Raw genomic sequence first — 141713 nt, 5'->3', positions numbered from 1 at the left:
TCCAGACTGCGTAAATTATCCTAGACCTTTATTATGAAGAAACCAGAAAGGATTTATGAAAGAGACGCTTGTTATCACTGTGAAGACGGTGTGAATCAGATGTAATGACTCAGATTTGATGTGAGATATAAATAGAACAGAGAGGAAGAGAAAAAATGGTGAAAGTATATATCATACTGTTTCTATCAACATTTTATTCGTAATTAATGAGTGTATTAAATCATGTGATCAGGGCTTGAAGCGAACTTTTTAGCTTTTCAGCTTTAATGTCTCGTTGTTTAATCTCAGTCCAAAAAAGTGTGTGTGTGTGTGTGTGTGTGCAATGCTAATTTATTAAAACAGACAAATTATACTGTATGTTTGTTAAAGTGTAATTTCTGGGATGCTGACTGTTCTGTCACTGTAGGACTCATCTTTTAACATCATCAATATGTTTGGTCTACCGAGGTGAAAATAAATAAAGCGTATAATCTAAAAATAGACAAGCTAAACAAAGCTAGGAGATGTACTACAAAAGGTCCTTTAGGGCTGTAGGGTATCCGGGGTTTATCCTGGTTACGCTGTGTGAAAGGTGGGAGAAGTCCTGAATCCTAAATGGGATACTAGACAACTAGGGGCAATTTAGCATAATTTATCCATCTACTGACATGTATGAGGAGAATGAGAGAAATCTGTAAGACCTGGAGGAAACCAACATGAACACGGGGAGGACATGTGGAACTCAACATGGATATTAACCATGTGCTTAGAATCACACTCCAGACCCTGGAGCTGAGAAGCACTGTAAGACTACACATTAATATGGTTGATAAATGAAACAAATCAACCTGATTTAAATACCCAATTTTTTTCCTATTTAGTACATGCTGTTCAAGCTCTGCACTACCTACAATGATAGACTGGAGTTACTCTAAATGAAGTTGGCTTTTTGAAGATCAGTGTTGCTTAAAAATCTGTAACACAATGCACTTCTAATGAAAGTGGCCGCTTTCTACACTGCAGGTTAGAGATTTAAACTGATCCTAAACCCCAAGCTGCTCCTGCTGCAAGCAAACTCCTGCTCTGTTTGAGAAAGAAGAGATTACTATAGTACTGCTGTGAAAGGGACATACAGGCACCTGTTAGTGGGTGGGATATATTAGGCAGCAAGTGAACATTTGTGTTATGTGTTAGAAGCAGGAAAAATGGACAAGTGTAAGGATTTGAGCTTTGAGTTTGACGAAGGGCCAAATTGTGATGGCTAGACCACTGGATCAGAGCATCTCCAAAACTGCAGCTCTTGTGGGGTGTTCCCGGTCTGCAGTGGTCAGTATCTATCAAAAGTGGTCCAAGGAAGGAACAGTGGTGAACCGGTGACAGGGTCATGGGCGGCCGAGGCTCATTGATGCACGTGGGGAGTGAAGGCTGGCCCGTGTGATCCGATCCAACAGATGAGCTACTGTTGCTCAAACTGCTGAAGAAGTTAATGCTGGTTCTGATAGAAAGGGGTCAGAATACACAGTGCAGGACGGGTCAGGGCTGTTTTAGCAGCAAAAGGGGGACCAACAGAATATTAGGCAGGTGGTCATAATTTTATGCCTGATCGGTGTAAACAGAGACCTAAACAGGGAAGGGAGACTATGATGGCCTTTAACTAAAAGAAAATGTCATGGCAAGTCAAAAGACATAAGAACAAAACTAAAAACAAAACAGCAGAACAGAACACAAAAACAAACCCAGGAACTGAAAACCGAAATAGTAGCAATGGCATATTACTCTCACAAGGATAAAGAAATGCACTCTTCTTGCTCCGTTATTTTGTTATCCCGGTGAAAACACAGAAGCTATCTGAATGCAGATTTGTGTGTGTGATTATAGTGAGGAGTTATTCTTTCTTATGAATAACCCAGCAGGATTTTCAGCAATAATTAAAGAATCAGTTGTTTTCCTGGTACATTAAACAGTGCTGTCTGTGGTCTCTTAGACAGAACACATGCTGTAGGCAATCATCAGTCAGAACAGCATATGCAAGAACAACCTTCTCTTTACACATTTTGCCTTGTGTTTTTGAACAATTTGCACTTACAGGCCACCATAAAGCACTGATTTACATTAGACACAGCAGAAGAAAGAGAGACATTTGACAAAGATATATGTGGGAAATGAAATATTAATTTATGAATCGAGCGCTTATCGGGTTTGTATGTGTTGAAAACATCAAAGACTTAACCAAGAATCATAAAACTAGCGAGTACTTGCCCTGACATCAGAAAGATATCCATGTGTAGTGTTATGAGAACGTTTTAGTGTTTGACACGGCTAAAGTCTATTCACTTAAACAAACTCTGAGAGAATATGCTCACAATAGTGTATGCATGTGGACTGTTTCACCTGTAACGTAGAGAGAGACAGAGAGAGAGAGAGAGAGAGAGAGAGAGAGGACTCACACAATTCTCCTGATTGCTTTTCATACAAGAACATGCAGGCACTGTTGCAGGAGCTAAAAGTAAGCAGAGCAAACTGAGGCGGCGATATTACAGAGAGCGGAAAGGTGAGAGGAGGGTTGTGTTTGCCTCGGTTAACTGCCTGGGCTGTACTGTGTTTGGAAAAGGCTCTCACACGACAGACAGTCAAGGTGATCTGGCTGGGAGGGAAGCGGATAGGTCTCGGCGTGTATGAACCTTTTCTTTTCATAAGCAGCTTATGTTCCTCTCAGTTCACAGGAGAGTCGCGTTCAGTAAATCGTTGAAGCATTGTCGTCTGTAATCAGTCTCCCTAAGCTGCGGTTAAAACTTCTGGTGGTGAAGCCATCATCGTATTACACCTTGAACACAAATCCACAACTCACCTAGAAGTAGAACGAGAAGATCCAGACATCTGGCCATCATGACTGTCAGGCAAACAGAGCAGGCACCTATCCAGAGGCCTGAAATGAAATAAAAATACATTACAACCAAAAAAGGGGAAAAGTTCAGACTTAGAAGACTTGAACTGGACTGAAATACAGTTATTTGTTTGCTGAAGCTTTTCCACAGGAAATGTGGTTTTCCTGTAAAGCCAGGACTCGCCTGAGTTTAAATTTAAGGAGACACTCTAATCTGGCAATTGTATTGATCTGACAAAAAGCAATTTTATATAAAGATCCAGTTATACACTATACAGCTTTATTCACTTAATTATTAGAAATACACACAAAAACTTGAAAAGTGAATTTCATTCAGTAATGGATAGGAAGGAAGGAATCCAAAAGAAATCTGTAAATAAAGACAAACAAGGCTAGCTATTAGATAAGAACAAAAGAAAAGGCACCCAATAGAAGTAGGAATAGGTAGTCTACGCCTACGAAAGACAAAGTCCTGCACTAGCTGAGCTGATTTCATGCTCAGAAGGCGCTCTTTCACTCTTTCCGCATCAGTTTGTCTGAGTTTCGTTTTCATGCGTGTCAGTAACTGAAAATCAGCTGTGCAATGACTGTGCTTGATTAGGTTACACCTGATTGCCACTGATCAACATGCACACTTATTATCAAACCCTACTGTGGTAGGAACTGGGTAGGAATTTTCAGTGTGGTTTGACTTGCGACTGAGCCATTACTTGTTAAAAAAACTCTGTTTCTACCGCTGGCTTTGCACTAACACAAAATGAACACTCTCTAAGCGCACGATTTGTGTACACATCATTACCACTCTCAGCGTCCTTGAATACAAGAACATTTTTGTTACACTAATCCATTAATGACAAAAGAAGAGCCAGAAATGAAAGAAAGCTATGACGGTGGTCTTGCTGTGAGGCAAGCATGCTGTGAGGTCGTGTGATGAAAAGCTCTGGAGAGGAGCACCACCAGCTCCCAGACAGCACTGCTGCTCCAGCCTCTTCATCCTCATGAGGAGAGAAACGCAGCCACTCTATACAATAACACCTCCACCATTCCCCACTATATACAGCCTCAGTAGGCCCAGCTAACTACAGCACTAACAGACATCTGTTAACACAACAGTGCTTTAATGATTAGGCGTTAATCCTAAAGTAGAAAGAAACAAAACAGTTCACTAGAGAACGGTGGAACTGACAAAAACAGAGATACGTAACATTTGCACATGGAAGCTAAAAACAAAGTAGACTTTTTTAATAATACTCACAATTTTTTTACTAAAAACACCAAGTTTAAAAGAAAAATGATCACAGAAATCATGCATTTTATCTCCATATAGTCTAAGTGAAGAACATCTAAGAAAGAGCGGCAAGAAAAAGAGTGCTGTTTATCGCATTGCCTTTTCTATAGATCAGAGTAAAGAAAATAAAGATTTTACTAAATGATCGGTTATAGGAATTACAGTGCAGAGTCAAAACTATCTGGAGATGTGGGACAGTGCGCCTGCATTGGTGGACTGAAGATCTGCATATGTGTAGTCTAGCACAAGCAGCACGCTGGCTCATTATCTAAAGATTCAGATCAGGAAAAGTTTTACTACTCACGCAATACAACGTGGAAAAATCCCTCTGTACAGAGGTGACTCTCTCTCCCTCCGGCGTAAACTTCACTTCAGTGTGTGTGTGCTGAGAGTGAAAGGGAAAGGATAAGAAAGAGTGCATGCGTGAATAACGGTAACCACAACTGCCCTTTGAGGTGTAAAAACTCAACGGCCACCAGTGACCAATCAGGACGGCTGGAGTCATGACCCCCCTGCCTTTCCCCCATGTCACTGCAGCAGTGGGCTGATTGGAGACTGATTCTTATTCAAATGTGCCTGTCAGTCTGCAAAAAAAAGATCCTGTTGAAAAAGGGTGAGTTGGTCTCTAGGCAGGGGGAATGCACTTGTCTATTATTTGGCCATGGTTCAGGCTGGTTAGGGGTGAAGTGGGGAGGGAAACACTGCCATGGCCTTCCCTAGGACCCCACGGCCACTCTTTCCTCCTCATAATAGTGGAGATGGCGTGATGGCCATGTCCGAATGTTTGAGAGAATAAAAAGAACGAACCAATTTTGTTCATTATTATGTACTGTTAAAACCAACTGCAGGTTTAATGTTATTCTATTATAGACCCTAAAGTGAAAAATCCTCAAAGCCTATATGCGAGTTAATACTTTATAAAATAATATTTTGTCAGTTTGACAATGAAAAAAAAAACAACTAAGAGAAACATTATTATAATATTAAAAAACAGATCCACTGTCTTTGAAAAGTTAATGGAGTAAGCTGTATGACAGAAATATCATCATAACACTGTATATACTGCACACACACACACACACACACACACGAGCCATAACATTAAATCCAATATTTATTATCTCACAGTCTGATCATGCCCGCATGAATGTAAAAATCTTTCAGTGATACAACTTTCTGTCTTTTGTTCATCGGATCCTGAAATGCTGATGTTCTAGACTCAACTAAATAACCTTGGAAGTCAGACATAAACATAACATTATGACCACCTAGAAATATTGTGTTGGTCCCCCATTTGCTGCCAAAACAGCCCTGACCCATTGAGGCATGGACTCCACTAGATCCCTGAAGGTGTGCTGTGGGATCTGGCACCAAGATGTTAGCAGCAGATCCTTTAAGTCCTGTAAGTTGCAAGGTGGAGCCTCCATGGGGCCTTCATGGGCCCCACCTCACAACTTACAGGACTTAAAGGACTAACAGGACTAAAAGGATACTTTTGATAGATACTGACCACTGCAGACCGGCACAAGAGCTGCAGTTTTGGAGATGCTCTGATCCAGTGGTCTAGCCATTACAATTTGGTCCTTTTGGTCAAACTCACTCAAATCCTTACGCTTGTCCATTTTTCCTGCTTCTAATCAACTTTGAGGACAAAATGTTGACTTGCTGCCTAATATATCCCACCCACTAACAGGGGCCATGATGAGGAGATACTCAGTCTTATTCACTTCACTTCACCTGGCACTGGTCATAATGTTATGGCTGATCTGTGTGGATTTAGAACACATTTGTTCAATCTCATTAATGCACTTTCACTCACTCACATCCCCAATTCAGCATATGTTCATACAGATATCTTACTACTGAGCCGGTCATTCTTCTTGAAGCTTAAATCATTTATCACAGCATGTTTAAGGGCATCTGGGCAATCAAGGGGGAATTCAAAGACTTTAACTGAATTAATTCATTATTATAAAAAAATTAATAGACACAATGTGTTTGTGTAACATCATGTTACATCTAACTGCAGGTATATTTCTATACAGTTCACCTCCTTCTGACACTTGCTGTTAGAAAACTTTCCCATTAGTGTCAACATTCTCACAAAAAACACAATAATAATCTGTCTTTCTCAACTTACACCACACTGTCCCACAGTATAAAGAAAATATTTAGAGAGTGTTATGGAGACGTGCAGAATGCCAACTATCACCAGAAAAAGACTGGACACAGGATACAGCACAAAGGATGTTTATTCATGTCTCTGATTATCCCTAAGCTCCTGATTAGACGGGCCTGGGCTCCATAACCTCCAGACCAAATATATACACACACACAATCTAGTTCAAATAAAAAAAAGAAGCAATTTTATTTTAGAGAATTGGAGAATTCTTGTATAATAAGTGGGTTTTTTTTTTGCGCTCTCTCTGTAGTGCTGCATCTATAAATGGATAAAACACCTCAGATGTTGTGTGTTGCTTCCAGAAAACATGACCAAACAGCAGTCAGGACAAAACTTTACACTACTTTACTTCCTGGTTCAACTGATACAGAGCCCACAGTTCAGGACTGGAGATAACATGCTCTGATGTGTTTAGCAATATTATCTGCAGGTGTGTACGGGTGTAATGATTCACCTGGTGAACAATACAGTCTGGCTCTCGTTTTCAGGATCTCAGGATCTCAGCAATGCAATCCAATTGGGTTGCCAGTATCTGCTTATTATTTGTGTCTTCAAACTAGTAGATGTCCATCAGGATTCCAGAGCAATTAGTATGATGACCGGTCTATGATTTTGCTTGAACTTTTTGTTTCTGTAAAACTGTCCACTCTAATAGCTTTAAATGAAAGACACATGCATTCCTAAGAGGGATACTGCATGGAATTTTTTGGAAAAGTGACGAATGATGTTTTGGAACACTGTAATTCCCTGCATTCCCTACAAAATACCTGAAACTCCGAGTACTCGCTGAATACAGAGCTGACACCATGACAGGACAATACATAACACTGGATCAGAATACATCGGTCCCAGTCAGCCATTTTCTGTCTGCTGATTTGAATCACATGACATATTATCTCCAGAGGAAAACAACAACTGGCAAATAGATGGCAGACAGGATATTTTGCAAGTTTTTCTTTACATGGGTGTAAATACTTCCTGGTTATTAAATAGGTACATCCTACAAGCATCTACGCCTACTTCCTAAAGAACGTGATACTGAAAATAGTGTGTGTGTGTGTGTGTGTGTGTCTGTGTGAAGCAACTAACAAAACATTTTCATTTTTATTGTGCAGCTAGTTTATTGCACATCGGAAATAAACGTACTTTGCAATAAGATTTAACTGTATAAAAAAAATCAAGTATCAGATTAACATTACAATAACTATAACAACATAAAAAAACTACAAATACAGAAAGGTCTGACTTCCACTACTGTTCGTTCAGTTCTAACTAAACTAGATTTGTCCCATTACATTGTTCATTCGTAAAAGAAAATGTTCTAGTTAGAGGATAAGAAACATTATTTTAAAATACTGTCACAACACTATATAATGTGGTTCAGCTCATAGCAGCACTGCTTACAGCCAGCTATTCCTCATGATATACAGACACAGAATACAGAATCATAGAAAACTACAGATCAATTGTGAATTTCCCTTTGGGATGAATAAAGTATCTATCTATCTATCTATCTATCTATCTATCTATCTATCTATCTATCTATCTATCTATCTATCTATCTATCTATCTATCTATCCATCAATAGGTTTTACAGGTCAAAGAGGTTGAGCCTTCTCAAAGGTCTGTTCAGAGACTGTTAACCTTCATAATCACACTCAAACAGCAACAGCACATCTGCTTAAAGTATTATACTTGAATAATATCTCCCCATGGTTCTCTGCTCCAGATATATTCACAAGGAGTATGTGTGGCTGTTTCAGCCTGTGCAGCAGTTCCTTATCTTCTAACAAAACCTCCCATCAGCTTTTGATATATAAAACACATATCTTGATTACAGTTTTAATGCCTGATTACTAGAAACTTAATAACAGCTATAGCTAAATATATAGATTAATATAGTATAGTATAGTAATATGAGGAAGGCAAAAAGGGGGTTTATTGATGTGGTGAGGGAAGACATACAGGGGGTCAGTGGTGTGACGGAGGGAGATGCAGAGGACAAATTGAGATGGAGAAAAATGACCTCTAAAGGGAGCAGATGAAAGTAGAAGAAGAAGAGTATAGTATAGTAATATAGCATATTAAAGCTAAATAACTATGAAGCAATGAGAGCTCAAATCCAGTTATTGTCTTTTGCAGAACTCTGACACCTTTAAGCCTGAAATATGTGAAGAAAGCTAGGGACTAGACCAGAAGCCACCGTCATATAGACCTATGTCCACCGACTGTCCAGTTATCATAACCTGGAATTAAAACAAGCTTCAAATACACACAGTATCAATCTTTGCTCAGTAATATTAAATAAACATTCAACTTAACTGCAACTGCAACTCTTGGCACAACTACTAAAAGTCTTATCACAGATATGACACAACACATATTACTCTTGTCTAAGATCTGATAGAAATAGCAGTCAAGACACAAAGCGTTCATTTGGATAAAACTTTAGTCACTTTAGTTGTCCTGAATGAATTCTTCTACAGAAACTCTACACCTTTTATTAGCATGGCATCAAATATCTCATGCAGGCATCACAAAAAAACAACACGGTAATGAAGAACTAGCTCTGTGAAGATCATCTGCAAACCTGCACATTAACACACAGCCATGGATGCTACTGTAGATCCTACACAACAACACTGCCCTACACACAGCCATGGATGCTACTGTAGATCCTACACAACAACACTGCCCTACACACCGCTGGCAGATCTCAGGTCATGTGAAGAAGATATGGAGGTGAACTAGTCTTCCCAATCCACTCTTCAGATGTGTCTGTAATATCTGTTACTGCTGAAGATTTACTGCTTTTTATACATTATTATGATCAAGACTAATTTGACATGCTGATAATGATATTTTATGCTTATGTTATTGTTCTGTTTTTTTTGTAGCTCTATACTGTATCTTGCAGAATATTGTACAGGTAGCTCAGGAAAACTGTCCTATACAGTCTTTTGGATCATTACAGCTTTCAATGTTGCTTTCTTAGTCAATTATTTGTCTTTATTAATCTATTGGATCAGCTGTGAGAATCTTGGATGAATTTTATTGGTTCGTGAGAAGGGAACCTTTGACTAAGTCAGCAATATCAGCGAACTTCAGACACGTTTATAACGGGCTATGTCGGGCTAGACTGCATAACGAAACAGACGTGAGCGCTCACCTGTTCACCTGCTGCAGCACACCGGTACCTCCTCTGCCCCGACCTGGCCGCTGTCTGACCGGACAGCTGCACATGCTGAAGGTGAGCTGTAAAGGGGGCGGGGCCAAGCAGAGAGCCAATCAGAAACAAGTGAAAGCTTCGGCGAGATCAAAGTCAGACATGACTCTTCCGGCTCCTTAATGACTCGCTGCAATTTCCCCGGACAAAGCTTGCAATGTTATGACGGATAATTAATTAATTAACTGATTAATTTTTTTTTATCATAGTGTGTTTATACTTTCTAATGTATACGTGGCTGTCTGCGTCACTGCGTTAAAGCATTGTGTTGAAAAAGAGAGCTGAGTTTATCCAAGTTAACAGAGAATGGTGTGCTAGGTGCTGTCATCTGTTTCAGCTGTCCAAGAACAATATGATTTACTGTGGACTGTGCTTACTGTTCTGCTTACTTGACAGCACGTGCTACTTTACTCTCCTACTGTCCACTAATTTTGAACTTTATTACTTCATCTCAACAGTTTATACCTTAATGTGTTTTTGTTCATGTCTGCAAAGTCTTTGTATTTTCATTGTTTGAATCTGAGCCTCGTCACAAGCATTTCATTGCCCAGTGTACCCAGTGTACCCAGTATACCCAGTGTAACTGTGCGAATAACAGAGAAACGATTCTTGACTTTTGAACCGAACAGAAGGGCGAAAATGACTGAAAAATCAACAAATGTACACAGAAGTACAGTAAGCATCCCTGCATTAATTTCATTTAATATATATTTATGTGTGTGTGTGTGTCTCGATACATAAGAGTCGACTCTGCATCCAAAAGAGCCGATTCTTTCGGCACATCAGTTTAGACTAGTAAGAATATTATAACAAAAACACGGGAGAGCCTGTGTTGTGAAAATACGTTTGGTGCTTTTTTTTGGGGGGGGGGGGGGGGGGAAGAGGGAGAGAGAAAAGAGAGAGAGAGAGAGAGAGAGAGAGAGAGAGAGTGAAAGAGGGAGTGAGAAAGGGGGGGAGTTGAGGGGGCAGAGAGAGATGAACTATAGGTAAAGTCAGTTCACTAAGCATTGCACTTGAGGTTATGTGTCACTGAAATAATTTCTCCTTCTCTTTTGAGTAATTTAAAACCTTGACTCATGTCTTAATTGTTCCATTACTTAATGGTTAATACCTGAGATAAAATGTCCCCCAAAATGAAAATGAAAAAAAAAAACCCAAACAATCAATAACAACAACAAGAAAATGTTTTTTTTTGTTTGTTTGTTTGTTTTGGATACTTTGCTTACTTTTACAATTATAAAATCCTGTCCTATGTATACTAAACTCTGGTAAACATGTCATGTCATACCTGATAAAGTTTTATTACACAACTGACCTGATTAACATAGTCTGGCAACAAAAAGGTTATATAATGTATAAATAAGGCTTAAAGATAGCAAGAATTAATCACAAGACAACATTTATGTTCAAGAAACAGGGAACAGTGAACTCGGTCCTCATTACAGTGATGATCTTCTGCCTCCTCATGGCAATGAGACGCTAATACATGTGCTGTATTTCACATGAACACACTGATGTCTCCACACACTCACTGCATATGTACACTCAGTGGGAATTTCTATTTAAACCTAACTTCTAAATAACATTAAAAGTAGAACAAGCTATGGAGCACAAAAAGTCCTGACTACTTTCTGAAAGTGAAAGGTCCACTCTTTTAATGTATTGTGTTCTGTGCTAACAGTAAACAAAAATTGGTACCATGTTACAAACCACACCACACCACACCCTAGTATTTCAGCATTCAGAATGCCATTAACATGAGAGTTGAGTAACCTTCATCACTGAAGAGAGCTACTCTTAAACAGCGAGGTCCTCTCCTTATTCTTTCAGCAATGATTTCTCTGCTGTTAGATATTGACCCGGTCCGTCGGTCATGTCCAGGTTACCAAGGGGGGACTGAACTCTGCGCTGCAGCAGGAGGGTGGAGTAGGCCTGGTTATACTGAGCATTGCGGTACAGGAACCTCAGCCCTGAAAGGCGCAGCAGATGGTCCTGTCTCTTCAGCAAATTCCAATCACCTAGAATTCTCTCAGCCTGCTGAGGTGAAGTACAGCAGCGTTTAACATGCTTCAATATCAGTGCATTCTCTAATTTATACTCATTATCAGGGAGTCTGTTTTATAGTATAAGCTACAATAAATAAGAGGTTGTTGAGTGTTTCATTTCTGTACTTTAAAGCCCACCTGAGAGGTTTCAGTCTCCGTTTCCTCCAGAATCTTTGTAGAGCGTTGTCTTAGTGTGTCCCATAATGCCTTGGCACTTATCTGACCTGGCAAGAACAGGGCAGTTAGATATGGTAAAACACACTTATGGGCTAGTTCGTGGATGTGCAAAGCAAATGTGCTAAACTGCAGTGCCACCTGTACTAAAAACCCTCACTTTACACTCTTCTTTCCTCAGCTACTCATTCAGGCAGATTTCTGCAGATGATCAATATTAACTGTATTTAAAATACCTGCATGGACACCACAGACAATCATCTTTGTTCTATTATTTGTTCTATCACTTGTTCCTCATACATCACAGTTACCTTAACATAGAAAATAGCCATCTCAATAAATTGAAAGGAAAAATGATTTGTTTTGATCTAATATAAATAAAATCTTAACCTTCATAACTTTAGAAATGAAGGGTGTATGATTAATTTTAAATCTGAGTTATTATTATCCTTATTACTTTGAACATTTATTTCTATTCACTTTATATTTCATTTTGATGTCCTAGTTTTTGATTACTTTGATATATCTGTGTTTTTCCCGTTAAACAGCCTTCGTTTTTTGAAACTGCATTTCTACTATAAAGTAAATCATCCCGTGTTGAGTGAGCTACCTCTCATGCTGTCTGTTATCTCCGTGTACCATCCGGGAGTGTTGCTGGGCAGGTAGGAGGAGCTGAGGAAATACTCAGCAATTGATTTTCCAAACAAGCTGAAAGAAAGAGAGCCAGCTGATCAAACATGTCCCTCGCATTCATCAAATGATCTCTCATTTTTGTTTTCAGACCCGCAGACATGTATCACATATGTCAGGGAAAGCTGGTACCTAAAAAAAAGTTTTCACTAGCCATGTGAGGACCAGCCAAATGTCCCCATAAGGAAAAATTGGTCGGATATTCATATCACACACACACACACACACAATTTGTTGCTGCTTTGTGCACCAGACCTGTGCAGATATTCCTTGTAGTACTCATCTGAGTCACCCCACAGTGAGTGGACAGAGTGTTGATCTGCAGTCAGGTCAGTCATCCGTAATGTTTAATGGCAACCGTTGTTCTCAGCCACAAAAAGAGACCACTATAATGAACAGAAATGTTAAGTTTTAATGATTTTATATTTAGATAATGGTCTGATTCAGTGTCCTGATACTTGACCACCAATAGATAAATTTTATGATAACTTCAAACTAACTCAACATCTAACTTCAAACTGATTTATTGAACTGAAATAACAGGCACATTAATCCACACACTTTTGGGTCTTCCACATACATTTTCACATGATCTAAATCAAACTGACAGGCAAACATATAAATATGAGTTTAAAGTGAAGGAAATGGTATTCTCTTACCTGGATCTGCAGCTACGTGTTTGACTCTGACTCCAAGTGTCTCGGTGTGTCTAAGCCCACTGACGTAACATCTACTGACTTCAGATCAGCTTGACTTGGCACAGACAGGCCGATGAGCTGCTTGTGATGTCCATGGAGACATGGTTACCCAGGTGACAAACAGCACCTGATTCCTCCAGGACGGAATCCCTGCCGACTCCCACTCCCGCTGCCCTGGGACTCTGTGGTACTGGTGTGTGTGTGTGTGTGTGTGTTTAATGACTGATTCTAAATCCATGAGCCCAGTCCTACTGTGTTAATCCAGAACCTTTTGTGGAGTGATGATAGGAAGAGAGCAGGAATGAGACAGTTAGGTGAGATGCTAACAGATCCATTTAATCTTCTTTGACATTTATTGCATGTTAAAACCTCAGTAGTAGCATGGACTCTGGCAACAAGAAGTCATTAATTCAACCACTTCCTTCAGGGCTTCAGGGTTTTTTTAAACAGTTCCTTTAGAGATACACAACAAAAAGAAACCATCATTTCCTGTTGTAGCCTTCCTCATATCAAACTGGATGGACTTCATTAACACAAACCAATACACGACTGAACTGCTGCACTGTTTACTAACAGCGAGTGCAAAGGATAGGGCAGTGGCAGGCCGTACATTTCAAAACCTGTGCCTTCACTGGGTGTCCTTCCTGAATTAATCCACCTCTATACCATCATGACGCCACGGCAATAGATACTAATCAACCGTTAAATAGCAAAGTAAAAAGAAATTAGCCTACAGTACTTCACACCTCACAAGGAATAGTCCATTTTATTACAGTCCTCCTTGAAAATGCATTTGTAAGGATGTCTGCGACCAAATCGATTTCTTCTCCTCTGTCAGCCATTGTGAGTTAAAATATATATTTTATTTAGTTTGTGCGGTTCGCTGCCTCTGACTACTCCAATTATCCAATCAAAGGACGGGAAATTGCTGACGTAACCGTACGCCTGCTAGATGGCCCCAGTGACGCCAACTCCAAATCTGATTGGTTAATGGAACAATTTCATTGCCACTTATTGTAAGCTCCGGGCGCCTGCACTATTTATTCTGAAGGCATTAAGGCAGATTTCTTTTATCCTGGCAACTACAGACTATTGGGAATAATTTAATACACATTCATGGAAAAATATATTAAATATATTAAAATGCAAGTCAGTGATTCAGATCACTGCTGTTTAGGCCAGCAGAGAAGGACTTACTGGCCCTGACGGTCCACCACTGGTCCAAGGTGTCCCCTTCCTTGTGCCCTGGCATAGGCTCCAAACTCCCTGCAATCCTGTGGAGGAAAAGCAGTACAGAAAACTGGATGTATGTATGAACATGTCCGGAGAGTTTATTTACTTATTTATTATTTATTTTAGGACTGTTTATTCTGAACATGTTATTTGTATTGTACACACTGTAAAGTAGATTGTATACATTTTCATGTATAGACATTATTCACATACATCATTATCTAATTAATCTTTCCTTGCTACTTCTGAATAGAGTTCAGTAGAACACAGGTTCATCTTTTATTAACAAAAGGGTTGCTGTGAATGCACTGGGAATTCTTCTGAACCAGTTATGGCCAGCATAAAGTGTGGGTGCACTTGTAATTGGAGAATGTACTGTAGAAATCAGGGTTGCCAGATTGAACCTAATGTTTAATCCAATCCTGGTTTGAAATCTGCAAAGTTGAGACGTAGTCTACCTTATCAAACTGTGGCTCATCTCAGCTGAGAAAAATACCACCGCAATGTTATTTATTTCCAGATAATTCTTTTTTTAAGAATAGTCAACTTGTGACACATGATGAGGCAACACCAGTGGAAACTCACTTTTCACATACACCGATCAGCCATAACATTATGACCACTGAGAGATGAAGTGAATAAGTCTGAGTATCTCCTCATCATGGCACCTGTTAGTGGGTGGGATACACTATATTGCCAAAAGTATTCGCTCACCCATCCAAATAATCAGAATCAGGTGTTCCAATCACTTCCATGGCCACAGGTGTATAAAATCAAGCACCTAGGCATGCAGACTGTTTTTACAAACATTTGTGAAAGAATGGGTCGCTCTCAGGAGCTCAGTGAATTCCAGCGTGGAACTGTGATAGGATGCCACCTGTGCAACAAATCCAGTCGTGAAATTTCCTCACTCCTAAATATTCCACAGTCAACTGTCAGCTGTATTATAAGAACGTGGAAGTGTTTGGGAACGACAGCAACTCAGCCACGAAGTGGTAGGCCACGTAAACTGACGGAGCGGGGTCAGCGGATGCTGAGGCGCATAGTGCGAAGAGGTCGCCAACTTTCTGCAGAGTCAATCGCTACAGACCTCCAAACTTCATGTGGCCTTCAGATGAGCTCAAGAACAGTGCGCAGAGAGCTTCATGGAATGGGTTTCCATGGCCAAGCAGCTGCATCCAAGCCATACATCACCAAGTGCAATGCAAAGCGTCGGATGCAGTGGTGTAAAGCACGCCGCCACTGGACTCTAGAGCAGTGGAGACGCGTTCTCTGGAGTGACCAATCACGCTTCTCCATCTGGCAATCTGATGGACGAGTCTGGGTTTGGCGGTTGCCAGGAGAACGGTACTTGTCTGACTGCATTGTGCCAAGTGTAAAGTTTGGTGGAGGGGGGATTATGGTGTGGGGTTGTTTTTCAGGAGCTGGGCTTGGCCCCTTAGTTCCAGTGAAAGGAACTCTGAATGCTTCAGCATACCAAGACATTTTGGACAATTCCATGCTCCCAACTTTGTGGGAACAGTTTGGAGCTGGCCCCTTCCTCTTCCAACATGACTGTGCACCAGTGACCAAAGCAAGGTCCATAAAGACATGGATGACAGAGTCTGGTGTGGAGGAACTTGACTGGCCTGCACAGAGTCCTGACCTCAACCCGATAGAACACCTTTGGGATGAATTAGAGCGGAGACTGAGAGCCAGGCCTTCTCGTCCAACATCAGTGTGTGACCTCACAAATGCGCTTCTGGAAGAATGGTCAAAAATTCCTATAAACACACTCCTAAACCTTGTGGACAGCCTTCCCAGAAGAGTTGAAGCTGTTATAGCTGCAAAGGGTGGACCGACGTCATATTGAACCCTATGGATTAGGAATGGGATGTCACTTAAGTTCATATGCGAGTCAAGGCAGGTGAGCGAATACTTTTGGCAATATAGTGTATATTAGGCAGCAAGTCAACATTTTGTCCTCAAAGTTGATGTTAGAAGCAGGAAAAATGGACAAGCGTAAGGATTTGAGTGAGTTTGACCAAAAGGACCAAATTGTGATGGCTAGACCACTGGATCAGAGCATCTCCAAAACTGCAGCTCTTGTGGGGTGTTCCCGGTCTGCAGTGGTCAGTATCTATCAAAAGTGGTCCAAGGAAGGAACAGTGGTGAACCGGAGACAGGGTCATGGGCGGTCAAGGCTCATTGATGCACGTGGGGAGAGAAGCCGGCCCGTGTGATCCGATCCAACAGATGAGCTACTGTTGATCAAACTGCTGAAGAAGTTAATGCTGGTTCTGATAGAAAGGGGTCAGAATACACAGTGCAGGACGGGTCAGGGCTGTTTTGGCAGGAAAAAAGGGGGACCAACAGAATATTAGGCAGGTGGTCATAATGTTATGCCTAATCAGTGTATAATGCCTAAAGGAAAAGTAATCACGTAGCCACAACTGGATCTATGGACCTTTATTTTTTTATTTATTTTTATTTTTTTTAAAGCAAGTTATATCCACATGTTGTACAGTAAAAAATATACAGAGTCAATTAAAATATTATTTAACTAGCTAACTGATAAAATGAGGATTTACCTAAGCTGCATTCTGTTACAAAATTAATCTGAATATAAATAACATTATGGTGGTATTTCATCTAGTTTAGTTTTTTGTCACAGCTTGATATGGCAGTCTTAACTGGTCAGATTTTAAAGGGCATCAGACAGTTGAAGTCCAACCAGTAACACCACCACAAACACAACCCACTCTCTGGTCCATGATCTCTATCATTTATCACACTGGGCTGTGGCTGATGGACAGAACCGATATCAAACTCTCACTGTCCTTCTGTTCTATCTGCTATTTTTTCTACAATATCACTTTTTAACTCCATACAAAGTTTACAATATTTTTTTTATTTTAATTTTTACTTGTTCAGAATACATTAATAATTTAGAGTGCATTATCTCCCACTATGTCACTTGTTGACTGCATACATCATCTACAGTTTGCTATTATTTTACTTGCTTAGAGCAAATTAATAGTCTTGCCTGTTTTTGTAGTATATTCTCTAATTATTTTTAGAATTTTTAGAATTTTAGAATAGAATTCTCTATTATTTTTACACAAACATTCCTACACCCTACTTCCTATACCAGTTTGCAATTTAACAAGACAAAACACTGTGGAAAAACCGGTCAATACACAGTCACGTATTCAGCAGTGACTCAGTGCCACATCTGACCTAGGAGAGACCGGCGTTCAGCAGAAGAGGTTAACCACTGGCTAGCTGAAAAGCCTGCTACTAAACCAGTTTCACACCAGTCTGGGTCAGTGTGAGGAAACGGATTCCTCTGGGGTCAACACGTCACAGATAATTATAAATGTGGAGGCATCCAGTCAGTGACTAATGTCAAACATTATACTTTAAACCAGACTTAAAGGTTTCTCTACAACACAGATTTAAAGGCACAGACATGGTGACCGAAAGTGTTCAAATGTGGAGAAACACTTCACTGATATTTGGGTTTTCGGGAGTCACTGCAGACAACACGCCTTTCAGCAGAACCGATTTCAAATGGTGCTAGAAAACTCAAGTCCACTCTGAACACCAAAAGAAATCAGTCATACTGGAAAAGGGCAAACCTTTTAGATTCCATGGTGTTTCTGTAGTAACAATAATATTACAGGATACAGCGGTGACTTGCCCATTAGGGGCTTGTGATGGATATCAGCTATTTAACAAATTTATCTTTATAAAGTCCTCATTGACAACTTTAACTCCTTAAATCTTTAACTTTCACTCTGTTAAAGTATTTAACTCTGTTAAAATACTATTACTTTAACTCTTCTGAGTGACTAACAATTTGGAATGATCCCTATTTGACTGATTCTCACTACTGTAGATGTTTGTAGATGCAATCACAGGGCAGAGCGGTCACTACCCCACTCAGCCTCAACTCATGACAGGGTTACTAGAATGAACTAGACAAACACCCACTGGCCAGTGAGAGCTTGTTTTTTAATAAATAATCAGATTAAAATGTAAAAGATTTTCACAGAGATGTAACGATTAGGAGAAGGAAAAGGGGATTATCAAGTAATGTCCATACATCTGAAATATATTTAAAATAGATGCTGAGAAAGGTTAAGAAAAAGAAATTAAATATCTTCCTGCTCCAAAATCAAACAGATCAGCTTTAATATGTCAATAATGCTTTAAATACAAAGGCTTTCTTAAGGCTCCTCAGTGTCTGACAGTTGCACCCTGTCTGGGGGCCTGAGGGACGCCAAAGTATGTCGTAGCTGCTTAGCCACGGGTCATCAGAGTTGAAAAGAGAGGAGCTGCAAAAGCCAGCATGACCAGTGGATCTATGTAGGAAGAGGGGAATAACGAGTGTGCGTGTATACACTCTCACACACGACCAGACACAATTACACGCTCACATACAATGAAGGACACACAAATGTCTACATGCTCCATTTGGCTGTCCCGTTATTGTAAGCGTGATTGTCTTCGTCGTTATGATAGAAACCTTAAAAATAATGATGATGATGATGTTGATTAATAATGATTATTATTATTATTAGTAGCAGCAGCAATAATATTTCACTATTTGTAATTATTTGTAATCAAAATGTAAACAAAAAAAACATTCAATAAATAAATATTTATATTAATAAATATAACCACAGCATCAAGCAACTCTTACAGGTGATCATTAGTGAAGGTGTGTTTGGACGTTGGAAACACTTTGGTCATATTTTGGCAGGGATGATGAAATAAATCTTGCAATTTCATTTGGATGACAAAATATATTTGCTGAGATAAGAAGAGTGTGTTAGAAAAGATACAATAGATAATCAGATCATCCGATCATCTTTTCAAGAAACATTGACAAATCTGAATCTGAAATTTTTAATCTGGTTCAATTCCTACTGGATAAACAGATTTAGCTTCTTCCCTGCCAAGTGGTTCAGGAAGCTTTAAGAATATTTCATGCACTAATATTCTGACAGCTTTGAGGTAAGACATGCAGCTTACCCATAGACCTTTTATTAGCATCACATGGTAAATATTAATCCCATAATAGACATCACATTTATATATTTGCTATTTATTATTCCCAGGTGTGACATCATGCTAGAAAATACAACAATACAGTCTTGACTGTACCAGACTTTAAAATCCCTCATGTACATGTAGCAGCAGTGATGCCATGTGGCTGGGTTGGTGAAGGGTGGCACACTGCTCTGGGTTTTTTTGTAAAAAGGTAACTAAACACAGACTTATAACAGACTTACCTCTCGATATAGTGTGATGTTCGCTGCTAAATTCTTCTCTGAATCACGTGAGCAGTACACAGTTCCAAAAAAAAGCCTAGAGAAGTGTGTGGTCTGGCCATGTGCTCACCACATCAGTACTGACTCAGTGTGTGTGTGTGTGTGTGTGTGTGTGTGAGCATAAACGATAGAGAGATTGGGAAAAATCTACATGAAATGTCTGAATTAAATGTAAAATGAAATCCTGAACTGAGCAAAGAACAGATGAAAGATTGAGTGAGGGAAAGAAAGGAAGATGGGTGAGAGGCTTGCGGAAGCGGTATTGAGCCATGACAGCCCCCCACCTACTACTGACAACACCCCTGCAGCCCTGAAATACCCCTCCTCTTTCTCACTACCGTCTGCATGCTAGCAGTAATAATAATCTGTTCAATCTGCTTTAGTGAATGTGTGCTTAATGTCCTTAAACGAGCAAACTCTTAATTTTTATTTTAAAATCAAAATTTAAATAAAATAAAATTGAAATAAAACCTTGGCATGTTTAAATGCCGAGGTTTTCACTGACAATCATAGATGAACTATAAAAACACTGTAGCCGTTATTATTATTATTATTGTTAGTAGTAGTAGTTGTAGGAGTAGTAGACCCAAAAACCACAATGTTACCCCTATTATTACCCCACCAGGGTGTAGTCTCTTCTCTCACCCAGTGCTCCCAGTGATAGGCTCCAGATTTACTGTGACCTTAAAAACTATAACCTGGTTACTGTCAATGAATCTATTAATGAAACTGTAGTTTTGTAGCTTTCTCTGTGTAAAGAAGTGTGCTATACATTGCCACAGTGTCCTTTATGGCTAAAAAAGTCTGTAAAAATATAAACTGTATTATTAATATATACTGTATTAGACCATGGCCAATCAGAAAAATGCCAGGTCAATATGATATCTGCTAATGGCACTTATATTATTATATTTTTATTTCAAAATATCTAAAATTAATTGCAACAAAAGAGCAGGTTATTAATTAGTGCTGTTTATCAGCATGACATTTCTTAATCACACTGAACAACAAAGTGAACACATAAACTTACTTTGCAATCAGAAAGGCAAATAAAGACACCAGACATCAAAAACTCATCTATTATTCTTTCATTTACTTGATGCCAGCCATCAAGTGGATCCACCAGTTAGCCTGGACAGTCCAGCCCTTTTGCTCACATAAAGCAATCTGCTGCAGGAAGTGCTGCCTTGCCTCTTCCTCATTCTGGTCTTGCTGTAGCGCCTTCCGCAGGTAGCGCATGTCCTGTGCCGTGCTGAGCTCAGGGATTCCAGTCAGCAGCATGAGGGAGAAGAGAGTGACCAGCAGGCGGGACTGAGAGCGCAGGGACAAGTAGGCCTGTATACAAGTGTCCTGTGTGATAAGAAGAGAATAGAAGAACAGCTGCTTGTGTCCTGTGTTCTGTTTATCAGACCTGCACTGCCCTTACATGTGATGAACAAAAGTAATCCAGTTCTTGAATACTGTAAATTCTAAAGAGACATTTTGGACAAATCAGAGATAATAGCCAGAATTTACAACACAGAGCAAATACTGTGGAGATTACTTTAATTAAATTTGTAAAAGATTCCTGCTTGGTTTGACTTCATACACCAGCATATGTGAAGCCACGACACAGTACCCTGGAGCAGGGAGGGTTAAGGGCCTTGCTTAGGGGCCCAACAGTGGCAGCTTGGCAGTGCTGGGGCTTGAACCCTGATCTACAACCCAGAGCCACCACTGCCCCATGGTGTTCACCTACTAAAGCCTCAGAAGAACTTTGCTTGTACACCTGATGAAGGATTATAATCCAAAACATTCAGGTTCTTCAGAAACTGTCTTTTAAATGTTTTATTTATTTATTTATTTATTTATTTATGTTTTATGTGTGTATACAATACATCGAACCTTAAAGTGGATGGGCTACAAAAGCAGAAATCAGTATCAGTTTCTGCTCCTGTCACTGAAGAACAGGAATCTGAGGCTACAAGTTCCCCTAAACTGGATCTTTGAAGTGTTTGCTCCATCAGTTTCAGTGAAGCACTGCCCACTTTAGCATCTACTTGTCTGAGAGGAGTGGAACCCGGTGTGGTCTCCTGCTAGATACTGTATATTGCAATTATGCTTACAAAGCTTTCCAAAATCTCAGCCACCGTTGCTCTTAAAAAGAGATTTGTATTTGATCATTTTACAGTTTAATGGCTTCACTGAGTAGCTTTAGTCTGGACTCCAGGCTTCACATGCACACATTTCACACACATTTCACAACCATAATTATATTACAGTGCTGAGGATATTTTAAGAAATTGCACAAACCTTAAATCTCTGGAAGTAGAGGCTTGAATGTTTATTCACTCTACCCATAACATACAGAAAGTCAGGAGTGAGGACAAAGGGGACCCTCTCTCTGCTCACACCCAAGAAGCTCTTTGTGTTGCCCAGGATGTGTCCAAAATCAATGTGGAACAGATTCCCTTTGAATGACAACACAACTGGCATCAAGAATGGAAATGAAATGAAATCATTCTGAAGTGCATGAGTGTTGCACTGTGTGTAAATGTCTCTTGAGACCAGCTCATCTTTTATTAATAGAATTGTTCTACTTCCCCTTTCCCTTACCTTGTTTCGTTATCATTATATTGTCATTGTGCCGGTCACCAATGCCCAACACGTATGTGGCCACACAGTAACCAGCACATGAAGTGACAAACTTCTCCATTGCTTGATAGTGCTGAAGTGAGAATGGTGCAACATGGAACATGAGAGGGAAAAAAGACTTTATAAAATAAAGATTGATTCCCTCAGGTTGAGGAAAAATATAATTGAATCATTGACAGAACAAGAGCACATAATTCTAACAGTGTGGGAACGGGTTTTATATTTCCTAGCACTATACCTTCTCCTGTAGGGGACACATTCCCTTAAGCCAATCATAAAGGGCATTATTTTTAAACGCTCCTGTTGTCCCACCTTGAATCCTCTGAATAGCAGCGATGGTGACAGCATCTCTTACAATCTCAATCATACCTGCATAAGAAAAAAACACATACTTTTAATTATATGAAATGTCTTGGTATGAAGCTGAAGCATTAAGAGTTCCTTTCACTGGAACTAAGGGGCCCAACCCCTGAAAAACAACCCCACACCATAATCCCCCCTCCACCAAACTTTACACTTGGCACAATACGGTCAGACATGTACCGTTCTCCCTTCAACCGCTAAACCCAGACTCGTCCATCAGATTGCCAGACAGAGAGGTGTGATTGGTCACTCCAGAGAACGCGTCTCCACTGCTCTAGAGTTCAGTGGCGGCGTGCTTTACACCACTGCATCTGATGCTTTGCATTGCTCTTGGTGATGTAAGGCTCGGATGCAGCTTCTTGGCCATGAAAACCCATTCCATGAAGCTCTCTATTCACTGTTCTTGACCTAATCTGAAGGCCACATGAAGTTTGGAGGTCTGTAGCTACTGACCCTGCAGAAAGTTGGTGACTTCTGCACACTGTGCTCCTCAGCATACGCTGACCCTGCTCTGTGATTTTACCTGGTCTACCACTTCGTAGCTGAGTTTCTGTTGTTCCTAACTGCTTCCACTTTGTTATAATACCACTAACAGTTGACCATGGAATATTTAGTAGTGAGGAAATTCCACGAATTACACAGGTGGAAACCTATCACGGTACCACGCTCAAATTCACTGATCTGAGAGAGACCCATTCTTTCACAAATGTGTGTAGAAGCAGTTTGCATGCCTAGGTGCTGGATTTTATACACCTGTGGCCATGGAAGTGATTGGAACACCTGAATTCAATGATTTGGAGGGGTGTCCCAAAACCTTTGGCAATATAGTGTATCTCTGTTTGACTCAGAAATGTAGGATTGTTCTTATTAGAGATGTAACTGAGTATGAATACATCATTCTGAACATGTAGATAATGTTCATAAATGTATAATAATACATATATGTATAAGAGGTGCACTATTTGGCATCTGTTTAAGAATAGAGGTGTGTATTAGGACTAAGATCCCATGCTGCTTCAGAGGATGTTCAGTGAGTGCTCAGATGCACTTCAGGTTTAGCTCATGCTCACTTCTGGCTTAAATTTGAATACTTGGAGCACTAAACAGGTATAGACACAGCTAGCAGTATTAAGTTACATCCCTAGATCTTACATACCTATTTGATATCCTGTTGAAATGCAGCCATAAGGCATCAGGTTGAGATCCAAGCAGTTTTCCTGCCAAATGGAGTCCATCACCATCAGAGTCTATAAAGGAGAATGAAAGCATATATGTTCAACCCTTTCAATTTTTGTGAGACTGATATAATAAACTAAGAGTTAATGAGAGTTGGTATTAGAGATCAGACACACAGAATATTCTTTCCGACAGTTCTGAGCAAGCTGAAATAGGAAATCTACCTGAATGATGAGCATGTCCTGCCTGAGGTCATCGCCATGCTTGAAGATGATACCGACTGGACAGCCAGCTGGTGCCTCTGACTCCACATGGGAGAATTCAAGCCAGAGGGGCTTCTTTTTAGAAGCCATCACTTTACATTCCTTCAGCTGGAAAATGTGTCTGGTTAGGAGCTAGCACTTAAAATGTCAAAAGACTCAAGACTTTTCAAAGTTTCAATCAAAAAAACCCAAACTGAATGAAACTCACAATGATTGCGCCTGCCTTGACTCTTGGATCAAAAGGCACTTGGAATTCAGGAGGGAAACTATATTCCTGCAAGATTTCCTGAAGTTTCTGAGCAGCTGATTCAGAGGAACATCAGTAAGAAATACATTCACCTTACTCTGAACATTTTTAAAAGCAAATGCTGTTCTAATTACCTAAAGGTGAAAGAGTGCTTTTTTCCGGATACAGTGTCTTCACCCTGATAGCCACTTCGTACAGGATCTTGACAACTTGAACCTGATGCTGTAAACTGGTCAGCATAGCCTCGCCGCAGCCCAGGAGGTACGCTTCCAATATGACCGCCATACGCTGGCGGAAATACGGGCAACCTGCCACCTCACTCCGCAAGTACCAGAAGAAGAAGTGTCCTACTCGCTTGCTCTGTTTTTACAAATTTTGAAAGTTAAAGCATGCCATTGTGTACACTACCCAGCCACTTTATTTGGAACACATAAAGCGTACCTCTGCTCATTGGTTGCATTATCTAATCTAGCGCTAAACGAGTTTTAGGGTTTCAAGGGTGAAATATTTTAAGCACAGCCTCTAGAATTGACACAGTATTGTAGATGTGAAAACACAAGTAGAACATAGATGTGTTAATAGGGATACCTCTGCAACAAGCCTGATCCTTCTACTAATTTGTATGGCAGAAATATCCTTAAAATATTCTTTAAACAAGAAGGAAGTTATTGACAATCTGTCTCATTTGACCTTGTTGTGACCTTGATACAGCTTGGATTAAATCCAAACTCTACTCCACGTTCATCTGCAGGTTACACTGATAATTCTGTATAAATCCTACAGACATTCAATCACTTGTTCTTGAGATGATGTATTAGCGGTCATTTCAAACAGATGCTTGGATGGACTGTCAAGAAAAAACTAAAAATGAACTAAAATTGAATGAGTTTATTTACTGGTTACAGTGATAATACCATACAAGTCCTACAAGCATTTAGTCACTCATTCTTGAGATAATGCCTAGTAATAAAAAGTGACCAGTAGTTCTGCTAGTATGAATGTACAGTAAGCATGGACAGACTGGTTATAGCTGACAGGACAACTGTCCAGTAACCACAACCTTGCTGAGCAGAAACACATCTCACAATGCACAACACGTTGAGCTGAGCTGAGCAGGCTTGAACAGCTGACCATCACATTGGGTTTCTCACTTGTCAGCTAAGAAGAGGAATTTGAGGCTACATACATTTTTTTCAAAGTATATAGCACTTTTAACAATGGACATTGTCACGCAGTGGCCACAGACTCATCAAAATTGGACTGTTGAAGATTGAAGAAGCATCTAGTCAGATGACTCTCAATTTCTGCTGCAATGTCCAATTTGTAGGGTCAAACAAATGGACACAACATGCACAGTGCCCTTAATGCCAATCGAGCATTGTTTGATAAGACATCTCAAACCAGTTCCATGAACCTTTAGTGGCCTTCCTGGTCACCAGATCTGAATCCAACACCTTAGAGATGCAGTAAAATGCAAGAAAGTTCTATGTTGTATTAGTATGGTCCTCCTAATAAAAATGGCCAGAGAGTGACAAGCCAAACAAGCCAAATTCATCTGACTTACCCTGAGTGCCCTTTGAATGAGGAATCTTGCCAGATAGCTGTCATGGTATGGTTCTACCTTGAGGGTCTATGAAGGAGATGATGTGGCATGACATGAACAAAAGTAAATAAACAAGTACACATAATATGTATAATATGTAGGATATATTGTATAATATAGCTAGTAAGTAACACTTGTTAACTAGACTTAGGCTTTAGATTCAACCTGCACAGGTACACATATTGAGATATTTTTACTTTATATAATATTTGCATTTGCTTTAAAAAGTTCTGTTTATTTGCCCCATTAGACTTGTTGCAGTTCAGTTCTATATTTCTATATATAATTATATAAGAACCCAGTGTCAGGTTTGGAAAATATATTAGTATATAAAGTAGAAAAAATGTATATAGTGCATAAATAGTGATCATTTCTGTTAATGTGGGTATTACATTATATAGGAACTAATTGTACCCTAATGTCAACTTGATCAAACATTTAGTAGACTTTAATATTTATAATTATGTCTGATGAGGTTAAGAACATTAGGTGAATGGAAAATTCCAGCAGTTGTTTAAGTTTCAGTAGCAGAACGAGGACCAATCTTCTAGACCAATCACAACATCCAGTTTTGTAAAGAGTTTATCCAGTGTATTCCTTTTTAAAAGTTTGTTTTAATTTTACGTAAAATCTTGATGCTTTAATCAAATAGTTGAACTATTGATGTGACGTGACATCAGGTGAGCTTTTAGACTGCATATGCCTTTTTACCTGTACTAGCTGCAGTAGATATCTCAGTACCTCCTCATTGGACATCATCTCCAGTCGTCGGACAGCCAACCTTCGAACCTTCTCATCTGTGTAATCAACACTAAGCAGCTCCAAAGCAACAGGGAGCTCCAAGTCATCAGGCTCCCAGTGGCTCAGTAGCCAGTGAACATCCTGGACAGCACTGGGCTTCAACCAGTCTATTGTGCGGAGAAACTGAGGGAGGTTTGAAGCATAACGAACACTCTCTTCCCTGAATCTTTTTAGACAGTGTGTGTCGGAAGTGTTTGCTTGTAAAGTCACATGACCAGGATTGAATGAAGTAGATATTGCAGTAGAAGATGTTGATGACACCCTGCTTTGGGGCAGCACAACAGAGAAGCTGTAGCGGTCAAGCTGAAATGTGATTGCCATGGATTTAGCCACATCAGGGTTGGTGGCAGTAGAGAGCTTATCTGCATCATAGGTGAATGCTTCTTCTTCCTGCTCTGGGAAGGACCACATATGAAGTGTTTGGGACCCTTGGCTTAGGAGAGACCTGTGGTCAATCAACTGTAAATTTACAAAATATAATACTTTCTGTTTTCCTTTCTGGTAATCTTGGACTTTGTATCCGTAAGGGGACTTGGAGTCTATAACGGGGGATGTATCCATGCTGCAGGCATTAATTGTAAATCCTAGTTTAGCTCCACGAGGGATCTCTTTCAGAGGCATATCAAACTCCAGCCAAGTGTTCCACAAGACCTCTTCTTCAAATTCCTTTGATGAGGAACAAACTGATGATACCACCTTACGTCCATAAATAATTGAAGCCTCTACATAAACATGTTGAGGGATTTTGCTTGGCAGTTCAGGAATATCAAACCCAAGGAGTTTCACCCGTAAATTCCTCTCACAATCCCAAAGGGATATCATCACAACTTCTTCCAATTCTTTCCTCTCGATTGAGATGTCTTCGTGGGAACTAGAGAGACCTGTAAGACTGTCAACCTGGGGCCAGTATTCCTTTCTTATGGTATCATCTGGAAGTGAGGCTATGGCAACCACACTGAGGTGAAGCTCCATCACATTTTTCAGGCAGTGCCGGACCCAGAGAAAGTCTGAAAGTTGGAAATCTCCACACAGGAACTCCTCTCGGCCACAGACTTTGAGAACATGACCAGCTGACCATTTCAATGAACTGTCCTCTTTTGAAGGCATTGATTCCCAAAGAACCATCAGGAGGTCACTAGGAGTATTACACAAATCAGCTTTAACCTGTATACTCATATTACTGTGATTTAGAATGACCGTTAGCTTGCGTTTGAGTTGGTCTTCCAGGTCTTTTGAAAGTGGTGCAGAAGTTGTCCAGGGTTCTGTAGCATAAGCCACAGGATCCCGGTGTTTTAATTCTTCCTTACGTGGCGTGGCAAACTTTCTGCGTGTAAAGCTCAGTTCACTTAAACGATTCCCTGCTGCACAGTCAAAATCATAACCGATTAGCTCATTTAGAATCTGCTGGTATTCTGTCCTCTCCTCTGGATTATCCTGCTTTGCAAACACTGTAATCTGGACCATCTGATATCCCTCAGTATTTTGAAACCAGGGTGCGTCCAGCGTTTTCAGCACCTGACAGTCATCATATATTTCATACTGATCTTCCCCCTTTGTGTACAACAGGCTATACTTCTCAGGATCGAGAAGCCCAAATGGATCTGGGAACTTCTTGGTCTCCTGTACATGCATGCAAAGCACCAGGCGGAGCTGCTCTACAGTGCACTGGGCTGGGAGTTTTACTTCTACAGCTTCTCTGTCCCTAAACTGAGGTCCCTCCTTGGTGGGTAACTCACACATAAAGACCAAGCCATGCTCAGTGCAGTACAGGGGTTCAGAAGTTGCTTTAGATACAGATACAGATTTCATCGCCATGCCTGCAGAAATAACATTATCATGATACATTTTGTAGAATACATCCATATATGAATATAGTGGATACACACTGATCAGGTATAACATTATGACCACCTGCCTAATATTGTGTGTATTCTGACCCCTTTCTATCAGAACCACCTTTAACTTCTTCAGCAATTTGAGCAACAGTAGCTCGTCTGTTGGATCAGATCACACGGGCCAGCCTTCTCTCCCCACGTGCATCAATGAGCCTCGGCCGCCCATGACCCTGTCACCAGTTAACCACTGTTCCTTACTTGGACCACTTAGATACTGACCACTGCAGACCGGGAACACCCCACAAGAGCTGCAGTTTTGGAGATGCTCTGATCCAGTGGTCTAGCCATCACAATTTGGTCCTTTTGGTCAAACTCGCTCAAATCCTTACACTTGTCCATTTTTCCTGCTTCTAACATCAACTTTGAGGACAAAATGTTCACTTGCTGCCTAATATATCCCACCCACTAACAGGGGCCATGATGAGGAGATACTCAGTCTTATTCACTTCACCTGGCACTGGTCATAATGTTATGTTTTAGGGGAAAAAATGATAAAATGTATAAAAACCTAGTTGCATAATTGAGCACAACACTAACTAATACTTCATGAAAGCACCTTTTGCTCGTTATACAGCACTCGGGCTTTATGGTTAACAGTCTACAAATTTTGCACATCTTGATTGGGCAATTTTATTCAATCTTTCTTGCGAAAATGCTCGAATAATCTATCTACCAGATTGCAAGGAGATCTCATCTAGGAAGATCCTCTTATCATTTCAGGGAAAAGAACATATGGTTTATTTTTCCTTCGATTTTAACTATTAGCTAATCTGCATTGTAAAGCATTCAGGTATTTTATTGATTTAAACATTAGGTATTAGCCTTTAAAGTCAACACTTCCACAAAAAATCTTTTATGAAATAAGTAATAGTTTATCATCCCCTATTCTTTACAGATATACAGTAGGTTACATTTACCTGGTTTCTTTATGACAATAATTCTTACCTGAGATTTTGTCGGGTTGTCTCTGGTGTGTGTGCTAATCATTTCTCTTACAATAGGAATTCAGTATAATGGGGATGTTCTTACTTCCTCATTCCTTTCACCTGCATGGAAGAAAACGCTTCTGCTATTTTTCTGGTAAATCTGGATTGTTATCACAGGGTCAGCTCTGTATAAAGAAGCTTCCCAACACTATAATGGTGATTTTAAAAAAAACTTTGCTGTGTGAATATTTCTGCCTGTTTTGTATTTATAAGCAGTTTTGCTTACTGACCATGTGTACCACCAAAAGTAAGCTGTATCATGATAACAGTAATTTCTAGCTCTTGTACAGAAGCTCAGGGTTATTCAGGTTTAATCATGAGTATAAAGGTGGAGCCAGGAATTTTCATGAAAACTTTTGCGAAGTTGTTTTAACATTCTGTTAGCTGACAATAAAATATCTACTTAGAGAAAGATTATTCTCTTAAATATTAATTTTTATACCATAAATCATTATTCATTTTAAAAAGCTGAGATATAGAGATAATGAAGCCTACATTTACATCATTCACTGCATCACGGCTGACCAGGTTTGGTGGAGGGGGGGTTATGGTGTGGGGTTGTTTTTCAGGGGTTGGGCTCGGCCCCTTAGTTCCAGTGAAAGGAACTCTTAATGCTTCAGCTTCATACCAAGACATTTTGGACAATTTCATGCTCTTTGTGGGAACAGTTTGGGGATGACCCCTTCCTGTTCCAACATGACTGCACACCAGTGACCAAAGCAAGGTCCATAAAGACATGGATGAGTGAGTTTGGTGTGGAGGAACTTGACTGGCCTGCACAGAGTCCTGACCTCAACCCCATAGAACACCTTTGGGATGAATTAGAGCGGAGACTGAGAGCCAGACCTTCTCGTCCAACATCAGTGCCTGACCTCACAAATGTGCTTCTATAGGAACGGTCAAAAATTCCCATAAACACACTCCTAAACCTTGTGGAAAGCCTTCCCAGAAGAGTTGAAGCTGTTATAGCTGCAAAGGGCGGGACAACTCCATATTAAACCCTATGGATTAATAATGGGATGTCATTAAAGTTCATGTGCATGTAAAGGACTTCTCCACTGTATTGTAATGTACAGTTTATGTGAAAAATAAAATAAATTAAACATATAAATTGAAGTGTGTATCTAATTAACCTTATTTGAGCATTCAGTGTATATAATGTGCTTCCTCTTGAGGATCAACACTTTCAGAAGAACAGGAATAGCCATTGTTTAAGGTGGTCACACTGACATTTCTGCATGAAAAGCTACTTCATTATTGTTTTAATGGTTTTCAAGTTTTTTTCTTCATTAAGTAACCTTTTTTGCAAGATGACTTCAAGCAGTTACAAACAGACAACCAGTACACTCATAAACTACACCAAAAAGTACATTTTTAAAAAGCTCTTGTTAAAGAATTGACCTGGTATCTACTCCTGCACACAGGACTGCTCATTTTTATCATGCAGGTTCATTTATATTATTTCTTTTAGTGATAACAACTGGTTCCCTATTGACAAATGGTCAGTATCCAAAGTGTGTATATTTACTACTTCTCTTATATAATAGTATATATTGTACTAGTTCTACATTTTAATTCATTACTAAGTCAAAGTGCTGGCATGGTAAGTACTGTGTCGGTGTCTCACTGCTCCAGATCTCTGGTGCTGTCCCGAGATTGGGTTATCTGTTGGGAGTTATGGGCATGTTCCCACCTCCCGAAACATTTGGATTGGATACTCTAATTTGTCAATGTGTGTGTGTGTGTGTGTGTGTTTGTGTGTGTGTGTGTTTGTGTGTTTGTGTGTGTGTGTGTGTGTGTTTGTGTGTGTGTGTGTGTGTGTTTGTGTGTGTGTGTGAGAGAGAGAGAGAGAGAGAAGAGAGAGAGAGGAGTAAATGGCATCCCATTCAGGGTTTACTCCTGCCTCACACACAGTGTGCCCAGGATAGATTAAAAATTCGATAGACAAATTCTAGTCCCCCATGACCTAACAGAATAAAGTGGTTACTGAAGATAAATGAGTCTGTAGCTTTAAATTTTAACTTTAAATAAATTTGCACTTTCAGATCATTTTCTGCAGCCATCAGTTTGGATGTGTGTGTATATATTCTCTACATTTATTTATTTGTTTATTTAACTTATTTAAATGTTTACTTTAACTTAATTGATCAAGTTAACAACTTGCAAATTCTAGTTGTATTTAGTTTTTTTTTCTTTTTTTTCATTAACGTTGTGAGGAATGATCACGAAGTTTTGTGCATACCGCCACCTACTGGACTACTGTGGAAAAACAGTGGAGAAACACGAAAAGGTGGGCGGGGCTAACCTGCAGCGCTCAGGCGCCATTGTCTAATTGATTTCACCTGAGTAGTGTGATTGATCCGCCATGGCAGCTGAACAGGTAAATATCTGCCCTAAAGGGCGCTGGTTGAAGCTCGGGGAAGGCAGCTGGTGGGGTTGAGTATGTCGGGTGACATGGCTGAACGCGGCACTGGTCTTCATGGTGTTAATGATGTGGGCTCTGCAGGTTGGTCTCTTTTACTAGATTGAATGCAACTATGTAAACTTAACAATGAAGAATATAAAATATCTCTTCTGATGCTTTTCTCTTTTAATAGAAAAAGAAAACGCAGGCAGGATTGAAGATTCGAGGCCAAACATTCAGTGGCCCTCAAAGTCCTGTCGCAAAGTAGCCGTTATCCCTCCTATGTCCAGAAGCAAGAGCTCTGAAATGAGTACATCACACACACACACACACACACACACACACACACACACACACACACACACACACACACCCCCCCCCCACTTTCTCTCTCGTAATTGTAATTGTTTTTTATTTAAATATAAACCCTGTTGTAATTTTTCTGATGGATTAATAAATTGTTTTTAGGTCCCCCACAGTCTCCTGCTTCAATTTCTCCAACTACAATAAGTCCAGATGACCCTTCATCACCTATCAGGTTTGATCCCAGTGGTTTTCTTCCTAATAAGAAATTAAATTGTTTTAATGTCTGCTTTTTTCAGTTTCTTCATAAAGACCGTGTGTGTGTGTGTGTGTGTGTGTGTGTGTGTGTGTGTGTGTGTGTCAGTGTGAAGGCTATGTCGAAGATTAAGCTGTTTTAATTTGAAAATATGAATGAAAAATAGAATGTATACTGACTGTCCACTTTATTGAGAATGTTTACTTTCATGTCCATGCAGTTTATTCTAATCAAACACCTCATCAGCTCTAAAACATGAGAATGGAGTAAAAGTAGGGTCAGTAGGGTTGAAGTCAGGGCTCTGCCCAGGCCACTCAAGTTCTTCCACACTTCCACCTTAGCACATCATGCATGTACACAGGAGCCTTGTCATGCTGGAACAGGGTGAGAAATTTTAATGTTCCAGCATATAAAGACATTATAGGCAGCAAAGGATCTGTCCAGTGTTCTCTGTAAAGGTCAGGTGCATGTTTTCATCCCATCCAAGCAGAAGCCACACTTAAGTCTGTTATAATCAGGTACAGTCATTGTTTATGTAAAGCTTTGTGTTGCATTGTTAAGATTTATTTTTTTAGATTTTAAGCACCCTGTTTTCTACCTAATCTGAAATGAACTGAATCTTTTAAATTCTAGATATGATGTGACCTGCTTCTATCCTTCTGTTAGATATCAGTAGATAATGGGTAATCTTGGTCAAAAACAACTTGTTGCTCTTTTCTGGATTGAAGTTCGAGGCACGTGATCAGGAGGAATTGTACTCGGCTGCGTCCCTTCTCCTTTGATTTGCGTGACTCCATGCGAAGAGTTGCTCATGAACAAAAGCTGACGAGGCTGAGAGAGCTGGACATACTTTATCCTGTGGGTTTGTTCATTTTCTATCATCAGATATGTGCATGATTCATTCATATGGGTCTTGTTTTCCGTGTGTGTGGCTTTTATATATACAGGAGGATTAATTTTCCCTTGTCTTGTTGCTGTTCTGAAGGCACACCCCTTTACAGCCAATCCGGTGAGGAAATACAAACCCCTGGTACTGCAGAAGAGCTCGCGTAAACTCACGATCCCCAGATCGCCCTTCTCCAGTCGTGATGACCCATGGAATTAGATAAAATTCCTTTTTAATACTGCATGTAAATACTAATCTATTTTTACAAGATTTTGTATTATATTGTACAATGAAAAGGTCTTTTATTGAGTTGATCTTAAAGATGAGAATAAAACAGTTGTATTTTCAAATTCAAGGTGTACCTTAATGAGTCTTGTAACTGTGCTCGTGTCCTCTACTGAGCTAGATCCTTCGCTGTTGACCGTGCATGGTCAATATTGCAGTTTTATTACCTGGATATGGGAGCTGTTAAGTCTGTTTAGTACCTTAAAATGTACTTCTACTTTGTAAATGCATCTAATGCTAGCAGGACAGAACTGAAGATGTTAAACTTCCTGAAAAACGTATGATTAGACAAATGAGGTTGACGTGGTTGGACCTTCTCTGGCACTGTTTCTTCTTAAACGTATGGAGTTGTGTGTGGCTTGTAAAATGGCAAGGTTGAATGGTCCATAATTTCTGCTAGGTAAGTGGAAGAAGTCAAAATAAAGTCCTATAATTACCTTCTATTACAGTTCTATAAAAACCTGGTTCAGCAAGATTGTCAGGAGATTATACCTTTACACCACACTGTCATACCTGAGCCTGTTTGACTTTAAGGTTGATCATATCAGTGGTGTTTAATGTTCATTTAAGGTATTTCCTAATGTAGAACAAGCGTTGTTGTTGTGTGTGTTTTTTTTTTTGTTTTTTTTTTTTTTTTTTAGAAAAGTTACTTTAACTTTAGTTTTGACAATTTAGTCTTGTTTTAGAGAAATCTGAAACAAAGGGGGAAAAATGTTGACTATTAGCTAAAATGTGCTCCGGTGAGATGTTTTACTGCATGTTCTGAAATGAAGATCAGATCATATTGTTCCAGAGAATCATCACTTTACTTTCTCTCTCATCCCTTTTATTATAACTTTTAACAGTTTTTTTTTTTCCTTTCTCCTTTCATTTTGTCTTTCTTACTCTTTTAAGGTATTCTAGCTAACATTACTATTCAGTGATCATCTTTAAATAGGGTTTATTTTATTTTGTTATAATTAAAGGAAGGTACTAAACAAATCTGTGATGCCCAAAGAAATGCAGTACACGAGTCTCCTATCGACCTGTGTTCATATCTACACATGCCCTGTTTTCATCAATCCAAATGAATTCCATTTGACTGCAGATTTTAAGAGCGCTGTTTAAACTCTAAATTTTGTAAATGGATTCAAATGTTCATGTACTTCTGCATTACAGTCTTCTCCAGTGACCGGTTCTTTCCACTTATGTAAAACATAAGATGACATTAAAAACACATCTGCACTGTGCGCAAGGTATAGTCTGATTCAAGCTACATCTTACATGGGTATTTTTCCTGTTTCTGGATTATTTTGCATCTAAACCACCTACAAATCTGTCACAATTTCATCTCAGTTGGATTGAATGAGATATTTATATCAAGGCTTTTCAATCTGATTGTGCGATCAATCCAATAACAGATTATTTACCTGAATTTAAAGTTACTGAATGAAAGTTTTCTCATGGTAATGAGTAAAATGAGTAAAAAGTTTTTACATTTCTAGACATGAAACGGTCGTCCATGTGCTGGCCTGCTCAGATTTATAGCAGCATTAAACTTTATTGGCCTTTATTGACAGCAGTGTTGGAGATGCCAAAAGCTTGTTATAAAATGCTCCCAAATGATCTATTTGAATTAGAAATATACAAGTGGTGTACCAGAATGCCAAAAATCCGGCTTGACCCACTCTTGCAGCACTGTTGACTTCAAGGACACATGGCTGGAAGGCTTTGAGGAGGGGACGAGGTGGAGGGTCTCAACCCTGCTTCCCTTATTTAGTTTGAAACACGTCTCAAGTTGGTCTCCAGGCTACAGCTGCTCCTCTCAAGAATGTCCAAGAATAGAGTGCGGAAAAAAGGAGTGCTGAGAGAGATCAAGTGAGAGTGAGTTAGAGAGAAAGAGAGAGAGTCTGTCCTCCATCTGGTGCTGTCAGTCACCTGAGCCTAAGCCTTAAGGCTGGAGTTACAACACATCCTCAAGGAGATGAGATGCCTGTTAACTGAGCTGTCAAATCATTATAAACAGTGTGTGTGTGTGTGTGTGTGTGTGTGTGTGTGTGTGTGTGTGCACTGTAGCCTATTTCTCCCATATACATGGCTCTAAGCAACACAGGGCACTGCACAAACACATTAAGTGACAGGCAACTGAATGAGCTTTACTTTTCCCTAAAACCCATTCATTTGCATTGATTGATCATTTGTTCTCTCTGAGCTTAGTACACACTGAGACAAACACGATAACTAAAAGTCCACGTGACTCGCTTTATTGTACGTTTCATAAACATGGCATATTTGAAAGGCTGAAGGATTCAAAAGGCCATGCATCAAAACAAAACACTTTCCAGGTTAAAGTCAGAGATGTGTTTGCTGTTCCTCACTCCTCTGAGGACTTCAAATGAAAATCATCCTGAAAAAACAGAACGTGGTTATATGAAGGTTTCTAAATGAATCTAGTTTACAAATTCAACTCTGGACCATTTGGACAACCTGGACAGGTGCAACAGCTCCAGGGAACCAAAAGCTTTCCAAAAAAATGAAGACTGCATTCTGCAAATAAAATAATACTGACTCTACCTTTTCACATCCTTTTCAATTTATATCATTTCTGTAAGCCTATGTGGTAAGTCATGTGACCGAGGCTGTAAACATGGGCTTTATTCAGTAATGGATATTTGTCCAATATCTTTTTGAATAGCATTTATTCTTCTAAAGCCCAGAAATCACGGCTTTTAAAACCTTCCACTTCACTGCAAAAAATCTCCTGAATCTCTTGGTCAGTTGGAGTGCATGGATTTACAAAAGTCTGAGGGATCAGGAAACATTTGGAGATGACGATTTGGCCAAAGTATTAAGCATGGGGTTTGAAAAATGTTTTCTGATTAATTTGCAGTAAGTAGCACAGGAGAGACGGTACATATCTACAACCTCTGTGAAGATCCTGCTCTGGCAAAAATGTGGAATATTTCAGCATTACATTACAGCAGCAACTTAAATTCACCATACAACTGTTCAAATAGACCACTATGATATTTCTGAATTTTACTGAATATCATTGAAATATTGCTTTAAAAATGAAATGTACGGAAAAAGATGAGAAATTGTTTCTTTGTGATGATTCAGTTGTGTTTTAAGAAGAAGCCTTGGTTTTCATCAGATATACATTACAGCACAGTGAAATTCTTTTCAGGGCGTAGGGTCAGATATGATACAGTACTCTGGAGCAGGGAGGGTTGAGGGCCTCTCTCAGGGGTCCAGTGATGGCAGCATGGTGGTTGCTGGGACTTGAACAGCAACCTTCTGACCAACAACCCAGAAACTTAACCACTTGAGCTACAGATTTTATTTATATAGCACTTTTAATACTGGACAGGAATATAACAATTCAGAATAAAAATGATAAATCTTACATTTTTACAAATCCCTAATGAGCAAGCCTGAGGCAATGGTGGCAAGAAAAAAACTCCCTGAGACCCCCCCTGTGATGAGGAAGAAAACGTTGAGAGGAACCAGGATCAGAAGAGAACATCACCCATCCTCATCCTCAGCAGAAGTGAGAGTGATGAGACTCGCACCAGAAGTAGGGCATCAGGGTGGATCAGGTAGGTGTGGGGTGCAGAAGCAGTCAGGATCACTGGTACCCAGGAGTGGCATGTATGAGAGAACAGTGAAGGTTTAGATCACCAGCTGTAGTTGCTGGAGTATTTATTTGGCTCTTAGGCAGGTTACATGATTTGATTTGTGATGCTGAGCTCTGACTGTCTGGAAGGTGGTTTCTCCAGTTTTCTTCCACCTCCTAAAAACATGCCAGTCGGTAGATTATGACTCTAAATTGGCGTGTGTGTGTGTGTGTGTGTGTGTGCACAGTAGTGTCCCACCCAGGCTGTATAAAAATAAAATAAAAGTGATTGTGTAGAGTGTCAGTAATTTCATCCAGACTGAAATGTTATACCTGACAACAAAACAATAAAATATTGTCCCATCAATACAAAGGAATATTCACAGATATTTAGCATGACATACGTACAAACTCTCTGATTATAAACATCAGATAAGATAAACAACTTTGTTAAATCTCATTTCAGTGTTACTCAGCCTCTGTGGAGAAACCTCATCTCATGGACCTGCTTTCAGGTAGCTCTGGTTTTAATGTGAAGTAAAATGTCGTTTCTGTTGTGTCTCTAGTACAGAGTGAAGAGTAGAAAACATGTTGACTTGAGTACTGCTGTGACTAAATAAGTTAAATAAGAGAAAAAATCTACAAAAAGAAACCTGATGTATCCGAGGAATTTTTTTAAATGATGTGAACACCACCTCCCTCATGTTAACTACATAGTTAGCTAGCTCATGTTAATTCATACATGTGTATAAGTACATCGCTAGCTGTCATGTAAAGATAGATAACGTCATCCTGAGTGTCACCTACAGGCTGTAGCAGCACTTAGATTTTATTTAACACAACAGATGATCTCTAACAAACCTCTGTAATAATAATAAAAAAATAACATCAAGCTAGATGGGTTTTGGCTTCTATCATTTGCAGAGAATTATCCTGCGTGTAAACTAGATCCAGGACACTATTCACTGTCTCACACACGGCTACTGCTGACTAAAGCACTTGGCACCTGAAGGGTAGACTTTCAGTAGGAAACTGCTTTGTTTCTGTGTAAATCCTGAAATTCTAAACATTAAATTTTAACATGCACTATTTTGATTAGTTTTATAAGTCCAGTGTTAAATGCGTCATTATTTTGTACTCTGTAACTGCAATCAACAATAAATGTAATGCATTTTTTATTGTAATGCCTGATATACTATAACTTAATAACCAATACATTTATTAATATTATTAATGTGGATGCATGTGGGGTTCACCCTTGTACAGACCACATGGTAGTTTTGTTAAATAAATTTCCTCATTCCCCATGACATGAATTCCTGACTCTACTGCAAATTAAATTAGACAATTAAATAATTAAGCTAATTACTGTCACCTTAACACCTGTGTTATACGAGCAGGTTTCCATGGAGGATTGGTCCGTGTGTATGTAGCTAAGGAACACCCAGTTACTTCCTTATTCATCTAATTATTCAAAGAGTCATAATCAGAGAGAGAGAGAGAGAGAGAGAGAGAGAGAGAGAGGGAGCGATCATAATTAGCATACATTTCTGGCACCAACATCCTCACACCTCACATTCACAGCAAGTGATTACACCGACCAATTATTTTTGGGCCACCATGCTAGTCCCTGCCTGAGATGTCTTAATTTCACACCATCAAAATTACCCATAAACACACCATAGGAAATAGCTATGACTTTGACAATAGCTTTTTCTAATCGTCTTGCTCATTTGCGTGTATTATATCTACATTTTATTTCACTGCTAATATACTGCCTGGGCTCTGAAACTGGAAAAATGAGCAAAAGCAAGGGAAACTCTATCTATGGATTACTGCATGACACCAGATCCTGCACATGTAGATTACTAATGATGTGGAGAAGGGGATGAGTGGCTGATGGTACTAATATGAGATGTTGTTGTGGTACTAAATATCTCAGACACGTGAGAGCAGACAATGAAGAAACTTTGGCCAAAACAGGGACATTGTTAATATAATATATATTGGAATTGAAGATTTCTAGCATAGTCAACTCTCACACTAGCTCACTAAGTTGTCCTTTACATTGAATATGATCACCTTTAGGACCAAAGTGACATCAGGACTAGCTTCAGTTAAAAAAAAAACATGTATGTAAAAAACATGCATGTGCATTAATGTGTGCTGAGCAATAATACTGGGGCTGTGCTATTTGGTGCACATGCACACAGCCTGTGGAATTTGTTGTTTTATGGCATTACTGACCCTCAGACATGTGCATGGATGTGTGTATGGATGGATGGATGTATGGATGGATGTGTACTAGATGTAATATATTGTGTGGATAATTGCATGCTGCAGTCTAAATGCATGTTGAGTCCAGCATAAGTTTCCCTGAGTGGAGAATAAAGATATGTTTTGGTTGTGACTCATGGGGACATCCCTTTGTCTCACTTCAGAGCATTACTGCAGAAGTAATGACCTCTGACCTGCATTACAGAGACACCTCCATACAAACAGCTGATTGGTGAAGAAATATATCATGTGTGTAGCTCCACAAATCGTACCCTTCTCCTATTTCACTGGATAAAAGCATACGTGTGTGTGTGTGTGTGTGTGTGTGTGTGTGTGATGACAGTCGTCCATCTGCTGTTGGAAAAATCTCTGTTTATCCACTGCTAAAATAACATCTCAGTGAGCCCCCCCTCCCCGCCCTCCGCTTTTTTTTCTTGATAAATGGCATTAGGGGATTATCTAAATATGGGTCAATAGAGTTTTCTCCGGGGACGTAAAGTATTAAAGTAGGATGCAAGGACAGGGGAGGTGCTTTTGATCGATGCAGGGCACACATTGGTCAATACGTTCTGAGTCTAAAGCTTCTAGCCCAATCCTGAAAACAGGTAGACGTAGTGAGGGGTACTTATTAGGGGAGTGTGCAGCTCCTGGGTTGGACACTTGTGGGAAACAAAGATCCTATTCTTTCTGTTGTTCTTCAATCAAACTCAGTGTAACCAACAGGCCCTCGACATGGTAAGAGTGCTGTAATGGGCTATGGTTTAGTGATGTGGAGTGAACATTCCTGGGAGCTTTTAAAGAGCAACCATAGAGATTTTTTAGGCTGGGACTGTGTTGAAGATGCTGCATCTGAACATAGAATGGACAACCGTCTTGCTGTTTTTAAGGTCTTTCACCAAATGCTCAAAGCTGTACATTTCTCCTCGGTCCTGTACTGTTTGTGATGTGGTATTGGTTTATAGAGCGTCATTCCGGTGTCAGTATCATGATGGAGGTGTGAGTGCCACGTGAGGTGTAATTAATCAAAGAACAAACAGGCTTTTCTGCTTTTCTGAGTTCCTGTTCTCCTCCTGATGATATATTAACGTTTTCAGTGTGATGTTTATATGAAGAGAAAATTGCAATGTTAGACCTTCTCTGGAAACGCTTCAGAGTGATGTAAAGTCCATCTGATTTAGTAGATCACACATCAGACACCTTGTGCTACGGATTTAAGAAAATAACTGTTGAATCTGATAAAGAGTAGGACATCATTTGTCTGATCTACAATAGTGTGTGTGTGTGTGTGAGAGAGAGAGAGAGAGAGAGAGGCAGAGGCAGAGACAGAGCTAAAGAGAGAGGGGGGTGAGAGAGAGAGAGTCTCGTCAATGTGCACTTTGGCATTTGTGCTTTGAAAATTTCAGAGGTGAAAGACAAGAGGCCATGTGAGGAGGAGCAGCATTATCTTCATGCCAGTCTTCTTCTTCTGGAACACTCCTTGGCTGCTGAGGGAATTAATTAGGGCTATATTAGTGAACTGAATACACAGTTGTGGAATCTGCTCAAGTGTTAAGGGTACCAGGTGTGTTGAAGGGTTATGTATCCTCCTGCTCTTGGTGATATCAGTAACGTTAATCAGGAATCTGTTTGAAGATGAATGTGTGGATTAATTGTCATCAAGTCAAAAAGAAGTCGCTCCTTTCCCACTGAAACAGAAGAAACTCAGCTGTGTGTGTGTGTGTGTGTGTGTGTGTGTGCTGTAAACAGACAGAAGGTTTCAGATGCCTGGGTTCAGTGCCAATGTTAAATGAAATGTGTTTGATATGATGCCATTCACAAGAAATAAAATATAAAACATCTATCTTTTTAAATAAAGCAGGATGGTTTCACTTTGGTGGTGTTAGTGGAAAATATGTACAGATCTGCAATATTATTCATGATGATGATCAACCCTGATCATTTCATTTTGCATCATTTCATGAATTAAAAAAAAAATAAAATAAATTCATGCTATCTTTTTTTAAAACCAAATGTATTGTAATAATGTAGAGGTTTAATCACCACTTCAGCTCTTGATGTGTTGTCAGTATACACTTAACATGATACCTTAAGTCTAATTATTTTTCATCAAATTAACTATTAAAATATTTATTAAAATATAGAATTAAAGCATGCACTATTCTTATTCTTAAGAAATATTGCTTTTCTGTGGAAACTTCAGTTCAGGGCTTTAACACTCACTGTGTCTTAATCACATTAGTGGAGATTCATTGGTAAAAAGTGTGCTTCCTACACCATCAAGTCAAACCTCACGATCATTCCATACTGGTTCATCATGCTGTCTTTCTCTTTTCCTCCTCAAACCCATTCTTTATTTCATCTCCACCATTCTGCAGCCCACTGAAGCCCAGACTGATGCTCGCTCCTTCCTGAGCGAAGAGATGATCGCTGGTGAGCTGTAGAATTTAAGCCACTGGGGCATACACACACACACACACACACACACGCACATGCAGACACAAACAAATCATACAAATATGCTGACATATATATTTAAAGATGGATGATTATGTATGATTAAGGAGTGAATTAAGACAGATATCATGTTCTCACATATGATCTTTATCATATTTTCATGCTATGATTCTGTTTGTTCGTTACTGTAGAGTTTAAGGCTGCCTTCGATATGTTTGATACCGATGGTGGCGGCGACATCAGCACCAAGGAGCTGGGAACCGTGATGAGGATGCTGGGTCAAAATCCAAGCAGAGAGGAGCTGGATGCCATCATTGAAGAGGTTGATGAAGATGGTATGGGTTTATCTGAATAATCAGATCTTACCTGGTGCTTTTGACCAAAAAAAAACCTTCTTTTTTTAAACATGGCAGCCCCTGAATTATTTTTCACTCTAAATTGGGCAGATGCAATCTGATCTGATTATAAAATAAAATGAATTGTGTTGCATCAGGCAGCGGCACCATTGACTTCGAGGAGTTCTTGGTGATGATGGTGCAACAGATGAAAGAAGATCAGGCAGGCAAGAGCGAGGAAGAGCTGTCTGAGTGCTTCCGTGTCTTTGACAAGTATGGAAACTACTATCACTGGATACACTAACTGTGTCTGTTCAACAAGGGGTCAAGGACGACTTTTTGTTGTTGTTTATGTATGGTTCTAACACCGAGGCAGGAATGACCAGATTTTTGTCTTCTGGACTTGATTTATCCAGTCATCACTCTAACCCCTTCTTAAAATGGATAGAATTCAGTCCACTTTTATTAGCAATTAATATACAAATGTGGTAATGTGGTTTTTGATAAACCATACACTGTAGATTAACTCTGTAAAGTCTGCTGTAGTACAATAGACTAAATCTGCATGAGAAATCCCGATGTCCTTTAAATACGTGTCCCAAAAGTCTCCATAGACAGGGTTCAACTTTACTTATAAAACACGAGTGCATTAAACACACTTCAATATGTGAATTATAAACATTGGGTAAATGTCATATTATGAGTTTAAGATTGAATAGTTGAGAAATCTTCACAATATTCTAATATAAGGACATTAATGTAATAACCATATTTAATTAGTTTACTTTTATTACAGAATCTCTTATCCATGTTCATACTAGACTGTTCATACTATGCAGAAGTGGACTGTATACTTATTCACCATTCATTTCTTTAAACTATTTTCTAATAGAAATGTACTAATTTCTGAGCTGTGACTGATGTAGAGGAAATTATCTGAAACTCTGAATGTGCTTTACACGGAGGTTCACTTCCTTTGTGTGTAAAAAAATAGGAACGGAGATGGTTTTATTGACCGTGAGGAGTTTGCTGACATCCTACGTTCCACTGGAGAGCCAATAACAGAGGAGGAGATAGAAGAGCTTATGACAGACGGAGACACAAATAAAGATGGCAAAATTGACTTTGATGGTAAAATCAACACCAGTCATATAAACACACACAAATTTCCTTTTTATTGTATGCATAATCTTAATTTAATACAAACTATGTTTGCATTTACACAAGTCACACACACACACACACACATACACACACACACGTCATATTCTGTTTTAGTATAAACATTTTTACAGGATTACACAATAAAGGTTTGAAATCCATACATGCCAGAAAAAGGTATAATAACATCAGTGTAATTCTCCTTTTTTTGGATTTTTCTTCTTCAGAGTTTTTGAAAATGATGGAGAATGTTCAGTAAAGATGCCACATTCCACCCACTCACACTCGGCCTCCAACACTAATTCAGCAAACTTCATAAAACAACCTGGCAGAAGGTTGTGGAAAAAGTCGTGGAAGAAAACTCATGGACAATGTGGAAGGGATGGGAAGACACAGTGGCAGCATCCTTCTGGAGCTTTCTCTTTGGGACAGTGGAAATGGATATAAATAACTATCAAACCCCTTTAAAAGAAATTTACATTCAACCCCCCTTCCCCCCACACACACCCCACCCCATTGCCCCTATGCTCCAGCTTCTTCATGACACATGATCTACCACCACTTGAAAACTTGACCCTCCTTTTGCCCTACTTGCCCACCCTGTAGTGTTTCTAAATAAACCAGACTCGGTCTGCCTTTCTGTCTTGTTGTCATGGTAAATGAGGTGTACCACCATCTACTGGTTGTAGTACAATTTCAGAAGAATTTGTGCAGTTATGTGCTTTTTTCTAAGGTCTACTCTTTCACTATATGACAGTTGTCAACAGCAGAAGCAGGTTTTATTATTAACAATTACTGTAAAGAATCTGATCAAGCAATGCTCCTATCTGATCTAACCCCTTCAGATCAAAGCTTCAAGGTAATCAGGTTTCTGATGTCATGATGTACAGAGTGGCTCCATGGTTTTTTCCTTCCCTGGTGCTCCTATGCTTCTTCAGCTATAAGCACTAACAGCATGTTCCATGTTCTTGCCAAGTGTCTCCTTCTCCAAATATATTTCTATAACGGTTTTCTCCCCCGATACTTACCTCCTGAAGTAAGAGATGTTCAGGGATCTTCACACAGCCATGCATGTGACTACAGAGACTAAACTTACCAAAACATCACATTAAGGTGTGTGTGGAGGTGTCATGTTCATCCAAAATGGAAAAAAAGAGAGGGTAAACCCAGACATGTGTTCTTTTTCTCTCTCTTCTTAGTGTGGGGTTCTTGCATGTTTTCCTCTCATGTGAATGGTGATCAGGCAGCATCTTCAGCAGCGTCCTCCGTGTGGCATGTTGCAATGCTTTACCACAGGCTGCCATTACTCTTGTGGTGCACACCACCCTCTTAAATTCTCTTTTTAAAACATTGCACTTCTGATCATTTTTACCTCCTCCCATTTCTCACCCTATTAGATTTTGGCTGCAGCTCGCAGCACATACACACACATCCAATCACCCCTCCTTCGAACTCACTAACAGACACTCCCCGCTCAGGAAACACATGCCATACAAGGAGTGTGATGTCTTGAGCTAGCGAGCTGTGCTGTTTGTTTGGAAAGGGCGGGGCGTAGCTTGAGACATCCTCACATAGCATTAATATCATTTGCTATTCAGGGCACACTGAAGTTCTGCATGACAGCACTTTTTCACTGGGGTTTATTTCTGCTCATGACACTGGGCAGAGCACCTCCCCTGAGTTTATGTTCACCTAACAAATAATCAGCCTGATATTCATATAAATTACAATTACTGACCATGACAACATGCTAAACTCTTTAGTAATCTTTACTAGCAGAGTGTCTGTAGAACACTGCAGTAGTCTGAGCAAGTCATGGCTGCGCAGCATAAAACACAAAGTGTGGATTTTTCCAAATCTCCTTTCTGTGTGCTATGAAAATGTCCCTGTTTTCACATTGCTTGGCTCTAACAGCTCTCACATTCCTGCCTTGGTCAGTAAAAATAGCCAAGTTTTTTTTGTGTAATTGCATCTGGCATATTATCCATACTGTAATTCTGACCAGGATAAAGCGTTTATAAATTAATGAATAAAACAGTTAGTAGTACAGTAGGCCTACATTATAACTTGGGGTCAAGGATACTATTACTCCACCTCCGTACTCTATTTACAACTAACTGACCCCTCGGATCATTTGCTGTCCATAAAGATGTAAGATTTGTTTATTTTTCCCAAATCAAAAACAAGCTACCTTTTTTCAGCCCATATAGACCCCACATTTCAGATTTAGATATAGACTGCTCAGAACCCTAAAAGTTCAACATTCTAATTCTGGCTATTCGTGGTGGGCGTGGCTTCGGAAACGCGTTCAGCACCGTGTATCTGGATGGTCGTTGGCGGTCAGTGGGCGTGGCCTCGGCCGACCTGTTTAAAGTGTGTCTGAACTCTCCACTGACGTCTAGTCTATCTGTTGAGGTGCACGCGGATTGACCACTCCTTTGGGCTTGATTGGTGGATAATAGTGGGAAAACTAATCCACAACCATGGTAAGAGATCACAGAAATCAAGCATGAAGCAAAATAAATAAATGTCTAGGATTGCTAATGGCTTATAGCCAAAATAAAAATTTTTTTTAAATATGTAAATTATAGAGAGGAAGGTTTCGGTTTAATCTCGGGGAAATGGTGGCGTTCAATGATGTTTTATATCTTATTTTATGTGTTTAGAATACTTGTATGATTACAGGTAGGTATATTTACATACATATATATATATATATATATCTGTGAGATTGTCAATTTAAAACATTTCAGGTGTTAAAAGACTCATAGAGAAAAAAATATATAATAACTAGATTTTTAGGTCATTCATTGGAAAGTGTGACTTTGTATTATTTAAGAATTTCATTTAAGATGAAAGAATTTAAATAAAGATGCTGTGGTCATAATTTAATGGTGTCGAGGGGAAAAAGCCAGGAAGGATGGAAGACTGATGCCGAAGTGCCACTTGATCTGGACTCGGTCAGCAGAGAGGGTGTGTGACCGGTGACATGCTTAGGCAACACATTCCAGGAGTTCAGTTTCGGAGTTACCATGTACAGGCACAGGGTCAGAAAGATAAAACCTGTTGATCCCTAAAATAGCAAGAAGGTTTCACCAACTGCTCGTGCGCTCTGGCCCGAAGGTTGTTAATGCAGCTGTTGAGTCAGCATAATTCAATTCACATTAAAAATGAGAACAAGAGAACAACTTGTCCCTGGTGCTGGCCCACTGTAAACTGCCTGGCTCAAATGATTTACTAATAACAGACAACCCATGAAAATAATTTTTTTTCATCAGTAGATGAAGATGCAGTAGTTGTGTGCGCAGTTGGTGCGTTATTTCAGTACAAGTGCCCTGTTTTTCGCATCACTTTCTCTGAAACCACCTTACTGCTGCACCTACAGAATGATGGCTAGATCACACACACACACGCACACAGAGAGAGAGAGAGAGAGAGAGAGAGAGAGAATAAATACAACTTTCTAGAACTTTTCAAGAACAACTTTCTGTCATGCCGTTCTGTAGACTGACGCGCAACAGGAGGCCCGCTCCTACCTGAGCGAGGAGATGCTCGCCGGTGAGTGGACAACAATACGCTTTATTCATATTTAATAGATTTTGTCATTGCAATAATAATTGCATTCGCAGTGCTAATGTTTTGTCCTGTTTAACGACAGAGTTCAAAGCTGCCTTCGATATGTTTGATACCGACGGTGGCGGCGACATCAGCACCAAGGAGTTGGGTACCGTGATGAGGATGCTGGGTCAGAATCCAACCAGAGAGGAGTTAAATGAAATCATTGAGGAAGTCGATGAGGACGGTAAGATCAACCAAACACACTTTATCGGCTCTGAAACGTTTTGAAGCCAGGGAAAAAGATAGAAAACAAAACAAAACAAACAAAAAAAGCAAACAAATAAAACTTTTTTATTTTAAATTATTTAACAAACTGTTCATAGAGCTTTTCATTCCTGACCTTTCCAAACACAGAATACATGAGGTCCAGGTTAATATTATTTAAGGCCCTAATTGTTTTTGAGTTTGGATTAAATTTAATTGAGCAGTCAGTCAGGTTTATGACCATAAGACATTTATTCATTTAATAATGGTAAAAACAATACCAGATTATTTTAATATATTAACACTGTAAAATCCTTGAATGAGTAAAAGAGTAAATTACCACATGGAATTGGACACAAAAGAACACTGTCCTTCAGTCCTTCAGCACTGCTATGTGTACACTGATATGGTTTTATCTCATGCTGTAAAATCCAAGGTAGCGGTACCATTGACTTCGAGGAGTTCTTGGTCATGATGGTGAGGCTCCTAAAGGAGGACCAGGCCGGCAAGAGCGAGGAAGAGTTGGCAGAATGCTTCCGTGTGTTTGACAAGTATGTACTGTAATCCAACTATGTGTACTTTACAGTAAAAAAGGATCTTCCAGAATCTTATTTGATTCATTCTCGTTATCTTTCTCACAGGAACGCAGACGGCTACATTGACAGAGATGAGTTCGCCGAGATCATCCGCAGCACTGGGGAGTCTATCACAGAGGACGAGATTGATGAGCTGCTGAAGGACGGAGACAAAAACAATGATGGCATGCTGGACTTTGATGGTAAGACATCTTTGATAAGTCATTATGCCTCGTAGTGTATTATAGACTCTTGATGAATGTATGAGGGTTTATATGTGTGTGTGTGTGTACTTTTAATAAGATTGTGTGTGGGGGTTTTTTTCAGAATTCCTCAAGATGATGGAGAATGTGCAGTAAAACAAAGACTCATGGACATTCCTCTACCCTTTAACCCCCCTGTCAACTCAACCCTGTCCCCTCAAACTCATTCATGACCCCTTACCATCTGGTCCGTTGCCTCTCATCGTCCATCTCGACAACTATGCCGCTTCAACAGACATACAGACGAACACCCGAATAAGGTCTGCTAAGGTGCAACACATGATGATGCTCATGCTCCTGGGAGAACCCTGCATGTTCCTGGAGGAGCAGAAGAGCCAAGTGGTGGTGTGTGATTTGCAGCACCATTATATTACATTGCAAAATAGATCATACTGTGGTAGACCGCACGTGGCTGGGCGTTTTTAGTCTACATCTAGACTAGATCAGCAGCTTGTTATCGCTGCCTAGACCAATGCTAAAACCTCTTACACGTCACCATATTTAAACAAATGCTTGAAAGAACGGAATAAAAAAAATAATAATAAAAGTCATGCTCGTATTTAGTTGGTCTGATGTTTGTACATTTTTGTTTGGAGGAGGTTGCCAATAAAGCTTTTTTTTTCTTTTTTTTCTCCCCCCAGTGTCATTGAAACAAAGATTACTGATTATTCTAGTTAATGTTTGCTGCTACATGGTCACACTGAATATACAAATTAAACCATGCAATAATCCAAATTTCATTCGGCATACCTTTCATTTGGTATACAGGTTTTAAGAATATCATCAAGCTAAACCAGTGTTTAGTGTTAGTGTCAGTGTTAGTGGTTTAGACTCTGGGACACTGACTGGAAGGTTGGGAAATGAAACCCTAGCACTGTCCAGGTGCCACTGTCCGGTCTGGAACAAAACCTTTAACCTGCATTATTTGTGAAGCCGTTGGTATTAACCCATCAGCCAATGGAGCGAGTGTAAACACAAGAAAAACACACAAGTTCAACACCAATGTCTTTTCAAACATTTTTGAGGAACAAAAGAACGTGTAAGTCTATATATTATGAAAAAAATCAGTAGGTGTTCAGTATTTTGTTCTTGCTTTATTGGTCAGTTTACATAAAATAACATGTGCAGCTCACTGATGAACGAATATGAGAAATGTTTGATTACTTCAAGCATTTAGTTTAAGTACAAAGATAGAGAATAAGAATAAAAGTCTCCAATGATTTGAACACACATGCTCCTGCAGCACCTTCATCAGATCACAGTCATATGATTAAAGCTGCCTGAAGAACACGATCACACTGTACATGACACTCAGGAGCCATAGTTGGCTTCATCAAAAGCTTTTCTGGCCCTCTTGAGCTCCTCGTTCATCGTCAGCAGATCTTTCACCCTGGCAAACTTCCTCGGGTCTTTCCGGATGAGGAAGACGATGTCCTCCACCTGGACCCGGCCCTGGCGCCCGATGGACATGGCTTTGTGGGTCATCTCCGTGATGAACTCGATCACCAGATCCTCCAGAATATCCACCGACTCTGTGTAGGGATTCTGGTCGTCGCCGAAGCCATACATCATACAGCGCAGCTCTTTGGAGAAAAGTCTCTTCCTCCTGCCATGAGCCGCATCCACACCATTCCCACCTTCATCCAGTTCTTCATCAAAACCAGGATCGTCGTCTTCCTCCGCCATGCTCGAGTCGGGAGCTTTTAAACAGCTTCTGTAAATATCGAGTTCTTTAATCCATCACAGCTACAGGTTTAATATTATTGTGTGTTTGTATCAGTAACATGATCAGTGGTGTAATTATAAACAAGTTGCTTACCAAATGTCTGCAATCAGCACACTCGAGATCACTCACAAACAGCCGCTAGAAGAGCCATCGACTTCCGACTTCCGGCTTCCGGTTGAACGCGGGTTGCCAAACATTCACAAATACAATCCTACACAACACAAAATGAAAAATTCCAAACGACGTCAGCCCCGAACTCCAGTTCTCTATTGTTTTAAACATGCGGATCTGGCAACACTGAAATAAAACTCCCAAAACACGACAAAAGAAACTTCCGGTTCCTTGTCATTCTTATTTAAGGCACTTAAATACACTTTTATATGTGATACTTTGAACTGTTATGGCAATTAAAAACAAACAAACAAACATGTAAAATACTTCCAGATAATTTGTTAACGATAAATAATTAACAGTGTGTAATATGCTAAGTCAATATATCCCAGGGTGCGCTGCATGCACACGTCACCGGAGCGAAGCGGCAGCGCGAGGAACATGGCTGCAATGTGAACGGCTACGGTGCTGGACATCGAGCTGGCTATTACAGGTCCAGACACCGCTCTTTCTGCCCTCTGTGGAGTGCACTTAAAGAGAGAAGAGTGTGCTATTGAATATTCAGGTGGGACAGACGGCTGTGGCGAGTGGATGCGCTGTAGCGGAGACACTGGACAGTTATGGTCACTTAGTGTCCGAACTGAAAGCTGCTGCGTTTCTGTTGGAGAGGAGAATGCTGTGAGTGAGGTAGGAAAACTTGCAGCACAAACGTCCACTGTTAACCTTACTGAGGTCAGCAGCCCTGCTGAGACACGTTAACAGAATGACCAGTGTCCAGCTGGTGCTGCTGCATGGAATATAAAGTTTACAGAAATGTGAAGATCTTCATGGATTCACTCAGGATTATTTCTGCACCATTTTATTGTTGGCATTGTCAGAATTTGATGTTGAAGTTGATTCTTATCACGGCTGTGATATTTTTGGTTTCCGAAGCTGTGTCCTGTCTTTTAAAATATGAGAGATGGACGATTTGACGTTTTATTCAGCAAAAGTTCTGAAATTTATACTTAAAGCTCAAATCTACAAAAAGTGCTGCATTATAGCCCTTCTTCTTCTTCTTCTTTCTTCATCTGTTTCGACTCTTTATAATGGTCATGGAGCGTAGAGTAACAGTTGTTGTTGGACTCAGTGGGTATAATGGTTGTTACTATTCCGTGACCTGTCTTTAAATCCCTCTTTCACTAAGGTTAGTCTCCTAACTGCTGCGTGGAGGTGAGCAGAAGCTCAGGATGGCGTGCCCAATGTCCAACATCTGTCGAGGTCTCCGCACCGTCAGCCTGGTCCTTTTCTACTATGTCTTCTCCATCGGGATCACTTTCTACAACAAGTGGCTCATGAAGGTAAGGAATACAAGGCACATTATTCTGAGAACTGCTGCTGTAATCAGAACAAATGAACAACTTTTCAACACAGTAAGAGTATGTTCACAATAGATATGAAAACTGTATTTTTATTTCATTTTAAAACTCTCTCTGTCCACAAAATTGTTCTTTCACGCTAAAACACACTGCACATGCACAAAAGTGTGAGAAGTTCTGGCCTGTGTCATTTCTGTTAGGTTTTTATTTACTTTCCATCTCTATGAACTGATGTGACTATGTCCTTGTGAGGGAATATTCCAGTCCTTTTGGAACAAAATGCATTCTGAAGGTTGGACAAAGTGACATTAATCTTAATAAATCAGACATTTATGAGTAACAACTGCAGTAGAGCATTGTCCACCATCTTGTTTGTTTGAGTCGATTGGGTCTTATCACTGACTCTCGTTAATAAAAAAAATCTTGTTTTTGAATATCTTGTTTTTCTCAGTTTATTCTACAGCATGAAAACAATATTTTCAGATTTGTCCTCTTTTATCTAAATGTATTTGTTCATGCCGTATAAAAAAAAAAGTCATCTTTGTCTGGATGAAAGGCTGAAATGTAGAGATACGTTTTTTGACCTTTATCTAAATTAATCTGGACACATACTTGGTTTTTTAGTTTGTTTGTTTTTTTGTCTCAGATCCATGTTCCAGTTCGATGGTGTTGTTCTTCTCCACAGGATTTCCACTATCCTTTGTTCATGACCCTGTGTCACCTCATCATTATATTCTGCTTGTCTGCGATGACACGGTGTGCTATGCAGTGCTGGACACGAAAGACTAGGGTCACTCTCAGCTGGAAGGACTACTGTTACAAGGTGGCACCAACAGGTAGGATACATGCACATAAACCTGGGCTTTTCATTGTCCTTGTTTTTGGTCAGTTGGTTATAATGCAGTTGAGGTGAGTGTGATAAGATAAGTAGTTTAATCAGGTTAAGGATTTAAACTAGGCTGAAGTCCACGCTGGCTGTGAGTGTGTGGCAACGTGTAAAGAATGCAGTCTAATAGTCATACTTCAATATCAGATGTCCTTTAGGTGACCATTAATTCCCTAGTGGACACATGTTAAGTCCAGTGTAAACACACGCGTAACATGCATTTTATTATTTCACAGATTCCTCTGTTCATGTTGAAACACTCTGCAGAAGTAGGCCATTTGTTTGACATCAATTTTGCCTTGTCTTTCAGCACTGGCCACAGCTTTGGACATTGGACTATCCAACTGGAGCTTCCTTTTCATCACTATCAGTCTGTGAGTATGAGTTTTAGGTGGATGATAACCAGAATTTCAGCTCTTAAGGATTGCTCTGTCTGAATCATTGTGTAATTTCAGTCTTTCTTTGATCTGCCTTGCAGCATGTAATTAAGCAGAACTAGAAAACAAAATGGAGGCTGTGGGTGTGTGGGAAGGGAAAGAGGTAGAAATGTAGTTACACAAGTGGAAAAAAACCTTTCAGCCTATGCAAAAGCACAAACTAATGATAAAATAATGTAAAGAAGGTGTGTGTGGGGTGTGTGTGTGTCAGGTATTCATGTATTTTTTGTTTGTTTGTCCAAAAATCTCTGACAGAAAGCTCTGTCACCCGAATCTCATGATGCATAACATAGTTCAAATAAAATCCTAGCTAAAGTGGACAGTTTACAAAGACAACCTTTCAGTATCTCCTCTGCTGGATACCAGGCTATATTGTGCTGTCTTTCATTTAAAAAAAATAAAATAAAGACGATGTTATACAAAAAAAAAAACCTACACACACCTTTCCCTTTGAATCATTAACCCTTTAAATCCAGACAGGATCAGATCATTTTTATTGACCAGGGGAGATCTCCAGCATGTGATTTCTGTAAAACAGGAATGATTGTTAAGCATATACTAATGGATTCTTCTGCTCCTAACAGCTCTAATCGATGCTTTTACGTATCTAGAATTCCAAAATGTCTCACCAGGAAAAATGGTAGAAATCTTATTGAATTTGAAAATGAAGGACCTTTTATAGCTTCTAATGTTGACACTTGAAAATTTGTAAGAATTTATTGTTGTAATAATGTAAAAGTCTAAGGAACATCCTGTTTCTCCTGCCTTGACCTTTCCATGAAAAATCCATTGATGATGACATTGCATTAAAAGAAAAATAAATAAATGTTTAAATTGTGTTGGCATTGAGTAGACAAAGCACGAGCATGGCATCCGGTTCATTCAGTGCACTTTCTGAGTTTAAGTGCTGTTTGCTCAGACATACAGGGAGAAGAAGAAGAAGAAGACGGGAGCAGTATTTAATTACTGAATACAGTATGTGTGCAGACCCCACTAGGACGTTTGCGCTCTTAAAATCCCGTAAATCTCGTCTAGCTACAGGTTTAGGGTTAGATCACATGTCTGCACCGGTACATGTGTTGTGTTTTAAAACCATCTCATCACTGTGTGTTTTCCTGCAGATACACGATGACCAAGTCTTCTGCTGTGCTCTTCATCCTGTTTTTCTCCTTGCTCTTCAAATTGGAGGAACCGGTGAGCTTTTCACTCAACTCTAATATATAATTAGAATATCTTTTTTTTCTTCATCATCTGTGAAGGGTGACGGCTCATATATTTTAAGGTGTATCAGCTCGTGTGTGTTTTTGTGCTCCTAGCTCCTGCTAGTCGTTTGCACTACCTTCTTTGTAATGAGAGAGAATCAGCATGCCTCAGGGAAAGGCCCAACACACATGTTAATATTTGTCCATTATCATTACAAGTAACTAAAAGCCCTGAGACTCTCTACATATACTTATACTTCAAATTTTCAGAGGGCATGGAAGATTTTTTTTAATCAAATTTTTATGAAGTGTTACAGAAACATATCAACGAGAAACGAAGTGAAACACACACTGAACTTTTTCATTTTGACCCGACTATCCCACCCAAGCTCAGTGACCATTTCCAAACAAACACTCTCTCTGCATCACATTCAGTACAATCACAGATAGAGATAATTACAGACGACTATGGTGTAACGACAGTTAAATGATGTCTCAAGAAAGAACACATCCAGTGTGATCAAGCTTAAGAGGGAGGAGATTGTTAATGCAAGGCGAGCGTTTTCTTAGCTGCAGTTAATCCAGAGAATAATGGGACAGAGAGAAACTGAAAGTCATCATTTAAAAGCAGAAGCTTAGGACAGCATGATATATCGACAATCCCAAAACATGTGTCTGTAGGTGGCTATAGAGTTTCCTGAACAGAAATTACTATCAGAAGATGAGGAAAGCTTCCTAGGAGTCAGATACATTCTGTGGACCGTTTTGTACTGAATTAATTGATGATTAGGATTTTTTGGACCATATAGAATCCCAACAGATATCATCACTGCTGTTTTCTGTGTGCATACCACATATATTTCTCTGTACCAGATGTTCAAAATTAGTAACTTCTTATAGTAACTGCTTCCAAAAACAACAAATACAATGAAGATCTCGTACTTAAAAGGCATGAAAGATCTTAGCATAAAAACGAAGCAGTTAAACTAATCCGATGAGCTGCAAAGGATGTACAGGCCTAGATTTTAAACCGTTTGAGCAAAAAGACATCTTTCAGATATTCTGTATGTTGGAGGACCATTAAACCCTCCAGAGCCCCTCACCTGTCCTGGGCTTTGCACAGCTTTTATAGTTGACCACCCCCCTAAACGTGATAGTAGCACACTCAAGAAGAAAAGCAAAGTGCACTTCACTCATCACATTATCACTGTACCTGCTGTTTTGGATTTGAGTGAAGGACTTGTGTTTGCCTTGTGAGGCCATGACATGACTTGTGTTTGATTAGTTACGTCATGCACTTCAGGGCTTTGTGTTTTTTTTGTTTTATTTTTTTCCCCTCCAGAACCCGTTCCTGATCCTGGTAGTGCTGCTGATAGCTGGTGGATTATTTATGTTTACGCTTAAATCCACTCAGTTTAACCTGGAGGGTTTCATCATGGTCCTGCTGGCGTCCTTTATCGGTGGGATCCGCTGGACCCTCACACAGCTCCTCATGCAGAAGGCAGAGCTCGGTGAGTCTGACTCCATGTGGGAACTGAATGTGGGCTTTGTGTTCTCAGTAAGAAGATTGGGGAACAAAAAAAATGATTATAACAAAATAAATTGATAATATATATTAAAATAATTAATAAAAAATATTTAAAATATGAAAAACTCAAATGAATGTTGTAAAGTACAAATCATTAGCCAGTGTTAGCTCAGTGATTAAATAAAAAATCCACCCTGAACCCTTAAAATATTTGTGCTTATCATGTCTGGTGCTTATTTGTTGGTTGGTGCTGAATTTTCCATTATTCCTGAGACACATGGGACAGCAGAGACTTGTCTCGGATAGTTAGTGATCTGTGAGATTACATGACACTGACAGCAGTGTTGGCATGAGAGATAAAGCCTTGGACTTTTTATATGTATATTGAGCACAATATACAGTATACATGATGTGAGAGCACTGGACTGAAGCCCTGCTGCAGTCATCCTTTCAGGGAGAATGAAGACCAAATAATAGACCAAAATGTTAAAGAAAGTAAATAAAAAAATGTCTCAGTATTTCTTTAGTAAAAATGCCATTGATTTGATCAGCATGTGTTAATTATAAAGATTAGTTTGTTGTTCAGGATGGATTTTTCTTTCAGGTTCCTGACTGCTGAAAGGATTTAGTCTTCCAGTCAGTAATGTCTGTAACCATTACACCCTGTCTTTAGCTTGGAGTAAAGGAGTAAATATTAATATGGGGCTTATTTGACAAAAAACAAACCCTCAATTAGCAATGCCTTTAAAGATGTACTGCATGTTCTTTCCCCTAATGCAGGACTCCAGAACCCTATAGACACCATGTATCACCTGCAGCCAATCATGTTCATGGGGCTGTTTCCTCTTTTTATGTTCAATGAAGGTTTGTCTAAGACCATTTTCCCCATTTGATCCCATAGTGTTCCTCTTTAAAATCCACAGTGTGACATGCTACAAACCCAAGTTCATCACAGATTGTCGAGCTGTGTGTGTGTGTGTGTGTGTGTGTGTGTGTGTGTGTGTGTAGGGCTGAGTCTGGCTACAACAGAGAAGCTGTTCCGGGTGAATGAGCTCCATCCACTGCTCTACTCTCTCTTCGCTCTGTTTTTGGGAGGCTCCCTGGCCTTTGGGCTCGGATTCTCCGAGTTCCTGCTTGTTTCCCGTACCTCTAGTCTCACGCTCTCCATCGCAGGCATCTTTAAGGTGAACGTACACACTAAATTAGCATTAACCCTTTTCCCATGAGAATTTTTCTTTATCCACTTCCAAGTGCGCTCTTGGTGGGATTTATGACATACCATTTCTCTCCTCTATCAACTGGAGTGACATCAGTCTATCTCAGGTATCTATAAGCTTATGATTGTGGAACAGGGCAGATAGCTCTCCGCTCGGAGTGTATTGCACTGCCCCGTGACTGAGCATGAGCAGCAGTTTAGATAGATGCAGTTGGCTGGCCTTTTGTGTTTTAGTCAAAGCATGTGTCTCCCCTCTGTTAGTAGCAGTCATGTGCTAGAGGAGAGATAGCTCGTGGATGGGAATTGGCCTGGACCAGATAGGTGTGGGATCATTATTGAATCATTTGAGCATTCTGAATAAGCAATATCCAGCATTATTTTCTTAATGTTATTAAGAAATTATTGCAATGTTAATTAAAGCAGATTATTAATAGTGAAATGCAGTTTTTTTAACCAGAGCCCAGAATATAGCATCTGATTCTCAGACATCTCTAGCTGTCGATTAAAGAGTTGCGTCTTTAAGGTTTGGAGTCTCTTCAATGCAAGTTGATAATATTCTGTTGATCACTAACCATGATGATGTTAGCTGCTGGGATTTATTGGCTATTAATTTTTGCAGGTAGTGTGGACAGTCAGTTAAGAGAAGTTTCTCTGTCTTCATTCCAAGCCAGCAGACCTGAGTCCACCTGATCTTGGCTTGCAGTAGACTCAGGTGTAGCTTCTGCTCGGTTAGAATGAAAGCCTGCACCCACACCAGCTGTTTCTGGATGAGATTACACACCTCTGGACTAGATCCACATTAAAGACAAAAAAATGCTTGGATGCTGTAGGTCGGGATTATTGTCATGATTAGGCAGGAGGAAATGTCACTGAGCTCCTTAATCTAATCATGAAATGTTTCTATTCTGATGGGACAGTCTCTTCACTGGTTCCCCTCCACAGGGCTTACTGAAGGAAAAATCATTAAAATCCTGTGCTGTAGCCTTCACTGTCCCCAACTCAGTTAAACGTGTGTGAGAGTCCAGACAGCATTTCTCCACCACCATCATCAAAACACCCACCTGGAAAATAAAAACAACCCACACGTGTTTATAAATGGAAATGAAAATGGGATTCTTTTCTTCATTTTCTCTCTCTCTCTCTCCCTCTCCCTCTCTCTCTCTCTCCCCCTCTCCCTCTCCCTCTCCCTCTCCCTCTCCCTCTCTCTCTCTCTACAGGAGGTGTGCACTTTGCTGCTTGCAGTAGAATTTATGGGAGATAATATGAGCACAGTGAACTGGTTGGGGTTTGTTGTGTGTCTGTCGGGTATCTCACTACACGTAGGTCTCAAGACCTACTACAGCAAAGGTTTGGGTTTTTTTCTTTATTATTATCGAGGACATAGCAGCAATTCTTTCAGACAGTTTCATTAAACATGACTCTGTGACTTTTCTTTAAGTAATTTTATACACCGACCAGGCATAACATTATGACCACCTGCCTAATATTGTGTTAGTCCCCCTTTTGCTGCCAAAACAGCCCTGACCCGTCCTGCACTGTGTATTCTGACCCCTTTCTATCAGAACCAGCATTAACTTCTTCAGCAGTTTGAGCAACAGTAGCTCGTCTTCACTCCCCAGCCTTCACTCCCCACGTGCATCAATGAGCCTCAGCCGCCCATGACCCTGTCGCCGGTTCAGGACTGTTCCTTCCTTGGACCACTTTTGATAGATACTGACCACTGCAGACCGGGAACACCCCACAAGAGCTGCAGTTTTGGAGATTACAAAACAAACTGATCACAGTTTGGCCCTTCGTCAAACTCAAAGCTCAAATCCTTACGCTTGTCCATTTTTCCTGCTTCCAACACATCAGCTGTGAGGACAAAATGCACAGCAGTATCAGTTAGCATGGGCATTAAAAATAACTGCAAGGTGCAGTGAATTGCGAAGTATTCCCCTAGATATCTGAACAGCGAAGTCTTCAGTATGACCTCTTTCTACTTAAACTAGCACTTAACAAAAAAAAGTTGTCTGTGTGCTTTTTTTCTTGCTATATATAGCTCCCAAGAGAGTTTTAGACTGATGGTATTCTTAGTCTGTGTCCTAGTGAACCAGTATGGATGTACTCATTTATACAGACATGTCTCTGTGCTGTACAGATACGTAGCCAATTCCACTGTGTGTGCAGTTCTTCACATCTTGCACTCATTTTTAATGACCACACGTCAGTCCTGCTCCGCATGCTCAGGCCAGCCGTCAGCTATCTAATTTTTATTTAATTTTATTAACAATATTTAATTGTTTACTAAGGTTACTTGTATTTTATGAATGTGCTTCTTTTACCATTTTCACAGTTTACAGTTGTATGGACTGATCATAAATCATGAAATATGTCAATTTGTTGTCATTTTGTGTCGATTGTTCATCACACTGGGCTTGGGTTACTTTATATGACATGGAATTGGGTGTTTGTATTGGAGTATTGTTTGTGAGTAAATGAACACAATATCATTGTTACATAGGTATTATTGCATCCCTAATTATGACCTAAACATTAGTTCTGTTAATATTTTTCACTGTATATTTTTATCCTGATTATATACTGGTTAGCCATAACATTATGACCAGTGCCAGGTGAAGTGAATAAGACTGAGTATCTCCTCATCATGGCACCTGTTAGTGGGTGGGATATATTAGGCAGCAAGTCAACATTTTGTCCTCAAAGTTGATGTTGAAGCACGAAAAATGGACAAGCGTAAGGATTTGAGTGAGTTTGACCAAAAGGGCCAAATTGTGATGGCTAGACCACTGGATCAGAGCATCTCCAAAATTGCAGCTCTTGTGGGGTGTTCCCGGTCTGCAGTGGTCAGTATCTATCAAAAATGGTCCAAGGAAGTGGTGAACCGGAGACAGGGTCATGGGCGGTCAAGGCTAATTTATACATGGGTGCCTGTACTCACTCCTGTGCACCACCAAAAGCACCAACAATGGGCACCTGAGCATCAGAACTGGACCACGGAGCAATGGAAGAAGGTGGCCTGGTCTGATGAATCACGTTTTCTTTTACATCACGTGGATGGCCGGGGGCGTGTGCGTCTCTTACCTGGGGAACACATGGCACCAGGATGCACTATGGGAAGAAGGCGAGCCGGCGGAGGCAGTGTCCTGCTTTGGTCATGTTCTGCTGGGAAACCTTGGGTCCTGCATCCATGTGGATGTTACTGTGACACGTACCACCTACCTAAGCATTGTTACAGACCATCTACACCCTTTCATGGAAACGGTATTCCCTGATGGCTGTGGCCTCTTTCAGCAGGATAATGCACCATGCCACAAAGCAGAAATGGTTCAGGAATGGTTTGATGACCACAACAACCAGTTTGAGGTGTTGACCTGGCCTCTAAATTCCCCAGATCTCAATTCAATCCAGCATCTGTGGGATGTTCTGGACAAACAAGTCCAATTCATGAAGACCCCACCTCACAACTTACAGGACTTAAAGGATCTGCTGCTGACATCTTGGTGCCAGATCCCACAGCACACCTTCAGGGATCTAGTGGAGTCCATGCCTCGACGGGTCAGGGCTGTTTTGGCAGCAAAAGGGGGACCGAGACAATATTAGGCAGGTGGTCATAATGTTATGTCTGATCAGTGTGTATGTATATGTATAAATATATTTAATTACAGAGGTTTTCACTGAAGTGAATGTAAGCATGTTTATCTGTTGTTATTTTTTTTAGGTAATGGATCTACAGTAAGATCACTGCCAGCCAGGGAAAACCCAGACATGGAGCTCCCTCTTCTGATGCCCAGAGGCAATTGCTCCGAGTCAGAGGATGAGGGATAAAGTGAAATTATATGAATGACCCTGAGCATTTCACACACAATCCAAGCAGCAGAAGAAGAAGAAATCCACAGCATGGTCATGTTGATCAGAGACCTGTCGAGCATGTGGTGTATCGTATTCTGCACATCAGCAGTGTTGGAGGAACAGAGGTGTCTGTTACGTCTCGCCTACAGGAGAAATGCTGCATTTCACGGTTTATTGACTGATCAGGTCCAGGGTTCGTTCCTATTATGAGTTTGTTCATAATTCAGTTTCCAAATCATTAAAGGCTTTTATCTGATCTATAGAATGACCAAAAAAAACTATGCTTCACTAAGCACCTTGTCTGAGATGTAAAATGAGAGTTCTTTAATAAATCTTTATTCTGTACTTGAGAATGTTTAGAAATTTCAGAAAGCGTGTCTGATCTCAGCACATGTCTGTGTGATTTATTTATTTCTATCATGCAGTCGTAGCCAGGTTCCTCAGCTGAAACTCAGGACATTTTCCATGTGGCCTTATGCGTTTTTGTTTACATTAGAGTAAGTGATTTACTGTTGATTTTAGGTGATGTAATAATTTGTTAAAAGCTATTTTAAATAAAGGATTTAGCTCATTTGTCATCATTCCCTAAACTCTCTGCACAACTGCAGACCTCTCCTCACTTTCCTCACTGTTTTGTACCTAGTCATGGGAGAAGGGATTTTGGGGCCCTATAGACAGCTCCCTCTATGAGACTACCCTACTGAGTTTACCCAGCGGGGGCCAGAAGGCTGAGGCAAACTGTTTAAAGCTTAAAATTCCAACAAATTCTGTCCCTCCCTTCAGCTCCCATCGACAACGATTACCCAAACGACAGACCCGGGCAGTAAAGGCTCAGTGCTAGTACAAGCAGGAGTTTTCTGTATTGAGAGGCAAGTAGAACTACCTCATTGTCCTGATTTTATGTGACAGCTTCCAGTGTGATGGATCAGAATTTCACCAAATATTATTTAAAACAGAAATATATAATTTGACTCAAACTTATGTACATAATCCATCTTTTTCATGTGTTCCAATTACATACTGAATAAAGACTAATGTTAAAGTGAACTACATTTCTGACAAGACACCCTTATCCAGAGCAACTTACAATCTCATTTTATACAATGGAGGGTTAAGGGCCTTGCTCAGGGGCCCAGCAGTAACAGCTTGGTGGACCTCACACTCAACCTTCTGATCAGTAGGCTAACGCCTTAACCACTAAGCTACCAGAGTCTCATAAAAACCTTTACATGAAAGTACACAGTGATGGAGAGGAGGCATGAACGTGTACTGAATCAGATAAAGTGCTGCTTCTTCCTCAGGGTTCTGTAGTTTCCTCCCACTGATGTTGAAGTTATGCTACAAAGTGGGAAAGTGCAGTCTGTAGTTATTAAACTGCTGCAGTTATACTATAAACTCCTCACTAGTGTTAAGAGGAAGACTTAATGTGACACTGAACAAAATATACAGATAGGAAGTGTCTGACACTGTGTTCCTGAGTTTCCACGCCCAGGTCTGAGCAGAGGAAGGTGTTCAGGCATCTCAGATTTCACATTCAGACCCAGCAGCAGGAGAGACTGCAGACTGTAGGAGTGTGTGTGTGTGTGTGAGAGAGAGAGAGAGAGAGAGAGAGAGAGAGAGAGAGAGAGTGTGTGTGTGAGAGAGAGAAAGAGAGAGAGTGTGTGTGTGTGAGAGAGAGAGAGAGAGGGTGTGTGTGTGTGTGTGAGAGAGAGAGAGAGAGAGAGAGAGAGAGAGGGTGTGTGTGTGTGAGAGAGAGAGAGAGCAGTCATCTTTCACGTGTGGAATGCACACACACACACACACACACACACACTCAGAGGCCAGCGGCGGACACAGACGCGTTGTTTCAGGTGAGTCGTTGCTCCAGATTCCAGCTGATTGTGTACATTTTGTGTTTAGTGAAAAGTAAGTGCGCAGATATCGACAACTCTTCTTTTAGAAATCTGTTTTGGAGGATTAGGAGTGTTCTCGGTTCGGCTCGCGCTGTCAGGGTAAATAACTCACCCCAGGGGTCATTCACGTGTCCGAAAGGTTCATTATTACAGGGATTTCGTGTAAACTCTGCAGTCATGAAGCCTTTGAGTTCTGAGTGTTTCATATCATAAATGTTAAGAACATTACACTAATGTGTAGCTTCAGTTATTTTGTTAAAGATGGTCAATCCTGAACTTTCCTGACCTTTCACCACAGTCCAGTTACTTGTTTTAGTAAATTGTTCTGTGTAGAAGTTTTAGACACATGCTGCAAAGAGATGGCGTGAAGATGTCTTAAAAACCAGATGAAATGAGTTTACCTGGAAAAACTCTAAACAGCAGTGAAGAGTAAGAACACATCTGGTGTCACAAAAAATCCCTCGGTGCTTTCCGGTACAATGTGGAGTTTTAGACAGAATATTTTTTATTTATAATGAAATTAGCTAATAAATTTTACTGAGCATCCTGCTGAAGAATCTGCACACTTTCTCCCAGTTACTGCTTCATCTTCTTTCTTTCTTTCTTTCTTTCTTTCTTTCCAGTTACGTAATACGTATAATTATGTAATAATATATTAAGTAATGTTTAGAAATATAAAACATTTTCTACTGTGTTATAGTAATAAATGTTAATAAATGGATGTTTATGTTCTATAATAATTACAAAATACACTAACTACCCCTAACCACTAACCACTAACTAACCCTAACTACCCCTAACCACTAACCACTAACTAACCCTAACTACTTTCTTAAGTGCTTTAAGACTTTTCTTAAAACTCTAGTACTAAAGGTCTAAGACCTTTGCATGGTGCTGTATATTATGAACATTCACAATTATGTGTATTTATTTATTGAAGCCTTAGAAAGTTTTTATTCACTCTCAGTCTCTTAACCCCTTAACTCAAACACAGTTATACAGAGTTAATGAGGATATAAAACATTGTACTTTACTTTGATAATTATTTAAACTTGATTTGATTTATTGAGCTTTAGATGAAACATGCTTAAATTAACTGTCCACATGATCCGGCCTTTTGAGAATTATTTCTTATTATTTTAATGACTGTAAGTGTGATTAGTTTATTGATTGGTCTCAGACTGAAAATAATTGTAGCCCTAATCCATCACTGCTTTTTGTCATCATTTCCCTATACTATTCCCTCTTTTTAAGCTGTCTTTAATAATGGTTGAGTTTTCTTTGATAATCTGCTTAAACACATATCTATCAGCTTGGTGTGTTTATGAGTGCATATAAACATTACATTAAGATTTTTACAGGCCCTGGTTAGGGTTAGAAAGGCAGAGATTGGCACAGCTCTTGTAACACCACGCTGAACTGGTGTTTAGTTGACATTCTTCTTCTCATTAACTTTAATGGCTGTCCTAATGAAAGGTGTTGGTCTGCTCTGTCCTGTGGTTTGCTCGTGTGAACGCTCTGACTGTCCCAACACATCTCTCTCTAGTCACCAACCCATCACGGTTAACACTCCCATTGCTTTATATATACATGGGGGATAATATTTAAAAGTGTACTGGACTTTAAATCATCACCTACATGCAGTCTGATCCTCTGGTATATTATTCTTATGCACACTTATACAGGACTATATAAAGTACAAGATTAGTGTAAAATTCAAATGAACTCTTAAAGCTGTCAGTACTCTTTGTTTTAAATCACAAAAATCCACTGGTTTGTTAAATGACTTTATAATCCTTGTCTCTTGTCTCCTGGGTTCAAAATAGTAATCAAGCTTTAATGCCTTAAATGTCTCTGTGGCCTTCCTTGTAATTGGCGGCCATCTGCCTGTAATAACAGATGTATTTAAATAAAGCAGCTGTTATTTTAATCTCCTCATTGTGATCTTTTGCAGATCCCATTGTTCTTCTCTCACTTCTTCCTCTCTATCCATGTCCAATGTCAGTCTTTGTTGGGATAATTCTTCTAACGCTGGCCTCTGAGGTTTCTACTCAAGGTAATATTCTGGTCTTTGACCTAAAACGTTAGAAAGTTTAGAATCTAATGTGAATGGATTTAAATGTCTGATTCAGATGCAGTTACAGTCGTACACAGATCAGTAACAGTGTAATCTGTGATTATGTGTGATTACTGTGTGATTATGTTGTCCATCATGTCACTGATCATTTATATTTGGCAGACTCTTATCCAGCATCACTTAAAAACAGTGCTTTCCAGGTCTCTGTTCATGAGAACATTGATGCTGGTTTACTAGGTAACTAAGAATCTGTCTAAAAACTCAGCACTAGATTTTAGAATTAGAATTTTATTTAAAAAAATTTGTTTTCTTTGCTTAGGCATTTTATAAACTGGTTCCTCTGACATGCAGGTCATGTACTTGTTGAGCAGAGGTCAGGGATGGACTGGGTTGTACAGTGTAGAACATTCTTTTTTTTACTGTACACAACATTGCTGATTAAAACAAAGTTCTGCATACGACGGGAACAACCCTTATACAACAGAGACTGTTTGGAAGATGTTTTGTGATATGTTTTGTATATATATATATATATATATATATATATATATATATATATATACACACAGACATTCTCTGAAATGTGGAGTGGACCCTGATGTGGTCATCTGCTGTTGTGGCTCCTTTGCCCTGAGTGTTGATGTGTTGTCCATGCTGAGATGCTTTTCTCTTCACTCAGGTTGTATTCGAGTTAATACAGACTTCCTGTCAGTTCAGAGTTTTTTTGTTTTTCACACCATTCTGTGTAAACTCTGTAGACTGTAAATGAAACATTAAAGTGTGTTCTGTTTTTTTGGGGAATTTTGAAATTGCCTTGAGAACTATAAATATTCAGTTTTCTTAATTAAAGGAACCCTGTCTACATTTAGTCTTTTGCTTCTTTTCAGGATATTTCCTGTTAAGTACTCCCCATGCTGCGTCTGACTCCATGATGCTGGCCTGTTAATTTGTTGGTTCTGTGGTAGATCCTGGTGTTACTTGGGCAAAGAAAATCTTACAAGTTATCTGATCTTTTGCCAGCTGTTTTTCAACCCCAGACTTCCTCCACCCTCGTGCTATTACTGCTCCCTGATAACGAGAGAACATCATAACACAAAAAAGGCCTTCAGGCTACGGTTAGGGTTGAGTGAAGGTCAGAGCGCTGCCAATTTAACGCAAATCTGTTTTTGGACTCGGGTCACGTGGCCAGCGCTAACCTTCAGTCTCTTGAAAAACGGATTTCCTGTGCCCCTCGAGTCTCTGTGGTCTTGTAGGACAGTAAAGAGCCTGCTTTGAGCATGTCAGGACAGCTGGAGCAGAGCAAGGAACATGGATACATGAGAATAAAAAGGGAGAATTGTTAGAAGACAGTGTGTGGAAATTATGCAGATGAGCTGAAGACAAGGGCAGAGTTGAGCAAGGATTTTCTGAGGGAGGAAAAGAGAAGAGAGAAACTCTAGAGACGCCCAGTGTTTTACAGCCTCTCTGTGGAGAGGCAAACAGAAGGCATTGAGATATTGTTGCTGTGAATGTCTTTGATCTCGAGGCATTTCCACTGAGCATCGCCCCCAAAACCCCACTCCATGACCTTCTTACCCATGCATGTCTTACATTTACAGACTGGTTTTTGTCCATGAGTAGTCTGTGTATGCAGCCACATACTTTGTCCTTTATGTGAACCGTTCTATTAGACCGCTGTGTGCTATTGTTTATTTGTGATTATTTGTGATTGCTTACTATCCCACTTCCGACACATCTTGATGTCCTCAGGCCGATTAAAGCTGACGGTCTTGTCAGAGGACCGGCTCCAGATGAAATGGAAGGAGGCTGAGGGGCCTGTGCAGGGATACAAAGTCAGAGTTAGACCAATCTCAGGTGAGAAACAGCCTACGGCAGGTTCTTTTTCTGAAGTGGGACCCACACTAATCTCAACTTGCAGTGATTGGCTTTATGTTTCATTATTCTGCCTTTCTTTCTAGGCAAGGGTTAGGGCTTCATATTTAAGATTCCACAAATTGCTGAGACCAGGGTCATCGCTGCCATGACTGCCGGGGATATTCAGTCACTATCTAAAATGATGTCGAAATTAGGGCCCTGAGGCCACCCGGAATTATAAATAATCATGTACTGTATATGTTTTACTATTTAAACATTACTTTTCCTAATAACTCTCATGATTTAGTGTGTTGCGCTACATACTATGCATTTCTAAAGACTATTTTAGGTCAGAAAGTTCAGGCAGATATTTTGGCTGCAGGCTAGAGTTCTCCTGACTTAAGTGAGCTAGACAGCCTCAGAGGTAAGGCACTTCTTACACACACACACACACACACATACACACACAAACACACACACACCTGCAGAAGAACAGGAAGTAACTAGTTTTGTTACGACAGCACTGTTGATTTTATTTCTCAGTTTCAGATTCAGCACCAGTTAAACATAAGCTAAACTATTTACCAGAATGAACAGCTAAAGCCTTAAAACTTAAACTACATTACCTCATATAAGGTACAACGTCTACTGTAAACAAATCAAAATACTTTATCAAAAATCAAAGTGATATAATATCTATTTTGAGAGACAGAACTTGCTTGAAATAAAGGCAGGCTCTAATTTACTGTGTGTACAACAATATATTATTTATTCCACATTAAATCAGGAATAAACCAACAGAAAGGATCTGGAGTTCTGCTGCTACACTTTCTATCCAAAGACAACTCAGAGCAGTTAATATTACATAATTATGACAATCAGCTGACAAATCAGTTTTTCCTCTTTAATTCCTTTTAATCTTGTCTCTCAGCTCGAGCTGCTTATTCTTACAGTCATGTCAGACTTCAGCAGATCTGAAGGGGGGGGTCCTTTTTTTAACAGTGATGGAATGAAGATAAGCATCTACTCAGCTATCACCTGTGGCCATAACCACAGAATGCATCGTCCCTTCAGTGCCACTCTGTCTTTGTCCTTCTCTTTTCTTATCTTTATATCGTCTCTCCCTCAGTCCTCCTGTGTGCAGTCTGATTCAGAGAGGTCTAATGCAGTTTAAGGAAACGTAATACAAAAGTTTTCAGATGTATAGAGATGACTGTAAGATGTTCCGAACACAGGAACAGTTTTAATACTAATATATTCAACTTGTAATCTTCAGCTGACTTTCAGACTACTGGCTCAGATGTCCTTGCTGAACATCCCATTCCAACACCATGGCCATTTATATCAAGCTGATCCTCTGTTTGAAGGCTTTCTACTACACTGTAGGGATTTGTGCTCATTCAGCTATAAGAGCATTAGTGAAATTGCTCAGCATTCCAGTTTGTCCCAAAGATGTTCAGTAAGGTTGAAGATCAGGGCTCTGGGCAGGCCTGTTAAGGTCTTTACCATCAACCAGGAAAACCCATGTCTTTATGGACCTTTATGCACAGGTGCTTTGTCATGCTGGAACAGGTTTGGGCTCCTTAGTTCAGGTGAAGGGAAATCTTAATGCTATAAAATACATAGACATTCTAGACAATTGTAAAAATTGTAAAAAATAAAAAAAAGAATTCTAAAAAACTTTGTGGTAATAGTTTGAGGAAGGCTTGCAGATGATGTGATATACCTTTGACCATGTAGTGTATAATAAGCTGTTGTTTATCATGTTTCTGTTCACATCTTCTAGAAGTTCCTCAGCCAGAACTGATGCTGACCACAACACGTGGACGGGCCACTGTGGCAGGTCTGGACTCCACACAGGAGTACCTTCTACAAGTGCTGGTGCTCAATGGAACTGTGGAGAAACTCATCGCTAAAAGACGCTTCACAAGTAAGTCAGAAATCTTATAAAATGCCACACCTAACCAAACCAATGATTCATGACTACATCATAAATAAAATCAGTGAATCCTAGTGCCAAAAACAGGACATATCATATTTACTTAGGGACACAAGGCAGCTAGTAGGCTTGTTGATTAGTATGTGTTGTACTAAATTATGTTAGTATTGTGTATAGTATTAGTGTACTGATGTGTAACTCTGCAGTAATTATCCATAAGTATGATTCAGTCCCTGTTCCATATACTGTAAATGCTGAGGAATTTCTGAATGCCTGGTAGGCCTTGGGCCTGTCAGTTCAACATCCCTTTTCCACCACCAAACATAACATACATCATCCTCAACATAGGCTACACATGTATGTTGGTATGCACACACACACACACACACACACACACACGTAAACACTACATTCCCTTTCATGAGCTCTGTCTGTAAATGACTGAGTGGAGCTGCTGGAATCCTGCAGAATTATAGGCTCTGTCACACACTGAAAGGAAAGTCCAGAAGACATTTGTGTTTTTATAGAGCAGAACAGAGACGTTTGGAATGTTTATCAGTCTCTATCATTTAAATCTTTACTTAGCATTAAATCACCTAAAAAAAAAAAAAAATCAATGTGCCAGAAAGTATACATGCTCTTTTTTTAGGATCCAAAATGTTGGACAGTCCACCCTGAAGGTAGTTAATAATGACATACACTGTCTTATTACTTGCCTGCATGATGAGACAGATATTATTCTGCACTGTGTGTATTCTTTATGGCATGACAAATCTGTACCTGGGGAGAAGAGCCTGGGTGTGTGTGGTACTTTTCTAGTTGCCTTTTGGAGTTGTGCGTGTTCAGACACGCGGGTCACGCAGTACAGTTTGGAGGCAGGCTTAGCTAGCTCAGAATTCCATTGTTCCTCCGTGTTCAGCTGTAATATCCAGAGTTTTCCAGAGTTTTTCCATGTGACTGAACTGCCTGTAGGGTATTCTGAGGAGATAAGACTAGTCTTAAAGTTGAATCATTTTCTGTGTTTCGGAAAATAAATTTAAAACTGAAGCCCAGTTCAGACCAGATTAGTCTGATGTGTAGAAATGCAGTGTTTACTGGAGATTGTAGAGTTTTTACTTTTTCATATCGAGATTACACTTTTTTGTTTACTTTCTTATTATAAAATAACCTGTAATATAATACAGTTGTATGCAAATATCTAGGCTCTCTAGCCAAATTACTTATCTTACTGATTTTTTAGGTGGAAAAATGTAAAAGAATATATTTTCTACAAATGTTAATTCACAGTTATTACTTTAGATTTGATGAATTAAAAAAACCGAACACACAGTCACCTTATTCACTGTTCCTGCTGAAACACGGCCAGCTGATGAATCTTTTTGACCTGATGCTCCTGACCCAATAACGAACTGTTTTTCTAAGTCACATAGATCTTTTCATCTTGTATTCTTCATCGAAACCCGAGGTCATGTGGGCCTGCTCGTCATTTATCTGCATGCGACTGAGCATGAAAGGATGTTAAACTGCATAATTGTATCCCGCACTAGACCTGTTTGAAAGTATTTTTAATTTTTCTCCACTCATTTGTTTCCTCCTGGTGTGTGTGTGTGTGTGTGTGTGTGTGTCAGTTGATGTGCTGAGGGAGGAGGAGGAGGCCCGCAATGGAAACCCAAAGCATAAGAGGAAGGTCCAGACCATGGGCTCAGGCTCTGGTGAGATGGACGATGCCACTGAGGTTCTGGAGTCACTGCCCACTGTTCTCTACCAGGAGCCAACCACTATAGGTAAAAAACCACCAGATCACACTGTGCACTTTAAAAAAAAGCATAAATTTAGAGGTAAAAAAAAATGTTTTCTTGAAAACTTCTTGAAAATTTTCTATTGGGGAAACATGAAAACTCCTTACAGCACAGTGTTTCTCTTTCAGAGAAAGTTTCCAAGTAGAACCATCACTGAACAGTAGGTAGCCCTACTGAAAGATAAGAAAGATAAGAACAATATCCAAAACACCCTCAAGGAATGTTTTTTTTTCTCTGAGAGTGAACAGCCTGTTTAAGCCTCGGTGAGATTCTGTGATGAGTGACACAAAGAAAAGCGCTGTCAGAAAAAGAAATTCTCTAAATATACCACTTTCACTGAATATCACCTCGAAGCGATGGGATTCATTTATTAAGGATTTGTGCCACTTTTTATTTATAGATTCATGTTTTATATACATATACAGTATGTGCAGTTTAAAACAAACAAAAAATAAACACCCAAGGCACTATAGGAAGAACACAGCAAAGTTTTTCTGCAGTAAATTATTGAAGGTGTGGGAAAAGGCTAGTATAATAGCTTCTGAAGTAAATTATAGTTACCTCACCTGGGACGAGTTACAGTGTCTTAAATGTCGTCTTTGAGTCCTTCCTGGGCGCTCCTCTGTTATTAGCCGTGTTTTACTGTAGGAGCTACAGATGGTTCGAATGGTATCTGCTCTTGCATTAACTGCGCAGCTTTGCTGTGGCGTCAAATACCTGCAATCAGCCTTCTGTCTCATTATTGGGTTATTCAGCGACCCTGAAGTCCACGGTTCAGAGGCTGAGGGAATCCTCATTACAGACCCTGTCATGTGTTTTATATGGTTTTGTACATTGAACACTTTACTGTGGCCCTAGTGAATGTCTGGACTGGTTTCCATTGCAGGACTATACAGGATACTGTAAGTGTTAGTGTTGTATATCTGTCTGTATGTCCAGAACCTCCTACTGTTACTGATCAAGAGGAACAAGAGGTCGAAAAGGGCAAAGACAAGAAAAAGAAGAAGAAAGACCGAAACCGTACAAAGACAAAAGACGAGAAGGTTGAAAGCAGAGGGAAACCTGCAGAGGAGGAGCACAAAGTGAGAAAAACCAGCCCAGTTACAGGTATAAAAACACCAGCAGTACATCACCTCAACACTGAAGCAGTGCAAAAAAAAATCAGCAGTCAGTATTTTCAACTTTTCAACGAAAGATTTGCATCCCCCCTTTATATCCCTGGGATGCTCAATGTTCTGTAGAGGAGGTACAGTTATAACGGAATATTAATATAAAAGAGAATATTTATATCATATTCAAAAAGGAAAATGCAAAGTTTTGAATCACTTTGTTTCATAATAATATCTTAAGATAGAATAATTTTTCTTACTTGTGATAATGAAGGTATATTAATGAAACCTAAAACACTAAAGCCCTGATTTCTAATGGCCTCCAAACTGGATAACATTACTAACAGGGAGAAGACCATCATCTGAGCAGGACAATGTTTTTTTGTCCATTTTGCATGTTTGACTTAATTAATATACATTTTAGGACTTTGCTATAATACAGGGCAATGTTAACACAAGTCTATTACTTTTTGCACATTCAGTGTGATTTCCTAAGCCTGAAATTCCACAGATTAAGTCATCTTACATTAGATTACATTTACCCCTTTCTGCCAGTTAAAGACAAAATGATCCCATTTTTACAATTCCTTTAATTCCTTTTTAATGTCAGCCACACGTATGTATATTCTACACTTATAAATGTTTTTCATATACTGAACACTATTTCAATCTTCCTGCCTTCGGCCTGTGAATAAGAATAAGAAAACGTGTCTCATTTAAATATTTTCTTCTCATACTTTGCACAGCTATTTTTTGTAAGTCACCCGCAACACACCTACAATTTGTGTGTACAGTTTATCTGAGAGCAGTCACACAATACTGCTCCTTATTTTGGGTAGGAGTAAATCAAGGCCTAAAATTTTCAAGGCCTCTTTTCTCTCTCGGTATGTCCTGAGGGTTTACAAACAGTAGAGGCAGCATGTGCCTCACGTCTCACTAAGCCAAGTTCACTGAGGCATGCTTTCTTCTGCTGTGTGTTTAAAGGGGAATTCCACAGATATTTCAAAATGACTGACAAAAAAAATCATTCTGATTAATGACTAATTAACTAATGACTTTTCTAAAGTCTGAATTGTCCACTACTGAATTGTTCAACTACTAAAATTCTGTGAAAGTATATTTTAAAGAACAAACGTCTCAAACTGTAAACTAACAGTGTTGGGATTATTAGTATTAGTATTAGTTGATTTTCATTCCAAATCATGACATATTTTTTTTGTTGTTACAGTAGGCTGTAGCTGTAAAAAATACACAGAGAGTATCGAAACTAAACCGATTTCTCATATAAAACTTCAGTATAAATCAGACATGATCTAAATAAAGATCTTAAACTAAACATCTAGATTTTTAAAGAAGCTCTGGATGACTGCACATTAATTTCTCATTAAACCTCTCACTCACAAACTGTTTATACTCAAATCCCACTTCTTTTATATTTTTGATCTTCTTTTAATTCATATTACTTTTTTCATGATATAAAAAACAATATGTGTGATATACAGTATGAATGTTGTGTCTGTGTATTGTTTATATTAAATACCTATTGTATTGTCTGTGAGTAAAAAAGGATAAAACAGTATGCATGAAATAATAATTATCACTGTTTCATTGCAAAAAAGAAGAAAGAAACTTCCCAATACAACTCTAGTTTTAAAAAAGCAGAAAATCACCAGGGTTCAGAAAGTCTAGAGAGCTAAAGAAGTTTGCTTTAATTTAATCTACAGCTGATTTACAACTTATGGTTTCCTAAAACATAAAAAAGAGCTGGACAATGTATTCAGAAGATTGAAAAACAAAATGTGGCTATTCCATGTAGCTCATGGGAACACACACACACACACACACACACACTATTGGGTTAATAGATTAATCTAAAAAGTACTTTTCATTAGTTTCATTAGAACTTCTAAAATTTCCATTTCCACTCTCAAACTCTGAGACAAATAAACATCTATGTTGCATGTTAGTGGTTCATTTTGTGGTAAAACTGCTTCACGTGTTAAATCTCAGACACAATCAGGTGTTTACCTCTCATTGGTACTGTACGTGTCCAGCTGGATCCTCTCACAAGCCGTTCGAGTGCAGGCCCGGGGTGCAGGCTGACCTCGTCCTGCTGGTAGATGGCTCCTGGAGTATTGGACGCACCAACTTCAAGAAGGTTCGGGAGTTCCTGGAGGGCCTGGTCACCCCCTTTCACATCGGCCCGTACGGAGTGAAAATCGGTGAGCCAGGCCTCGTCACTTCACTGTTTTTACGCCATCCTTCATTTCAATCACCACAGCTTCCTGAAAACTCTGAAAAACGGTGTTTTGAATGATTTGTTCATAAGGTGTGTACCAATAACCCTAGGAAACTTTTAAGAAAGGGATCTACAGAGAAGTAGATTATAAAATCTGCTAATGATCTACAGTAGAGTATAAAATCTGGGTTTATTCACGAGAAGTGTTTATATTTCATCAGAAACAACACACGGGACAGTAGCGTTGCCACACCACAGATTCAGAAACAGAAAATACTGTATTTTAAATCAGGATTCACAAACAAAAATGCTCAAATGTGCAAACTAATACTAACATGCATGTAAATATATTTATTTGTACATGAGCTCAATGATACACACGCAGTGAAGATGAGTATAACCATCATACAGAGTATTTACATTTGTCTTTACTGCTAATAATCATGTGATTAAAGTTTCTCCAGTTGAGACACGAAAGATTCAGCAAACTGCACTGCAAATTTACAATAAAAAAGCTGCAGCACAAATCAAGCATTTTTGTCATTCTCTATGTTTGTTAGAAAGAAACCTTCACAAAATATCTTCATTACAAAATTTTCACCCACAAAAGAGTGACCTGACTTTCTAGCACAATTCACCAAACATCACGGACATAATGAAGCTTTTTTCAGTTAAAATAAGCATTTTTTTATTGTTCATTAATTCACGTCAACGAGTAATTTTAGGGTAGAATTAAAGTTCTGATGTTTTGTTAAAAAGACTGTAACACTGAAAATGGATTCATGCACAATTAAACACATGTATATGCTTTTCAGTGTTGGTTCACACCGTGGAACCTTACTTTCCCATGACTTCAAATTTACATTCATGAATATTATCTGTGAGCCAAAATATCAAAATAAACTTAAAATAAAACTTTACGCTCTCAGATCAGGATCTCAAGGTCTACAATCTAATTACTGCCATAAAATCATCTCTATCTGTGAAGGTGTAGAAGGTGTCATGTGATGGACAGGTGTCCCTGACCACCACAAGACAGTTATTGGAAATGTTTGGTTGAATGCAGTATAAATCTTTTTGACTGTCTGTTTCAGCTCTGTCCCAGTACAGTGGAGACCCTCGCACCGAGTGGCAGCTTAATAACTTCACATCTAAAGAGCAGCTCCTTGACGCGGTCCGAAACTTCAGATACAAGGGAGGGAACACCTTCACAGGTGAACACAGCATCTTTAAACAGATTTAGCTCTCTGTTACAAAGGACACTTTTATCTACGATTGTTTTCCATGTTCACGGATGTGAATCTTTTCTGCGTATCTTTTGTCCCTACGACAAGTCCCAGCAGAAATGAGGAAGGGCAGGTGAAGGTTGTGAATGTGGGTGTGGCACAAATACTTTCTAAAAACAGCTGTAGCTCTGTTATAAAACTCATGTATTCCGGGTGGCTGTAAATGAACATGATGGCATAAGTAGCTTTCTTTTCCTGTGAACTAAAGTGTTTACCACATGACGAGCAGGGGACACGTGAGGGTATGAAATTACCCACCTGATATTCTTCTTCTTTCAGCTGCTCCCTTTAGGGGTCACCACAGAGGATCGTTTTTCTCCATCACATTCTGTCCTCTGAATCTTCCTCTGCCACACCACCCACCCCCTGCATGTCTTCCTCACCACATCAGTAAACCTCCTCTTTTCGAAGATTTTCAGAGTTCCACCTGTGGTGACATTACTGTGTGTTTTGTGTCTCAGGTCAGGCTCTCATTCATGTCCTAGAGGAGAATTTGAAGGAAGAGGTCGGAGCCAGGTCAGATACCCCACAATTTCTGCTGCTGTTGACCGATGGTAAATCTCAGGATGATGCCGTTGCTGCAGCCAGTAGACTGAAGAATGCAGGAGTGGAGATCATCTCTGTGGGTCTGTAGATTACTAGGATTTTTTTTTACTTTCCTAAAATAGTTTAATGGAATGATACTGGGTTCTTGTGTGATTTGATTTGTTCCTTTTCTCCTCTCTCTCCCTCTCTCTATCTCTCCTGCTCCCCCCCCACTCTCCCCCTCTATTTCTCTCTATTTCTCTCTCTCTCTCTCTCTCTCCCCCCCCCTCTCCCTCTCTACCCCTCTATTCCCCCCCCATCTCCCTCCCTCCCTCTCTCTCTCTCTATCAGGTGTAAAGAATGCAGATGAGGCTGAGCTGAAACAGGTAGCGTCTGAGCCTCTGGAGCTGAACGTGTATAATGTAAACGATTTCCCTCTGCTCAGTAAACTGGTTGGCCGACTGGTGCGCATCCTGTGTGGGAAAATGGAGGAACGTAGTAAAACAAGTGCGTTTATTAATGACCCAATGAAATGTAGAGTTATTATTATTGTTTTGTTTTCTGTTTTTTTTTTTTATCACAAACTAAACAAAGACTTACGGACAGTAATATGAGGTCACTTCTAGTGCACCAATAACAATCTGCATAAGGTGACCTATTCTTACCTGTGTGTGGATTTTCAGTACTGCAGACTTCTGCTCATTTCTTAAAATCACTGATCTTCCAAAATATGCAAAAGCAATGTCTCTTTTTGTGACATATAAACACATGCAGGGGCTAGTATGGCATGACCATATGTTCATTATGTGAGTGTGTTCATAATGAATCAGCAGCTAAATCGGTCATATTCAACTAAGTTGACATTTATACATGTAGTGCTTTTCTGAGATAATTGTCTTTGTATTCTGCACAAATTTATATTTAATCACACTGCAGGCCTAATTGACACAAGTGTGTGTGTGTGTGTGTTTGGAGCAGGACGTGCACATCCCACTGAAGACCCAGGGCTGTCCTACCCGAGTCCCACAGATTTGCGATATTCTGAGCTGGGTCCCAAAGAAGTGTGTTTGAGCTGGACGAGTCCGGACAGAGCGGTGCAGCAGTACAGGGTGGTGTTCCACAGCAGTGAGGGACAGAGCCCACAGGAGGTGAGTCTGACATACAACTAACAGCCTGGACAGAATCTCTACTGCTCAGGAGGATCACAGTCCAGTATCTCTAGCACACAGTTATACTTCATGTCAGCCTTCACCCTCCCTCACAGCAGACAGAGAGAAAAATGAGAGGAAAATGTTCTTCAACTTCTAAAATTACTGCTTCTATGTCCAAACTAATGTCTGTATACCTGTACATTTACATTACTTTTAGCTTTGCAAAGTTAGTCACTTATCCAGACCTGTAAACCCTGTGGCTAGTCTCTGGTCTGATGCGCGGCCTTCAGCTAACTTATTTACTTAACTCCATTTGCTGAAGAAGTTGAGCTGGTGCACACAAGCTTGTGTCACTAAAGAATGTTTGTAGAGTTATATGTCATTAAAATTCATCTTTTTTTGAATATGTATGATTCTGAGCAGAAATCGTAATACACCAAAACACACCTAAGCTGTATTCCCCATTCCTCACTGCTGTGTTTCTGCAGGTGGTGGTGAAGGGGTCAAACTCCACAGTGATGCTGACTGGACTGTCCTCACAGACACAGTACCATGTGTCAATCTTTCCTGTATATGAGGACAATGTGGGGTCTCCATTGAGAGGCATCTTCACTACATGTGAGTTTCTATGTAAAAATCATTCATAAAATCATTATTAACCTCAAACCATTCGCCAAATCTCTTCCATCACCTCCTCTATTCTCCACAGCAATGCTGGCCATGCCTGAGTCTTTGGAGGTCACCGCATCCTCTCCCACCAGTCTCCGGGTGCGCTGGAGGCCCGCGCATGGGGCTACTCAGTACATGGCCCTTTACTCAGCTCTCACTGATGGAGAACCTGATGATGCTCGAGAGGTCAGTCTGGGTCAGCTGTATGCCAATGGTTATAGTAGCATTGTATTATTTACCATTTGAAATCTCTGCTTTAAGAATACAGTGTGTACACTATTGTCCCAAAATGACATGGAAATGCAAGGCCACAAGTATGCAGACACCTGACCATCACAGCCATATCTGGTTCTTCCCCAGACTGCTACCACAAACTTAGAAGCACACATTTGTCTATTGTGTAAAATTTTAAATTTCACTTCACTGAGAAAATCTAAGAGGTCAAAACATCATGTCAGTGCCCATGTGCACAAAGCAAAGTCCATGAAGACATGGTTTGCCAAAGGTTGATGGAAGAACTCCAGTGACCTGCACAGAGCCCTGACCTCAAACCCAGCATTACGATAAACTTGGACGTGGAATATTCACCTGGTCTTCTCACTTGATATAAGTACCTGACATCATTAATTCTCTTGTGCCTGAATGAGCACAAATCAACACAATCACATTATCATCACATCTAAATGGCCTTCTCAGAACAATTTAGGCTTTTATAAAAAATTCCATGTTAATGTTCATGGTTTTGAAATGGATACCTAAGGGTATCAGGTGGTTAGGTGTCCACATACTTTTGGCCATATAGTGTATTTCTAACCCTACTTGAAGTGAATCTCTAACATTTCCTTAGCTGACTACCTGCCAAGAGCATTAAAATAAAATTTCTCCTTTTTCACTTTTGATATCTTTAGCGATACAAAATATGACCTTTTTTCCTCGTGGTCATGTGAATGAAGCTCAGATACTTCACTGCAGTTTTTCTCATCACCATGTTGTGAATGTGTGGTGTGTGTTCTGAGGCATGTGAAGAGCAGCTGTATCTGTGTGTGTTGTGTAAATGGCAGGAGAAGTTTAGAGCTGATGAGACGGATGTAGAGCTGCGAGGTCTGATACCTTCTACAGACTACTCGGTCACTGTGTACGCTTTGTACGAGGATGAACCGAGCGATCCTGTCACTGCTATTGCTACCACATGTAAATACTTATACTTCATATATAGAAACATAAACCATCCAACATACACAGTGTTGGCTTAGAGATTCACTCTCTCTCTCTCTGCAGTTCCACTACCATCTCCTCTCAGTCTGCAGTTCCCTATGGTCAGTCACAGCACTCTTAAGGTTACCTGGGTGCCTGGGGCAGTTGACGTTCCTGCCCATCGTGTCACCTACAGCACAAATCATGGGAGTGATGTCAAACAGGTAGAGGAATAAAGCTTTTTACATTTCTGTCATTTAGCAGACGCCTTATCCGGAGCGACTTACATTTTTATCTTAAGTGAGCAATTGAGGGTTAAGGGCCTTGCTCAGGGGCCCAGCAGTGGCAGCTTGGTGGACCTGGAACTCACAACCTTCTGATCAGTAGTCCAACAGCTTAACTACTAAACTGCCACATCCCAAATACCACATATTCAGACAGATTACAGTTGTGTGATGACAGTTACACAAATGAAACAGACTTGTGTAATGCAAAGCAACTAAAAGAAACTAGCTACTAACAAAGATCTCACAGATGATTTCATATAGCAGGCACATTATACTTCAACAATACTTTGCTCAAATGTACTGGACCAAAAAATATCAGTCAGACCAACACATTAATAACTCAGTGTGTTCAGGTATGTGTTTATCTGTAAGGTACATCCTGAATGCACAAATGCTTTGAACATGTATCACATACAGTATAGATTTTCAACACAATTACCTTGGACAGCACAGTGGCTTAGTGGTTATCACTGTTGCCTCACAGCAGGAAGGTCCTGGGTTTGAATCCTGGGTTTGAACAGACAGGGTCCTTTCTGTGTGGAGTTTGCATGTTCTCCCCGTGTCTGTGTGGGTTTACTCCGGTTTCCTCCCACAGTCCAAAAACATGTACATTAGGTTGATTGGTCATTCTAAATTGCTTATAGGAGTGAGTGTGTGTGGTTGTCTGTCTATATGGACTGGTGACCTGTCCAGGGTGTACCCCTGTCTTTCGCCAATGTGTGCTGGGATAGGCTCCAGTAGATCCCCCTGACCCTAATTAGGGATAAAGTGGTTATAGAAAATGGATGGATGGTTTTACCTTACAGTTTCCATATTTTGTCATTAGCTGAATTCCAGTTGGATACAAGATGTGAAGAAAGAAATAGGATGTGACGGTTTCAGAGAATAACATCTATTTTTGGACTTGTGAATGTAACATCAACTCTTTCTATGTGATGTTTTTCTCTCTCTCTCTCTCTCTCTCTCTCTCTCTCACTCTCTCAGGTGGAGGTGGCAGGTGTAAACACTGTCTTACTGCAGAATCTATCTTCTCTGTCCAAGTATCTGGTGTCTGTGCAGTCCCTGTATGTAAAAGGCCTGTCTGCTGCACTCACTGGTAACATCACTACATGTACGTTACTTGCTTTGTCATTAGTGTAGAATTGATTAAAGCATCATGCAATCCTCCTGTAAGTCAAGAAGAAGTCAGGAAGCTTTTGTTGCCATTTTATATATTTATATTATATATTTATATCACTATATATAGATGATGCAGTACACAGTGAAATAAGACAACATTCCTCTGGGACCCGGGGGCTACATACTGACTCAGAGATACATAATATTAACTAAGGGCTTAAAATTAAAATGATCACATAAAGTGCAACCTTGTGCAAGCAGTGCAAGACAAACCACATTGTAAACAGACAGTACAATACACTCCAGGACAGATGCATACACTATATTGCTAAACGTTTTGGGACACTCCTCCAGATCATTGAATTCAGGTGTTCCAATCACTTCCATGGCCACAGGTGTATAAAATCCAGCACCTAGACATGCAAACTGATTCTACACACATTTGTGAAAGAATGGGTCTCTCTCAGATCAGTGAATTCAAGTGTGGTACCGTGATAGGTTTCCACCTGTATAATAAGTCCATTCGTGAAATTTCCTCACTACTAAATATTCCACGCTCAACTGTTAGTGGAAGCAATTGTTGGGAACAACAGCAACTCAGCTATGAAATGGTAGACCACGTAAAATCACAGAGCGGGGTCAGCGCATGCTGAGGAACACAGAGTGCACAGAAGTCACCAAATTTCTACAGAATTAATAGCTGCAGACCTCTGGGAGAACGGTACTTGCCTGACTGCATCGTGCCAAGTGTAAAGTTTGGTGGAGGGGGGGTTATGGTGTGCGGTTGTTTTTCAGGGGTTGGGCTCGGCCCCTTAGTTCCAGTGAAAGGAACTCTTAATGCTTCAGCTTCATACCAAGACATTTTGGACAATTTCATGCTCTTTGTGGGAACAGTTTGGGGATGACCCCTTCCTGTTCCAACATGACTGCACACCAGTGACCAAAGCAAGGTCCATAAAGACATGGATGAGTGAGTTTGGTGTGGAGGAACTTGACTGGCCTGCACAGAGTCCTGACCTCAACCCCATAGAACACCTTTGGGATGAATTAGAGTGGAGACTGTGAGCCAGACCTTCTCGTCCAACATCAGTGTCTGACCTCACAAATGCTCTTCTAGAGGAACGGTCAAAAATTCCCATAAACACACTCCTAAACCTTGTGGAAAGCCTTCCCAGAAGAGTTGAAGCTGTTATAGCTGCAAAGGGCGGGACAACTCCATATTACATTCATGTGCATGTAAAGGCAGACATCCCAAAACTTTTGGCACTATAAAATAGCACTAACCAGTATACAGTGTGGTTCTTAGGGCAAATAAGGATGTTTTGTATGACAGCACATATGTAGATATATGACATATGTTGATCTAGTCTTGACTACAACTACAAGTCTTTCTTTGTGACATTCTCAGTAAGGGTACCTGCTCCGTCTGAGCTTCGGGTCAGTAACTACTCCGAGAACACGCTAACAGTACACTGGGAGCCGGCGGCGGAAGATGTGACCTCCTACCTGATTAAATGGATCTCTCTGAGTGGAGGAGACCTGAGTCAGGTCAGTGTGACCTCTCACCATGGTGTTCATCATCTGATCGAATGAGCGCTGAGTGAAATGCTGTAATGATTAATGAGTACAAATTTCCAGGTAGATTTGCTTGTACTGTGAGTATGTGATGGGGTCTGGAGAATATAAAAGGTTCTCATTGTGGAATGATTTTTTTGTTTAATTTTTAAGCTGAAAGTGGATGGGAAGAGTGAAGGAGCTACACTGGAGGGTGTTGAGGATAATAAAGAGTATCAGATCTCACTGTCTGCCCTGTACGCTGATGGAGCACAGAGTGAGGCTGTGGCTATAAGATATAGCACATGTGAGTATATGATAATCAGATTGTTTCCTGGTGGCATTTAGAAAAAGCATTTTGTAGATGGGTGGCACCATAAGCCAGATGATGTTTGCTTGTTCAGCGTTGTACCATTACTTCCAGTTTGTCTGTCATGTCTTTACAAGTTGTGATGCTTAACCATGATGACTGTAGCAATGTCAAGAAAAATAAACTCAATTCTGTTCATAATTTTTAATTGTTTACTCTGTAGAAATAGCTAAGATAATAAAATGGCACATTTTGCTGTCCAGAAATGGAGTGGAAACCTTTTAGCCTCATACTTTATTGTATTCACTCTCATTATTTAAATGGAATTCCACGGCTCAATAACTCTTTTTCCTCAGGCATTTCTGTTCATGAATTTTTTTATGAATTTGTGATGGATGTAAAACCTGTAACATAAAACACTGCCTTCCAGATAACACATTAGAATATTTTTATTTGTTTGTATTGCTTCAGTGTTTGGGGGAGGTCCCACCAGTGTGTCCATCTCTGAAGAAACTGCAGTCAGCATGCTGGTCAGCTGGGTTCCTCCTAATGCTCATGTGCTGCAGTACCATGTGTCCTACACTCCTTTAACTGGAGAAGCACGGGAGAACAAAGTGAGTGTTCCCTGTGAACTGTGTATTCCTTGTTCCTTTCATTTCATGGGAATGCTGATGTTCAAGGTCTTTATACACATTTAGATTTTTTGAATGGCAGCATCTCTAAGACGTATAATTTATCGGTGTTTGAGCTTTTCTTGGGATATTCACTGCACTCAGACTCAATACTGATTAATATATACATTCATCTCACAGAGTCATTTGTGGTGCATCATGGGTAATGTAGTCTTGGGGGGGGTGTTTTCTTTTAGGTGTTGTTGCCAGGCAGTGAAAGACGAGTCCTTCTTCAGTCTCTTCTCCCTGACACTCGGTACAGTGTACAGGTTACTGCTGAATACCGCAACAGAGAGGGAGGCAGTGCCTCAGCACAGGGCAAAACCAGTCAGTCTCTCTCTCTCTCTCTCTCTCTCACACACACACACACACACACACTCGCACAGTACAAATCATACACATGCTGTATACTCACCGATATACACACTCATCTTGTATTTCTTCCCCATAAATCCAGCCAGTCTACGTGTGAGCAGTGTGAGTGTGGTTCGGTCAGATCACTCGAGTATCTGTGTGTCCTGGAGGCCAGTAGCAGCAGTCACTGCATACCGTATAGTCATCCAGGCCCTCAGAGGTAACAGAACCAACCTGTTTTTGTATCCTATTTATACACTTTTCCACACCAGGGGTCATCGATGTGTCCATATACAGGCTAATCATAGGCTTTGACACTCCATCTATGTGCCATAGAGCAGCTGATGTCTTTTTTATACTTTCCTGACCGAAAGCTTCAGAATCCTGAAGGTAACAGTTTGATCTCTGCACTTATTTCACATGAAGCAGTTATCAGTCAGTGAATATTATGGACTGCTGTAATTCTCTGTACGCTCCCCTTTCTCAAACTGCCTTCAAATAGCCTGTTAGAAATAAATTTGGATTGTCACTAGAGTGTGTACTGTGATCCACTGTGGTGACCCTTAATAGAAAGCAGCTGAATGACAACAACAACAAAAACAACTCGAGTATGCAACCTTGTCAGTTATGCCCTAGCCACAAAAATGGAGCATTTTAAGCTTTGTATGTCCGTGGTAGAAAAAGCATACTGATGAAAAATCAATCACAGCAATGATCCCTGACACACACTCTCTCAGATATTTATTCTCATTCTATAAAAAACTAAAAAATGTTCTCTCTCTTTGTCTGTGGTTATTTGGGCTCAGATAAGCAGAAAAAGGAGGAAACAGTAGACTCCACCAGCAGCAGTCACTGTTTCTATGAGCTGCAGCCTGAGACGGTGTACCGAATAAGTGTGCACTCCCGCCTGGGAACAGTAGAGAGCACTGCTGTCACCATTCTCCATCCCACAGGTAGGACTCTCATTCAGCCCTAAAAATAACTCTCACACCTCCTATTATACACTTTGCTTTTTTACCAGATTACTGACTTGGAATTCTTTTTCAGCTGCAGCACCACTAAGAGCACACGTTCCTCCAAGACTACATCCTATACAAAAGGAAAGTGAGTATTTCAGCAGGTTTCATTCCCTCCATGTGGCCAGGGAGTGGATACAACACCCTGACCATGACTCTGACCACAATAAAGCGATTACTGAAGATGAATAAACGTATGAACAGTTGTAATCTCCTGTGCTGTGTATTTTCTTTTTACAGTGTGTCCTGAGATGACAATCAGGAATAATGTGATTAAAGGTAAACGCCCGAATCATTGCTCAGCATTTTAATTCTGCACAGTAATTAAGAAAGATGATCCACGTGACTCTGTGGCACTGTTCCCAGAAAAATGATATATGTGTGTGTGTGTGTGTGTGTGTGTGTGTGTGTTGCAGGCTTTAACATGATGGAAGCATTTGGTCTGACTCAGAGAGCCCACTCCACAGTGGAGGGTGTTTCAGTTGAGCCTTTTATCTTCAGCACTCTTCCCAGCTACACCCTCTACAAAGACGTACAGTTGACCCAAAGCACGGGGTGAGGATTGATAAAACTTTCCCGAGTGTGAATATGCTATGCAAAAAAAAGCTGGATGTCTGCATTTTATAAATCATTGAATTTCTTTGGCTTGTATTACAGCTTCATCCATCCAGCAGGCTTTTCTCCAGAGCACACTATCAGCATGGCTTTCCGCCTGCTGCAGGACTCACCCAAGGAGCCCTTTGCCCTTTGGCAGCTCACGGACAACGATTTTCAGCCCAAAATGGGCGTTGTGGTGGACCGTGAGTACAGACAGAATGATGCTGCATGAAACGATATGATACATGCTTCAGAAATGATTAAAACATTTATACTTGCCATCAGTGACGGTGATCTCACACACACCAGGAAACAGAATTCTCTTTCTGAGAAACCAGGCAAGGAAGCTAACTAGACATACTACAGAGGTAAAAAATCCTAGTAGGATTAATTAAATGCTCATCTCTTCCATCTTTAGATCAGTTTTGGAACAGCTTGTTGTTTCTGTATGTGATAACAACGTGTCGTGATCATAGGTGTTAGGTGTATTTGGAGCACGGTGTTCCAGAGGAAGAAACTTGCTTTGGCATAAACAAGAATTTGGCGTGGATTGTCAGTGATTCAGTTATAAAAAAAAATAACAGGAGGATTAGTTATGGAAGTTTTTATTTCTCCTGGGATGCAGTGACAGAGAGACAGGTTTCTTTCTGATATTCTCACAGGCACAAATGACATGGTGGTTTTAGATAGAAGTGTTGTAAGACCATTTAAGACCAAAGCAGACCATTTTGGTTAGATTTTCTGTGTTAAATGTCGTGGAATTGCTTAATACACTCTTTTGTTTCAATACATGGCTTAAAGAATGCTGCTTCTTTAATAAAATCCCCTTTCTAGACAATGCAGATGTATTTTGACAGCAGACTAGATTTTACAACAGGAATGAGATATATTTCACTCTTCAGGCTCTGATGTTGCTCGGTGTTATATTAAAAAGCCATCAGTCTGACGGTGTTGGCCAGGAGGGAGAACCTGCGTAACCTGTCGAGTGAATAGATATCTGTTTGCTGCTAGGGCTGATAGAAATAAGATCAGACTGCATTTTAATTTCTGTTTGCTGTAAGAATTGTTGATTTCTGGACCTTGATGATTTATTTTGTGAAAAACGTTACATGACTTCAATTATTAAACATTGCAAAGATTCTAGAGTGAAAGTATGAGTATACAAAACAAACAGGAAACTGCATTTGCATAAAAATAACTTTTCATAACCACAGCTGACGTTTCCACTTTATAAACCACAGTCTTTTTAAAAAATAAACTGAAAGAAAAAAAGGCATTGTGTTTCCCAAAATAACAATGACATTTTAAAAGCTTTAAAAAAAACCTTTTCACAGGCTTCAGTTTTGCACAATTGCCACACGACTTCCTCTCCCACTCTCACAGCCTGAAGATTACTGCTGACTAGAAATATAAACTGGTTAACTGAGTTATAGTTTTCCTCTGGTTTCCTCTCCCCAGTCCAAAGACATGTGTGTTTGTGTGTGTGTGTGTGTGTGTGGTTGTGCCCAGACTTCCCTGGGATAGACTCCTGGCTCTCTGCAGCCCTCTGTGTGATAAGCAGTACAGAAAATGAATGGATCTCTGCATTAGTAACAAAGTCCTGCTAATGAAGTTTAAACCCTCCAATAGCTTGAATCTCACTGATCTCCTGTAGCAGTGTAGCTCATGGCATGGTCAGATTGTACTGCTGTTAATACCACAGATTATGGATTACATTATATAATGGAATATGTTTTGCGTGCCCCTAAATTTAGGAAGTGTTTCAGAAAATATTAGAAATATAACCAGCTTATATATACTTACTGGGTCTTTTATTGTTCATAATACATCAATCAGACATAACATTATGACCGGCAGCCTTCACTCCCCACGTGCATCAATGAGCCTCGGCCGCCCATGACCCTGTCTCCGGTCCACCACTGTTCCTTCCTTGGACCACTTTTGATAGATACTGACCACTGCAGACCGGGAACACCCCACAAGAGCTGCAGTTTTGGAGATGCTCTGATCCAGTGGTCTAGACATCACAGTTTGGCCCTTTTGGTCAAACTCACTCAAATCCTTACGCTTGTCCATTTTTCCTGCTTCTAACATCAACTTTGAGGACAAAATGTTGACTTGCTGCCTAATATATCCCACCCACTAACAGGTGCCATGATGAGGAGATACTCAGTCTTATTCACTTCATCTGGCACTGGTCATAATGTTATGGCTGATCGGTGTATACTTTCATAATGATTGTTGATTTTTTTTTGCATCCCTCAAGGTTCTGTTTTAGATTCTTTTCATTTGTTGTGCGTTTTGTTTATTCTCGTTTATTCTGTGAAATGTGAAGTTTTTGAAAAATCTATATTTTAAATTTTATATTTAAAAATTATTTTTAAATGACAGTGTGTGTGTGTGTGTGTGTGTGTGTGTGTGTGTTTGTCAGCTGAAAGGAAAGTGTTGCTCTATTTCAGTCTGGACTACAGAGGAGAGGTTCAGGAGCTCACTTTTGACCAGCCCCAAGTCCACACTCTCTTTTATGGCAGCTTTCACAAGGTGAGGAGAGACTGAGGGCAAGAGAGGGGAAAATAAAGATTAGGATGATGTAAATTACAGTGTAAATGAAGATGATGCGTGTTGAATTCTTGTGTATTCTGAATTGCAGATACACCTGTCTGTTAGTCAGGTGAGTGTATCCCTGTCAGTGGACTGTCAGAGGGTTGGTGAGAGACCGGCTCGTCCCCTAGGAAACATTCCCATTGATGGCTTTGAGATGCTGGGCAAGTTAGTGAGGACTCGAGGGCCACGCAGCGGCTCTGCTGCTGTGAGTAAGCTGCAGAAATGAATCATTACACAAAGGCACAAAGGAATCATTACAGAAACAGTTAATATTATAATAATTATAATAATTAGAGCATGGTGTATATCATGGCTTTAATTTATTTTTTTTCCTTCTCTGATTTTCTACTTCTGTAAAGCTGCTTTGAGATCATCTTTATTGTTAAAAGCGTTATTCAAACACATTGAATTGAAATGTTCTCCTCAGTTCCAGGTGCAGTCTTTTGAGATTATATGTAACATTACCTGGGCTTTTGAGGACACATGCTGTGACCTGCCTGCTCAGGTGAGGAACCACACACACACACACACACACACACAATAACACACACACACAATCACACACACACACAATAACACACACACACAATCACACACACACACACACAATAACACAATCACACACACAATAACACACACACACAATAACACACACACACACAATAACACACACACAATAACACAATCACACACACAATAACACACACACACAATAACACAATCACACACACAATAACACACACACACAATAACACAATCACACACACAATAACACACACACACAATAACACACACACACACAATAACACACACAATAACACAATCACACACACAATAACACACACACACAATAACACAATCACACACACAATAACACACACACACACAATAACACACACACACACACACACAATAACACAATCACACACACAATAACACACACACACAATAACACACACACACACAATAACACACACACACACACAAACAGAACACAATAACACACACACAAACAGAACACAATAACACACACACACACACAAACAGAACACAATAACACACACACAAACAGAACACAATAACACACACACAAACAGAACACAATAACACACACATGCACACACAATCACACACACACACACACACAATAACACACACACACACAATAACACACACACACACAATAACACACACACACACAATCACACACACAATAACACACACACAATCACACACACTCACAATCACACACACACACAATAACACACACGCACACACAATAACACACACACACACAATCACACACACACAATCACACACGCACACACAATAACACACACACACGCACACACAATAACACACACACGCACACACAATCACACACACACGCACACACAATAACACACACACACACAATAACACACACACACACAATCACACACACACAGTCTCACACACACACACGCACACACACACACACAGTCTCACACACACACACAGTCTCACACACACCACTATAAATAAGCATGACTGAATGGTAAAAAATGAAAACCAACTCATTTTTATTTCCAAAATGTTCAGTTCCCATACAGCAGACAGATCTGTGTGTGTTAGTGATGAGTCTGCTCATGTCTTTTGGCTCCTGTAGAGAGATGAGGAGAGTTGTCCAGCTCCTCCATATGCGTGCACATGCACTTCCGACATCCCAGGAGCCCCTGGAGATACAGGATCACCGGCAAGTGTCCACAACACATACAGATCTTATTAAATATGGTATTTATTATTGATCTGTGGTTCATGTGGGTTTATATTCTGCTTTTTTCTCAGGGGAAGCCCGGTCCTCGTGGGCAAAAGGGGGAAAAGGGAGAGCAAGGCCAAAAGGTATTAAATAAATGTTTTGTCATATTTAGAGTTACAGATGTGTTTCTGTGACTATAAATGGTGAAATAACTAGCCATCTCTTTTCTTTGCTTCTCCCCTAGGGTGAAATGGGGCCCCCGGGCAAGGCTGGACCGGAGGGTGGATTAGGTCCTCTGGGGTCCATGGGCCCTCGTGGTATGACAGTCATGGGAAAAATAGTAAGATCAGCCCTTAAGAAGATGTTTTAGCCATTAAGGAGCAATACAGAGCTACATAAAGCCGTCCTTTGGTATGACTGTTTCTTTAGGGGCCTCCAGGAATTCGGGGAGAGAAAGGTGAAATGGGACGGCCCGGGAGCCAGGTGAGCCTACAGCATCCTTCATTTTACCAGAAAATAAATGGTTGTATTAAAAACATAATGCTTTGTATTTAACCTTTATCGTTGTCTTTATTACAGGGTTTACCAGGACCACCAGGCCCCAAAGGTGAAGAAGGACACCCTGGACCTAAGGCAAGTCTACCTTTTAACAACATTTCGAGTTAGATTGTGTAGGATGAGTGTTCCTTCATGGGAGAAAAACTACTTTATAATGTGATGTTCCTGAGCTGCTGATGTGCATCACCATGTAATTATATAGTAAAATGTCACGTCAGAAACTGCAGGAAAATTCATACACATACATCAACGGCTGGTTCAAATGTCACACGTCATCATGGTCCAGTGTTAGACTCGGAAAAATAAAGAATGAGACGTCCAGTTCTACACTGTAAGAGAGAGTAATAGCCTGCTAGAGAAGGTGTTTCTCTGTGGTTTTGTATTGAGTGTGTGTGAGTGATACAAGCCCTCTTCACTCTGGTGTGGGTTTAGCATTTGTTTCAAAGGCCAGAAAACAAAATACACAGATCGGATAATAAGATACACAGGTTTTGTTCTCATATCCTGTAGTTATGTAGCTAAAATACAACGTTGAGAACAAGGTTAGAAGACTGTTTTTTTATACCTAGCTAAATACCTAGCTGTGAAATGAATCCACATGGGAGTGAGGTCCACTTGGTCCACTTATGTCCAGTTTGTCCACCAAACTGCAGATTACTGCACAATACAGGGCCACTTCTAGCCACAGCCCCACCTGCTACAATTAGCAATCTTATTTTCTTTACCTGCTTTATTTCTTTTATTCTTGCTGTCCGTTTTTCTCACTAGGGAGCCAGAGGTGTTGAGGGTAATATGGGGCCCCCAGGAGCTACAGGGCCCAGGGTAAGATAGTAAAACTACATTGATTGCATTCAGGCTTGATATGTGAACTCACACTGTGGTATAAATTTCCATCACAGCTTCACAGAATCAGCTTCCTGTTTTGTTCTTGCAGGGCTTTCACGGTCTACCAGGCCACCCGGGGCCTGTCGGAGAACGGGGGCTACTAGGACCTGTAGGGCCCTCAGTGAGTGCACATGTCCACTTAAAATTTTATCATATAATTCATCATCCTACCTTTGTCTTAATACATACAGTATGCATGATATATTGTATTGAATGACATCTTAGTAAAAATGTCAGATTTATCTAGTACACTATATTGACAAAAGTTTTGGGACATCTGCCTTTACCTGCACATGAATGTAATATGGAGTTGTCTCGCCCTTTGCAGCTATAACAGCTTCAACTCTTCTGGGAAGGCTTTCCACAAGGTTTAGGAGTGTGTTTATGGGAACTTTTTGACCATTCCTCTAGAAGCACATTTGTGAGGTCAGGCACTGATGTTGGACGAGAAGGTCTGGCTCACAGTCTCCACTCTAATTCATCCCAAAGGTGTTCTATGGGGTTGAGGTCAGGACTCTGTGCAGGACAGTCAAGTTCCTCCACACCAAACTCACTCATCCATGTCTTTATGGACCTTGCTTTGGTCACTGGTGTGCAGTCATGTTGGAACAGGAAGGGGTCATCCCCAAACTGTTCCCACAAAGAGCATGCAATTGTCAAAAATGTCTTGGTATGAAGCTGAAGCATTAAGAGTTCCTTTCACTGGAACTAAGGGGTCGAGTCCAACCCCTGAAAAACAACACCTGAACTCAATGATCTGGAGGGGTGTCCCAAAACTTTTGGTAATATAGTGTATCTCCTATTTTAATAATACAATAAACTAAATGTAAGATTATTAACAGTCTCTTACAGGACACTAGCATTCCATGAATGAAATACCTTATCACGATAACAGATATAAGTTTGTTATAAGATTAGTCAGGATACAGTTGGGTTTCTGTATGTAGAGTAACGTGACTGTGGAAATGGGAAAGAGGAAGGGTGTGAATCCCCTGCTGGGCAAACAATTTACACCTTTCCACAATAACACTGATACAGAGATAAAGAGGACAGCACAACTAAAGAATATAATAAGAATAAGAATTAAAAAAATTAAATATTTGTGAAAATTTGCAATTTCTCAAAACTGGGCAAGTAACTAGTACTATGGAGTGTGACATGACAAATAAATTCAATACTGAACACGGGCTCCTCAAAACAGATTAAGCCTACTTCTAGATTTATTTATTTGTTTGTTTTTTTTCTTTGTTTATTACTAATTTCAAGCTTAAAGTTATTATTCGTGTATTGGAATATTGGTAGACAATTTTGCTCATTTTAAGCATTTATTTGATTTTATCATTTACTTAAATGTACAACTTGAAACAACTTGGAATATTAGACATTGTAATTAACGAGGACGTGGTAGTTTTAGTGGTTAAGGCGTTGGACTACTGATCAGAAGGTTGTGAGTTTGAATCCTAGGTCCACTAAAAGATACCACTGCTGGGCCCCTGAGCAAGGCCCTAAACCCTAAACTGTTCAGTTACATAAGTTGTAAGTTGCTCTAACTAACATGATAGAAATTTCTTATTAATTAGGTAGAAATTTGGTAAAGAATAAAATGGATAAGAGCACCAATAAGAGAGGGGCAAAGGACAACACAAACTGTCACGGGACAGTTACCTATACTGTAGAGGTGATGGTGAAATAGAAACAGAATGTTTAGTTAAGTTAACAGCAGGTAGAATGTATTTAACCCAGTCACAAACGACATTAAACTTTCTTCTTTGCCTTTAAAGCATGTTACTCTAAACATTACCACAATTAATTACTATTGTTATTCTCAGGGTTTCATTCTGTTTAAAGCCCTTCTCTTGAGCTGGGATTATTCAGATTGATAATGTACACATCACACAGCATAGTCATTTTCTTTAAACACAGATCTATTGTTAGAGGATTTTCATCATCCAATGCGACCTGCTGAACAGGTTTTATCACACAGTTTGTTGTAGAATTCAGCCAAGATTTCATCGTGTTCAGTGTGATCAGTAATAATCTAAAAAGACTGCTGAACTCATGCAGCATAAAACCGCTTTAAGAGCTTCACTACCTTCTCCTCAGTTCCTAAATGAAGTATAATAGTGAACGCTATGACTACAGAGTTTGCATGTTCTCCCCATGCCAGAGTTTCCCCTTGTGCTTCAGGTTGTTTCCTCTGAGTATAAATTGTCTGTAGTGTGTAAATGGGTGTGTGAATACGTGCGCCCTGGGATGAACTGGCGTCCAGGGCGTGGCCGGAGTACCCAGGGATAGACTCTAGTCTCCACATGAACCTATGTAGAATAAGCACTTCGAAAAATGGATGGATCAGTGTATGGATGGATTAGTGTATAAATGTCCAGTCTTTTCAGTTTTATTTGATTCTCCTTGGTTCTTTAGATTGGAATACTAGGGTAAAGTTGATGTCTTTTTTATTTTTCCCAGGGACTTCCTGGAATTAAAGGTGAGAGAGGAGAAAAGGTAAGTGAAAGGCACAGTATGTTCACCATTCATCATTTTGAAAGAAAGCTTTGGAGGTATTTTCTGAGTCTGTGCTTTGTTTAATAGGGAGAGCCACAGTCTTTGGCCATTATCTACGACCTTGTCACTCAGGCCTGTGAAAAACTAGTGCATGGTAGGATTCAAAACACAATCCTTTTCTTCTCTTACAGTTCTTCTTTGCTCCATTTCTATTTCAAATATGATTATGAAGAAACAATGTTTTGTGGATGTAAAGTAGTTTAGGTTTCTTGTGTCCACTTATTCACCCTTTATGTTAACGTGTGGTAGACGAAGTGCTTAAACTAGACGCCTTTCTGAATGAGATTCGTCGCAATCCTGCGCCCGTTGAGGAGCCTGTTGGACCTCCAGGAGAGCCTGGAATCCCAGGTGGTAAAGGACCCCCAGGACCAAGAGGTCCTCCAGGGCGGCAAGGAAACAGAGGGGAGAGAGGCAGACCGGGGTATCCTGGTGAGCAGGGTAAGACTTCAGTAGACTCTGTAGGGTTGGCATTCTGGGTGTAATTAATAAGTCCACTTACAACACTGACCTCTAATTCTTTTGTAGGACGTGGGGGTTTACCTGGTGAGAAGGGAGATCCAGGCTCTAATGCACAGGGGCCACTAGGAATAAAGGGTTTTCCAGGTATGAAAATCAGACACTCCAAGGTAACGTCTTATTACAACATTTTCGACACCAATACCACTGTATTTCACCTAAAAAATGAAAAAGGAACAAACACAAAGACTTTATTTATTAAATATTCAAAATTGAAGAAGCTCTGAATTAGAATGTTGTTTTTATGAATAAAAAGCTCTGTTTAAAAGCTAAATAAAACAAATGGGTTACTGAATAATTTAAACCTAGTTTTATTGTATGTTCTGAAGCCATGTGTTGGAGCTGTGTAACCATTGCTGTTGACCATTAAATAGCCATTTTCAGTACTGGATAACTTTTTCATTACAAAAAAGAGGACAGTGATGTCCCTCCACATAAATCATAATGAGATGAATTTTTGCATGTTTGTTGTGTTATAACTTCACTTCGAGCAGAATATCCCAGTACACATGATGGCGATACTGAAATCATTCAAATCTTCATAACTAAATTCATAAGCTGTTAAACTGCTAGAGACATAATCTGTAACATGTGGGAGATGGAGGCTAGTGTTCATGTACTATCATATAGTGTCTGAAAAACCTCGGGGATTTGTGTGTTTAACATCTACTTTTCAAATCAAGTCAAGTCACTGTCATCACAGACAACAACAATGTACAGCTGTACACCAATATTCTATCATAGCTTCTTCAGTGCTGGTCTATTTAAATGACCATTGTGTTGATTGTTATAAAATTGAACAATTTACCATACACTGAAGATCTGTTAAACATCGGTGGGTCAAACTCTACTCAAAAGGTTACACTTAGTGTTTCTGTGACTTCAAATTTCATCTACATCGATCAGGCATAACATTATGACCACCTGCCTAATATTCTGTTGGTCCCCCTTTTGCTGCCAAAACAGCCCTGACCCGTCCTGCACTGTGTATTCTGACCCCTTTCTATCAGAACCAGCATTAACTTCTTCAGCAATTTGAGCAACAGTAGCTCGTCTGTTGGATCGGATCACACGGTCCCACTGTTCCTTCCTTGGACCACTTTTGATAGATACTGACCACTGCAGACCGGGAACACCCCACAAGAGCTGCAGTTTTGGAGATGCTCTGATCCAGTGGTCTAGCCATCACAATTTGGCCCTTCATCAAACTCAAAGCTCAAATCCTTACACTTGTCCATTTTTCCTGCTTCTAACATCAACTTTGAGGACAAAATGTTGACTTGCTGCCTAATATATCCCACCCACTAACAGGGACCATGATGAGGAGATACTCAGTCTTATTCACTTCACCTGGCACTGGTCATAATGTTATGGCTGATCTGTGTACATTCAAAGATATATTTGCAGTTTTTGTAGAGTAATGGATCTGGTTAGTTTCTTTCTTCATCGTATTTCTGGCACTGGAATTTGCTTGATCCACATCTAGCACAGAGCTGATCGGCTTTGTTTCTTTTTCTTTAAGTAGCTGTAATTTCAGTTGAGGGAATTAGATTGATTGGCAAATTTCAGTTCACTTCACAGTCAGCAAAATGTTCTAAAGGGTTAAAAGGGTCATTTAATCTGATCACCACAAAGCCTTAAAGACTACCTGTAACTGTCTGACTATTGAGTGTGTGTGATAATCTATACTTATGAATATTGGCATTGGTTTCATCAGGACCTCCAGGAGAAAGCAAGATGGGGACACCAGGCCCTCGAGGTGAGGATGGTAAGTCCGGTATTCCTGGCATTCCCGGAGCTGTAGGACAGCCAGGTGAGATTGGTCCCCCTGGTGTGTGTGACAGCAGTGGTTGTCATCGTGGAGGCCCTCCAGCTGCAGGTACGTATAGATTCCTTTCCTGCTAAAAACATTGTGCATCATCTGTTCATGTCCTCTTGTAAATAATACTATTATTCATGAATTTTTCAGAGGATCCATACTATGGATACCAGCCTTGATCCAAGCATCAGGACTATATCTAAGCAGTTCCACCAGAGAACAACTTTCAGCAGATATTCTAGAGGCACTTCAGGATGTCATGTACAAAAGGATCTGTGTGCAAAAGGACATGTTTTTATCATATTTATAAACTGTTTGCTGGCTCAGGAACTTCCTCAATGCATGAGCCTTCAGACTGGCTCCACTTTTTGTTTTTTCTTGGAGATTTTGATGATATGAGATTTGATATAAATTTTGATCATCCTTACAGGCCATGTACAGGCATTTTATACCTGTTTTATTATAATATTTTCTCTTCTTTCACTAATCATCTGGACATAACCAGTGCCATGGATCACAAGACAAAAATATCTTGAGCAGGACTCATTATGTGCTACAAGGAGCAGATGCCAATTTCGCACTGAGAATGTTTTTGGCTGGTGTTTTACTGATACTGTGGTTTACTTTGTTGTATTTATGCACTACAATATGTGTGTGTGTGTGTGTGTGTTTATTACTGAAATGTTGTTGAAGGCATATTAATACTACCACCTGTTTGTGTACTCTGATTTTAACTGCCTCAAAATAATTTGTAAACTAAACAGATTTGTATAAAATAACCATGAAACAAGACTGTGATAAATTTGTGATGTCTTACTGATCTGCATAAGGCCTATTTTACTTGATAGTGTCTAAAATGTCTAAAATATACACTATGTATATTCGTTCTACATTTAAATACTCACTTTTCTATCTGAAATGTGTGTGTGTGCATGTTGAAAGTAGTGTAAAAGTGTGTGGATTAAACTATATTTTAAATAATAAAAACATTTCTACAACAGGAAAGAAGACATGTCGCTAGTACACAACATATTCCTTGCAGAGTAACACAATTTCTCCGTACACTCTGTATCCTGTAACTGGTAAAAATAAATAATTCACATTAAATCTACATTTACATTCACGCCATTTAGCAAACTTAACAGATTTAGCATGACTTCTAGCATGCTATCTATAAAAGAATCTATCAGAAACACATCCTCAGCAACCAGGAGTATCATAAATCTAAAACTCCTGATGCAGAGTTTAGTACGGTGTGATAGAAACACATGAGGAATATTTTTAAATAAATAATAAAATGGTTTCAAAATAAATACGTAATAAAGTGCTAAATTAAGTGTTTGAGAAAAAAGTTCAAATTTTTCTAAAGCATGAAATGGTGGAGTGGATTATTATAAAGATTTTATATTTTATATTTATATTATGTATTTTGCACCAGGGATCTGAGAGAGAGTAATAATCCAGTAGGTGATTTTACAGAGGGGAAATATTCCTGTGCTTGTTGGAGAGGGAAAATTAACTGACAAATGTGATTGCACGACTTATACACTAATTGAAATTTCACTTCTCTAGAACTGAGAAGCCCAATCCTGTTCCAGGCAGTTACAAAGCGAGAGCCCTAAAGACAAGGTTGGTATGAAAGGCCTCGAGTGGCCTCCACAACGCTCTGACCACAGCCCATCGAACACCTCTGGGACGAACTGGAAGGCTGACTGAGCTTAGGCTGTGGCTGTGGGAATCTGTCAGCGTCAAGAGAATTAATGAAGTTGCCCAAGTTCATTAATTAGTGCCCAACTTCATTAATTCTCTTGACGCTGACAGATTCCCACAGCCACACTCCAAAATCCAGTGTAATGTTTTCTCTGAATAGTGGAGTGTTGTATCTAGAGAGGGCCACATTAATCCCCATGGTTTTGGAAAGGGATGTCCAGCAAACACAGATGGGTGTGAAAGTGTCCACATACTTTTGGCCATATGGTGTAGGTTAAAAAGTTTAATCATATACACTTCCATTATCACTTGTATTATCATTAAACTTATTATTAAATTATAATCATTCCTTATGACAGACAACCTATTAGAATAGAAGCTCTACATCAGTACACGCTCCTTCTCGGAACCAATGAGAAGCTCTGTAGGTTACACCGGAACTGCGTGACGGAAACATCCGGTGGTTAAAGCCGTCCAACATGGCGAGTCGCAAGAGCAATAAGAAGACCCCGGCAGAGGCTGACAAATATTCCGTGCTGTTGCCGACATACAACGAACGGGAAAATCTGCCCCTGATCGTGTGGCTGCTGGTGAAATATTTTGGCGAGAGGTGAAGTAATTGTTGCGGTTGTCGAAGCTGCTGAACTGTTCGGTGTAGTTTGCTAGTTTATGGTTCAATCCCAAATGGTTGTGTAAGGGAGCATATAGGGCACTACATAGGCTGTATACTCACTTATCTCATACCCTAAGAAGTGCGCATATGTAGACTACGAGGAGCCATTTGATATTCGGTGTACTTTAGGTAGCTAGTTAATGATGAGCTGTCACTGAGCGCTTGGTAAACAAGTTTAACCGATATAAGCCACATAGAATAAAATGAGATAAGCTTCACATAATGTCAAAATATTCTGTTTTGAGTATGTATTAGCTTTACACATTATTTTAGCATGCGAGCTAACTAACTAACTGAATATATTATTGGACACAGCGGCTACAACTATGAGATTATTGTGATCGACGACGGAAGCCCGGATGGGACACTACAGATTGCGGAGCAGCTACAGAAAATCTACGGAAAGGATAAGATTGTGAGTTAATACTGCTGTATTGTTGTGTTATACACTGATATATTACTACATGAGAAGTGATGGTGCAAACTACTAACTTTCTTTCTTTTCTGAATTGTGTTGTGTTTTTTCAGGTCCTGAGACCCAGAGCGAAGAAGTTAGGTTTAGGTGAGTGAGCGGAAACTACACCTGGGGTTTTAAAGGAAAGATCTATTGACAGTTTGGTCTGTTTTTCACCCTTTCCAACACTACACACACTGGGAAGTACAGAATCATGTCACTTTCAAACGCCTTGTATTTAAGTTACAAAGTGGGGGAAGAAACATAGATGCTTCCAGATTCATCTTTTGTTAGAATTGTGAGCCAGGCCTTCTCGTCCAAAAGTTGAAGCTGTTATTGCTGTAAAGGGCGGGAGAACTCCATGTTACATTCATGTGCATGGAAAGGCAGACGTCCCAGTATTGGCCTGGCTCTCAGTCTCCACTCTAATTCATCACAAAGGTGTTCTATGGGGTTGAGGTCAGGACTCTGTGCAGGCCAGTCAAGTTCCTCCACACCAAACTCACTCATCCATGTCTTTATGGACCTTGCTTTGGTCACTGGTGTGCAGTCATGTTGGAACAGGAAGGGGTCATCCCCAAACTGTTCCCACAAAGAGCATGAAATTGTCCAAAATGTCTTGGTATGAAGCTGAAGCATTAAGAGTTCCTTTCACTGGAACTAAGGGGCCGAGTCCAACCCCTGAAAAACAACACCTGAACTCAATTTTTTTTGAAGGGTGTCCCAAAACTTTGGCAATATAGTGTATATTACTGAATAATAATAATTTTGCACGGCCAAGAGTCCAGCTCTTGTTATGTCTCATACATCTACAATGTCTCTAAGTATGACACTAAATATTGTTAAAAGATGCTTGAGAAATACAGTGTGTGCTTTTTTGTTTTTAGGAACTAACAGTGAAACCTGATATTTCAGTAAAATGAAATTTGAAAAAAGTGAAAAAACGGTTTCAGGGTGGAGTTTTCCTGGAACATCTCAGGCACAGATTCATCCTATGAGGAGCACTGGAGGTCATGATGTAGAAGTGTGTAAAGGGGTTTTAATTGTGTTTCAGGGACTGCGTATGTTCATGGCATTAAGCATGCTACTGGAAACTTCATCATCATTATGGACGCTGATCTGTCTCATCATGTAAGGATCAAGAAAATCTCAATATTACTTTTTTCCTGTCTGTAACCTATCATCTATTTTGTAGTGTGCTTGTTAAAATATTTGAGTTCACTGTATTATAACACAGTTGTTTATTCCTGTCATTTTTTTTCCCCAGCCAAAATTTATTCCACAATTTATTGAGTAAGTCCTGAGCTCAGTTTATTCTTTATACTTCATTTGAACTCTATACTGTGTATTCTGTATTATATACACTGCTTCTGTTTGGTGTGTAGAAAACAGAAAGAAGGTGGATATGATTTGGTGTCTGGAACGAGGTACAGAGGAGACGGTGGTGTGTACGGATGGGACCTACGCCGGAAGCTCATTAGGTGACTTGCTCCTTACGCTAACTGTCTCTTATGTGGATTCATTACTACATTTTTATTTAGCTGTATATTTAAGCACTTCAGACTCACCCGTGTCTTCAGTAGTTAGATGTCTGTGCACATGTGTCAAAGCTACAGTCAAGATTTTAGTTTTAACTTTTTTAACTTAAGAGACACTGTGGAGAAAACTTTTCCAATCATTTAGACTGAATTTCTAATTTATCTAAATTTCTGTCATTTAGAATAAATTTCTCTGAGTATAAAGTTTAGTAATAAATTTTATATACATTCACACACGCATACATAGACACTGATCAGGCATAACATTATGACCACCTGCCTAATATTGTGTTGGTCCCCCTTTTGCTGCCAAAACAGCCCTGACCCGTTGAGGCATGGACTCCACTAGATCCCTGAAGGTGTGCTGTGGGATCTGACACCAAGATGTTAGCAGCAGATCCTTTAAGTCCTGTAAGTTGTGAGGTGGGGTCTCCATGGTTCAGACTTGTTTGTCCAGAACATCCCACAGATTCTGGATTGAGATCTGGGGAATTTGGAGGCGGAGTCAACACCTCAAACTGGTTGTTGTGGTCATCAAACCATTCCTGAACCATTTCTGCTTTGTGGCACGGTGCATTATCCTGCTGAAAGAGGCCACAGCCATCAGGGAATACTGTTTCAATGAAAGGGTGTAGATGGTCTGCAACAATGCTTAGATAGGTGGTACGTGTCACAGTAACATCCACATGGATGCAGGACCCAAGGTTTCCCAGGTCTCCCATGACCCTGTCTCCAGTTCACCACTGTTCCTTCCTTGGACCACTTTTGATAGATACTGACCACTGCAGACCGGGAACACCCCACAAGAGCTGCAGTTTTGGAGATGCTCTGATCCAGTGGTCTAGCCATCACAATTTGGCCCTTCGTCAAACTCAAATCCTTACACTTGTCCATTTTTCCTGCTTCTAACATCAGCTTTGAGGACAAAATGTTGACTTGCTGCCTAATATATCCCACACACTAACAGGTGCCATGATGAGGAGATCATCAGTTAATAAGTATTAGTAATAAGTAATAAGTATTATTATATATTATTATTAGTATTATTATATTATTATTAATATTATCAATTTTAAAAATAAATATAGTGTGTGTGTGACTTCAGTCTGAATTTAGCATCATACTCTGCAGCTATTGATAAATCTTTGGTTATAGATCTTTTTGGAAAGGTTGTATAGAAGTACTATATAGAATTACAATCAAGTTGAGGTTTTATTACTCTTTTTTTTCTACACACTAATCCCTGCTCCTGTTGTCTCTCTGTAGCCGAGGGGCGAATTTCATCACACAGGTGCTGCTGAGACCGGGCGCATCGGATCTGACGGGGAGCTTCAGGTATGAGGTGTTTTTTGTTCTAGAGCTGTTTTCTCTCTCTCGATGGCCCCAAGCTGACGTGTTTTGTGTGCTTGTGGTGCGTTTAAACTCGAATAACTCTCAGCTACATGGACAGCGGTGATGTTTGTTGTTTATCATATTACTTTTATTCTCCCAGGCTCTATAAGAAAGAGGTACTGGAGCGCCTGGTGGAGCGGTGTGTGTCTAAAGGCTACGTTTTCCAGATGGAGATGATTGTTCGTGCTCGACAGCTAGGCTACACCGTCGGAGAGGTCAGTTTAATTGTTGTTTATGCTTATTATTACTTATTGACCAGATGCCAAACCATGGCAGATGTTTAATATAATAGATTACTGGACAGAAAAGATCAACAAATACCACTGTCCACCAACAGAATGACATTTTTATTTAATTTATAATATTTAAGAATTAATTAATGAATAAAACACTTCAGGACATGCTGTTAGAGGAAAATAATCAACTACAGGGTGGAGTGATGAACTCTGTGAAACCTTTTTATTCCCTATTGATGTTCATGCACAGCTTATATTACCAAAGAGCCAGAAAATCCTCCGTCTTAAAAACTTTCTCATGTCAAAGTTTGCTCACAGAGAACATCGCCATAGCAACACTTAGAAATCCTTTTACACTAAATGGCCAAAAGTATGTGGACACATGACCCTGACACTTATTTGTGCTTTTTGAAAATCCAGTTCCAAAGGTAAGGCATTAATATGGCCTTGGTTTCCTCTTTGCTGCTGTAATTACCTCCACTACTCTGGGAAAGCTTTCCACTAGATATTTGAGCGTGGCTGTGGGGATCCATGCTCACTCGGCCACAGGAGCATAATGGACACTGGTTTTGGGTGAGGAGGTGTTCAGTGGGGTTAGTTCGGTGGTCTTTGAAGGACACTTCCATACCAGTTTTTCTGCATTCTGGCTGTTTGTACACAATATGCACACAATGTCTAAATCCGTAAATGTTCTTTTATTCTGCAGGTTCCAATCTCATTTGTGGACCGTGTTTATGGAGAGTCCAAACTGGGAGGAAATGAAATTGTCTCTTTCCTGAAAGGATTACTCACACTGTTTGCCACAACATGACCCCATCCCTGGCTCTGTGGCACGCTGTGTGATGTGGCAAGTTCATAAAATCTCCTTCTCAGCCACACATGCACTCACCTGATGGTTCTAGATGAATTAAAGACCCCATGCTTACACACTGTAGCTGGCACTACAAATTACCATCTGTGGAGTGGAGTCCGATGTTCTGCTTTGACCATCGGTTTTCTTGACCGATCACATTAGCTGCCAAAACAGATATGTTTGTGTTTACTTGCTCAGTGTGTTTAAAAGCACTAGTCTCTAAATTGGTATCAGGACCAGATTTGCACGCATCATGCAATGATTGAGAAAGTTATTGTTTTTTTAATCCCTTGTTTTGTAGTAAAGCGCTGAGTCAGATGTTACAAGAGATGTTATATTTTGTGCAGCATCAGTATGAAAAGGTGTGAAGAATGCTGAAATATGTGATGTTGCTGATAAATAAATAAAAATTCCACAAAGGTGTCTACTTTTTCTCTTTTAATGGGAAGTGCCTGTATAACGTCATGCTCCAGTGAGCTTACTGTCAATGGATTTTTCATTGGGTAGACAAATTTTGGTCTGAAATTTCTACCATTCTGAGCCCTTTAAAGCATTAATCTCATTAAATATAAGCTGGAAACACAAATACACCATGTTGTCTATGTGACAGACAAAAATATCATATACACTATATTGCCAAAAGTATTCGCTCACCCATCCAAATAATCAGAATCAGGTGTTCCAAACACTTCCATGACCACAGGTGTATAAAATCAAGCACCTAGGCATGCAGACTGTTTTTACAAACATTTGTGAAAGAATGGGTCGCTCTCAGGAGCTCAGTGAATTCCAGCATGGAACTGTGATAGGATGCCACCTGTGCAACAAATCCAGTCGTGAAATTTCCTCACTCCTAAATATTCCACAGTCAACTGTCAGCTGTATTATAAGATGGACTCTAGAGCAGTGGAGACGCGTTCTCTGGAGTGACGAATCGCGCTTCTCCATCTGGCAATCTGATGGACGAGTCTGGGTTTGGCGGTTGCCAGGAGAACGGTACTTGTCTGACTGCATTGTGCCAAGTGTAAAGTTTGGTGGAGGGGGGATTATGGTGTGGGGTTGTTTTTCAGGAGCTGGGCTTGGCCCCTTAGTTCCAGTGAAAGGAACTCTGAATGCTTCAGCATACCAAGACATTTTGGACAATTCCATGCTCCCAACTTTGTGGGAACAGTTTGGAGCTGGCCCCTTCATCTTCCAACATGACTGTGCACCAGTGACCAAAGCAAGGTCCATAAAGACATGGATGACAGAGTCTGGTGTGGAGGAACTTGACTGGCCTGCACAGAGTCCTGACCTCAACCCCATAGAACACCTTTGGGATGAATTAGAGCGGAGACTGAGAGCCAGACCTTCTCGTCCAACATCAGTGTGTGACCTCACAAATGCGCTTCTGGAAGAATGGTCAAAAATTCCCATAAACACACTCCTAAACCTTGTGGACAGCCTTCCCAGAAGAGTTGAAGCTGTTATAGCTGTAAAGGGTGGACCGACGTCATATTGAACCCTATGGATTAGGAATGGGATGTCACTTAAGTTCATATGCGAGTCAAGGCAGGTGAGAGAATACTTTTGGCAATATAGTGTATGTTCTATTTTATATTTTATTATTGATTTGAGTCTAATGAGCTGTAGGTAGACCAAGACATTCTCATCTGTATATCAAACCGCTATAAATCAGCAGGATTATTGCATTATCTACAGGATTTAATCTTATTCCAATGTACTAATGTGTCATAAGGTCTTAATTACACCTTCATTATGCTGTCACAGTGCAGCTGTGTGTCAGGTTTATTACGTTCAAGCTGTTCATTTCATTATACACTCTGAGTTTCCAAAACATTTCCATGAGGCATAAAGTTGTAGGTTTTTTTTTACCCCTGGTTTTTTTTTTAATTGCTCTTTACATAAAATCTTGCACTGATGACGATATCTGATTGTCCATTTATTAACCATTTAAGGTCAGGTTGGTCAGCATCCATCATCCTTACAGGAGAACTCCAGGCATCCCTGAAGGATTTATAGGTCTGATACCCCAGCAGTTCACGTCTAAAAGTAGTCCCGGCAACTTGCGCGCAGAAGCAGCACAGCGCCACCACCTGAACTGAGTACTGAGGCACTGTATACATCCGACTCTCCGCGGGGGTAAATACCCAATGCAGAATTGACGCATCGGACTTTGTCCAATCACGTTTTAGCAAATGGCGCCCCCTATAGATATTTTGCGTGTTATTGCACTCGGGGGGTTGTTTATTGCGATATCACTGGGAAAAATAGCAGGCGCGAAGACACCCGGCTTTTTGAAGTCTGCGAATTCCAGGTAAGCTAAAGAGGGCACTCGTGAACAGGTAAAGTGGTCATTAACACGACTGCTCGCACTTCGACTCTCTGCCGCCATCGTGATTTTTTTCCGCTTCTATCATAATCAAACACATATGTCACTTCCGCCCTCTTTCACACGCCATTTTGAACGGAACATGTTAAGGATAGGGATGCATTGTTAAAGGAAATGCCGCGAGTGCGTTAATTGTTCTTAATTATTACTACAGTGTAGAATGGAGACCGTCTATCGAGACAGGCGTGCTTTTATCTCAAGTTTTCCGTCGCCGCTTCAGCAGGCTTTCTAGATGAGTTGCAGTAAATCCCCGCCAGCCGATCAAGCAGAGGCAGACAGCTCCGGGGTCGGATAGTGGCAGGAGTCGAGCTCCCTCTTTCGGTGTGGTGTGTCCGCCTCGGCATCGCTTAGTCCGGAGAACCGGCTGCAGGCTGCAGGAGGAGGAGGGACGGTACGGGGAGCGCGCCGCTCGTGCTTTGTCTCTCAGCAATTGTACTGTGTGAGGCGACTACCTCAGCGGGAAGCCGTGTCCGAGCCAGGTAAAAGTGTGTGCTGTCAAAGTCGGGAGCTAGAGTGTTACCCGCGTGCTTTGTACGACTAACCAGCTCCTCGGCTAACTAATAAAAACGAATTTCAGCCAGAAAAACCCGGCCAGCACGAGCGACGGGGCTGCTAGCTAGTAGCTATAATTACAGGAGTTAGTAGCTAGCTAGCTAGCAAACGACAAGAATTCAGTGAGTGTCTCGAGCTCGGGTGAATAAAGCGCGGCTTTAACGACAGAAATGAAGTGTGTGTCCTCTCACAACGGAACAGATCGCCAGGGCAGGGTCCTAGTGGCTTTTGGACGTTTTGCTAGCCGGTCAGCTAGAAGGCTGTGCTAGCCGGTGAGAGATGGTCAACAAGCACAAGGAGGAAGGCTCGAGAATCAGGAGCTAACGGAGCTAGCCAGTTGTTTTATGGTCAGTTTTCTGTCACTAGTATTAACCAAAGAAATAACAAAACATTCCTAGTCACTAATTAATACTAGAATAGTGCCAAGTGTTTATTCAGTCACCTGCTGTCATCTCTGCACACCCACTGCACAAATCTCCTGGTGTTTAATAACTTTATAAAATACTCGAGTGGGTAAAGTGTGTGCATCATTTACATGCTTGTTAATAATAAGACTCCTGTCACCTCTGGTATCTCACCTCCTTTGATCATGTATCTGTTCATCTTAAATCTGGATATTTTGACCATAGGGGTCATCATGCTCTTTGTGTTTATTGTCCAAGTTTGATCAGGTTTAATCAGCATTACTCTGACCAAAAGTTCAGCATGCTTAAAATACAAAGAGAGGGGGAAAGACGTACCCCAGAATATTTTATACAGATCTCTGCTTTTGCTGTAGGTTGATGTTAACGAGTTCACTTTTTAAAACTTTGATTTTACCTGAGAAACAGGTTTTAGGGGAAAATGTGGAGATTAACTCTGTGTGAGAAAGATGGATTGAGTATCTTCATTCAGAGGGAACCGCAGCGGACCGAGTTTATGGGAGTCTGTGTGTTTATATGTTTTATGTATTTTCCCCATCTTTTCCAGCCCAGATCACCTGCACTAAGATGGAAATAACCCCCACCCAAAAATCCACTGCAGACATTTGCACCACGTCTCTGCCGCTACCCCGATAGGAGGCGCTATTCTGTGATTGCAGTTCAGGAGGCAGCACAAAAAGAGAGCGGAAAAGGGGCAGGCGGTGTGGGGAGAGGCTTATATAACAGGCAGGGCAGAGCTGCTCTCTAGCGCCATCTACTCTGGATGAGGAAAAAGCTAGAGTTTAGAAGAAGCCTTTTTTTTTTTTTTGCCTGATACAGAGCTGAGGTGATGGTCAGTGGAGCATCCGGGTCCTGTCACTGGGTTTCAGCTGAAGGATTAGATCGGTGCATGAGTATGTCTTTACTCTCGCTGTAGAAACCACCTTGGTGTTTCTGGTGAAAGACATGGCAGATGTAGAACGCAATTGAAGTAGAGTTCACTGTGTGGCATGGAAGCAGACCTTGTGTCCTTGTTTATGTTGGTGGAGTTGTTTATGGAGGTGGAGGTGAAATCAGCACTCGAGTTTCAACTACAAACTAGCTTCAGAGCCTCTGTAGCCTGCACAGGTTATGAAGGATGTGTGTTCATTGCTAAATGTTTTCATCACCTACTATTATTTTTTTGTGTGTCCAATCACCTACAGATAACTCTGTGGTCACAACGATGACCGAATAAATAATGTTGTGTTCCACTACACATTGCTCTTTGATACTGAAAATGAAAGAAACAAACCATGAACCTCCAAAACAGGTCATGTCATGTTCATATATAATTCATATTAAAAGATCACCACAGATGCCCCATGGATGGGCTGAGGTCATCCTGGACAAGACCACTCCCAGAATATCAGAATGAAAATGTTTCTTCAAAGGATTTAAGGTTGTAGGAGATGGAGACCTTTAGAATGGTGCAGACATCATATGGAGACTTGGAAATACTTCATGTAATTTGAATGGTCAGCTTATTCGGTAACTCTGACACACTCTGGTGTGTTCACGTTATAAAATGTCCCTTTTTCTGCACTCATGTCTGCACAACCTCAGTTTTCTCTCGTCAAGAGTAAAACACAACGCTTATTTAGTCATCAGAACAAACTGAATAATTTACAGCAGACCTGATTTTTCTTTTCTTTTCTGCCGTTTGACTTCTTTGGAGCTGGAGGTTGTTCTGAATCCTTATGAATGATCCAAATAAGGTTAGAGGTTCTGACCAAGAAAAAGGTCATCTGAAAAGTGTTGACAAAACATGTTGTGTTTATAAGAAAGTTTCATTTGCAAATGCTCCTCACTGTTTTCAAGAATTGTACTAAAGGTTCTAATGTAATATTGAAGCCTTTAGTGCACTACTTTCCTGAGTATGTATGTGATTTTAATATGTAAAGAAATGCATTTTGGCTTTGTAAAAACATTTATAAACCCAATGGTTATGTTATAGGGCTTGTACAATCCCAAGACATTATCTTGATGTTGTTTAAACTTTGCAAAATGTCAGAATTTGAACCTTTTATGTATTTTAATGTTTTGTTGTGTTTTTGATCCTGTAGGTGGGCAGCATGTTTCAGCTCCCAGTTAACAACCTTGGCAGTTTGCGGAAAGCCAGGAAAAATGTAAAGAAAGTACTGGGGGATATTGGTCTAGAGTTTTGCAAGGACCATGTTGATGTAAGTATCGTCACCATCAAACAATCTGTTGTCTCACTAATGAATTAATGAGACTATAAACTTCTGTGCATGTGGCTTGAACCAATGGTGCTGGACTTTATTTTATATTGAATTAAGCAGAAGAGGGCAGGTGGTGCTTTCCTCTGAGCATCTTATATTGCCCGGGGATGTGGTCAGTTGTATTGGGGGAAGCATGTAGCCGCCAGCCTCTCAGACTGCTAGCTGTTGTATGATGACAGACCACTGGCTGGTGCCTGGTGTGTAAATTTAATATAAATTATATCTATAAAAATATTTTGGAGCACACAATTTAGACCTTTGAAGGTCTCATTAAAAATCTACCTGTATTTATATTTTTTGAGAGAAAATGGGAAGAAATTTCTCTACTTTCAGGCTGAGCAATTTATAACAACAACAAAGTTTTGGTTTGTTTTTAATTGAAGATTGAGATTGAAATGAATAGACTTTTTTTATTTTCTTGGTACAACTTCATAGTCCTTTTGGAGATTTTTTTAAAGCCTACAGCATGCAGAATTATCTGAAAACACCTTAAGAGCTGCAGCATCTTACATTAAAAGGTTTGTCATGTTAATGTAGTGAAACAAACCCTTCCAAGGCTTGGAGATGTGATGGTTCATGCTGAATTATTGTAACTGTTAATAAGAGATAATTGCCCTTATCCTTTGAGTTATTTGCAATTAATGATCTAAATAGAATTTATTAAGGTAATGTATTTTTTAATGTCTCTAGATAGTGATGATAGAGAAGTGAGATGTCTGAGGTGGTACACAATGAAGGGATGGTTCAGGTTTCTGTTGTAGCACAATGAAAATTGTGAGATGGAGTGAGTTTACTCGGTTTTGCCTTCATTATTTACTCTAAATCAACAAATTTGTGAGGCTGAAACACTTCATGTCGCGTTCTCTTTAACTCTGCTCATTTCTTCCACACTCACGCTTCCTCTCTTTGTAGTTGTTCTGTCTGATATTTATATAGTTGTGTGTTTTTCTAACATTGAGTGTAATGCAAACTTCAATAGATGTGCCATGTTCTTCAGGAGTTTTGTTAATCATATTTCGTCACAGGTCTGCTAGGTTTGTTTATGGAGATTAATATTCACTCTCCAAGTCGGGTTGTGTCTTTTGGATTGATTAAAGGCCTGGGGAAAAGTGTATTAAACGTGTGACACTACTAACCTGCCCTTGTTGATAAGACCGGTGTGTGTCATGGCTCGACAAGTGATCAACTGTTTGAGGCTCAAAGTGTACGGAGGATGAAGAGTTAGAAGTTAAATGCTTCAGTATAATCTTAAATAAATAAATGTGCATCAATCAATAAATGCTTTATTTAATGCTTCTGACATTGTGTTCATAATGTCTTTTAGTGATTAGTCTTTTTAGGTAGCTACAATGAAAAATAATTTCTGTAAGCGTCCGTTTGTTTTAGGCATGAGTGAAATTTAATATAGCAGCATTTAAATGGTAAATGAGAATCTGTGCTGTTATTGAGATAATCATCATGGCTGTACTTTACTCTACTATTAAAAGGTAGGCTAGGGGTATTTTTGTCCAATTAGTTTTTCCTCCATTGTTCTAATACATGAGCACACTGAAAAGCCAGCACTACAGTTTCTGACCTTATTTTTGCTTTCTGCGGGTGCTGTGCTGCTAGAAATACACCAACACACCATGCAACGTTCATGACTCACGTGTAAAAACAAAAGTATTGTGGAGGCTCTGCTCTGTGGTTCCTACACGTTTTATTTAACCCCAGCACTGTGCATGAGTTATTTACATTGCCAGGGAGACACTGATGTGATCTCACACTCCCACACTGTTCAGGTGTTTAGCTTTCATTTACAGTGAAACTTTATTAAAAGATAAAGATTTTACATTTTTATTGATTAATTTAGTGATGGATATATTTATAGACTCGTTAAAAGGCTTATTGAAAGGTTCAGGCATGTTTAGTTACAGCTGTTATAATTGGACAGCAGACCTTGTGATTGGATTGTACAATACAGAGGTGTTTTGCAAATGTACATGGATAAATCTTATGCAGACATGATAATTGTGAAAATAGCCACAAGCCACTCCACTAATAACTGTTATGTTATATACACTAATATCATGTTAAAATGTACATATACTCCAGATTTGTAGACCATTGAAAGTTTTATAAGAAAACACTGGCAGCTCCAGTATTGATGTATTCTGATGATGATGATGATGATGATTTTCTCCACAGATGTCTTGGTAAGCTTCCTTGTTGGTTTGATTAAATAAATTCTCAGCTTTCTTAATAAAAAATGCTAACCCTATGTTCACACTAGCAGGTGACAAGTTGCTTGTGTTATTTATATTTTGTCTTCTTAGCAACCACTGCTGTTGTCTCTTGTGCGCTGTCCAGTATTTAATTTTACTTCTCTAAGTAGATTCATCTTGCTTCTAAAGCTAAATAAGGTAAACAAATAAGTTAATGCACTACCTGGTGTCACAATGGCTAGTTTGATTTACATATTTCGTGCACTTTTATTGTACTAGGTACACATGCACCAAGGAACGATATGAGCCAGTCGGAGTGATTTGGCGCTTTATGGTGTCGTTCCTAATTCTCAGGGAATTCAGATGAGATTTTATAGAATTTTACGTTCATGTCTCTTGCAAACTAGAACAGGTTTTCTAAAAGGATTGACCTGTATTTGGATTGTACCTATAACCCTGACCTGCTCCTGTTGATGAAAAGCTTCATCTAATGAAAGATGTTTCAGTGTGGATGTTCTCAGGGTGATGACACGTGTCTGCATTTTGGTAAAGCACAGTGCTTTGTGAAAAGACCAGCATGCCTTTTGGCAAACGTCGTACAGGATTTCCATACGCTCCCCAAATGAAACTGTGTCATTTTTAATGATGCGGAGGTCAATCAACTAGAACATTAGTTCTTGTTTGGAAACCTCGATCATCATTCTAAATTAGGACAAGAGCATGGGGTGACTAGTGATGCTGTACATAATGTTGTTAGGCTAAAAAATACCCTGTTTCCTAATCCAGTGCTTCTTAGAGTGGGGTGTATGAACCTCCAGGGCACAGTGAACCAAGGGGTCAATAAATTAAAAAAAACTGTTACAGCAATGGAAAACACAACCAACCATTATTCATGATCAAGTTTGTATAGATATTAGTCTGTTTAACTAGTTCCTGGAATTTAAACATTAAAAAAAAAGTACACCACAAATAATGTCAACTTGGACATGAACTCTTCTGTCAGTGGAAATTGAATGAATATAGAGAGCTTCTCAACCTCAAAAATGCTCAAATGACTCGAGTTCATATTTTTCAATGCATAATAAAAAATAGCAGTTTCCCTATACAATTAGATGATTTGAATTAGATTAGGATATTAATATTATTTTGTCTTTTGTCCTTTGACAGTATAAACCTAAAGAGAAACACTGTGTATGTTTGTGTGTGTTAGATTTTTATTAAATTCTTCATTCCTCTGCAGGACTATAAAGAGTTTGTGCCCAACGAATTCTACGTCAAGAACACCACATGGGATGACGTGTGTATGTGGGATCCTTCTCTTACAAAAACGCAGGTGAGTATAGTTACATCGTGCTAGAGGACAGAGGAGCAGCAGCCAAATACATCATTGCGTTTTCTCAATTGGTCTGCCTTTATTAATAGTCTGTTTTTGTTTTTCTGTTTTCAGGACTACCGGTCAAAGCCATTCTGTTGTTCAGACTGCCCATTTTCTTCTAAGTTCTTTTCTGCTTATAAGAGCCACTTTCGTAATGTCCACAGTGAGGATTTTGAGAATCGTATCCTTCTTAACTGTCCTTATTGCACTTACAATGGGAACAAGAAGACTCTGGAGACGCACATCAGACTCTTTCACATACCCAACAATGCGGCACGCCAGAGGACTGGGGGCCTCCAAGGGGCAATAGCTGGCCTGAAGGATGGTAATCGCCTGGACAAGCCTCGAGACAGTGTAGAGCAGGCTGTGTACTACTGTAAGAAATGCACTTATAGGGACCCACTATACAATGTGGTGCGCAAGCACATTTATCGGGAACACTTCCAACACGTTGCTGCTCCGTATTTAGCCAAACCCGGTGAGAAGACAGCGACTCCTAATGGATCAACATCTGGTCCTGATGCAGGCAAAGGTAGCATTACAGATTTGAACAGCCCTGCAGGTGCTAGTAACAGTAACAGCTCAGCCATCCACTGTAAGCGCTGCCTTTTTGTGCCCCGTACTTATGAGGCACTAGTGCAGCATGTTATTGAGGACCATGAACGCATTGGTTACCAAGTTACTGCCATGATCGGCCATACAAATGTTGTAGTACCTCGTGCCAAGCCTGTTATAATGGTGGCCCCTAAATCCCAGGCAGACAAAAATGTCCCCAGTGCTACACCGAAGGGAACTTTGGTAAATTCTGGGCTGCGGCCATTGCCTACACAGCAGCTGAGTCGCATTGTTATCCCTAAAGGTTTAAACTCCACTCGACTCTTATCGGGCGTTAATTTGAAGTCGGGTACGTTTGGCTTGAAATCTGGCACTACTCAGGCAGTGTCCATGGAGGGACAACAAGTGCGCATCGCTTTGCCAGGCAGTGCACAACTCTCGGTGCCCCAGCAATCCCAAACATCCAGACCTCAACTTTCTTCTAACAGTCTGCGCAGCCCAATGTCTGCATCGACATCTGCTTCCGTTCTGAAGATTCCACCACTGACGTCACGAATCCAGGCAGCTGCCGCTAACGTAACATCTGCCGCTCCCAGGAAAGGCATCTCTGTCCTGGGCACATCTTACACTCAGAAATGGAAGATCTGCACAATCTGCAATGAACTTTTTCCAGAAAATGTGTATAGTTCTCATTTTGAGAAAGAACACAAAGCTGAGAAGGTGCCAGCAGTGGCCAACTACATCATGAAGATTCACAACTTCACCAGTAAATGCTTATATTGCAACCGCTACCTGCCTAGCGACACGCTACTCAACCATATGCTAATCCACGGTTTATCATGTCCACACTGCAGGGCTACTTTCAATGACGTGGAGAAGATGGTAGTGCACATGCGAGGGTCGCATCCCAATGAGTCTGTGGGGGCACGCACTGATTCCCCACTGACCTTTGATCTGACCCTTCAACAGGGAAACCCCAAGAATGTCCAGCTGATTGTCACCACTTACAATATGCGGGATGCTCCTGAAGAATCTGTGGCGTTCCATGCCCAAAACAAATCCCCACCCACTACGCAGGGAAATAAGCCTCCGAATCCACGTTTCCCAAAGATTCCTACTGAGACCCCAGATGCAACAGTTGTTAAGAGTGGACCACAGACGGCTGTTCCCTATAAGAGGGATGTGGGCAAGACCCTTTGTCCACTCTGCTTCTCCATTCTGAAGGGTCCTATCTCTGATTCCCTTGCACACCACTTGAGGGAGAGACATCAGGTGATCCAGACAGTGCATCCAGTGGAGAAAAAGCTAACCTATAAGTGTATACATTGCCTTGGTGTCTACACCAGTAACATGACAGCTTCTACTATTACTTTGCATCTGGTGCACTGCCGGGGTGTGGGCAAAACTCAGAACGGCCAGGACAGCAGGGCTTCTGCAACTTCTAGGCTTCTCAAGGCTCAGGGAGCTTCCTTAAAACGGGCCGGCTTTCAAAACGATGGCGAAACTGACCCAAAGAAACGCAAAGTTGGACCGGAAGACTACACTCAGTCAGGCCCGCTTGCCTTCGTCGAGCAAAAAGAGGAGCCTGTTGTGTTGGCTTTAAACCCAAAGGGCCATGAGAATGAGTCCTACGAGGCTCGCAAGGCTTTCCTCACCCGGTATTTTAACAGGCAACCCTACCCCACTCGCAGAGAAGTAGACAAGCTAGCGTCCAGTCTGTGGCTCTGGAAATCGGATGTTTCGAGCCATTTTGCGAATCGAAGAAGGAAATGTGTCCGTGACTGTGAAAAACAGAATGTTAGTGTTTTGCTTGGATTCAAAATGCACCGTGTTATGCAGTTACAGCACGTAATGGACTTTGACACCGAGTGTTACTTTAAAACCAATGAGAAGGAGCTAAAAAGCCGGACGTCTAGGGATTTCATAGGCAGATCTGCCGGTGCAATTAGACGGCTTAAGCAACAAGCTATAACTAATGGTGATGTCCAGCAGCGTGGGGTGCCAGCTAGATCTACTGCCAGTGCCTCACCACACTCAAACGGTCAAAAGGTCACTAGGGAGTACAGTTGCAATGAGTCGGTCAAGACACTTTTGAAACCTGGGGGACTTATAAATTCCGAGCCCATTTCTGTGGACTCGGACAGTGACGATGAGAGAGATCTCAAGGAAGCACAACAAATGGACTCCAAGCTGAGTAACCAGATAGTGATAAAAAGTGAAGAGAATACAAGTGACTCCTACCCAGAGGATTCTCTCACTGGTGAAAATGGTTACGGGTCATTAGACCAACTGCAAAAACAAGGAATGCCCATAGACGAGGGTCAGTCTGGACAATCAGGTACCTGCCTTGGCGAGCAACAGGTCTGATATTTAAATATGGTCATTAAAAAAAAAACAATGCATACAGTTCACATGCTACATTTCCCAGAATTCAACAGTGCTGCCTCACTTGAACTTGTGGACCAGGCTAATGGGCAATGAGATGGGATACTTTCGTAAACTTTCTGAAGCCATTTTACAGGCAAAAAGTCAGACTTTTGATAATGTAGGGATGAGTGTTCAATTAGATTACTGAATTGGGGGCAAGAAGGGGTTTTTCCTCAGGTTAGGGAAAGCCGATACATAAAATGCCCCCCTCCGATCAGTAAAATGTTTTGCCTTTAGTTTGTTTCTTTGACAAAAATTTCACAAAATACTTACTGTATGTCTCGCCACTGTTATGTGGCTGAATGAGTGGTTATTAGAATTACAGGTATTCCTGAATTTCATGTAATCATATAGGTAGTGTATATTTGTACAGTCTTTTAGTTCTGTCTGAGATGTTGGTGTATGTGTGCTCAGATTTGCTGATAATTTTGTGCTCACTCTAGATGGTCATATGTTTATACATTCGTTCACTTAATGGATGTGGCTTTCGGTGGCTGTTCCTCATGGTTATTTTTAAACAAACTATAGCAGTTTGCTAAGTAATATATCTATATATCAAAAGCAAATAAAATAACCTCTTTCTTTTTATCTTTTCTGTTTATAATTGAAGTATTCCTTTTTTTTTGGTGTTTGCCATGACATACCCTTTAGTCCACTGTTAAAGCAGTTTGCCCTGATACAATTGCTTTCCTGAGGTCGGAGCAAAGAGCCGTTTGAGTGACCTCCGTTGCGTTGTGCGTTGTGTTTTAATTGTGCCCGACTTCAGCCTCTGCAGAACAGTGCTTGTGTTCCCACATCACCTTCAGTAGTTAAACTTTTTTTGATTGCTTTCATGGATGGACTCTGGATCCTGCCATTGGTGCACAAAGAGCCTTCACCATCAAGCTGACTTTGTTGTCTGTATGTTTTAGTTTGTGACCTGCAATTTATGTTTGTATGTTTTGTTTTGGTTTGTTTATTTCACTTAAAGCATTTCTGAATAATAAAGTGCTGTATTGTGCTTCTATTAGCGGCTCTAACCCTGCCATCCTTCTGTGATTTAACTTCATCTCAGGCCTTCCCTAAGCAAAAACTAACGGTAATGTCCGGCAGCATGAGGTGGTGTCGGTTAGATCTTCTGCCAGCACCTCGACACACACTGTTGGTCCACCTGAGGGTACAGTTGCAATGAGTCAGTCCAAACCATTTTAAACCCCGGGGGACTTTGGGTTTATCTCTGTGGACGTTTTCCTTTCTCTGTGGACATCTGATGTTTTGCGTCCTGTCTAGTTGATTCCTGCCAAGGTTGTCATTGGTAACCTGGACATTCATACTGAAAGTTTTCTACCTTGATGTCCAGCTAGGCCTGACCATGGCTATTAAGGCTGGATATGTACACCTTAAGATGGATTTGCTCCCTTGTTATATAGGAAATCTATCAGTGCATAAACCAGGGCATGTTAAAAGGGCTGCTGTCTAACATGCTGTTTATAGAAAAGACGTGGGGCCGAGTCAAAAAACACTCAATCACCAGAAATGCCCAGATTAATATTCATTCATTCACCTACAGTAACTGCTTTACTCTGGTCAGGCTTTACACCCACCTATATGGAGGACTTTCCCTAGAAGCCCTGGGTGTGATGTGGGAATACACCTGGTACGTGTTTGCATATAAGGGCAATGAACCCCCATATCCACCATCCCTACTGGCATGTTTTTAGGGAGGTGGGAGGAAGCCCCTGCAGACATGGGGAAAACCTGTGAAACTCCACACGGACTCAGGACTGAATCGTGGGAGCCATGGTGCTGTGAGGCCACTACACTACCTCCTGCGCCGCTTCCTGAAATTAAACCTAGCATTAAGATGAATTTTTAACATTTTGTTGTTTTGTGCATATTGACAATTTATAGTGTAAACTGAATATTTCCTTTAATCACCCTTTTCTTTAGTGTGTGTGTGTGTGTGTGTGTGTGTGTGTAGCTGGTCTATGTGGTAGATAGTTGGGACTGTGGACTCATGGCTTCTCTCAGAGAAAGGCCTCAAAATGGAGGAAAAGTCTAGAATGTATTCCCTCCCCCTCCCAACTCAATGTAATCTGCTGTGGTAGTGTGAGAGAGAAAGGGAGTGCGTGTGCGTGTGTGTGTGCGCGCGCGTGTGTGTGTGTGTGTGCGCGTGTGCGTGCGTGTGTGTGCGCGCGTGTGTGTGTGTGCGCGCGTGTGTGTGTGCGCGTGTGCGTGTGTGTGCGCGTGCATGTGGAGGCTCTGAGAGGCCCGGCTGGCTGATGGAGGCCCTTGCAGTCTTGTCTGCAGCGCAGCACTGACATGGGGGAGGGGAGACAGGAAGTAGGTGTCAGTGAATACTCTATACTGCCTCCTGTTGTTGAAAAGGGAAACGTGCTGCAGAGGAGGGTGAGGATACTGTGAGTACAATTTCTGTCAGTATCTCATCCTCAGTTGGAGTTTAGACACCCGTTAGGTTCATGCAGCTGTCCCGGGTTCAGAGTGGTCAGTGATTCCTAATCAAGCGCCCATAAATGTTATCATGAGCTATGAAGAAATCAGGTGTAGTTAATGCAGGATGAGGAACATGAGGCGAGAGTAACTGTTCCTAATGATTACCTCAAGCTCATTGGGGCAGAAGAAGAAGAAGAGGTCAGCCACTAACTACAGCTAGCCTGTATATCAAGAAATAAAAGGCTTCTAGAAAACACTTGAAAGGCAAACATGAAAGGTTTGTGTAGCACTTACTCGAATGCTAGCACACCCTTTTGATATAATTAGAGCTGATTTAATTCACAGCCCCTGATTAATGAATGTGTCTCATACAGCATGGGCATCAGCTGGAGTGGGAACAGGCTGTGTGAAATACAGAAGTGGCTAATTACAAAGCAGAAATGCTAATAAGCAGAAGAACCGGCCAGGGGGTGAAAAGTTGAGAGACTTGGTGGAATATGGGTTTGGTACTCGCAGTTGTTCTGTGGCGCTTTGAGTCCCAGACCGGTTTGTGAACACGGATCATAAGAGAGGTAAAAATATCAGCAGTTCTGAGTGTTCATCTCTCTGTGTTGGGAAATTGCAGCTGCCTTTCCTGTGGGAATGTGTGAAATTGTAGGAACCCCAGGCACAGCATGGGGGCAAAAAGTCTTGTTTGTGTCACGACGTTTCTAAAAGTCAGTCTTCTTCAGTATGTTTGGAACCGAGTTACACAACATTAATTTATCAATTATGTACAGCCATGAAAACCTGAGTTGTTGTTTTTTTTTTTTTTTAGACAGAAGTGTGTTATGAGGATATTGACCTTTTTTATTTGATGCTACAGTCCTGTATCATTTGGAAATAATTCTTTAATTCATTTGATTTCTAGATCACAGTGAGTATTTACATATCCAGGCATGCTTGCACTATTTGTGTTTGGTGTCTGAAATGATGAACGTGATCCGGTGACTATTCGCTTCTGGACCACCTCCAACCCTCGCTTTCCAGATGTGCTTACTGAACTAATATAGACTTCTTTTTTCTTTTTTCTTTTTTAAAGAAGCCCAAACCATTTTACCTTTTTGTGAAATCTCACATGGACTGAATGTGTCCTGTGCTAATTAACAAATCAATTCTGATTAGTTACTGACTAATTATTATGGCAAATTTATTACTGGACATTGTTTTTACTTTTTAACTGGCATCAAGGTGGTGATCTTGCCAAGTACAGCTTTAAAGAAATGGTCTGTTTTATCAATTAGCATCCCAGTGTTTTGATTATTTTTGTAGTTATTGATCCCTGAATGAATGTGTTGGAGTATGGCCTGATTTATAAAGCTTTAAATCATCCTTTCTTTCACTCAGTGCTGAAATAAAACCTTATTGAAGGACACAATAAAGTCATCAATCATTCAGTGATTCATTTAATTTATTCGTTCAATTATATTTCGGAACAACTTTTTTCTGGTCAGGATCACGTTGGCTCCCGTTCTTATCCCAAGGCAGGAAAACCCATTCACACACACTTTCACACCAAGGGACAATTTACAAGTGTGTACCGTGTTTTTTTTTAGACCTGAAGAACCTGAAGGAAATCCACACCGGATCAGACCGTGGATCCTGGAGCTGTGTGGGTGCAACACCGCCTCATGTGCCACCCAGCTGTTTACATCATACCACAGTTTGCTTTCTGAACATCCTCTTACCCCCTTTTGTGAGTTCAGGGCTCTGTGCAGAACTCCATCACTGGTAAACCATGTCCTCATGTGGCTCGCTTTAAATGTCAGAAAGAAAACTGTGATGCTGCATCATACTTCTGCTTCTAAATTTGTTTGGGAAAGGACCACATCTGGGTGTAATGGTCAGGTGTCCACAGACTTCTGGCCTTGTATTGTAGTTCCTGTGTATGGCATTCGTGTTGTCAGTTTTTTTGTACATTTTTTTCACAGGTAATTTTGTTCAAGTACTACTGCTAATTGCGCCATACTTGTAGTAATTAGCGCACACGGTATTTAATAACGATGTTATGAGCCTGACATCTGCATCAATAATGGAAACATTAGATTACAGTCTAATATGCAATATTCACAGAATGAAACCCTTCACAGACCTAAACCCCTTATGTGCAAGGCAGTATCTAATCCAAGCCTAGAGCTAAACAATTAAGAGTCCTTAATCAAGTGCCCAGCAGTGGCTCTCCATCTGTGTTGAAATTTGATCAATGTCACAGAGTCTTAACTACCGAGCTACAGATGCAGGTAGCACTCCACTCCAGCTAATCGTGAAAGAATGAGACGCAGAGTGGTTCATTCGCTCAGCTTGAGTTCCGGCCTTTATGCTGACCGAGGATGCGATGGATTTGGAGAGCACTGGGCTTAAGGCTAGGAATCATTTTTTTATATAACAATTTGATACCAGTGAGCAAAAGTAACTGAATAAATGGCCATCATATTAAACACAATTTGGCTGTGAATACTTTACTATTGCCTGTAGTCAGTGACCCTCTGACCTCCTCAGGAGCTGCTTATCTGTCCATGTGATGTTCCTTCAGGCCAGTAATCTTGGCGGTCTCAGTTCAGTGGGCACTAAGTGTTTGGAAATTCATAATAGAGTGGAATGCAGTGAGTAAAGGCACCTTCTTGTGCTGATTGTGTGGATGTTATTGGTCCACATTTACAGTCTGGGAGTCATGGAAACCAGAGTTTTTCCACTGAGGAGAGTTTTTTTGACAGCTGCCTGAAGGAGAAGAGAAATTTTTTTACAAAAACTGACTTAAAATAGCTGACTCCCCCTTTCAGTGTGCAGGTAGTGGGGTTCAGGCGAAGGGATCGCTCAATCAGCATTATCCTGCGAAACTCCACACTGATTTCAGAAAGGTTTTGCATGGCTGCAATGTGAATGTGATGTCCATCAGAGTAAATGGTTAGGTATTTAGTTTGACCTTTAGCTAAAGTTATGATTTTATGATCATTATGATCACACTCTACCATTTAACCATAATCATTCTGTTGTAAAGAAAAACCTGGCCCTGATTAGTAAAACCTTTAAAATGACCAGAAGCCTGTGTTTACGTCATCCTGCTGTTGCAAATGGCAGTCGTGTGACCGATAAAAATACACTTCCACTTCAGACATGGACAGATGAGGTGTGATTATTCAAATCTGTCAACTTTTACTGTGGCCACTTTAAAAGGAACACCTCTACCCCTGCTGATTTTATGTAAATATCCAATTAGCCAATCATGTGGCAGCAGTGTAGTGTGTAGAAGCAGTCTGGATTAGGCTGAGCAGAAGTCTATGGTCTCTCAAATAAGCAATCTCTACAACCTTGGCGACAAATAAATCATCTCAGAACATGCAACACATCAAACCTTGAGGCGGAGCGGCTCGGCATCGGACCACATCAGATCGGACCGAGTTGTAAATCTGAGGCTGTGATTGCCACATGCTCACGGCAATTGAGCAGAAAAAATAGTTTTTCATGCATCAACTACTAAGTTTAGGGTTTTTTGAAACTCCCAGGAGATCAGCAGTTTATGAGATATTCAGAGCAGCTCATCTGGCGACAGCAACCATGCTGCTCTCAGAGTCACAGAGATCACAATTTTTCCCCATTCTGCTGTTTTATCTGAACATTAACTCGAGTTCTTGACCTTCATCTGCATGATGTTCTGCATTGTTCTGCTGCCACATCATTGGATAATTGCAGCTGGGTGAAGGAGCAGGGGAACAGGTTCCTTTTTAAACCTGTATTTAGGATTTGTTTGTTGTTTTTTTCCTATAGTTGTGATGAATCTTATTTTCTCAGTGATGGTTTTGACTGGCATCGTGTCTGAGAGATGTACGGCGTGCATCACAAGACAATCTCGATTTTTGCTTTTTTTTTGGTTTTGGGTGATGGGTTTATTTACTCCTTCCTGTGGGTCATATAAAATGTGAAATGCTTTGTGGGTAGGTTGATGGCAGATTTAAAAACGGGTAATATATGCAGTATCTGTCATGGCCTAATATTTAGGGAATATTGGTTGCATTATTCTGCTCACTTTTGAAATGATCACTTGAATGATCTAAATGATCATTTCCTTGAAAACATATCAGCGATTTGCACAAAGCCTTTAAAACAAAAGCCAAAAAACCATTCGGAAACAGGGATGTTTACCCGAACATATCTCTTACTGATGCTATTAAGTTATATCCTTCAACCACATTGATGTGCGTCTAAGCAATATCCTCCTCACAGAAGACTTTTCCTGTCATGTTTATAGCCCAATTCGAGATAATAACCTATGCTCATATAAAGTGTATGGAGACTAGACGTAGGACTGAGGATAATGTGATGTCTTTCATGCAGCCATCTGAAATTCACAAGGCTTTTTTTCTGACCATTAGATGGCAATAGCATACCTTGAGTCAATTTTGTTTTCAGCTGGTTTATGTTCAGCTTGGTTCAGTGTGTGTGTGTGTGTGTGTGTGTGTGTGTGTGGGAGTAGGAGTGTGTTGTTATAGTCAGTTTAACAAAATGAAAGGTCAGGAGTGTTGCATTTTGGTGCTCAGGTATAACCTTGGCTATAGCAGCCTGCTTTACCATGTGCTTGTTTATTTTGCACAGAGTGGAGTGGAGCAAATCTGTTACAGATTAAAAACCGTTTATTACTGGACAAGCATCAAAATAGAAGGCTAAAAATTCCACAGGTTTGTGGACATGCAGATTTCAAGCTACAGGATGTGAACGGAACATGTAGCGCTGTTAAAGCTGCCGTTCGGTGACTTACAGAAACATCTAGTAGAAAAAATGTTATTAATGAATGGATAGTTATTCAGATTTTTTCAGTCCAGAAACACACTCAGCCCCATCTGCAACAAAGCTCTGCCTTTTTCCCTTAAAAGGCAAGAAATACAGATGGAGGACAAACTGAAGAGAAAGGATCGTGGCTGTGCTCTTGGCATTTCCTGGCATGGTGTAAGTCCATCTAGATTAAAAAATATATTATTAATCGTACGCTATGGCCTTTGCTGTCACCAGATCTCAGTCCAGCTGAACACCTATGTGAGACTTTGGAGAAATATTTTGGACAGCACCTCTGCAGCTCAGTCATTAAACCACAAACTGAAGAAATATCTTTAGGAAGAATTGTGTTCATCCCTTTAGTCCAGATCCATGTTGTTGGAGCTGTTCTGGAGGCTTACTAAAACTGTAGAAAGACACTGATGTTGGTTTTTCATTTGATTTGTCTCTTGTTTGTTGGAGGACAGCTTGCCAATGTTTTCACTGTAATTGTGATTTGCCTTCGAGGCAAGAAGAGCCTCGAATATTACACAATGATTCTTTAATATTTAATAAACAGTCGCAAGCCTGAGTAATGTCAGTGTTTGGATGCATCAGGGCTATTTTTGTAAGGTTTCTGATGGATCTTCATCGATGAGTCAATTGTAAAAGCCCTTTTTTGGTGCATGTGAACACTGAGTTATGTTGTAAGATACGCAGAACAATGCTACAGGCAGCAGTGATGAATGATGAATTTTATTACAGGTACTCTACAACTACAACACCAGAGCTGCGTATAATGGAGCGCTCCCTGTACCTCTAATTGGCAGAACGGCATTGTGTCAGATTCAAACCCACATCGGTTGCCAGTGCTAGCTGAATCACATACTCTGCATATGACACGATGCTATAGAATTATGCAAGGGGACACTGTGGGGTACTCCACTGAACAGTTGGAACTTCCTGCTCTGGTCACCGGCCATACGAGCAATCTGTGCCCTTTTCTATCTCTAGGATCACTGTGTCCTTAATCAAAGTGGAAAGCCTTTATCATGACTCCATACGATTCGATGTTGTTAATCAACATAAAGAAATTTTATATTTGAAAAATGATAATAAATCAACAAATCGAATAAAGCTGGTGATCAGACCAACTGAAGAAATATTTTTCTATCTCCTTCCTCTTCTCACTCTCTCACTCTTTTTATTCCCAACACTCTCACTCAGACCCTCGACATGACTCCTAGCCGCGCTGACTCTTTATTCATCACATAATAAGAGCTCAAGGTCGGAGGACTGAATGGCAGAAGCCAACACACGAAAGCATGAGTCCACAGTGAGGAAGGAACGACTGTAGTTTCTGCTTGTGTCCATGTGTGTCCTGTGGATCTGTGGATAAAACAGTGTGTCCTGTGGACCTGAGTGCTCTCACTTTCATAAACAAAACATAAACTAACATCTGATGAACATCCATGATGCTTAAAATTGACTGGTATATAAAATATCTCTATTTTTTTTTACCGTTCCTTTTTGCTTCATGCATATATGCCGTGTGTGTGTGTGTGTGTGTGTGTAATATCTGAAGCTCATGATCTTCTTCCTTATTAGATGTGAAAAAATAAAAATAGCAGCATACCCTTTTCAGAAAAAACTGCATAGACGAAGGATGTCATCTCTGACCCAGTTTATTGTTCCCCTTCTTGTCATTTTATTAATAACCTCTAAAAATCTGGGGGAAAGACCGCTTTGGGCCACTGGTCTTCACATCCCCCAGTAATATATGCATTGTATTTGCAGTAATGAGAACATACATTAAAGATAGACTTCACTTTTTCTCCAACAATAAACTGGTCGCCTGCTCACTGCCATAATGCTGTAGGGGGTGAAGGTGATGGTCCACCACTTGACCCAAGATCCTTCAAATATCATTGGTAATAAAATAAAATGCGTGTGAACCTCTGTTTTTCTACTTTATGTTATTGTTATGTTACTCTGCAGTTCCCACTGCAGAGTAAGATGAGGTTTATATATAATAGTGAAGTAATAAGATAAGACTTGGTCTGTGATAATTCTGCATTTTATGATTTCTGACTTGACCTTGTCGTGTACATTTATAACATTAGTTTCAGAGTTGTGGTCTCTGACATGACTCTGTGTAAATTACATACAAAAATCCACTTTTTTAAGTTATTATTTAGAATATGTCAAACTATCTGGGATTTTTAACTGAAATTTCATTTGTTTTGCAAAAAAATCTGGAACAGAATTTTACCCTTACGAGAGTGTGGTACTGTTCAGAGTAAACATGAGGGAGAATGCGTGACATAAATGTATGAAAAATGTTTCTGGCCTCTCTTAATATAACACACAACAAAATAACATATACTGTATATATATATTTCAATTAAGATTCATTTGGATAAGCGAAGAGAGATGCTTTCTATGACATTTTTGCCTGTAAATAAAGTCAATCTAAAAATGTCAATTAATCAAGATAAGGAATTATTCATTCATTTATTTATTTATTTATTTATTTATTAGAAATTGTTTATATTCATTCTTCATGAAATTCTAGAGTAAAAATTAGATTTTAGTTAGGGTTAGTTTAGTTACTAACCCTAGTAACTTCTCTTTCTTCCAGGTTTTAAGGTCAATATATGAGAGAGAGAGAGAGAGAGAGAGAGAGAGAGAGAGAGAGAGAGAGAGACAGAGAGACAGAGTGAGTGTGAATTTCTGTGAATTTCATAAACAGCAGTCTCTAAAGTGTTTAAACAGAATAATGCCAATAAGAAAAAACATTGAGTAAGGTCAGAGGAAAGTGGCCTAGAAAAGGAAAGAGATATATCACACCTCATATAACTACTCTGTACAACCCGTGGTGAGCAGAAAAGGATCTCAGCAAGCACTAGACATCAAACCTTCTTTAAACAAAGCCTCCATGCCCCGAGTTTAACACAATGCTATTCTTGCCCTACCAGCTAAGATTTTGGGAACTGGGCTTTTGGGAGTCCTTCCTGGGTTATTTTAGTCACACATGTGACAGCTTAGCGAGTTATGTTGTTGCCTGTGGACATTAATGTGTGCCTCTGTAGTTTTCTGAAAATCAGAAGACAAAAGAGCATGCTAATTGGAGACCTTTGTCTACGGGGAACACAGCCGAGCAGATAAGAGGTTGAAAATAGCACAAATATTCTGCAGGGCGATAAGGAAACCAATATTCAATTAACACAAGGAGCTCCAGAAAAATGCTCACCTTTTCCAAAATACCAGCCATCATGGTGTCCTACTTTCTTCTGCCTTCCTCACACTGGTGTCTGCTTGAATAATGAAAGTGTCCTCACTGACTTTGTTCCATGTGAGCCACAGCATTCACAATTCGTCGCCCAGACCACCCAATTCTGACATTTTAATGTCTAACTATTAATGTCAGGTAGATTTGTTGATGTGGTGGCATGCGAGTACAGGGTTATCAAAACAAGTATGTCTTTTACGCCTTATCTCTAGAGTCTGTTACAGCTAAGATCAGTAATCCCTGCCCTACATCTCCATTCAAATATAGCTTTACAATTAAGGTCACGCAGCTCACGTGGCCATTGTGGCATTAACACAGGGAATGATTCATTTTAGACACACTGCTCTCCCACCAAACATCTGCACAGCTAAGTACAGTAATGAAATAGTTCTGGTGTCTTACAAATAACAGAACAATACCAGTGAATATTACTTACTTAAAAAACAATAATACAGTTTTAGATGGTGAAGTCTGACCTTTAAGATTCTTTTTTCCACCCTTAATGTATGCTCTAGCCAGGCTCAAACCTGAAAATACACATTTTCCTTTGCTCCTTTTAAATGTTTTTTTTTACAGATAAGAACATCTCACAGACTCAAGGCCACGGTATGAATGTGTGTGGGCTTAAATTGCAGACAGCTTTTGCAATCTAAAAGACAGCAGAACATGCATGGAGATCTAGCGTGCATCAAACACATCAGGAATCATTGTAATGACAATAAATATAAGGAAGACGTCTTACACTCAAATGTTCAGTAAATTATATTGTAGAACTGAGTCCTGTTATTCTGATCATCAGCATCCTGAAGGCTCTAGTAATGTGGAGGATCACGTGCTGTAAAACTGAGAGTTCATTTCTCTCGGCTGTACGCCGACGGTCATAGAAAGAAGAAAATTGTAAAAAAAAAAACAACAAAACAAAACACTCATGCACCCTGAACATATTCACAGCCTCATCTGAGCGGTCATCGCAATGCAGCATTATAATGTGTAATGTGAGAGTACTGAGAGTGGTGAATGGAGTGTGATTATAGGTTGCCTCATAATGGCCCGGCAGTAGGGCTGCCCCTAACCAAAACGAGGGGAAAAAAACACACCACCCTGTCGCCCCACATCTGAATAATTACACAGTGGTGTTTTGGGACCGGTGGGTCAAGGACCAAATTTGCTGCTCATGAGTGCTGAACAGTGTATGAAGATGAATTTTATTTCCTGCCGAAAGAGCCGTACTTGCTTGTCTCTCTTTAACAAAATGCCATGTACTGACATCCAATTTTCTGTTCCTTCAATTTGTCAGGGTCAGCCATTAAACGTTAAGATTTCTATGGGTTCTAGTCTGAAGGCAGAAATTCTTAGCAGCTTGCAGCATGTCAGGTGTGTCACTCTGCTCGTGTGTGTGCCTGATACTGCCGTTAAAAACCTGCACTGATAATGACTTCATATTAAATAACAATTTGAAATAAAAATCTATAGTCTGTTCATTCATTTTAACAACAGCCATGTGATATCACATTGTACAACAGTGGCAAAGAACTGTGCTTTGTGAATATCACGCTTCATTTCAAAAACTTTCATCAGTAAAAATAAAAATAAAAAGATTGACCAGAGATTAGTAAACTGCTCCACACTGCTGCTGGTCTTCTGTATAATGTTGTGTTCGTGAAGCAGTGAGTATATAAGAGTTCTTACATTTCATGTCTGTTGTTGTATATGGAAAGCTTAAAATCTCTAAAATATCTCAGCATCGCTTTCTAGTAGAACTGTTTCTCCAGAAGGGCAGCTGAAGAAAACATTGAACACAACGTCTGCTTGGAAACGAGGTCTGTTCATGATAACACATTTTCTAGTTATTAAGAAACAATCTAAAATCCCAAATCATCCATTCATTTACCTGTTCATCTTCACTTTATCCTGGTCAGGATTGTGGAGAATATTTTGGGAACCCTGGAGGTGAGGTGGGAATTCATCCTGGATGTGCCTCTCATGGCAGGTCATCATACACATTCATTCACTTCAAGGGGAAATAAAGCATCACTAAAAACCCGGAGAACCCAGAGAAAGGACAACACGAATACATGAGAAACATGAGAAAGTCCTCGCAAACAGAAACCCAAAACCGAGGACTGCCCCTGCAGCTTTGCTGTTGAAACTCCATATCAAAGTATTAGGCATTTTTACTGCAGAAACACCAAAACTCTATACCTGCAATATGAAGCAAGATTTACTACGGTCTCGCTTTCTTTCGTCATTCATGATCCAATAGTCTGCAGAAAAGATATACTCAATCAATCCAACTAAAGTATAAATGTCAATAAAATCAAGATGACTGAAATCATGTCTGCCTTATACTGCAGTCTCTGGCTTAGTGAGTTTAATAGCTGCAAAAACTAGGAACTGACTTTAAAAACACACTCACAGGTTCATTTCTGCATAATTAAACAACCATCTGTCTGTAGCCCATTGGCATGGAGTAGTGAAAGATTGCTACTTGCCACAGGCTAGTTCACTGGCCTATCTGCTTAGCCAATGTCTTACTGCTCACTTACCCAAAAAGAACGGTGTTCTTAACAGGAGAATGTCCTCATTATGGCTGACACTAATTCTGTGTAATGATTCTGAGAAATGGACTACAATCATTAAGTGTTGCCTCATGAATATGGCAAACAACTGAACTGTACAGGAGCACAGAATCTAGCTTGGCTGTCAAAACTTTGAATGAGTGTACTACTATGAACATCAGGCTCAGAATAACTAAAGAAAAACCCATATACTGAGGGGGAGAAGCGGTCCAAACGTCTTCTAGAAACTAGAAGAAACTAGCCCCTATTCAATCTACAGGACACTATTGTGAGAAGCCACAATTTTGCAGCTATATCTGAAAGCACGCTGATGAATATCCACTGATGAATTCCCACAACACACTGCAACAGAGTCCAAATTAAGTCCTTTTGCTGGCACGAAATATCCATAATACACTGTGCTATCAGGGGCAGGAATACAAATTTTTATCCACTTGATGGGTTAATGTACTGCCATTGAGAAGCACGGTCAATAATGATTCGATTTGGCATTGACTAGAAGAGGTCCATCTGTGCTCCGCCATACTATTTCCAATTCTGGTTTCAGATGCCGCTCTCCTGGGTCTCGGCAGCTCGAGCCCCGCTCCACTGTGAAGTTCAGGAACGTGACTTGCTGTCAGTGAAGTTAAAAAAGGGTGGGTCCATCTGACCAGGTTTCATGCAAGGCAGAGAGGACAGTATGTCTACCTGGTGATTGTCCAAGTGGACCAGCGTGTGGTGCTTTCTCAGAACTGGTAAGAAGAATTTGAGTACTTTCAGGCAGACCGGTATTGTGAGAAAAAGCCTTGTGATTCATGCAAACTGATTCAGATTAATTCTGAAAGTTCATTGTTAGACTCAACTAGAACTTGGACTGCTAGCCACTGAGTTCTAAATATAACTCCAAAAAGTATAAAGTACATTTATTTCCACCACCAAGAGATAAAGCTTTGGAGGACATGTTACCTGCAGATCTTCCAATTTCAAATTCAAATTTTATTGGTCACATACGAAATCATACACAGTACCACATGTAGTGACATGCTTTTTACGACTGTCTTACATCAAAAAGAAATTTTTGATGAAAAATTTAAAATTAAAGTGTGGACATGAAAAATAGGGGATATAGTTAAGAATATACAGGGAAAAGTAGGGAAAACGAAAATAACTTGAAAGTCAAGTGTCAGATATGCATATGCAAATATATATATATATATAATATATGATATAATATATAATGTATACAAACAACTGCTTTATAAAAACTAAATATAAAAAAAAAATATAAAAAAGCAAAAATATAATACACTAATATAATACAGTACAATATAGTATATATATAGTATATGTGAAAAAATAAAACAATATATAAATAAATATATATGTGTAGACTCTATAATATATAGAAGATACAGTATATGCATATATGATAAAATATGATAAAATGGTCAACTCTGAAATGGTGTAGCAAATGAATACAGTGTGTACAGTGTGCATATGTAAGATAAATATATAAATATATATGTAGATGTATATATAAGGCAAATATAAATGTCCAATTGATCAGGGAGTAAAGTGACAGTGCAGTGTGCACACAAAGATGTACAGAGAAGATGTACAGTGAGAGAGTTATTGTGTGTACAGAGTAGTGCAGAGTACAAAGTAGTGCAATTATTGCATGTGCAACAATCAGCTGAGGTAGAATGTCATGTCGTGTGGGGGTAAGTCCAGAAAGTCCAGATTCTGGGTGTTCTGGTTGAGGGCCCGAATGGCCTGCGGGAAGAAGCTCCTCCTCATTCTCTCTGTGTTTGCCTTCAAGGAACAGAAACATTTCCCTGACCTCAACAGAGAGAAGAGTCCATTGTTGGGATGACTGAGGTCCTTCATAATCTTCCTGGCTTTGGTCCAGCACCGCTTGCTGTATATGGTGTCCAGGTCAGGAAGCTCGGCTGATCGCACCACCCTCTGGAGATCTGATCATAGTCACATGTTTTGAGAAAGCTCAATGGTGCACTTGAGGGACATGTCTACAGGGAGAGAAGAAGAAATGAACCTATGGTCATCAGTTGACGACATCAGTGTTTATGCCCCCTACAATCAGTTAGTTCTTACATACACTGTGCAGTCACTTCAACTAAATATCATAAAGAATGATTGTGGGAAGAACTCTGAGAACTTTGCCTGGATTTCTGAGTTAACATTTAAAACTGTTAAGTAGTCTTCAACTAGGAAGATGGTGGAGTTTCAGATGTGGTCTTTCTTCCAAACATGACTTTCTTGAAGGTTAGAATGGGTGAAATAGGGAGATGTTTGAAACAAAGGACTGGACTGTGTTTGATATTAGCTTACTGCTATTTTTTAAATATATATTTCTTGCATTTTAATCCAAAGCACTAATCCTGCTGCTATTTGCTGCAGACCAGCTTGGAAAGTGGAGCATTTTGCTCTCTGTTACTGTCCGCTTAAAAACAATATTTTTTGTTCGGTTTCATATCCAATGACTATAAGAAGCTTTTTTTTTTTTTTTTTTTTACAGCCAAGCGATCCATAGAAATAGACTTCTTCCCCAGAGGATAAACAATTACTTGAGGGGTCATTGTTTCTTCTAATTTATTCCTGGTGTCAAAGAGTCGACATTCATCCACCTGGAGTGAAAAGAGAACACACACACACACACACACACACACAGAGTCTTGTGACTTGTTTATCACTGTAGCTAAATAATACTCTGCCTACACACCAACACTAACTCTGAGATTAACCTTGCACTAAAAAACGTATTCAGAAAAAGCATGATACCTTCTGGGAAGCAGAAAGTCTCTATTGATTCAAAACTGTCGAGTATTCCTGCCGTTTTGGGGATATTTGGTCCTCACAGGAGCTGCACTTTAACTTAGCCATAACCTTATTCAGTATAGCACTGTTAGCAATGGACATGGAATTGTATAAATTCAGAAAATAAATGTTAAATAATACGTAAACCAGAGGTGGCCATGGCAACGGAAAACTCCCTGAGATGATATTAAGAGAAAGCAGACTCAAAAGGAAACCCATCCTCGTCTGGGAGACTCTGGATAGTGATGTCTATGTACTATTTAGTCAAATATGAAACCAGGAACCATTCATTCTAGTTTTAACATAAAGTCTATTTTGTTGAAGTCACTAACTGTTCAGCGGTGGTCTTAGGCCATCGCAGTGTATCAGTCACAGTACAAAGCCATCTTTATGGTCTCTAAATGGTACCATACACAGCAACGACTGTCCATGCAGGGACATCCTCCAGCCGAGAGTCCATTCCAAGTGATGAGACTCCAACCAGAAGTAGGGCATCGGGATGGATCAGGCAGAAGGGGTCAGGATCACTGGGGTCTCAGGAGGAGTGTGTGTGGCTGACGGGGAAGGGGGGGGGGTAATGAGAGGCAAATTCTTATTATCCTTTTGCCTGTTTAATTTAACAATAAAACCTGCAAAACAATAAAACCTGCTAAATAAATAAATAACAGTTTTCCTTATTGGGACCAGCCATATGTCCCCACCAGAATATATGCCCCCAACACACACACAGAGAGAGAGAGAGAGAGAGAGAGAGAGAGAGAGAGAGAGATAAAAGCAGAGATTATTTATTTCTCTGCGCGCGCGGGCGGGAGGCTCAGAGTCGTCGCGCGCTCTTAGGCGTGTCAAATCGCGAGCATCTTCACGCATTAGCTTCATGGTTTCACCTCTCGGTAGGCTACAACAACTACAGGAGAGAGAAAGGAGAAGGGATTCTAGGACTGTCGTCAAAGTTTGCTTTGGGTCTTCAAACCCGTGAACGGCGCTCTGTGTTCAGCCAGTATCAGCGAGCGGACCAGGTAAATCAAGTTTCCGGTCTTTAACGGAGCGCGTGCTGGAATCCTTCACCAGGTGAATCTGTTGGTCCGTGCTATAACGCAGTTTGTCTGTAAACAGCAAGGCTACAACAAAACAACAGAAAACAGCGGTTCCCTGAAAAGCTGCAGGTTTGGAACAAGCTCTCGGTGAATGATGACGGTCAGGATGTTCAGTGTGGTCATTATTCTCGACTTCATCGCTGTAGGGACAGCACTTTCATGTCAGCCTTGTCCATTACAGTCACAATTATATTGTTGAAAAACAAAACCCAGACATTTAATATCGACACTTTTAAAAAGCCATTGTGTTCCTCGGAGTGTAGTAGATCTGTCATTAGCAGTAGTGTGTTTGTGTGTGTTCTACATGAATGATTATTTTAATAAACAGTAGTTTGGTTATTCTGAGATGTTGGCTCTGTGGATGGATTCAGGGTGATGCAGAGCCGCCTTCAGGGTCCTCGGTTCGATCCTGTAGCTCAGGTGACACAGGTCTGTGTGTAGTTGTTCTCTTTGTGTGAGTTTTCTCCAGGTTCTCTGATTCCCACACAAAAACATGCCTGTAGGTGTAAATGTGTGTGTGCGCTCGGGGTCCTGGAAATGCTTTCTCACCTCACGTCCAGTGTTGCCAGGGTTGGGCTGTGGCGCCTCCGTGACCCTGACCTTGTAGGAAACACACAAGACTGCTCAGTTTGTTTATCCTGCATCGAAAACTAAATGAACTCTGAGTTATTATTATTTCTAACAGCGGCACTCCTGATGTCGTACCACAGTGCACCATCTGTGTCTGAACACTGATGACATTTTCCATTTCCATTCCATGTGTGCAAGTTCGTGCCTTAAATTTGCATTTCCCTCGTCAGTGTTTTTGTTTTGTTTTTTTCTAAAGCAAGGCATTATGAGAGTCTTGTGTATATTTTTGAGTTTTGCACTCATAATCCATCTGTGTTGTGCTTGTAGTGAAATGGCATGTTTAATGGTATATTAATTGCTTGCACCCACTTTGTCTAATGAGGAACATATTATCCTAACAAACATAATCCCAAATATCTGTCATTAATTAATTGTCTGGATTCAACCTTGCCTTAAATATCATACAAATAGATGATCACGCATATTTAAATGCTCCAGATACATAATTGGGGTGTAAATATATGTGACTTTTTACTATTACACCATCATTAATATTGTGCAGGGCTCTGAGGCATTGCTGAGCTTTGAATGGCACTCCAGTTCCTAATCTAAAAGCCAGAACTTGTGTTTTATAAGCTGAAAATAATGCTCAAGGTTGCAGTGACAGAATACAGAAGAAGCAATGTTAGAGCCTGCAGTTTTTTTTTTTGATCAAACATGAGCCTGTAACCTTGTGTTTGGAAAATAAACCAGTGCACCAGTACAACAGCACCATTTCTCAGCTGATGAGGTGCGATTGTTCCAATAACCTTCTGCATTTATGGGACATGCTATCAAGGCATGCGTAGCTGCATAACACATGCTACCGACAGTGAATGTGACCGTGTGTCTTGATAAGAAAACGTCTCTCTTCACACCCCTGACAGCTCGAGAAGTGTTTCTGAGAGTGAGAGATGCACCAACAGGTGAGCTGTGATCTCGACTCTCACACTTCCTCTCGACAACACATCTCGATATAAAGCAGGATTTCCCAGCACTCTTTCATTTAGACGTGCCGCATCTACGGATCCACATGCACCGCCAGAGGTTAACAGCTGCCGTCGGTGTCATCACTGAAACGTGCCAAAGCCTTTACAGCATCTGAGGCACCACATGCCATGCAGCAGATATGCAGAAATATTAAAAAACCAAACAAACAAACAAATAAAGAGTGAGAAGCTGGGTTTGCACAGTCACAACATGGCAACATTTCTATTTATTTGTTTATCTGGCAGACACTTTTATCCAAACTGAGGAGGAATATCATCCAAGCTTTAGGCTGTTAAAGGAGTTGATACAAAGTGCTAGAGAACTCAATTTCCAACAATCTTTCAGAAACAAGTGCAAGATGGTTATAGAAGGAGAAGAGAGACATAAATAAGCACAAGGGTTGGCGTAAGAGCCGATTCCCTACGAACACTCACACCGCAGTCAGACTACAAACAATACAGGTCACATATCTCCAAACATAAAAATACACCATACGCTTATAGAAAAAAGCCCTCATATGTTTTTTTTTTCCGTTTCGGTTTGTCTTGTTTAAGAAAGTCAGAAGCTGTGCCTATGTAGAAACCTACAACAGTCTGTGTTTTTGTAGAAGGTTTTAGAGGTTTCGAAGTAGAGCCTCATTACAAAGCTAGAACCAGTAAACATCCAAAGAACCAGTGAGAAAGTGTTTTTCTCAGTTCTGCTCGCAGAATGCTTCCATGCTCTTGGGAAAACAAGCCCGTTTTAGACCTGCCAGACAAGCCTGGTTCTAGATTTCAGACAAACCAAGGGTTTATTCAGCTTGTCCCTCTGGAGGAACTATTAAAGCTTCAGTGTAGAATTATTACATGAAGGCAAAGAGGACTTATTTATTCAAGGAACCATTTGTTTCTAAGAGTCCACAAAGTCTATACTGAAATATTCTTAACTGAAAAAGGTGTTTTGATGTTACACTTTAAATCGACTTTTTTTTTATCAAGACAAGATCCGTTTGTTGAATCCAATCTAGAAAAATGTAGAAGAAATCATTCTAGAACCAAATGATTCATTGGTTTGTCCCCTTTAAGGGTTCTGTGTAGCACCTTCCAGTAGAGTTGTTCTTTATGAGAGAGTTTCTACCCATATAAGAAGCTGTATGTATATATATATATATATAGAGAGAGAGAGAGAGAGAGAGAGAGAGAGAGAGCTACTGCAGTATCTTTTGTATAGTGTGTATGTACATGTCCAGACAACTCTGATTAATTAAGCAATATCACACTGGCAATCGTTTGGTTATACTGAATATAATTATAAGAAGAAATTAATATCAAGTAAGTGACATTTCAGTCACAATAAAGCCAAACATTCTGTTTATTTTTGTTCTGCGAGTGGAAATAGATTCTTAGAGTCCACTTTCACTTTATTACACTTTGGCAAAGGGACTTGCATCGCTTCTTCCTTTTCCTCTTCAGTTAAGTAGTTAAGTTAAGGAGCCTTTATTTGTCACATCAGCATTACAGCACAGTGAAATCCTTTCTTCTCATATCCTATCTTTGAAGGGTTGGGGTCAGAGCACAGGGTCAGCCATGATACAGCACCCCTGGAGCTGGACGATTGGGGATGGGGGGGTGTAGATGTGTGTGTGTGTGTGTGGGGGGGGGTAGTTAAGGGCCTTGCTCAAGGGCCCAACAATGGCAGCTTGGCATTCAGCTGATGAGCTTTAAGATTTTAAACCAAATGTTGTATTCCTGAAAAGTGTCATTTGCCCCATCTGCAGATGATGACGCTAACATAGCGATATTTTTGAACTAGTAAGTGAACGTTTACATTGTGAACACACACAGACACACACACACACACACACACACACACACACACACTGAAAACCTCCCAGTGTGGTTCTAGGAAATACAGGCACTCCTGGAATTCTGCTGAACTGAACAGATTAGTGAACCCGAGCTAACTGTTCTATAAGTTTGTTTTATCAGTAAGAGCCCATTTTCCACAGAAGTTCGAACTGTTTTTCTGTTAGAGGGTTCTAGACAGGATATGGTTCTTTTTTTTAAGAGTTTAATAATCTGAATACTGAGTTAAATGAAAGTGACTGCAGGGCTAAAGAGAACATATTATCCTGTATACAGCTCTAAACCTGGAGGTGTTTCTAATATTTTGAGTGTGCTCTAAAGCGAGTGTGTGTGTTTAGAAGACCTGACATGTTGCCTAACGGTTATTTGGCTGAAATAAATAAGTGAAGGTCTTGCACGGGTTTAAATGTAGTCCTTAGGAATATGGATAAAAAATGAAAAAGAGATGATGAACCCATCCTTCCTAGAGAAATTGCTCTTTCAGTAAATACTATGCTGAATATATGATGTCAAAAGTCAGATTTTATTCCATGATCCCATTAACTCCTAGCCATTCTTAATCGAATTGAAGAATTTGTGCCTTCTCTCCCTCACAGACCTACACGCCCCCAAGCCAGCGCACAGCTCACACCCTCCATACTACTACATTTAGATCATAAAGACATGTTTATCCTTAACCTGAAGCTAATTTCAGGTCCATTTTTAGAGAATGGAAACATTTTGTTGAAAAAAGATCCTAAATAAGTTATAAAATAAGTTAAAAAGCAGCATTCTTGCCCGTGTACACTGATATATTAGATATATTTAGAAACAATGATACTAATTTGCAAGACGATGGTAAATATTGTTTTCACCTACAGGAGGATGGCAATTAAGACATCATTACATTCTGAAAGAATCTGAGGTGTAACAGCTTGATGCATATGAAGCTCAGAAGCTGACAAAAGTATTTTAATACGTCATATATTTTCATTCTATACATTCCATACGCTGATCAGCCATAACATTATGACCACCTGACTAATAATGTGTTGGTTCCCCTTTGGCTGCCAAAAACAGCCCTGACCCATCGAGGCTTGGACTCACTGAAGGTGTGCTGTGGTATCTGGCACAGCAGATCCTTTAAGTCCTGTAAGTTGTGAGGTGGAGCCTCTATGGGATACTTTTGATAGATACTGACCACTGCAGACCGGGAACACCCAACAAGGACTGCAGTTTTGGAGATGCTCTGATCCAGTGGTCTGGTCCAGTTGTCAGACTTGCTAAATCCTTACGCTTGTCCATTTTTCCTGCTTCTAACATCAACTTTGAGGACAAAATGTTGACTTGCTGCCTAATATATCCCACCCACTAACAGGGGCCATGATGAGGAGATCATCAGTCTTATTCACTTCACAGGGTATATATATATATTTTATAATAACCTTTAATTATTTATTAGGAATAAAAGCTTTAGAAAAAAACATGCAGTGTGAAATTACAGATCATCATGAATGCTTCAACTTTGGGCTAATTTACATAAAATGATTTTAGTATTAAAAGATTTGTATTTAGACTTGAGATTTGTAATCTGAACTTTTTATCTCAAAACAATAACCTGTCATTTCAAAATGATTTGCCTACTAATTAGGTCTTAGCTAATTCCTACCCACATCACGTGACCTAGTGAAGGTGAACATATGCTTCCTTCAGAGATACAAGAAGCCAGCCAACTGCTTCTGTTTGTACTGCTGCTCGTTCTTCCTCACAGGGTAGAGTAACACACATGGAGGTGAAGTGCTGTCTATCTGCTTCTGCATGCCTGAGCTCACAGGTGCCCATGATTGCCTAGTGTTGCTGTGAGTGACAGGGGGACAGGACAAAATCTCTACTAACCAATCAGCATAGAGGTTTTCACACCTGGTCACACCTGGCTGTGGCATCATTGGGATTTGAACTGCATGATAGTGTGACTGCTTTATATGTATTTAAAAAAATTAAAAAAATCACACACACACACCATGTTGTTGTACAATTAAAAAGTACACTGATGTAATATGGCACAATATTCAAGTGGAGTGCTGCGACTCCCTAAAGCCCTCATTTGTTGTTTCTGTAACAGCAGGTTGTGGAGTGTGAAGCTGTTGTGTTTATGTGTTTATACCGCAGCAGTTTGTGGACAAGTTTTAATTTAGTAATGTACAAAACAGTTTATAGTTAGATCTAATGATGAAGTTAGTTCCTGTTGTCACTTATGTTATAGCTGCAACAAACAGTCTATCCCTCACCAGCCTTGTGCTCTCTCTCTCTCTCTCTCTCTCTCTCTCTCTCAAAAAAAAAATAAAAAAATAAATAACCTTTACAGAGAAGCCAGAAAGTATAAACAAAAAAAATGAGCACATCATTGATTTTAAGTCGTATTAACCCATCTTTCACGTTACAGCCGGAACTACTTTTAAGCCACGCTGTTATTCTAAAATAGTCCCTCTTCTGACCAATCAGATTCGTATAAAAGGAAAATATTACCCCCAGCAAGTTCAATACAAATTATCAGCAAAATGAAAAGATATTATGTACACCACAGAAATAAAAAACATTTAGTGTGATATGTATAAAATTCAAATATACCAAACTCATAATCAGAGACTTCTGTCCGCCTCCAAGCTCCACAGACACAGAAATAACTACTAGGATTTGTGTGTGTTTGGATGTTTTTCTATAAAATGACAAAGTCGTCACAAAAATCGCACAAGCCATATTTAATTTGTAACTGAGACAACACGTTAGTATGCTGCAGTGTTTAGAGCGAGAAAAGGAGGTGTGGTGCAGACTCCGAGCTACAAAATCTGGTCCAATATTTATCTCATCACTTCTGAAGCAATGTTATTAATCATGAATAATTCTGCTATGAAGAAACTCAGCACTCTAAAACTTCTGTTTCCCCTTTTATTGACCGCTGAAATGAGGATTATAAAAGACTGATAAGTGATAAGCATCATTTCCATGTGTGCTGAAGTTCATATCTAACGACTATTAACATAAAAAGAGTTTCAGACTTGTGTGTCCTGTAGAGATTTTCACTGGGGGAAGCAGTGAAATAAGTGCACTAGATTACTGTACACACACACACACACACACACACACACACACACACACACCTGGGAGCAAGAAGCAAATCCGACCTTGGGCCCAGCTTTACTCTGCATGTGTAAGACTGAGACAGTGATTGAGAGGAAAGAAAATCATGCAGCAGCTGGATGAGAAAAGCTACAGATTGTCTTGATTTCTACAGATGATGATGATGATGTTAGTCTGAGACTCTTGGGAGTCTACCCTCTACCCTGCCAAGTTGGATACATAAGACATTTACTCAGCAGACAGTGTACTACACCACAATATGGTTTGTAATCCAATCGTACTTTTATTCCTATGCTGCTCGAGTACCTGTGCGTCCTCTAGAGGTTCAAATACATTCATTCTTTCATCTTCAGTAAACGCTTTTACTCTCAGGGTTTGTGGTGGATCCAGAGCCTGATTAAATGTCCCTTAGTAAGGGACACCATGCACCATACATACACACATTCACACCTAGGAGCGGGATAAATAAGATAAACTCGGGATTGATCCAAGAAACCTTGGAGTTGGCAAGAGGTAATGGTATCTACTGCACCATGGTACTGCCCCAGGTTAAAATCTACAAACTGAATTTCTTCAAACTGCCAAGAATGTATACCAATAGGACATTAAAATGTAAGTAACACTATTGCTTGTCTTCTTCATAGGGCAGACACGATGCAAGAACCCAAGTGCCGATACTTTAAAATCTACTCGTCGTTAAAGAAATCTGGTCGTTCGGTGAGAATTGTGGCCTTACAATGCTTCCAGTGCATGTGACCAACTTACTGACCAGCAATTTACTGCCAGTGTGACAAAAACAATGTATTGGCAATGTCCAAAATGTTAAAGTGAAATACTAAAATCCAGCAGGCTAGCTAGTGGATTAAAAAATCATTAAACACTAAACAAGTCATTAGACTCAAACAAACCAGACACAGAACATCAATTAAACTTCATCATTTGAGAACAACAATTTGTAGATAAAGTTGATGGAGAGATCATCCACAATTTTGTCCATCTGAGAGGCTTCAGAAAACATGATGTCATTTCCAGTTTGGATTTTTTTTTTAGGAGCGAACACTCCAGTGCACTAGAAGGATTTTGCGATCGAGAGAGAAAGAGAGAGCCCTTAAAATGACCGACTCTCTGACCACTCAACTGTGGATCTAACTAAGATCCTTTATAGAATTTGTAGAATAGAATTTATAGAATTTGTCCAAGATTTTATCTCATAAATTGTGACGAGCAAAAATCATAACAAATGCTAAAATCTCATCGTATAAATGAGGCGTACGTTAAACAAACTTAAATCCCAATATAAAAGCACATGATGCTGCTGCATGGTAACTGCCTGTCAGTGTTTCGCCAAATATAGAGTTTTATCGTATATGGATCAAAACTGGTTTATTTGTTCATTTTCAGTTTTATTTATATGCCGCTTTGAAAACGGACATTGTCACGAAACAGCTTTACAGGAATAGAAAAATAATGAAGTTTAAATAAAGCATAAAAATGATCAATTTTCAATTTTTTGGTTCATATTTTCCCCTAATGAGCAAGCCAGAGGAAACAGAGGGATTTGAACACATAACCATTTATTTACTAGCCTAACCACTCAGTAACCACTGACTCATTAATACCTCATTTTAGACTAATATATTATGCAGTGTAGTTCACTGAAGATGAAGCTGGACTCTGTTTGTGCAAAAACATACTCTGTAGGAGCCGAATATTTTACAAGGGGTTCTGTTAAGATTGGCCTTCACCAGCAACTGAGCAGCAATTACTGTCTAATTCTGAACACATGAACGGCCAAACTGTTACCAAGCTCACACACACACGCACACGCACACACACGCACGCACACACACGCACGCACGCACACACACACACGCGCACACGCACACACACGCACACGCGCACACACACGCACGCACACGCACACACACACGCGCACACACACGCACACGCGCACACACACGCACACACGCGCACACACGCACACACGCGCACACACACACACGCGCACACGCACACACACACGCGCACACACACGCGCACACACACACACACATTTTTTCTCTCCCCAATTGCTTTGATTAACTAGTCTCTTGTAATATCAAGTAAGACCTGACCTCTGGATCTCTGGCAACTTCGGTCATTTTAACCACATTACTTGATTCCATCATATGTGAAAACATCCTTCTCCTTTTTTACAGAATGAAACATCAAGATAGACGGAGGTGTGATGGTGATTTATGAGAGAGGGGTGCGCTCGAGGTTTTTCCACCTCACAATGAAAACTGCCGCTCTTTTGTGTGTTTTGTGATCGGCCAGAGCTCCACATCGGAGACAAAATACATGTAGTAAATACATGGACATAAAAAAGAGGGTGCATGAATTAGTTATGAGGGCACTTCATCCTGTATCCTCCCTTCCTCCCTTTGTATGTTAACTGAGAGTTGAGAGAGAGAGAGAGAGAGAGAGAGAGATAATGAGGCAGAGCCTTGATCTTTCTATATGTTATACCCACATCATCCTTGTCAACATTCTGTCTCTCTCTCTGTCTCTCTCTCTCTCTCTCTCTCTCTCTCTCTCTCTCCTCATTCTGTTTCTCACTTTGTCTCCACTCATATTTACCTATGAAAGAAGAAAGCAACTGGAATTATTGTATATCCAGAACTCACCTTTGTAACAGATCATGAAGAACATGCTCTACTTCCCATCAGAAAGTGAACAGGGCAACAGAAGTGTTATAATGATCCCTCTGAATACATTGAATTTATTCCTGATGTAATTCCTCCAGGTTTATGACCGTACAGCAGTGAAAATCAATGTTGTTCAGACTGCACAGGGAAATGATTGATGATTTTAATATAACTCTGTCTGGTCAAACATGCCTATTATTGTAAGAAAGCTTTCCGTCCCTGACGCATGTTGTTTCTTCTTACAACTTTCTTTTGACCCTTGTTCACCTGTATTCTATGGTTTTTTTGTAGCTACAATTTGCTGTCAAGTGCATCAGAGTGTTGTGTCAACGATTGTGACAGGATGTTCTTGCTCACGCTGCCATGCATGAATATTCGGGGTGCAACAGAACATGAATACATTATCCGCAATGATCAGGGTTTTTTTAAACAGATATTAATACAGATACAAATAAATAGTGTACTGTATCAATACTGTCAGTTTTTTATTTTTTAGAAAGCTTGCCAGGACTTGAAAAACATGCAGGTTCACAGGGTACGTGGTTGAGACTAGAGGTGTCTAAAGCACCTGAGATCCTGCAGGAGGCAACAAAAAAGTCAGTGGTTAGATATGAAGCATGTAGGCAAAGAAAGACTGTGTTTATTAACTTGTAATGCATTTAATGCATCCGTCAATCCATCCAGTTATTCATTTATTACACTACTAGTTTACTTATATTGTCTGAAATAAAACCTTCTAAATTTGTTAGAAAATATTCTATATAAAATATATTCAAACAAAAAATTATAACTAAAAAACAAACAAATAAATAATCCCGGTTCACTTCTATAATTAAGAGCAGTTATGATCTAGACTGTAACTGAGGGTGAGGAAATGTCAGTGCTGGAATACACAGACCATGATGACAGTTTGTTTCCGATCCGTCTGCAGACATTGTGGTGGGGTTCAGAGACAGACACCCCGTGTGGTTCAGGCGATGTTGGGTTCAAATACAGAATATCAAAATATTTGCAGACAGATTGTTTTGCAGCACTAAATAGATACAGATTGTGGAATAGTTCCATCCTAATGCATGTCCTTATACTGTAGCAAGACCCATGTGTAAAATGTTGTCCCTGTATGAACTTTTTTCCAGTAACCAGACATTTTATCCAGACGTTGTCTAAGCTGATGTTCCAGGATGTGGGATAGCTGAGACAATAAATTTGCAGCAGCATAAAGAGGAGAGGAACTGCAGTGGTGTTATATAACCAATTCAGTTTTAAATGAATAGCATGTGAGGAAACAAGAGCAGAGCTTGTTGTGCCTTTTTCCTGACCTGGTTTTAGAACATAATCCACCTCCTTAAACCTGGAAACGTCAGCTCTGAGCCTTTCATTCGCCGCCATTGTAAGCAGCGTGCTGCCATCTGTGAACGTGACAAACTGAGTGAGTAAACTCCAGATCATACAGCAGTTTGCAGTGTGAGGATGTGACTGAAGCT

At 40.1% G+C, this 141713-nt stretch overlaps 12 protein-coding genes across 21 annotated transcripts in view; 8 read left to right on the top strand and 4 right to left on the bottom strand.

Moving 5' to 3' along the window:
- lamb2l (laminin, beta 2-like) overlaps positions 1-9583 on the bottom strand; it is a 41766-nt gene extending 32183 nt beyond the window's left edge. Inside the window, exons 1-3 of one of the 2 annotated variants that reach the window (XM_058410245.1) lie at positions 9503-9567; positions 4456-4536; positions 2828-2905 (exon numbers count right to left, since the gene is read on the bottom strand). In XM_058410245.1, coding sequence (XP_058266228.1) covers positions 2828-2867 — 40 coding nt within the window. In that variant the 5' untranslated portion in view covers positions 2868-2905; positions 4456-4536; positions 9503-9567. Of the gene's footprint in view, positions 1-2827; positions 2906-4455; positions 4537-9502 lie in introns of both variants that reach the window. The other variant, XM_058410244.1, reaches the window with a different exon arrangement.
- A 980-nt stretch (positions 9584-10563) lies between these two features.
- On the bottom strand, positions 10564-13367 carry si:rp71-17i16.6 (uncharacterized protein LOC100148415 homolog). Its single transcript, XM_058410436.1, has 5 exons — positions 13128-13367; positions 12724-12854; positions 12389-12486; positions 11743-11828; positions 10564-11593 (listed from the first exon to the last, which is right to left on the bottom strand). The coding sequence occupies exons 2-5, from the start codon at positions 12804-12806 to the stop codon at positions 11378-11380; spliced, it is 483 nt and encodes a 160-aa protein (XP_058266419.1). The 5' UTR covers positions 12807-12854; positions 13128-13367; the 3' UTR covers positions 10564-11377.
- A 7307-nt stretch (positions 13368-20674) lies between these two features.
- Positions 20675-29708, bottom strand: si:rp71-17i16.5 (phosphatidylinositol 4,5-bisphosphate 3-kinase catalytic subunit gamma isoform). The gene is made up of 11 exons (XM_058409352.1): positions 29645-29708; positions 26715-28621; positions 25965-26030; positions 24535-24760; positions 24362-24456; positions 24115-24261; positions 23871-23961; positions 22590-22720; positions 22313-22424; positions 22010-22167; positions 20675-21067 (listed from the first exon to the last, which is right to left on the bottom strand). The coding sequence occupies exons 2-11, from the start codon at positions 28617-28619 to the stop codon at positions 20810-20812; spliced, it is 3189 nt and encodes a 1062-aa protein (XP_058265335.1). The 5' UTR covers positions 28620-28621; positions 29645-29708; the 3' UTR covers positions 20675-20809.
- Positions 29709-32041: 2333 nt separating this feature from the next.
- Positions 32042-33810, top strand: sinup (siaz-interacting nuclear protein). Its single transcript, XM_058410787.1, has 5 exons — positions 32042-32191; positions 32283-32399; positions 32558-32627; positions 33377-33506; positions 33634-33810. The coding sequence occupies exons 1-5, from the start codon at positions 32128-32130 to the stop codon at positions 33751-33753; spliced, it is 501 nt and encodes a 166-aa protein (XP_058266770.1). The 5' UTR covers positions 32042-32127; the 3' UTR covers positions 33754-33810.
- Positions 33811-40293: 6483 nt separating this feature from the next.
- LOC131365640 (troponin C, skeletal muscle) lies at positions 40294-44277 on the top strand. Its single transcript, XM_058409359.1, has 6 exons — positions 40294-40426; positions 42067-42121; positions 42337-42480; positions 42639-42753; positions 43475-43611; positions 43869-44277. The coding sequence occupies exons 1-6, from the start codon at positions 40424-40426 to the stop codon at positions 43898-43900; spliced, it is 486 nt and encodes a 161-aa protein (XP_058265342.1). The 5' UTR covers positions 40294-40423; the 3' UTR covers positions 43901-44277.
- Positions 44278-46019: 1742 nt separating this feature from the next.
- tnnc2.2 (troponin C2, fast skeletal type, tandem duplicate 2) lies at positions 46020-48928 on the top strand. Its single transcript, XM_058409423.1, has 6 exons — positions 46020-46127; positions 47148-47199; positions 47300-47443; positions 47900-48014; positions 48105-48241; positions 48366-48928. The coding sequence occupies exons 1-6, from the start codon at positions 46125-46127 to the stop codon at positions 48395-48397; spliced, it is 483 nt and encodes a 160-aa protein (XP_058265406.1). The 5' UTR covers positions 46020-46124; the 3' UTR covers positions 48398-48928.
- A 447-nt stretch (positions 48929-49375) lies between these two features.
- On the bottom strand, positions 49376-50284 carry taf13 (TATA-box binding protein associated factor 13). Of its 2 annotated transcripts, none has more exons than XM_058409424.1 (2): positions 50121-50284; positions 49376-50015 (listed from the first exon to the last, which is right to left on the bottom strand). In XM_058409424.1, the coding sequence occupies exon 2, from the start codon at positions 49985-49987 to the stop codon at positions 49613-49615; it is 375 nt and encodes a 124-aa protein (XP_058265407.1). In that variant the 5' UTR covers positions 49988-50015; positions 50121-50284; the 3' UTR covers positions 49376-49612. The 2 variants fall into 2 exon arrangements, with proteins under 2 accessions (XP_058265407.1, XP_058265408.1); XM_058409425.1 differs by having other exon boundaries at positions 49376-50031; positions 50121-50178.
- Positions 50285-50369: 85 nt separating this feature from the next.
- On the top strand, positions 50370-61188 carry slc35c2 (solute carrier family 35 member C2). 5 transcript variants are annotated; one of them, XM_058409422.1, is made up of 10 exons: positions 50370-50825; positions 51325-51478; positions 52182-52332; positions 52693-52756; positions 53941-54013; positions 55364-55532; positions 56330-56413; positions 56558-56733; positions 57983-58112; positions 60487-61188. In XM_058409422.1, the coding sequence occupies exons 2-10, from the start codon at positions 51368-51370 to the stop codon at positions 60591-60593; spliced, it is 1065 nt and encodes a 354-aa protein (XP_058265405.1). In that variant the 5' UTR covers positions 50370-50825; positions 51325-51367; the 3' UTR covers positions 60594-61188. The 5 variants fall into 5 exon arrangements, with proteins under 5 accessions (XP_058265405.1, XP_058265403.1, XP_058265402.1 ...); XM_058409420.1 differs by having other exon boundaries at positions 50371-50816; positions 51330-51478; positions 52143-52332; XM_058409419.1 differs by having other exon boundaries at positions 50371-50816; positions 52143-52332.
- A 1141-nt stretch (positions 61189-62329) lies between these two features.
- On the top strand, positions 62330-95743 carry LOC131365680 (collagen alpha-1(XX) chain). 2 transcript variants are annotated; one of them, XM_058409416.1, is made up of 42 exons: positions 62330-62467; positions 64464-64565; positions 66336-66440; positions 68227-68370; positions 70008-70163; positions 71118-71285; positions 73342-73509; positions 74621-74740; positions 75274-75438; positions 75689-75844; positions 76316-76485; positions 76977-77106; positions 77198-77343; positions 78219-78348; positions 78436-78575; positions 79623-79734; positions 81166-81305; positions 81486-81618; positions 82093-82235; positions 82490-82619; positions 82750-82866; positions 83453-83599; positions 83694-83750; positions 83903-83941; positions 84079-84217; positions 84320-84462; positions 86691-86800; positions 86910-87068; positions 87291-87368; positions 88512-88598; positions 88691-88744; positions 88846-88941; positions 89031-89084; positions 89181-89234; positions 89928-89981; positions 90094-90165; positions 92511-92546; positions 92634-92700; positions 92856-93044; positions 93132-93209; positions 94840-95001; positions 95092-95743. In XM_058409416.1, exons 1-42 carry the CDS (start codon positions 62401-62403, stop codon positions 95118-95120), a joined length of 4746 nt encoding a protein of 1581 aa, XP_058265399.1. In that variant the 5' UTR covers positions 62330-62400; the 3' UTR covers positions 95121-95743. The 2 variants fall into 2 exon arrangements, with proteins under 2 accessions (XP_058265399.1, XP_058265398.1); XM_058409415.1 differs by having other exon boundaries at positions 79623-79749.
- A 1346-nt stretch (positions 95744-97089) lies between these two features.
- Positions 97090-102219, top strand: dpm1 (dolichyl-phosphate mannosyltransferase subunit 1, catalytic). Its single transcript, XM_058409482.1, has 9 exons — positions 97090-97261; positions 97640-97739; positions 97853-97886; positions 98833-98909; positions 99046-99071; positions 99164-99259; positions 100583-100651; positions 100809-100923; positions 101651-102219. Exons 1-9 carry the CDS (start codon positions 97131-97133, stop codon positions 101753-101755), a joined length of 753 nt encoding a protein of 250 aa, XP_058265465.1. The 5' UTR covers positions 97090-97130; the 3' UTR covers positions 101756-102219.
- Positions 102220-103971: 1752 nt separating this feature from the next.
- adnpb (activity-dependent neuroprotector homeobox b) lies at positions 103972-118148 on the top strand. Of its 3 annotated transcripts, none has more exons than XM_058409481.1 (4): positions 103972-104114; positions 107248-107364; positions 110869-110961; positions 111076-118148. In XM_058409481.1, exons 2-4 carry the CDS (start codon positions 107257-107259, stop codon positions 113923-113925), a joined length of 3051 nt encoding a protein of 1016 aa, XP_058265464.1. In that variant the 5' UTR covers positions 103972-104114; positions 107248-107256; the 3' UTR covers positions 113926-118148. The 3 variants fall into 3 exon arrangements, with proteins under 3 accessions (XP_058265464.1, XP_058265462.1, XP_058265461.1); XM_058409479.1 differs by lacking the exon at positions 103972-104114 and adding an exon at positions 104237-104668 and having other exon boundaries at positions 111076-118147; XM_058409478.1 differs by lacking the exon at positions 103972-104114 and adding an exon at positions 104710-105088.
- Positions 118149-130689: 12541 nt separating this feature from the next.
- camkvl (CaM kinase-like vesicle-associated, like) overlaps positions 130690-141713 on the top strand; it is a 34745-nt gene continuing 23721 nt past the window's right edge. Inside the window, exon 1 of the mRNA XM_058409114.1 lies at positions 130690-130904. The gene's annotated coding sequence lies outside the window, so the exon portion shown is untranslated. The remainder of the gene's footprint in view (positions 130905-141713) is intronic.

Source organism: Hemibagrus wyckioides, linkage group LG15 (assembly GCF_019097595.1).
Source record: "Hemibagrus wyckioides isolate EC202008001 linkage group LG15, SWU_Hwy_1.0, whole genome shotgun sequence".
In the NCBI taxonomy this organism is placed as follows: Eukaryota; Metazoa; Chordata; class Actinopteri; order Siluriformes; family Bagridae; genus Hemibagrus; species Hemibagrus wyckioides.
This window is presented reverse-complemented; position numbering and strand designations above follow the sequence as displayed.

What these genes read in the sequence shown, in the direction of transcription:
- si:rp71-17i16.6 (XM_058410436.1), bottom strand. Translation starts at nt 12,806, where the DNA reads ATGACTGACCTGACTGCAGATCAACACTCTGTCCACTCACTGTGGGGT. An exon ending in TACAAGGAATATCTGCACAG is followed by an intron (nt 12,487 to 12,723) that starts GTCTGGTGCACA and finishes TCTTTCTTTCAG; the next exon opens with CTTGTTTGGAAAATCAATTG. An exon ending in GATAACAGACAGCATGAGAG is followed by an intron (nt 11,829 to 12,388) that starts GTAGCTCACTCA and finishes TGTTCTTGCCAG; the next exon opens with GTCAGATAAGTGCCAAGGCA.
- si:rp71-17i16.5 (XM_058409352.1), bottom strand. Translation starts at nt 28,619, where the DNA reads ATGGCGATGAAATCTGTATCTGTATCTAAAGCAACTTCTGAACCCCTG. An exon ending in TTCAACAGGATATCAAATAG is followed by an intron (nt 22,721 to 23,870) that starts GTATGTAAGATC and finishes TTTCTTATGCAG; the next exon opens with GTATGATTGAGATTGTAAGA. An exon ending in TCTACTTCCAGAGATTTAAG is followed by an intron (nt 21,068 to 22,009) that starts GTTTGTGCAATT and finishes CTTATCACACAG; the next exon opens with GACACTTGTATACAGGCCTA.
- sinup (XM_058410787.1), top strand. Translation starts at nt 32,128, where the DNA reads ATGTCGGGTGACATGGCTGAACGCGGCACTGGTCTTCATGGTGTTAAT. An exon ending in AAGCAAGAGCTCTGAAATGA is followed by an intron (nt 32,400 to 32,557) that starts GTACATCACACA and finishes AATTGTTTTTAG; the next exon opens with GTCCCCCACAGTCTCCTGCT. An exon ending in AGCTGGACATACTTTATCCT is followed by an intron (nt 33,507 to 33,633) that starts GTGGGTTTGTTC and finishes GCTGTTCTGAAG; the next exon opens with GCACACCCCTTTACAGCCAA.
- LOC131365640 (XM_058409359.1), top strand. An exon ending in TGCTTCCGTGTCTTTGACAA is followed by an intron (nt 42,754 to 43,474) that starts GTATGGAAACTA and finishes GTAAAAAAATAG; the next exon opens with GAACGGAGATGGTTTTATTG. An exon ending in TGGCAAAATTGACTTTGATG is followed by an intron (nt 43,612 to 43,868) that starts GTAAAATCAACA and finishes TTTCTTCTTCAG; the next exon opens with AGTTTTTGAAAATGATGGAG.
- tnnc2.2 (XM_058409423.1), top strand. An exon ending in TGAGGAAGTCGATGAGGACG is followed by an intron (nt 47,444 to 47,899) that starts GTAAGATCAACC and finishes GTAAAATCCAAG; the next exon opens with GTAGCGGTACCATTGACTTC. An exon ending in TGGCATGCTGGACTTTGATG is followed by an intron (nt 48,242 to 48,365) that starts GTAAGACATCTT and finishes GGTTTTTTTCAG; the next exon opens with AATTCCTCAAGATGATGGAG.
- taf13 (XM_058409424.1), bottom strand. Translation starts at nt 49,987, where the DNA reads ATGGCGGAGGAAGACGACGATCCTGGTTTTGATGAAGAACTGGATGAA.
- slc35c2 (XM_058409420.1), top strand. Translation starts at nt 51,368, where the DNA reads ATGGCGTGCCCAATGTCCAACATCTGTCGAGGTCTCCGCACCGTCAGC. An exon ending in CATGCAGAAGGCAGAGCTCG is followed by an intron (nt 55,533 to 56,329) that starts GTGAGTCTGACT and finishes CCCCTAATGCAG; the next exon opens with GACTCCAGAACCCTATAGAC. An exon ending in CAAGACCTACTACAGCAAAG is followed by an intron (nt 58,113 to 60,486) that starts GTTTGGGTTTTT and finishes TATTTTTTTTAG; the next exon opens with GTAATGGATCTACAGTAAGA.
- LOC131365680 (XM_058409415.1), top strand. Translation starts at nt 62,401, where the DNA reads ATGCACACACACACACACACACACACACACTCAGAGGCCAGCGGCGGA. An exon ending in CACTGGTAACATCACTACAT is followed by an intron (nt 79,750 to 81,165) that starts GTACGTTACTTG and finishes TGACATTCTCAG; the next exon opens with TAAGGGTACCTGCTCCGTCT. An exon ending in CAGGAGCTACAGGGCCCAGG is followed by an intron (nt 89,982 to 90,093) that starts GTAAGATAGTAA and finishes TTGTTCTTGCAG; the next exon opens with GGCTTTCACGGTCTACCAGG.
- dpm1 (XM_058409482.1), top strand. Translation starts at nt 97,131, where the DNA reads ATGGCGAGTCGCAAGAGCAATAAGAAGACCCCGGCAGAGGCTGACAAA. An exon ending in AGCGAAGAAGTTAGGTTTAG is followed by an intron (nt 97,887 to 98,832) that starts GTGAGTGAGCGG and finishes ATTGTGTTTCAG; the next exon opens with GGACTGCGTATGTTCATGGC. An exon ending in TTTATTCCACAATTTATTGA is followed by an intron (nt 99,072 to 99,163) that starts GTAAGTCCTGAG and finishes TTTGGTGTGTAG; the next exon opens with AAAACAGAAAGAAGGTGGAT.
- adnpb (XM_058409478.1), top strand. An exon ending in TTTGCAAGGACCATGTTGAT is followed by an intron (nt 107,365 to 110,868) that starts GTAAGTATCGTC and finishes ATTCCTCTGCAG; the next exon opens with GACTATAAAGAGTTTGTGCC. An exon ending in CTTCTCTTACAAAAACGCAG is followed by an intron (nt 110,962 to 111,075) that starts GTGAGTATAGTT and finishes TTCTGTTTTCAG; the next exon opens with GACTACCGGTCAAAGCCATT.